The sequence below is a fragment of the Monodelphis domestica genome, chromosome 1, assembly GCF_027887165.1.
Source record: "Monodelphis domestica isolate mMonDom1 chromosome 1, mMonDom1.pri, whole genome shotgun sequence".
NCBI lineage: Eukaryota > Metazoa > Chordata > Mammalia > Didelphimorphia > Didelphidae > Monodelphis > Monodelphis domestica.
Genome location: NC_077227.1, coordinates 361,263,296 through 361,407,474, shown reverse-complemented (window position 1 = coordinate 361,407,474; position 144,179 = coordinate 361,263,296). Strand labels below are relative to the sequence as shown.

Here is a 144,179-nt window from a genome sequence, read left to right as displayed (position 1 = left end):
GGAATCTTTCTTGATGCAAATCTTCTACCTAAAACCATCAGCAAGTATTATTTGTAAGGAGAAAAAATTAGAAGTCTTCCAAGTAAGATCAGGAGTGAAACAAGGATGCCCATCATCATTTAGTATTAATTAAAATAGTACTAGAGATGCTGGCAATAGCAATAAAAGAAGAAAATTAAAGGAATCAGAATTGGCACAGAGGTAACAAAACTATACCTTTTTACAGATAATATGATGGTATATGTGGAAAATCCTAGAGATTCAACTAAAAAGTTAGTTGAAACTATTAATAACTTTCATAAAGTAGCAAGATATAAAATAAACTCATATAAATCATTAGTATTTATATATTACTAACAAAGTCCTGTAAGAAAGAGATATTCCATTTAAAATAACCATAGATACAATAAAATACTTGGTGGGGGCAGCTAGGTGGCTCAGTGGATTGAGAGCCAGGCCCAGAAACAGGAGGTCCTGGGTTCAAATACGGCCTCAGATACTTCCTACTTGAGTGACCCTGGGCAAGTCACTTAACCCCCATTGCCTAGCCCTTACCACAGAGTATTGGTTCTAAGGCAGAAGGTAAGGGTTAAAAAAAATAAAACACTTGGGAGTATGCCTGCCAAAACACACCCAGGAACTATATAAACAAAATTATAAAATATTTTTATGCAAATAAATTCAGCTTAAAAAATCTGTGCTACCATTTTAAAAATTATGTTTCTATGAAAGTCTAAAACAGAGGTTCATTTAGCACTTCCAGGAGCCACTGTTGTAGGAACTCCTCAGGTTTCTGTTTGAATTTCTCCTGCATCCACCTCAGCTAAGAAGTGGTGAGGTTTGTCCACTCTCTGCTCCCTTAGGGCAGAAAGTTAGGAAAACTTCTCTGGTAAGCAAGGATCTGATAAGCCTAGGGCTTATCAATGTCAAGTCTTGTCCCAATCTGCTGTCCTCAAGTCAGGCTTGTATCTGAACAAATCAGAACATTTAGATCAGAGATCATACTGAATGGATTCCTGGCTGGAACTATTTAGGCTTCACCCACATCAAAAGAAATCTCTTCATTTATTAGTCACCAGCTCCATTAGCCTTCCCTCCACTTTCCTTGCATGTTCTCTGAAAACCAAGAGCTCTGCTATTAACTGTGGAATTCCTTGTCCTAGTTTACTTTCAGACTGACTACACTGGCAATTCAACTTCTGAAGCAGTAAATAACATCCAGAGAAATGCTGGTCCTGGTGCTTTCTTTACTCTCCCAGGCAACCTAAGTCTGAGCTAGTTTGATTGCCTGAGTAGGAACCTGCTGCTGGTCCTGAGGAAAACTTGCTAAACACAAAATAATATAAAATAATTTCAAGAGAGAAAAAAGCATTAATTGAGGAATTTACTATATGCCTCATGTGGGAGGTAATACCTAAGTTGTGTGTTGAAAGAAGAGACTTCCTGGGGTGGAGCCAAGATGGCAGAGTACAGAAAGCTGAGCTCTCTCAACATTCCCCTCCAAAAAAACTTTAAAATAATTCCTCAAATTAAATTCTGGAAGGACAGAGACAACAAAAAGTCAGAGGGAGGTATTCTTCCAACCCCAAATCACAGAGAAGGTTAGAAAGAGAAATCTGTGAGGAGAGGGAAGAGGATGTCCTGGGAGAATGGGAGAAAAGGAAGAACGGGGAAAATTATCTCACATAAAAGAGATGTGCAAGGAAGAGCTTTTATAGCGGAGGGGGAAATGGGCAGGGGCCAGGGAGGTGAGCAACATAAGACCCTCAATCACATCTAAATTGGCTGAAAAAGGGAAATACACACACACACACACACACACACACACACACACACAATTGATAATAGAAAACTATCTTACTCAAGTGGAAAGTAGGAGAGGAAGGTGATAAGAAAAATGGAGGGTGATAAAAGGAAGGGTAGATAAAAGAAGATTGTGTTCAGAAGCTAAATAGACTTTAGAAGAGAGACAGGAGGGAGGGGAAAGAAGGTTAAGGATAAAGAAAAATTAAGAGAAGAAAATAAAATAGAGATCATAACTTTGAATGTGTATAGGGTGAACTTGTGTATAAAATGGAAGCAGAAAGCAGAATGGATTCGAAATTAGACTCCAACAATATCTTGTTTATAAGAAATACACTTGAAACAGAGACATACAAAGTTGTTTTAGCTGAAGTGAAAAAGGCAGGAGTAGTGATCATGATCTAGACACAACAAAAACAAAAATGGACCTAATGAACAGGGATAAGCAAACTAGATAAATCAGAGCTAGATAAATCTAATGAATAAGAAAGAAATCAAGGAGATAAATAGAATCTTGGAAATTTTAAATATGATAGACATCCAGAGAAAACTGAATAGTAAGCAGTGTATCTTTTTCTCAGCTATACATTGTACTTTCACAAAATTTTCCTATATATTAGGGCATAAAAACTTTATAACGAAATGCAGAAAAGCAGAAATATTAAATTCACCCTTTTCAGACTGTAATGCAATAAAAATTACATTCAGTAAAGAGCAGTAGAAGTATACATTAAAAACTAATTGTAAACTAAAAATATCCAATCCTAAAGAATGAGTCAAGAACAAGTTAGAAAAAATCAATTTCATTAAATAGAATGACAACAATAAGAGAACATTTAAAAATTTGAGGGATATTGGGGAAAATTCATATCCCTAAATGTGTACTTCAATAAAAAGGAAAGGGCAGATCAATTATTTGGGCATGCAACTTTAAAAAGCTAGGAAAAGAACAAATTAAAAACCTCCAATTAATCAAAATATAAATCCTGAAAATCAGAGTGATTAATAAACTGAAAGTAAAAAATCAATATTGAACTAACAAATATTACTATGGGTTGGTTTTATGAAAAAATAAAATAGATAAACAACTGGTTAATTTGATTTAAAAAAAAAGAAAAAAGAAAGCCAAATTACCATCATCAAAAATGAAATGGTAAATCTACCTCCTGCAACGATGACACTAAAACTATTATTAAGAGTTATTTCACCTAATTAGCAACAACAAATGTGACAATCTAAGTAAAATGGGTGAATATATGCAAAAATATAAACTTCCTGAATTAACAGAGAGGAAATAGAATCCTTAAATAATCCAATCTTCAAAAAAGAAATTGAACACATTATCAATCGATTCTTCAAGAAAAAATCCTTAGAGCCAAATGAATTCACAAATGAATTCTACCAAACATTTGTAAAGGGTAAAATTATGGCTGAGACTGAATGTATAATTAATTTAGGTTACCAAGGATTTTATTTATAAAAATCCTAATGAAAAACACAAATAATAAAATACCCAAGTCAGCTGCCAAATTTTATGGTGATTTAATTCATATAGTAGAGAAAATTAAGATGAAGGGAGAAGGAAAGGGAGAAGGATTTCTCCCCCCTGTCTAGTTATTACCAGGTGGGAAGATTAGAAGATCTAGAAGCAAGGTTTTGGAGTGTGAAGGAGGAAGGAATCAACCTGAGATTCCTGAACCTGAATCAGATCGAGGATAAAACTTACCACCAAAACCCAGACAATAACTGCCACCACTCTCAAGATGTCTGAACACCTAGCACGCTGTCAGCCAAAGTCGCCTCTCCAGGGAAAGAGAAAGAGGCAGGAAGTGATGTGCCTTATATGCACATTTTTACATCACTTCTCTGTGTCTCATCTGTACCAATGAGGACTTAGCTTGACTTAGGACAGCCAAGAGGTCTGTCCTTTTTTTGCACATGTCTGTTGAAGGCCACCTGAGTTTGATGCAGACCTTCAAAATCTTTTTAAACTGAGCAGGTTCGGTTATTCCAAGTATCTCCATTGTTACTGATCAGGAAATAGCTAAATCACATCTTCTAAAGAATGGTCTGATTAGGGTGGAATAGTTTTAAAATTCACACATTTAAGGAATAATTAAGCCCAATATGATATAAACTTTTGAAAAAAGTAGGTAAAGACATCCTAACAATTTCTTTTATGGCAACAAAATGATTTTAATACCTAAACCCAAGAGAAAAAAAAAAGCAGAGAAAGAAAACTAAAGCCAATTTCTTTAATGAACATTGATGCCAAAATTTTAAATAAACTACTAGCAAAAAGATTATAACAATATTTCACAAAGATCATACTGACTAGGAATGTAGGTCTAATTCAATATTAGGAAAACTATCAAGCATAATTGACCATATGAATAATAATAAAAATCATATGATAATATCAATAGATACAGAAAAAGCCTTTGACAAAAATACAATTATTCCTTTTAAAACACTAGAAAGCATTGAAATTACTGTAGCATTTCCTAAAATAATAAGTATCTATCTAAAACCATCAGCAAGCATTATTTTGAATATAAATACATGATTCCTTCCCAAAAAAGATTGTGAGATTAAGCAAGAATTTCCATTAACATCACCATTATTCAACATTGCAATAGAAATGCTAGCAATAGCAATGAGAAAAAAATAGAAGGAATAGAAATAGGAAATGAGGAAATAAAATTATCACTCTTTGTAGATGATATGGTGGTATATTTAGAGAACCTTAGAGAATCAACTGAAAAACTAGTTAAAACATTTTTTTTTGCAGTCCCAGATCTCAAAGTATACTATAAAGCAATGCTCATCATCAAAACAATATGGTACTGGCTAAGAGACAGAAAGGAGGATCAGTGGAATAAGGGTAAATGACCTCAGCAAGACAGTCTATAATAAGCCCAAAGATCCCAGTTTTGGGGACCAAAACCCACTATTTGATAAAAACTTCTGGGAAATTTGGAAGACAGTATGGGAGAGATTAAGTTTGGATCAACATCCCACACCCTACACCAAGATGAACGCAGAATGGGTGAATGACTTGAATATAAAGAAGGAAACTATAAGCAAATTAGACAAACACAGAATAGTATTCTTGTCAGATCTTTGGGAAAGGAAAGACTTTAAAACCAAGCAAGAGCTAGAAAAAAATCACAAAATGTAAAATCAATAATTTTGATTACATCAAATTAAAAAGGTTTTGTACAAACAAAACAAATGCATCCAAAATTAGAAGGGAAGCAACAAATTGGGAAACAATCTTCATAACAAAAACCTCTGACAAAGGTCTAATTACTCAGATTTATAAAGACCAAAATCAATTGTACAAAAAATCAAGCCATTCTCCAATTGATAAATGGGCAAGGGACATAAATAGGAAGTTTTCACCTAAAGAAATCAAAACTATTAATAAGCACATGAAAAAGTGTTCTAAATCTCTTATAATCAGAGAAATGCAAATCAAAACAACTCTGAGGTATCACTTCAAACCTAGCAGATTGGCTAACATGACAGCAAAGGAAAGTAATGAATGCTGGAGGGGATATGGTCAAGTTGGGACATTAATTCATTGCTGGTGGAGTTGTGAATTGATCCAACCATTCTGGAGGGCAATTTGGAACTATGCCCAAAGGGCACTAAAAGACTGTCTGCCCTTTGATCCAGCCATAGTTCTGCTGGGTTTGTACCCCAAAGAGATAGTGAGGAAAAAGACATGTACAAGAATATTCATAGCGGCGCTCTTTGTGGTGGCAAAAAATTGGAAAATGAGAGGATGCCCTTCAATTGGGGAATGGCTGAACAAATTGTGGTATATGTTGGTGATGGAATACTATTGTGCTAAAAGGAATAATAAAGTGGAGGAATTCCATGGAGACTGGAACAACCTCCAGGAAGTGATACAGAGCGAAAGGAGCAGAACCAGGAAAACATTGTACACAGAGACTGATACACTGTGGTACAATCGAAGGTAATGGATTTCTCCACTAGTGTCAATGCAATGTCCCTGAACAATTTTCAGGGATCTATGAGAAAAAACACTATGCACAAGCAGAGGACAAACTGTGGGAGTAAAAACACCAAGGAAAGGCAACTGCTTGACTACAGGGATTGAGGGAATATGATTGAGGATAGATTCTAAATGAACACCTTAATGCAAATACCAACAACATGGAAATGGGTTCAGATCAAGGACACATGTGATACCCAGTGGAATTGCGCATCAGACATGGGAGGGGTGATGTGGGAGGGAGGAAAAGATAATGATCTTTGTTTCCAATGAATAATGTTTGAAAATGACCAAATAAAATAATGTTTAAATTTAAAAAAAGAATATTCATAGCTACTCTCTTTGTGGTGGCAAAAAATTGGAAAATGAGGGGATGTCCTTCAATTGGGGAATGGCTGAACAAATTGTGGTATAGGTTGGTGATGGAATACTATTGTGCTCAATGGAATAACAAACTGGAGGAATTCCTTGGGAACTGGAACGACCTCCAGGAATCGATGCAGAGTGAGAGGAGCAGAACCAGGAAAACATTGTACACAGAGACTGATACACTGTGGTACAATCGAATGTAATGGACTTCTCCATTAGTGGCAGTGCAGTGATCCTGAACAACTTGGAAGAATCTATGAGAAAAACCACTATCCATATTCAGAGGAAAGACTGTGGGAGTAAAAACACAGAAGAAAAACAACTGCTTGAATACATGGGTCGAAGGGATATGGTTGGGGATGTAGACTCTAAATGAACATCCTAGTGAAAACAACAACATGGAAATAGGTTCTGATCAAGGACGCAAGTAATACCCAATGAAATTGCAAGTCGGCTGCAGGAGGGTAGATGGAGGACAGAGGGAAATAAAGTAATTATTGTAACCAAAAAAAAAATTAAAAAAGCAAACAAACATTTTTTTGTTGTTGAAACATTTAGCAACTTCAACAAATTTTAAGATGTAAAATAAACTTATATAAATTATCAGCATTTCTATGTGCTACTATCAAAACACATAGAAAAGTAATAGAGAAATTCCATTAAAAATAACTATAGACAAAATAAAATACATGAGAGTTCACCTGCCAAGACAAGCCTAGGGACTATAGGAACTCAATCACAAATCACTTCTAACACAAATAAATTCATATCTAAATAAATAGAAAAAAATGTAAGTTGCTCAATGGTATATTAAGGGAATATAATAAAAATGACAATTTTACCTAAATTAATATATTTATTCAGTGTCATAGTGATCAGACTGCTCAATAATTATTTTATAGAGCTAAACAAATAGTAACAATATTCATCAGGAAGACCAAAAGGTCAAAATTATCAAGGGAATCTAAGAGGTACTGGTTTCAAATCAGACTTCAGATACTTCCTAGCTGTGTGGCCCTGGGAAAGCCATTTAACTACTATTGTCTAGCCCTTACTGCTCTTCTGCTTTGAGACTAATAAACAGTATTGATTCTAAAATAGAAAGTATGAGTTTTTTTTAATTTAAAAAAAATGTCAAGGGAATCAATGGAGAAAAATGTTAAGGAAGGTAGCTTAGCAGTTCCAGATTTCAAACTATTTTTCAAAATGGTAATCATCAAAACACTAGTATTGACTAAGAAATAGAGTAGTAAATCAGTGGAATAGATTAGATAAAAAATACAAAGTAGTAAATAGTAATCTAGTTTTTGACAAACCCAAGATTCAAGCTTTAGGGATAAGAATTCAATATTTAACCAAAAATCCTGTTAAAATTGAAAAACAATTTGGCAGAAATCAAGCATAGACCAACATCTCACACTATACACCAAGATAAGATCAAAATGGATAAATGATTTAGACATAAAGGGTAATATAATAAGTAAATTAGAGAAGCATGAAAAAATGTACCTATGTATAGATCTATGGATAAGGGAAACATAGGAGAGATTATGGGAAATAAAATCAGTACTTTTGATTACATGAAATTAAAAACATTTTGCAAAAATGAAATGAATGCAGCCAAAATAAGAAAGAAAACAGGAAACTAGGGGGGAAATTTTATAGTAAATTTCTCTGATAAAATTTATAGTAAATTTCTCTGATAAAAGTCTCATTTCCCAAATACACAGGAAACTGAGCCAATTTTATAAAAATCAGAGCCATTCTTTGGTTGATAAACAATCAAAGGAAACAGCAGTTTTCAGAAGAAATCAAAGCCATCAATGATTACATGAAAAAAATTCTCTAAATTGCTGCTAATTAGAGAAATTCAAATTAAAATGATTCTGAGATATTACCTCACACCTCTCAGATTGGCTAACATGACACAAAAGGAAAATGATAAATGCTGGAAGGGGTGTGAGAAATTGTGATACTAATGAACTAGTGGTGAAGTTGTGAACTAGTTCAACCTTTCTGCAGAACAATTTAGAACTATGTCCAAAGAAGTATGAAATTGTGCATACTCTGAATTGACAATAACATTACTAAGCTTTTATCCCAAAAAGATCAAAGATTTTTCTGATTTTTCTTTTGCAACATGGCTAATATGAAAATGTTGGGTTTTTAAAAATTGTATTTAATTAGTCAATTTAGAATATTGTTCCTTGGTTACAAGAATCATATTCTTTCCCTCCCCTCCCCCCAATCCTTCCTAAAGCTGATGCACAATTCCACTGGGTTTTACGATTTTACATCTGTCCTTGATCAAAACCCATTTCCATGTTGTTAATGTTTGAACTAGAGTGATCATTTAGAGTCTATATGCCCAATCATATCCCCATCAACCCATGTAATCTAGCAGTTGTTTTTCTTCTGTGTTTCTACTCCCACACTTTCTTCTGAATGTGGATAGTTTTCTTTTTCATAAATCCCTCCGAATTGTTCTGGATCACTGCACTGCCACTAATGGAGAAGTCTATTACATTTAGTTGTACCACAGTGTATCAGTCCCTGTGTATAATGTTTTCCTGGTTCTGCTCCTTTCATTCTGCATCAGATCCTGGAGGTCATTCCAGTTCACATGGAATTCTTCCAGTTTATTATTCCTTTGAGCACAATATTATTCCATCACTAACATATACCACAATTTGTTTAACCATTCCCCAATTGGAGGGCATACCCTCCATTTCCATTTTTTTGCCACCACAAAGAGTGCAGCTACGAATATTCTTGTACATATCTTTTTCCTTATTATCTCTTTGGCATATAAACTCAGAAGTGCTATGGTTGGATCAAAGGACAGACAGTCTTTTAGTGCCCTTTGAGCATAGTTCCAAATTACCCTCCAGAATGGGTGGATCAATTCACAACTCTACCAGCAAAGAATTAATGTCACAACTTTGCCACATCCCCTCCAATATTCATTACTTTCCTTTGCTGTCATGTTAGCCAATCTGCTAGGTGTGAGGTGATACCTCAGAGTTGTTTTGATTTGCATCTCTCTGATTATAAGAGATTTAGAACACTTTTTCATGTGATTATTAATAGTTTTGATTTCTTTAGGTGAAAACTTCCTATTTTTGTCCCTTGCCCATTTATCAATTGGAGAATGGCTTGATTTTTTGTACAATTGATTTAGCTTTTTATAAATTTGAGTAATTAGACCTTTGTCAGAAGGTTTTGTTATGAAGATTGTTTTCCAATTTGTTGCTTCCCTTCTAATTTTGGTTGAATTGGTTTTGTTTATAGAAAATCTTTTTAATTTAATGTAATCAAAATTATTTATTTTACATTTTCCAATTTTTTCTAACTCTTGCTTGGTCTTAATATCTTTCTTTTCCCAAAGATCTGGCATGTATATTATTCTGTGTTCACCTAATTTATTTATAGTTTCCTTCTTTATATTCAAGTCATTCACATATTATGAGGTTATCTTGGTGTAGGGTGTGAGATGTAGATCCAAACCCAAACTCTCTCATATTGCCTTCCAATTTTCCTAGCAATTTTTATCAAATAGTGGATTTTTATCCCCAAAGCTGGGATCTTTGGGTTTATCGTAGACTGTCTTGCTGAGGTCATTTACCCCAAGTCTATTATACTGATCCTCCTTTCTGTCTCTTAGCCAGTACCATATTGTTTTGATAATGAGCATTGCTTTATAGTATAGTTTGAGATCTGGGAATGCTAGGCACCTTCTTTCGCATTTTTTTTTCATGATTTCCCTGGATATCCTTGATCTTTTGTTCTTCCAAATGAACTTTGCTATAGCTTTTTCTAATTCAGTAAAAAAATTTTTTTTGATAGTTTGATGGGTATGTCACTAAATAAATAAATTAGTTTGGGTAGGATTGTCATTTTTATTATGTCATCTTGTCCTACCCATGAGCAATTAATGTTTTTCCAATTATTTAGATCTAGTTTTAGTTGTGTGGAGAGTATTTTATAGTTGTGTTCATATGCTTCCTGTGTTTGTCTTTTTTTTTTTAATTTTTATTTGGTCATTTCCAAATATTGTTCATTGGAAACAAAGATAATTTTCTTTTCTTCCCTCCCCACCCTCCCACCACCTCTCCCATAGCCCACGTGCGATTCCACTGGGTATCACATGTATTCTTGATTCAAACCCATTTCCATGTTGGTATTTGCTCTAGAGTGTTCATTCAGAGTCTCTCCTCAGTCATATCCCCTCCACCCCTGTAGTCAAGCAGTTGCTTTCCATCAGTGTTTTTACTCCCACAGTTTATCTTCTGCTTGTGGATAGTGTTTTTTAGATCCCTGCAGATTGTTCAGGGACATTGCATTGATACTAATGGAGAAGTCCATTACATTCGATTGTACCACAGCATATCAGTCTCTGTGCACAATGTTTTCCTGGTTCTGCTCCTTTCTCTCTGCCTCACTTCCTGGAGGTTGTTCCAGTCTCCATGGCATTTCTCCACTTTATTATTCCTTTGAGCACAATAGTATTCCATCACCAACATATACCACAATTTGTTCATCCATTCCCCAATTGAAGGGCATCCCCTCATTTTCCAATTTTTTGCCACCACAAAGAGCGCGGCTATGAATATTCTTGTACAAGTCTTTTTCCTTATTATCTCATTGGGGTACAAGCCCAGCAGTGCTATGGCTGGATCAAAGGGCAGACAGTCTTTTAGTGCCCTTTGGGCATACTTCCAAATTGCCCTCCAGAATGGTTGGATCAATTCACAACTCCACCAGCAATGAATTAGTGTCCCAACTTTGCCACATCCCCTCCAACATTCATTACTTTCCTTTGCTGTCATGTTAGCCAATCTGCTAGATGTGAGGTGATACCTCAGAGTTGTTTTGACTTGTGTCTCTCTTATTATAAGAGATGTAGAACACTTTTTCATGTGCTTATTAATAGTTTTGATTTCTTTGGCTGAGAACTACCTGTTCATGTCCCTTGCCCGTTTATCAATTGGAGAATGGCTTGATTTTTTGTATAATTGATTTAGCTCTTTGTAAATTTGAGTAATTAAACCTTTGTCAGAGGTTTTTTTGAAGATTGTTTCCCAATTTGTTGCTACCCTTCTGATTTTAGTTAAATTGGTTTTGTTTGTACAAAAACTTTTTAATTTGATGTAATCCCGATTTATTTATTTTACATTTTGTGACTCTTTCTAAGTCTTGCCCTCTGTTTGTCTTAGCAGATAGATTCCCAAGTATTTTATATTGTCCACGGTGATTTTAAATGGAATTTCTCTTTCTAATTTTTGCTGTTGAGGTGTGTTGGAAATATATACAAATGCTGATGACTTATGTGGGTTTATTTTGTATCCTGCAACTTTGCTAAAGTTGTTGATTATTTCTACTATGTTTTTAGTTGATTCTCTAGGATTCTTTAAGTAGACTATCATATCCTCTGAAAAGAGTGATACCTTGCTCTCTTTATTGCCTATTTTCATTCTTCAATTTCTTTTTCTTCTCTAATTGCTACTGCTAGTATTTCTAGTACAATGTTAAATAATAGAGGTGATAATGGGCATGCTTGTTTCACTACTGATCTTATTGGGAATGAATCTAGTTTATCCCCATTGCAGATGATGTTTACTCATGGTCTTAAATATATACTGTTTATTATTTTTAGGAAAGACCCTTCTATTCCTATACTTTCTAGTGTTTTCAGTAGGAATGAATGTTGTATTTTGTCAAAGGCTTTTTCTGCATCTATTGAGATAATCATTTGGTTCCATGGTATCTGAATGACTTCTTAGAAACTTATAATATTTTTTCCTTGGTCTTATAGTTCTTGAATTTGGCTATAACATTCCTGAGTGTTGTCAATTGACGATTAAGTACAGGATGTAATCTGTGGATTCTTTCAATCTCCACTTTTCCCTCTTGCTCTAGAATGTCAGGGCAGTTTTCTTGGATAATTTCCTGTTGAATGATGTCCAAGCTCTTTCTTTTGTCATGATCTTCCAGTAGATCGAGGATTCTTAAGTTGTCTCTCCTTGACCTGTTTTCTAGATCTTCTGTTTTGTGGATAAGGTGTTTTATACTTTCCTCAATTTTTTCATTCTCTTTGTTTTGTTTTTTAGTTTCCTGCTGCCTTATGAATCCATTTGCTTCTAGTTGTTGGATCCTAGTTTTTAAAGACTGAATTTCATCCCTGGCTGTTTGGTCATCCTTCTCCTTCTGGTCTGATTTTCTTTGGAAGTCATCTTTCATTTTATTTGCCTCATCTTTCATCTCCTTTGCCTTATTTTCAATCTGATTCATTTTGGCTTTAAAGACACTATTTTCTGTTTTCAGATGATTTATTTTGCTTTTTAAGTTCTTTTCCCAGTTGTCTTCATTGTCTCTTCATTGTTTTTTGAATTGTATTTTGAATTCTTCCAAAGTCTGTGTCTAATTTAATGGAGTTTCTGTGTTTTTGCCTGGTATTCCTTGATCCTCCTCTGTTCCATTTGCTCTTTGTTCATTGCCTGGATAGAAGCTGTTAATTGTAATTTCTTTTTCTTTTTCTATTGTTTATTCATATTTGACCCTTCTTTTTCCCCTGTAGTTTCCTGTAGTCTTGCTCCTCAAATTATGTGCTGGATCTGTGGATTTGGGCATTTCTGTCCTGAAGTGGCTTCTTCTTTGTTCTGCTGATTGATCAGGTTAGTCAGATCTTCCCTGACTGATAGCAGAAGCTGAAAAGGAACTGGTATTCCCACCCTGTTGTCAAGGTTGTTGCCTGTAGTTTGTTGTAGCTTTTGCCCTTGGAGCTTAGTCAGCAAGGCTTTCAGATCAGTCTGTGGGGGAAGGGTGTTGAAGCTTGGGCTGCCTTGCCCTCCGAAGGCTTCTTACCTACCCTTTTGATGAGCTTGAACCAGGGAAGAGGAGTTGATCTGCAAAGTTGGATGTGCCCTGAGGCCCAAATCACTAGGAGGTGTGGGGGAGGGGAGGGGAAAGATGGAGAATCGTGGCTGTTACTAGGCTGCCTGCTCTGTGCTTCCAAGTGCCTCTATACTGCCTGTGTTCTATGCCCTGAGTCTGCCACAGCTTTGCCAGCAAGGTACTCCCTCCAGACTAGCACCCTTGCCTGCCCAGAGATTTCAGCCACCACTGGAGACTCAGGACTGTAGGTGGGGGAAAGGTCCTGGAACCTTCCTTCTTCTTTCCCCTTAAACCCAAGTATTCTAGAATTCAGGCTGGGGGGGAGGGCATACCTTTTAAATTGGGTCCTGGAGGAGGGTTCCCTAGTTCTGTCTTCTTGTAGATTTGGTTTTCAGTCCCCTCAAAACATTGTTTTTGATCGGTGAGGAAGGGTTTACAGAGGTCTGAACTGTTGCTGTCTCTAAGCCACCATCTTGTCAAAAATATTTTGGGGCCATAGTGTGCTGGAAGAATTTCTGGGGGCAGCTGGGTAGCTCAGTGGATTGAGAACCAGGCCTAGAGACGGGAGGTCCTAGGTTCAAATCCAGCCTCAGCCACTTCCTAGCTGTGTGACCCTGGGCAAGTCACTTGACCCCCGTTGCCTAGCCCTTACCACTCTTCTGCCTTGGAGCCAATACACAGTATTGACTCCAAGACAGAAGGTAAGGGTTCTAAAAAAAAAAAAAGAATTTCTGGATCTGGATGGAATTAAAGGTCTTAAGTTCAGGTTATGGCTTTACTACTTATTTTGCTTCTGTGGCTTTGGGCAATTCTCCTGGCTCATTTTATTACATTCAGTCCAAAGGGAGTGTTTCAAGGACAGTCTCACCAGGAGCAGGGTCTCAGGTCCAGTCAGCAGATTCTTCACCAGCTTCCAACTTGAACTCAGAACTCCAGAAGAAGCCAAAGTCCAAATTGAACTCATGAAAATGTTTTGCATGACTGCACATATATAATTTGTAACAAATTACTTGACTTCTTAAGAAGGGGAAGAGGTAGAGAGTATATGGGACTAAAATAAAAAAAACAACAAATGTCAAAAATTTTTGTTTACATGTAATTGAGAAAAAATTATATTAAAAGTAGATGTAAAACAGTATATTATCTTAATGCAGATTAAAAGGTAGAACATTTCACACTTTTGTTTCCTTACCTATGTGTTTTAAGTGTGCCTGTTTTCATTGTCAAGCACTTCAAGAGTCTTTTAAAGTTCTACATTATTCAAGTTCAGAGTTCTGAATTTCATTATCATTTTTACCTCTCCATTTTAACTGAATTTCAAGCTCTCAATTAGAAAGAACTGCTTTAGGACAAAAGCTCTGTTGAGTTCTAAAGAATTGCTTACATGGGAGTATGTCATTAAAACTTTGAAAAGCATCATGGTTGTGGATTTTGCAGAATTAGAGCAGCACGGGTTGGAGAAGAGCCATTGCCTTCAATTAGATATGTGGAAAATCCATGCAAAGGGGTTTTGTTGTTATTGTTGTTTTTAAAGAGTCCCAGAAAAAGCAGTTTGATAGAAATTCTGAGAGTATGTTGCAACTGAAGAAAATTAATTTTCAAAAAAAAAATAACTGCACAAAGAATTTAACAGAGTACATGCTATATATGTATATGCCTTCTGATCTGATGCTTTCTTCATAGGACTTTACATTTTTCAGTAAGTAATCATCATCAATTTGCTAGTATTAAATGCCATTTTGAGAAGGAAAGGATTATTTTGTTGAACATATGCAAATTTACTGGAGTTTGTCAATTCAATTCAACGAACATTTATTAATTATTTATTATTAGATGTACTAGGCACTGAATATACAAAAAAGAAACAAATCACTCCCTGTTCCCCACACAAGGAGCTTATATTGTACTTGACACTTTATTAGGATTGACACAGAGCAGGGCCAAACAGTTGAAAAGAGAAAAAGAAACAATTTGATACTGGCTATATAGTCCGTGTTCACATTCTTTCCCTCCCCAACTCCTTTCAGGTAGGAAGAGTGGTTGCAAGTACAAGATTATCCTCTGCCCTTATGGCTTATAAACTATTGGATTTTCAACTTTTAAGTAATAGATTCCATGTTCAAGTCTGATACCCATTTTCACCTTTTTTTCTCTGTTTCAATCCTAGTCTTTTGGCAACTGGAAAGCTCTAGTTAAGACATCCTCTTTCTTTCTTTCTTTCTTTCTTTCTTTCTTCCTTTCTTTCTTTCTTTCTTTCTTTCTTTCTTCCTTCCTTCCTTTCTTTCTTTCTTCCTTCCTTCCTTCCTTCCTTCCTTCCTTCCTTCCTTCCTTCCTTCCTTTCTTTCTTTCTTTCTTTCTTTCTTTCTTTCTTTCTTTCTTTCTTTCTTTCTTTCTTTCTTTCTTTCTTTCTTTCTTTCTTTCTTTCTTTCTTTCTTTCTTTCTTTCTTTCTTTCTTTCTTTCTTTCTTTCTTTCTTTCTTTCTTTCTTCCTTCCTTCCTTCCTTCCTTCCTTCCTTCCTTCCTTCCTTCCTTCCTTCCTTCCTTTCTTTCTTTCTTTCTTTCTTTCTTTCTTTCTTTCTTTCTTTCTTTCTTTCTTTCTTTCTTTCTTTCTTTCTTTCTTTCTTTCTTTCTTTCTTTCTTTCTTTCTTTCTTTCTTTCTTTCCAGACTTCATTGTAGACAATTGACTTTTGTGCTACAGGACATTTCTTAGATCAATCTGTAAATATAGAGTTCTAGTTTCTCATATCTTTAGTATTGTTATTTACCACCATCCTCATATATTTATTAAACAAGCAGAGTGTGGTACACATTGTGAAGATCATAAAAATAGATGCAATCTGTGCCCTCAGAGGGAAGTAAAGAAAGGAAGGGAGGTTGCACACACAGAAGCAACCATATCTATACTTTAAATAATTAAAGTCTCTGTCACAATGCTCCTTTTCTTATGCCTTCTGCTATTATTCTTTCCATCATGAGCTCTGCACTTTGGTGTTTTTATAGGAGGTAGGATATCAGTGGAAAGAACAATTCACCCCTATGGTGTGTAAATATGGTTTGTTTCATCTCTTGCTCTTGCAAAATTTCTGGTGATTCAAAAGACCTATTTACTTCACCTATTTTCAGCTACTCTATTTGGAATATTATTATTATTTTTTTTTTTTATAAAAACCCTTACCTTGCTTCTTGGAGTCAATACTGTGTATTGGCTCCAAGGCAGAAGAGTGGTAAGGGCTAGGCAATGGGGGTCAAGTGACTTGCCCAGGGTCACACAGCTGGGAAGTGTCTGAGGCCAGATTTTAACCTAGGACCTCCCGTCTCTAGGGCTAGCTCTCAATCCACTGAGCTACCCAGCTGCCCCCTGGAATATTATTTTTAAGTGATTATCAGCAACAATATTTTTTGATGAGGCAGCATGACCAAACTGTCAAATTATATGCCAGGAAGTAAAAAGTTTGGAAGTTAATTGATTTTCTCCTGAGGCAGGTATTTTAGAGTACTTTTAAAGGAAAGGCTTCTTATTCTGTCTCTAAAACTTACCTGTTTTAATGGCTTTTGGTGGCAAGTGCTATTGGAAGAAAATAATTATTTCTTGAAAGGAAGGCCTATATTATTAAATACAGTGTTTTAAGAGGAGGACATCACTAACATTCTCCTTTTACTGATAGTATGAAGGTGATCTTGGTCCCTGGAATGCCACTATCCTTCCAGCCACTCAGACTGTATTAGGGGAATTAACTGAGGGCTATGTTAATGGAAAGATCAGATCAGCCAATCTCCTCTCACTCCTTCCACTCCTCCCTCTCTTTCCCCCTCTTTTCCCCCTCCCTCCCTCCTCCCTTCCCCCCTCCGGTTGGTTCTTCAGTTGGTATCACTGGAAATCGGCTTGAGTATCTTGATAAATCAGACAGATAACTCACTCTTTGATAAGTTTAACCATTCCATTTAGAATGCTTTACTTGATTAACAATTCTGCAGGGCTTGCTTCTCTAGCTCCGTGGCAGGCTTTTCCAATTCTCTCATCCACAAGACACAAGTTTGAGTCACACGTAAAAGATCCATCCATACATACATACATACACACATATACATCCATATACACACACGCACAAAATGTGCAGGTATATGCGAGATATATAATATGTAATGTGCATGTAGGTTATATGTATATATGGCTCATATGTACATAGTTAAATACACGTCTCCTCTATTAGCATGTAATTTCTTTGAGGCCAGGGACCATGCTTTGTATTTTTTTAAACCCTTACTTTCTCTCTTGGAATTGATTTTTTTAAACCCTTACCTTCCATCTTGGAATCAATATTGTGTATTGGTTTCAAGGCAGAAGAGTGGTAAGGGCTAGGCAATTGGGGGTTAAGTGACTTGCCCAGGGTCACACAGCTGGGTAGTGTCTGAGGCCTAATTTTAACTTAGGACCTCCCATCTTTAGGCCTAGCTCTCAAACCACTGAGCCACCCAGCTGCCCCCATATATGTTTTTAAGGAAATATTCTTTTAAAAAGAAATTTGTTTATTCTGGGGAGAAAGCAGGCGACAATTATGGTCAGCTTTGATTTTTCCTTTGTTCTCATATCCTGTCTGTCATTGTTTTCTCTATTGTCTCTCAGAGTCATCATTTTCAAACTCATTAATCGGGTTGAGAGCTGCATCAATTAATTTCCACCTGCATTACAGTAGTTTACTGCTAGTTATCCATTATACATACAGCTTCTAGAGTACTTTTCCTCAAATACCATTTTCATCATGCAGTTCTCAAGCTCAAGAAACTTCATTTGCCCTTTAATGCCTACCTACTTTAACAATCCTGAACAATTTAAGTTGGCATCTGAAATTCTTTTTTTAAAATAAATATTAAGTTTATAAATTTTTTATACTAAAATGTTACAAAATGATTAAATTAATATTGTTATACTCCCCCCACAAGTCATTCATTTTCAAAAGTTTTCATATTACTAAATGGGAAGTCATGTAGGAAGGACCACCTGCAGAGGGGCATTGAAAACTTAGGTAAACATTCAATTTCTTGTAATTCTCAGCCACTGCAGGGATTTGGGAGGTTTTGTATGATGAAGGGCTGAGCAGAGAATTAGGGGATCACATTTTCCAAGGGAGGCACACATCTTTAATTAGATACATAGTACAGAGTAAGACAAAATTGGGGGTCCTAAATTATGCAGAATGTCTTATGAGAAATTCTTTTTATACTGAAATCTACTTTCTTTCTTTCTTTTTTTTTTACAGTTTTTGAATTAATTTATTTAGTCAATTTAGAACATTATTCCTTGGTTACTAGAATTAAATTATTTCCCTCCCTCCCCTCACCCCACCTTTCCCGAAGCCGACTTGCAATTCCACTGGGTATTAAATGTGTCCTTGATCAGAACCTATTTCCATGTTGTTGGTGTTTGCATTAGGATGTTCATTTAGAGTCTACATCCCCAGCCATATCCCCTTGACCCATGTATTCAAGCATTTGTTTTTCTTCTGTGTTTCTACTCCCACAGTTTTCCCTCTGAATGTGGATAATGTTTTTTTTTTCCTCCTAGATTCCTCCAAGTTGTTCAGGATCACTGTATTGCCACTATTGGTGAAGTCCATTACATTCGATTGTACCACAGTGTATCAGTCTCTGTGTACAATGTTCTCCTGGTTCTCACTCTACATCAATTCCTGGAGGTCATTTCAGTTCCCATGGAATTCCTCCAGTTTATTATTACTTTGAGCACAATAGTATTCCATCACCAACAGATATCACAATTTGTTCAGCCATTCCCAAATTGAAGGGCATCCCCTCAATTTCCCAAAGAGTGCAGCTATGAATATTCTTGTACAAGTCTTTTTACTTTTTATCTCTTTAGGGTACAAACCCAGCAGTGCTATGGCTGGATCAAAGGACAGACAGTCTTTTAGTGTCCTTTGGGCATAGTTCCAAATTGCCTTCCAGAATGGTTGGATCAATTCAGAACTCTACCAGCAATGTATTAATGTCCCAACTTTGCCACATCCCCTCCAGCATTCATTACTTTCCTTTGCTGTCATGTTAGCAAATCTGCTAGGTGTGAGGTGATACATCAGAGTTGTTTTGATTTGCATTTCTCTGATTATAAGAGATTTAGAACTCTTATTCTATTATTATGATTATTAATAATTATTTAAATGAAAATTGCCTATTCATGTCCCTTGTCCATTTATCAATTGGAGAATGGCTTGATTTTTTGTACAATTGGTTTAGCTTTTTATAAATTTGAGTAATTAGACCTTTGTCTGAGGTTTTTGTTAGGAATATTGTTTCCCAATTTGTTGCTTCCCTTCTAATTTTGGTTGCATTGGTTTTGTTTGTACAAAAACTTTTTAATTTGATGTAATCAAAATTATTGATTTTACATTTTGTGATTTTTTTTCTAGTTCTTGTTTGGTTTTAACATCTTTCCTTTTCCAAAGATCTGACATGTATACTATTCTGTGTTCACTTAATTTGCTTATAGTTTCCTTCTTTATATTCAAGTCATTCACTCATTCTGAGTTTATCTTGGTGTAGGGTGTGAGATGTTGATCCAAATTTAATCTCTCCCATACTGACTTCCAATTTTCGCAGCAGTTTTTATCAAATAGTGGGCTTTGGTCCCAAAAGCTGGGATCTTTGGGCTTGTCATAGACTGTTTTGCTGAGGTCACTTACCCCAAGTCTATTCCACTGATCCTCCTTTCTGTCTCTTAGCCAGTACCAAATTGTTTTGATGAGCACTGCTTTACAGTATAGTTTGAGATTTGGGACTGCAAGGCCTCCTTCCTTCGCATTTTTTTTTCATGATTTCCCTGGATATCCTTGGCATCTGAAATTTTTAAAAACAATTCAATAACAACAAGCATATATTTTTATTAAGTTCCTGTTATGTGCTGGGCTCTGTGCTAGGCCTAGAGACACAACCTCTTCCCTTAATGAGCTGGGAGGGAAGAAAAGGAAGGAAAGGGAATGAATACTTATATGATACCTACTACCTGCTAGGTAATGAGTGAAGCACTTTTTATAAATATTATCTCACTTGATCTTCACAACAACCAAGGAAATTAAATATAAATTATAGGTGGTTCAATGGATAGAGTGTTGGCCCTGGGGATAGAAGACTCATCTTCAGGAATTCAAATCTGGTTTTAGACACTTCATAGAAGTGTCATCTTGAACAAGTTATTTGACCCTGTTTGTCCTATTTTCTTTATCTATACAATGAGTTGGAAAAAGGAAATAGCAAATTACTCCAGTATCTTTGTTAAGAAAACCCCCAAAAGATTTATAAAGTGTTGAATCTGACTGAAATGACTGAACAAAAATAACAAAAATATGCAAATTGGTTCCTCAGGGCAAGGGCACATATTTAATATTAAGGGTAGTTTGTGAACAAGAGAATGGAGTTCCAAAGGGCACAAATGGAAAGACAGGATAAGTGTGGCATGTGATTGACGTGGGTGGGTATGAGTACACTGGGAGTGGTGACCAGGGAATGGAACCTCTGCAACTCACAGGAAGAGTCATAGGGCAGTAAATTGTTGTGTCTTTTATAGGAGCACTTGCAATACTGATTTGACTATCATTCCCAGAGCAAGATATAGAAAAATGGAGGTGAGAGTGGGAAATAGAAGGTAAGGGCATAGTAATATTGGTGTTCAAAGCATGGAGAGAGCTGGAATCCTGAAGCCTGTTTGGTTTTGGAAGGGTGAGGCAAGTTTTATATTCTCATCCTACAGTCACCAATTAGGTCAGTTTCACCTTAAGGATTATTCTAGGAACCAATCTAGGGAGCTATTCTTTGTATGGTCTCTATTCCTGGACTGGTGACTAAGGGTTAAGGGGAAGGATACCTTTCCATTGAGGAAATTCCCTCTACCAATGTGAATCCCTCATTGTTCTGTAATTTGTAGTTTTGAAGTATTCATACCCTTGGCACTTATGTAATAATTTTGTGCTATCATAAAGTATGATAGAAGAATCATAGTACTTTTAGAGTTAAAAAAAACTTAAGGAATTATTTAGTAAAATGGAGGCCCAGAGAGGTAAGAAAGATCATATAACTAAGAGGTCATATACTAGATCTAGAATATGATCTTCTGATTCCTAGCCTTTCTCTTCTCTGTATGATTCTATATTATTTTGAATTTGTTGATTTTTTCTTCAAAAAATGTGGTCTTCAGTTGCTTTATGTGTGTATTCTGACAAAAAGGCAGATTTTGTCTTTTGTTTCCTACAGGAAGACTTATAAAGAGTAGGTTGTTGTTCTTCAGCATTTTAGTCATGTCTGACCCCATTTGGGATTTTCTTGGCAAAGATACTAGAGGAATCTACCATTTCCTTCTCCAGCTCATTTTACAGATAATAAACTGAGGCAAACAGGGTTGAAGGACATGCTCAAGGTCACACAGCTAGTAAATGTCTGAGGCCAGTATTGAACCCAGGATGATAAGTCTTCCTAACTTCAGGCCTGGCCCTCTAAGGACTCTAAGGACCTAACAACCTGCATAGAGTACCCACTAAATATTCATGACTACCTGATTTAAGTTTGAGTTCTGTTAGAATAATTAATAATTAATTAAAGAATAGCTAAGTTACAAACTCAGTCAAAAAGAAGACTGCTTTTTTAAAAGTCTTCTGAAAACAGAGTCCCAAGTCTATTTTTCTTATTTTTATAGTACCATGTAGAGATTTCAAACAGATTGACTGAGAAACTCCTGAAATGTTACTCATCATTCTTTTGTTTTACAACCGAGCTTGGTAACAATAAAAACTGATACATTATTGAAGAGAGAAGCCCATGAAAACCTCAGGTCTGGACACATTGTCACATCTGTTTGAGCAACCTCTCCCCACTACTATAGCTACATTGAATTGCTGATTCATTAAATTTTAGAGAAGAAGAAAATGGAAAAGTTTTTCCAGTCCCCTTTTTTATAGATATGGAAACCTCTTAAATTCATTTTCTCTCTTCTGCTCCCTTTCTTCCTTACAAACTTTCCAAAGACTGGGGCGAGGGGCACACTTATTCCTAGGTTGCAATGTACAAAAACAGGCTACAATTTATACAATTTTAGATCTGAAAAGCATATTTTTGGCACATCTGATCATCTCTGTCATTTGTTGCTCTTGGAAAAAAGTATCATAGGAGTGTGTGATATAGTGCAGCATGAAGAACTGTATTGGGGATTGAAAGAGGGCTTGAAACTGAGCAACAGAGCCTGGTGCTGCTTGCTGCTGCTGCTTAAGAAACAAAGTTCTTCATTTTCAGACACAGCCAATGCAGAGATTTGTTTTGTTTCTCTCTCTCTCTGTCTCTCAGCTTGAATTAGGAAAGAAGGATAAGGATAGGAGTATAGCCAAGAAAAAAGTAAAAGAGAAGAAAAGAAAGTCATTAAAACATTTAAAAATCATCAAATGTATAGAAGAAAATGGAAATAAGAATAGAATCACAGATAAGCAGAATAGCTTTAAAAGTTGTATATTGAATTTATTATATTAAAAAAGTTAGTTGTACATAAATGACAGCTATAGTTCTACATATAAGATCTGCTATGGATATGGAAATGTCTATTTTCTCTACTGTGTGTACTCTGTGCCCACCTTCCCCCAAACACTTAGGGAAGTCTTAGGGAATGTATTTTCAAAACAAAACAGTTTCTTATGACATACCTCGCTTCTCCTACTATTAGTTCTTATATTTTTCAACCATGGTGCTAACAAATTTTAAAAAGAAAAAATGTATTTAAGTGAAAATACATACTGCTGGTTTCCAACTTGGGAGATAGCTTAATTGACCATTATTAAATGAGAACTTATTCTTTATAAGATGTTGTAGATAACAGAGTTGGATATAAATAATTTGGAATGTATCTGTATGAAAAACTTAAAGGACAGGATAGAGTATGAAAAAGGACTATTATTAGAGCAGGGGTATCAAACTCAAATAGAAATGAAGGCCACTAAACCACAAAGATTCCTATGGTTCACATGTTAACTTAGAAAACATGTTTTTATATACACATATTATTATTAACATTTTAACTACATCAAAATGAGATAGTACCTACATTTTAACTACATTCAGGAGTATTGTGGGCTGAATGATATGTCTGACACCTGTGTATTAGAGAATTTATAAACAAAAGGTTTTCTTTTCTGAAGATAAAAAGTAATGGAAATATGATTGGCATACATTTCCAAAGGGATGATATTTTTGAATATTACAAGGAAGCTGTTATGTAATCTCAGTCTTGATTAGTGTAGAGCTTGTCAGTGGCACATCACAGAAATAAAACTATAGTTTGAATTATATATAATTGTTCCTACCTATATAATGGGTCTTGTACACAGAAAAGGTTACAAAAATTGGGATTGAATTAGTAAGTTGCATTAATTTAATTTTGATCAGTTGATAAATCCCCATTGAACAAAATTAATAAATTCAATCATGTGTTAAAGTCATTAGGATTTGCAATAGAAATGGGACCACATGATATAATATGTAAAGTACTATATAAACGTTAATATTATTATTTGTTGTTATCCATACAAGTTTTTCTTCTCAAGAAAACCCAAAAATGACCTGAAGTATTTGGAAATAAAAACATACAGGCATATTGTCCAAAAATAATTGAAAGTACATTGGATAATGGAAACAATGTTGAATTTAGAATTAGAGGACCCCGTTAATGTTCTGCCTCTGTTACATAGTAGCTGTGGGACCCTGGACAAATCACTTAAACTCCTGAGAGCACCATTTCCTCCTAAGTAGAATGAAAAGTTGGATTTATTATCTCCCAGTTTTCTTCCAGTATAAAAATATATATGAAGATATATTAATTTGTTGTTGTTGTTGTTGTTCAGACCTGTGATCTCACTTCAAAAGGAAATTCCTCAGCAAAAAGAGGCAATTCAGTATAGTAGAAAGACTGTCAGATTTAGAATCAGAACTCAAGTTCAAATTTCAGTTCTGCTGCTGCCATGGTCTTGGTAACCCTGAGTAAACTTCTCTTACCTGTTTCCTCCTCTGACCTCCAGTGTTCCATTTCATTTTAAGTTTATGAGGGAAAATAGAAACACTCCCTATCAATATAGATGAGACCCTTCTCTGTAATTTCCAGTTTTAGAGAGTTACCTGGGGGGCAGAGGGGCTGAGATATTAAGTGACTTGTTCAGGGTCTGCTAATACTGCTAATACATGCATGTTATAAAACTTGAATCTAGGCCTTCTGGTCTGTCTATCTATTATGCCAGGCTGCTTCTAACAAGTCTCATTATTGTGTTAGAGTTAGAGAGATCAGCACAATGCTTTGCATATAGTAGGCACTCAGTAATGTTTGCTGAATGAAGAAAAATTGGTCTTTCCCCCAAATCCTCAAAGTCATATATGCAAGTTTGTTCAACAACCTGACTCCATTATGTGATATACCACCAGAAGTCTGTTATATGAAATACTAGCAGAGCCAGATGACAATGCATAATAGACTAAAGGTCAATTATCTCAGTCAGAATTTGCAACAAAGGACTATTTCTATGTGATCATGCCATTAGCGACAGTTAGTTTTGTATACATGGAAAGCAGTGACTGGCCTTTCTGAGTGGAGTTTGATTTGCTAAAACAAAAATATGTTCTCTAATTTGCTACAATTCCCAGCTTGATTTTACATCTACTAGTATACTGGGTAAAATTTAAAGCCTGAAAGGGTCTGCCCCCTTGTCTTTCTCTTGTCTTCACATAGTACCTTTGTGAATTTTATCTTAGAGAAATGTCTAAACTTTCTTTCCTTTCTCAGAGATTTATTGAGGAACCAAGACAATAGATGTTCTTCTTCATGCTTTCTTTGATAACATGTTGGTCAGTGGGTCTGGCAGTCATCAAAATACTTGAGAAATTGAGATTACTCCTTTTTATGCTGAGTTCTACACTTCTCTCTATTTAATTTTTGTTTTTCATCTTTATTATCCCTTCTATTTTCTTTTTAGTTTGAGTTGGTTATCTCCTCCTGGCAATAAGGAATCTCCAAATAACCAGACGGGCAGCAATGCAAGTAGTAACCCTTTCATTACATAATAAAGGGTAATTTTCTTTGCTTGCTGTTTTGAACTTAGGCTTTTCATATTTATGGGCAGCAGCTATAAAAATAAAAGGTGAAAAAACATGTGGCCTTTTCATGTTTCTCAGGTACGATTTTATGATGGTGGGAATTACAGGGTTCTGATGTATTTTTTCTTTTTAAAAAAGTTGCAGTTTATGAAGCACTTTCTATGACGTGGGAGTTAACCTTTTATTCATTTAGATAAATGTCTGACAATAGTATTTAATCAACATTTCATAATATTGTCTCTCCAATTTAGTAGGGAAAAGTAACTAAATTTGAAATACAGAGTTATATGGATTGTGTGTCTTTTATAGCTATCTTTTGTGTCATTTCATTTTCTAGGCAAAATGAGTGCTAAAGTTGTAATAAAAGAGAATAGTCAAAAAGATTAGACTTTTTATCTCTCTGTTCTTTCTGGTGGAATGTATTTGCAATAAGACTTTTCTACCTTATTCAACATATGATAAGACAGAATACCTACATCATTGGGTTATTTCAAGTGGTAAGATTTATATTTGGGAAGCAACTTAGAAGTCTTCATTTCACACATCCTACATTTTACAAATAAGAAAACTGAGACCTGGAAATAGAAATAATAACAATAGCTAACATTTATATGGTGTGTCAAGGATTTGGGATGTACAGGATATTTTGGGAAGACTAGTAGTACCTCTGGTATGATGGCTTGCTGAGCCCTCTTCAGAACTGCTTTTTTCCTTTGGTGTTTACTTGCTACCTAGCTTTCATCTGTGGTTCTAAGAATCTGTAACATGCACAGCAGCCACATACTGGTAAACTGTCTTGACAGGCAGGCTAAACCAGCCTTCAAACCCACGAGTGAATTAAGGGAACATCTACCTCAGTATCTCCAGGCTGAATGGGCAGATAAAAACATTTTGTTCCAATGACCTTTGGCCAAGAAAGTGAGGGAAATGGGGCTGTGCAGCACTTAAAGCTTGGTTTAAGTAGCCAAGGTCATCCACTGCATCCAGAAAATCACCAGTTGTCTTAACTTTTGTCTTGACATTAAACTTTTTTTTTTAAACCCTTACCTTCTGTCTTAGAATCAATACTGTGTATTGGCTCCAAGGCAGAAGAGTGGTAAGGGCTAGGCAATGGGGGTTAAGTGACTTACCCAGAGTCACACAGCTAAGAAGTATCTGAGGTCAGATTTGAACCTAGCACTTTCCATCTCTAGGCCTAGCTCTCAATCCACTGAGCCACTCAGCTACCCACTCACCATTGGACTTTGAGAAGTCTGGAAGAGAGTGTGAGCTTGATGACTTTGGGCAACTCTGCCTCAGGTAAATCAAATTTATGTAAGAGTCAAAAGACCTCACCAGGGATCTCATTTTGGTCCTTTTCTAGTACCAAGAATAACAACCAACTGAGGTTTGCAAAGTGCTTTACAAACAACACCTCACTGGATATTAACAACAACCCTTGGAAATAGGTGCTTTTGTTATTGCCATTTTAATTTAGTCAAAAAACATTTATTAAACATTTATGTGCCAGACACTGTATACTAGCCAAAGAAAGGCAAAAGACACTTTCTACTCCTCCTTTGTCTAATGTGGGAAGCAACAAGCAAACAACTAAGTTCAAACATGACACATGAAGGGTAAATTGGAGGTAATTGATTGAGGGGAGGTACTAGAATTAAGGGATTGGAGTATGAAAAGGCTTCCTCTTTAACTAAGACATGAAAGAAGTCAAGGAAGCCATGAGGTAGAGATGAGTGGGAGAGTATCCTAAGAATGGACAGCAATGGAAAATGCCAAGAGTTGGGAGATAGAATATCTTGTTCAAGGAAAAGTAAGGAGGCCATTGTCTCTGATTCACAGAGATACAAGTTGTAGAAGATTGTGTGTGTGTGTGTGTGTGTGTTATGAAAGGCTTTGAATGCCAAACAGAAGATTTTATATTTGATCCTGGAGGTGATAGAGAGTTACTGTAGTTAGTTGAGTGGCATGGCATGTCAGATCTGCCCTTTAGAAAGATCACTGTGAAAGCTGAATAGAGGATAGACTGGAGTGGGGATAGACTAGTGCAGTGACTAACTAACAGGTGATTGCAATAGTGATAAAGATCTGTAAAGGGAGGTGGCTTTGTCAGAGGTAAGAGTGATTGATATATATATATATATATATATATATATATATATATGAAAGATGTTAATAAAGTGTCAAGAGGACTTAATAACAGATTGGATATGAGAGATGAGGAAACTGAGGCAAAGAGAAGTGAAGTGGTTTATCCAAGGCCACACAACTAATAAGTGCCTGAGGCGTATTTTAATTCAGGTCTTTCTAACTTCAGGTACAACATTTTATCTACTGTGTCACCCAGCTATGTAAGTAAGAGAATTGTCAAAGCGAAAGGCCATACAACTGGTAAATAACAGAGACAGAAATTGAACTCAGCATCCTCTGATTTGTAGGTACTTATTTAAAACTTTCTTTCCACAGACCTTCTATCTATATTGGTAGAAGAAGAGAATTTATCCCATAAACAGAAGGCCATCATCGATCAAATTCAAACCTAGCTCTCAATCCACTGTCATCTATAAAAATAATTTTTAGTGGTAGTATGTAGTCTTCCTCAGTTAAGATGAATGAATCATTGGAGTAGGACTTTAGTGGAAAAATTTCAAATACACCTTTATACACCTATGGAATGGATGCCAAAGATGGCATGCAGAGCTCTCTGCCCCCTCCCCTCTCAGTTCATTACTAGAAAGGCTGAGGGACTCAGGGAGCTGCTCTACCCTGCTCTTCACCATGCCTGATGACATCTTTTCACATCCCCTGCCCCTGTGCCCAGCAGTCAATGGGAGCTCAAAGTGGTGAAGGTGGGTGGCTCATGGGAAACAGTGCTGGAGAGGAGCAGAGCCCTTAGGCCCCTCCCTTCCCAAACTCTATATTTGATGAGGACATTCCTCATTTCACCTTCTCCTTGACCCAGCAGTCTAATGGGAGAGTTTCCTCCCTCTCCTGTGTGGGGCAAGTGGTGGTGGTAGTGTGTGTGTGTGGGGTCAAGGTCCAGGACTCCATCCCTAAAAGGTTCTCCATCACTGGACTAGGTAAACAAAGTTCTTCTCCACACTGGAGTAATGGAGTATTGGAGTTTATGGGATAACCATTTTAAAATAGAGGTGAGGATTTACATTTTGACAGTAACTTCAAATTCCCCCAAGAAGTCAATCCAATGTACACTGTTTTCATAGATTTTCATAGACATGAACTTATAGTTATAAGTTGAGTTTGAATCTTGACTTTGCTTCTACCTCTGTTTCTATGAGAAACTTTTCTGATTCTGTTACTTTATATATAAAATGGGGGAAGGGGCAGATTAAATAATACCCTAAATCCCTATGATCAATGGACTAAGGCATATATTATAATGGAAAGAGGACTAACCTCCAAGTAAGGATGCCCTGGGTTTATAGCTTGTCTTTGACAAAAACTATTTATGTGACTTCAGGCAAGAACTTCTTAGCTTTCCAAGCAACTCCCTAAATTGTCCTTGCCAACTGAAGGAGTTTCAACACAAGTTGTTCTACATACACAATGATGAAATCAAAGTTATTGACCAACTTCCATGTATATCTTTATTAATTAAATCTGAATCTATACCATGCTACTTATTGTTTCTCAGTACCATGTTTGAGAAATAAAACTTTTCGAAAACATTCTTAAATTCACTTTAGTCACTTCCTCATATAATATTTGGGTTATCACATCCCTACTAGGTAAAAGTGGAAACCTTTGAAAAACCTACCTACTTCATGGTTAGAGAATTTTTTTAGGACTTGTTCTGCTTCCTAAGGGTTAACCAAAGATGAAAAACAATAAAAAAATAAATACAACTCTGAAGTTCTGTGAAAAATATTGAAACTTTTTCCCTTTGGTCGCAGAAAAATGGGCGTGGTGAAAACTTTTAGCTCTATCATCATCATCAATATCAATTAATAATGAATCCTCAGTTTCTTTCAGGCAAAACTGCATATAGAATAGGAAGACAACATCCAGAAGGTATTTCACTTGAACTAAAGCAGGATTCTGAGGAAAAAGTGATGAGTTCAGGGCAAGAATGAGTGATCGATCTAGGCATCCATATGTGCACTTTTGTGCCTGGCTTGCAACTACCGAACATCTCGAACTAAGAAAGAACATTATTCCTTTACAGCCTCTCAAACAGAGCTGCAACCATATCGGAGTTGTTGGGGGTTTTCCGTTTTGTCTGTTTCCTCAAAGAATCCTATGATCTTGTTTCCATCGGAAATTAATGAGCCACAACAAAGGCAGAAAATAAAAATATTCTAATAAAAATTTCAGGTAGTTCGAGTCGCCGCTTTTGTGTACGAGTGTGTACGCGTTATGTGTCAGGTCTAGGGACTTAGGCGAGCCCAAGTCAGTGTCCGCCAGTCCCAGCGACGAGGGTGCGGAGGAGGCGGCTGGGGAAAGGAATTGCGTCCACGTGTCATTGTTGTGTACTCCACAACTTCAGAAATGAGTTACGCATCCGGGCTTGTGTATCTGGGGTGGTTCGTGTACCTGTGGCAACGCCGTAGTTGGGAGCACATGAGCCTGCGGCGAACTGTGCGAGGAGGAGGGAGTAGAAAGGGACAGGGAAAGAGGGAGGGGGCGAGGACTCCCCGAAGAGAGGGGAATGGGGGAGGGGCTCGCCGGGGGATTGACTTGCCGGCGCGCAGGCGCAGTTGGAACCAGGGGGGGAGGGAGGGAGGCGGGAGCCGCCGCTGCCGCCGCCGCCGCCGCCGCAGAGCCTGGAGGGGGAGGGGGAGGGGGGAAAACGGGAGGGAGCCAGTGAGCGGAGCCGACGCGCCGGGAGGCACCGGCCATGGCCGCCGCCGCCGCCTGCTGATGGACCCGGCCTGGAAGTGCGGGGTCAGAGGCACCCGCGGCAGCGGAGGATGGTGACCACCGGACTCATGCCGCGGCCCAAGAGGGAACAGCCGAGGCCGGGCGAGGAACTGCCTCTGTAAACCGAGCCCGGACCCGTCGCCGCCGCCTCATCCTCAGACACTTGACTGACCGAGACCCGGGGAGGGAGCCCGAGAGCCCACCGGGCGGCGTACCCGCTGCCTCTCCCTCCTCCAGAGGCTGCGGCCCTGAGGTGACTGACGCCCCGCGGTCCCCCACCCCCATCCTCCTGCCCCTCCCCCTTCCTCGGAAATCCCCGCGGCCTCTCCTTCACCCCCTGACCAGGGCCCTCCTCTCTCAACCCATCACTCCCTTTAGCATCTTCTCCCCTCCCCCCACGTCCGCGAGCTGTCCCCCCCTTCTCCCTTCCCCCGCCTCTATCTCCTTCCTGGCCACAGGTCCCGGCCCATCCTCTGGGTCCAGCTCTCCATCCCGAGTCCTTTTCCGAACCGCCTCCAGTCTTGGACGGCTCTGCTCCTAGCCTCGGGCCTCCCTTAGCCATCCGCGAGTCCTGATCCCCGCGCTCCCTCCTCATCCCTCTCTTAGGGTTGGGGTTTGGGGAGGAGGTGGAGAGTAGGTTTGGGAAGGTGTGTTTGGGGGTGCTTTTTAATGGGAGTTGTCCTCCTTCGCAGTCCTTCTAGCCCTCTCCCTTCTTTCCCTTCCTGCGAGGTCTTTTAATTTGGCAGAGGGGTATCTTTTTTTTTTACTCTTAAAGCCACTCTTTCCACCCCCTCAATTTTTTTTAATCCACTCAAACTAATCTTTACTAGATCTCCCATCCAACTCCGTGCATTTCCCACCAAGGGCCTCTTGCCTTCTCATCAGTAAAGATTCCCATCTCCAGAGAGGGGAAGAGGATGATGGAGGTGGGGAGGAGAGAGTTGAGTTTTTTTAGTAGGAGCTTCCCACTAAAACGCTTTACTGCAGCTGGAGAAAAGAGAGTTTGGGGTGTGCGGTTGTGAAGGCACAGAGGTTGGGGATGGGAGGTGGAGTTCCCGGGCCTCCTCCACTGGCCCAGGTTTACCGTGCGTAATCCCCCAGCCCCGAGGCGGCTGCGCCGCCTCCTTTGCAGCTCCAGCTTTGCTAGGGGTTACTGGAGTTCAAACGCATCTGAGATCTGCGTGCTCTGAGGAGGGAGGTGTGGGAAGAGGATGGGGGCTTTGCAATGTTGTGGCATCAAAGATTAATGGTTGGTTTAGCTTTGCTACCCGATGTAAACAGGAAACTAGCTTGGTTTGAAAGGGAAGGAGGGGACTGTGTATCTCTTTCTCTTTAATACTGTAAAGAGTTTGATGCCAGAATCGAATCTTGACTCAAACCCAAAAGATGAGCTGTCTGTGCTGCAGTCGTGACCTGGGCTCATAGCTCTATGGCAGGGATAGCAGTATTTCTATTTCCTGTGTTTTCTTGAGTTAATTTAAAAAAAAATCCTGCATCTCAGAAAAGTAGAATTAAAAAAAAATTTTTAGAAGGAATTATGAAAAGCGATAGAATTGCTAGTTGTTGAGGTGTTCGGGTTCTTCCCAAGTTAGCAAGCTAGTAGGAGTAAGGCGGACTAGCTATATTTAAACCATGTGCAGAAAAGTATATACAAAGATGTGAGCCTGTTCTTTGGATTTGCCGCCTAGTTGACACAGCTTTTGCTAGAAAACAAAATAAAACAAAACATTTTCTGATTCGAATCCTTAGGATTTACAGTGTAAAACGTCTTGACAGATGAAGAGCTATAAAAACTGAGTCTTAAAGGATTTACTTTATGGGTAGGTGTACTTATAATTGGATGGGGAAAAGACATCAAGAGAAGATAATAGATGAAAATAATTGACTTTGTAACAACTGTTAAGTTACAGTTACTACAGAGATAGGTGGAGACTTTGAAGGACATAAAAGTTCTTTATAACTATAGTTTGCACTCATGTGTAGTCTCACTCTTGTTTTCTCTGCAAATTTTTTTCCAAACAAGGAAGATGAGTATTGAAATTATAAATTTTAATTAAACAGATAAATGGTTTAATAAGAACCTGAATTTTCATAGAACAAAGTACATATATGTTTTAAATTTAAAAATATTTAGTCAGGAAAAAATAGCCTGATCCCAGGTCTCTCATCCTCAGTTTTCAAATCAAATGAGATAATATTGTAAAGTACTTAGCACAGGGTTTGGCACATAATAGCTGCTATATAAATGCTTATTTCCCCTTTCCTCTCCCTCCTTTAGAACTAGATGGCATCATGATTTATACCTGAGAAATATTGCATTAAGGTTGTGCTAAATTATTTGTATTTTTACAGAAACAATCTGTAACATAGTATTTGTCAGCATTAATGACTACCTCATTTTCTAAAAGTATTTAAATGCATTTAATATAGTTTAGGAACCCTATTCTTAGTTACTGTTTGTATATTTTTAGATTTAAAAAATCTTGATTTTTTTGGGGGGGTGCAGCATTATAAGTTTCATGGGTCAGAAAACTGTGTAATTGGCTTTTGTTTTACTGGCCCCTGGTTTCTTTTTAGGTTTGTTTTAGTTATAGCCCTCTTGCTCGTTTCTGAGATATTTTAGTGTTTTTAGAATGTTATAAGATACCTCTCAATGTGTTAAATTGTACTCATTAGCTCCATCCTACAGTAGTTGTAGATGAAAGATTATTTAGATTTAAGACTTCTGGGAGGGTGGGGGATGGAGCGGCAAGCTACATGACTCAGTGGATTGAGAGCCAGGCCCAGAAACAGGAGGTCCTAGGTTCAGATTTGGCCTCAGACACTTCTTAGCTATGTGACCCTAGTCAAGTCACAAACCTCATTGCCTAGCTCTTACCACTCTTCTTCATTGGAACTGATACACAGTATTGATTCTAAGGTGGAGGGTAAGGGTTTGGGAAAAAAAAACCCAAAAACTTCTTTCAGAAAAAAAAAGATACTGATAACATTTTGCTTAGGAGGAAGTAGGGAAAATTATCTAGGTGATTTTGACTGGAGGTCTTAGTTTCTTCAACCTTAATGATGACTTAAATATAAAGCTGGTTCTATTTTGAAAACCTGGAGTCCTTTAAAACATATGTTTTGGCTGTCAGCTTAGACTATGACTTGGTGCTATGAATATACTGAACAATTTCTGATTAGGATAGTTTGTCATCAGTAGACATATCTAGACATAGTTTAGTTCAGCAATTCATTTATTTAATGCCTACTGTGCCCACTTTTTGTGCTGTCATGGGGATACAAAAACAAAAGTAAAAGAAAAGACTCTGCCCTCACTCTATTGAAGATAGCAACACACAAATTGATAAGTAAAGACAGATGATTTTAGAAGAAAGCATAAATCATCAGTCAAGGAGATCTAGAAGAGATATGTTTCTGAGGTAGCACCTAAGCTGAGCCCTGAAGAAAGCTAAAGGTTCTGAGGCCAAAAGGAAGAAGGTGTGGAGAGCCTTGGTAAAGTCAGGGAAGCTGAAGATGGAATGTTGAATTCAGAGAACAGTAAATAGGCTAGTTTGGTTGGAACTCTGAGTGCATGGAGGAGAATAAAATGGAATAAGTCTACATAGCAGCCTGGTTTTAGAGGGCTTTAAGGGCAAAAGTAAACTTATATTAAGTAGTTATAAGAATTTGTTGGTAAAGTACCCTAGATTTAAAATTTTAATAATGTTCTTTAGGATTGCTTCTTTAGTGTTTGTGCTTAGCTGTTTGAATGAAGAATATTCACTAAAAAACAAACACAGTTTAAAAAGCATGCTAGGTAGGCAGACAACTGGCACCTAACATTTCTTTCTTTTTTAAAAACCTGTGCCTTTTGTCTTAGAATCAATACTATGTTTGGTTCTAAGGCAGAAGAGTGGTAAGGATTAGGCAATGGGGGTTGTTGACTTGCTCAGGATCACATAGTTAGGCAGTGTCTGAGATCAGATTTGAACTCCAGGCCTGGTCTCTATCTACTGAGCCACTTAGCTGTCTCCACACCCAGCATTTCTCAAGCATTCATGTGCCAGGCACTGCTAAGGGATAGGGATTGAAGAACAACCCAAAAAGAAAGATAGTACTTACTTTCAAGGAGCTTAAATTTAAACAAAAAAAACCCTTATGTCCTGGTAACAACTCTAAGAGAGAAGGTCACGGGCCAGGTAAATAGGGTTAAGTGACTTGCCCAGAGTCATAAAGCTAGGAAGGATCTGAGGCCATATTTGAACACAGGACCTCCCATTGCTAGGCCTGACACTATCCATTTTGCCAACAAGCTGCTCCAGGAGCCTACATTTAAATGGGGGATGACAACACACCAAAGGGGAAGAATGTGAAGGTGCAGGATGTAGAGAAGAGAAAATCAAAAGCACATTTGTGCTTTCCAAAAGGAAAAGGGGACTAGTATGACAAAACAATGTTCTGGTGAGAAGGTCAGAGTTTGAGGGAAGGTAAGAGTTAAAAAAAAAAGACTTTAAATTTGTCTTCCTATGATTCTTTGACATGTGGAAAATAAGAATTTTTAGACAATTAGGTACAATGCTAGCATTTTTGGTAGCATATTCTAATTTCAGGTGAAGCATTTTTAAAAAAACCAACTTGCCATTTGAAAGCTGAGCTTACACTGCCCCCCCCCCCCAGTAAATGATGTATTTTATAATTGTATGTACCTCAAAGAGTAAATTAAGTTGAACAGAATTGGGAGTCGGCATAGTTGGGACCATGATAGAATCAGCAAGCATTTATAACTTATGGGTAGGAAGAGAAATTGGAGATTCAAATTTGGTAGAGTTTTAAATAAATTATTTCTTCTTTCTCTGGTTGGATAATTTTAAAATTTACTTATTATTATAAAATGGGTATCCTGTGTTCTCTCCAAGATCATTCTTTATGTATTTATGACATTTGCATCCTAAATGTACAATATTAGTTTTATTTTCTCTTATGGACATTGCCTTTTTATTTTGTCAGTAATTTTGACAGATTCTGCATGTATTGATAACTATGAAGGAGGATAGTTTGCTTGTTCTATCTGCTATAAGTTGTGATGATGATGATGATGATAATAATAGTGAGAGTAATAAAAAGCTAACATCACCTTATAGAGGTGATCTAGAGGAAGACTTCATTATTTCCTGAACATTAAGTTCTTCATTTCTGATTTTTTCCTCAATAGATAATTACAATGAGACAAAAAAACTTTTTTTAATTGTGCTATGATGTTAACTAATAACAATACTTGACATAATTAAAACATTAACTACAAATGAGTAGGTGATATGGCAAAATGCTGAAAATAGGGGAAGACTATCCTGGCCCAGTGGTAAGAGTACTGGCTCTAAAGTCAGAGGAAACTGGGCTTAAATCCTTCTGATTTTTAACTATCTGAGTGATTTTGAGCAAGTCACTTCATTTCTTTAGGCTTCAGATTGCTCTATCAAGGGGTTGAACTAGATAGATTAAAGTTTCTTCCTCTAGATCTATGATCCTATGATTCCCTTAGTAAATTGGAGATGACACTAAAATAAACATAGGCAGCCATTGTTTCTTTCTTTTTTTTACCCTTATTTTCCCTCTTAGGCTAGGTAATTTGAGTTAAATAACTTGTCCAGAGTCACACACCTAGGAAGTATCTGAGACCAGATTGAACCCAGGACCTCCTGCCTCCAGGCCTAGCTGCCTCTTGTCATGTATTTCTAATACTCTTTTTAAAAAATCTTCAATTTTAATACAAAGAAAATATCTGGAAACAAATAGCATTATACTATTATTACTATTTTGGTTGGTAATGAGTAAGAATTTTCCCCCTTCATCCGTTTTTTTTTTAATTTCAAAATTTCATTTAATTAATTAAGAATATTTTTCCATGGTCACATGTTTCATGTTCTTTCCCTTCCCTCCTTTCCTTCCCCCCATAGCTGACATACAATTCTACTGGGTTTTACATGTATCATTGATCAAGACCTATTTCCCTATTATTGGTAATTGCACTAGGGTGATTGCTTAGAGTTTACATTCCCAATCATATATCCCCATCAACCCATGTGATAAAGCAGTTGTTTTTCTTCTGTGTTTCTATTCTCACAGTTCTTCCTTTGAAAGTAGATAATGTTCTTTCTCATACCCTTCATCTGTTTTTAACTACGTAGCTTTGACATTCACATTTATGTAGAAATATTGTATAGCAGATAACATATACTACTAACCAAGTGAGGTCCTCATATTTGTCAGAAAGCTGAATTAAGGAGCTGCCTTAGTTTTCATTTTCTTTCAGTTTTTGGTTTAGATCACAACTATTTGACTTTTGCTTCATTGCTAGTATTATTTTTACCTTATTGGGGAATGTGAAAAAACAGGTAATTCATTAAAGAATTTTCATATACATTTAAAGCAGTATTCAGCTTTGCATTATTGATAATGGGGATTTATAGTAATTTCTAATTTGATATCCTTGGGCATAATATAATATAACTACCAAAAAGTTTCAAATATACCACTGTTAGTTCTCTTTTAACTAAGTAAACTTTGAAAATTGGGGTATCTGATAGAACTACTGACAAATATGTACCATAGCATTGCCATCTTTTGCTCTATAATTATCCTCAGAAATGTTTCCATTTGCTCCAGTAAAATTAGGAGTTACAAATGTGTTCAACATTCTCTGAAAGAATATCAAAGGGATGCTACTAGATTTGACCAGTCCTAGTCATATCATTTTTTTAATTGCCTATTATTGTATTAGTTTTAGTGATTTCTTACGTTCTTCCCCCCTTTCTCTAATTCTTTCAATGAAGTGGCAGTAGATTGGACCTTTGAAATATTTTTGCCACTTAAAGCTATATTTCATTGAATAGCTTCTTTAAAAAAATAGGCAGTCTTGCATGTATTCAATTATTCTCATATATGTTTTCATTATTTCTTTCCTACAAGTATGCATTCATTTTTCTGTAGCTCTTCATACCTTTTTTTTTAAACCCATACCTTCCATCTTGGAGCAAAAGGAGTCAATACTGTGTATTGGCTCCAAGGCAGAAGAGTGGTAAGGTCTAGGCAATGGGGGTTAAGTGATTTGCCCAGGATCACACAGCTGGGAAGTGTCTGAGGCCAGATTTGAACCTAGGACCTCCGGTCTCTAGGCCTGACTCTCAATCCACTGAGCCACCCAGCTGCCCCCTCTTCATACCTTTTTAACTTTTTTCCTCCCTTCCTCCACCTACAGAAAGGAAGTAGTTAGAGGTACTCTGTATCATGAGATACAGATCTACATCTAACTTACTGTGTGTCACTAAAATGTCTGCATGGAAGAAAATTATTTGACAGGAATGTTATTTTTCTATCTGATTACAGATGTTTCAGAGATTTTAGTAAAAGAAAATGAAAAAAATTGTTAATCTTTCAAGGAAACAATATTTTAAAGAGCATTACTTTTTTATTTTATATTAATGAATTTTGTAGGTCAAAAAAAAGACCTTGAAAATTAACAAGTAAAAATTAACTTATGCCAGCTCTTTATTGAGCAGTTAATACTTTTGAATTAGTCACCTTTTTCGATATTCAAGTGAATCTGAAATGATTTTTTATTTATACTTAGAGTTAGAACTAGTGAAAACTTTTAAACATAATTTTGAAACACAAATTTAATCAGAATAGAAAATGCTTAAAGAAAGGAAAAATATTACAAGGGGAAATACCTAGCTTGCTAATACATCTCTAAAAAGTTATTTTTTTTTAACAAACACATAATAACCATTATGGGAATATGTATGCATATCCACATCTTAAAGTTCTATTGGCTGACTTATTTTTTATGTGTATCTTTTATGAATTTTAGGGTTGTCACAACTTTACTGAAAAGGAAAAATATGGCTGCAAGAGAGAAATTGGAGGCAGTGTTAAATGTGGCCCTGAGGGTCCCAAGCATCATGCTTTTGGATGTCTTGTACAGATGGGATGTCAGCTCTTTTTTCCAGCAGATCCAAAGAAGTAGTCTCAATAACAACCCTCTTTTCCAGTATAAGTATTTGGCTCTTAATATGCATTATGTGGGTAAGTCTTTGCTTCATTTATTTTTTTAGTCTTAAAATGAACTCGTTAGGGTACTAAATGTCTTTTTTAAATGTGGATGAATTGATGACATAATTTGGTCACATTGATGTGGCAAGTATAGTCATAGAATGCTTTTAATAATGTAGTCTTAGCAGTTTGCTTTGTTTTATTCAGATGAATTGTAGATTATTTTGATTTTGGGGTATAAAATTGGAAGTGGGAGAATAAATCATATATTTTAGCAAGATGTCAATTGAAGCCATTATTTTCCATTAACATACCTTATTTCCTCTTGGCAGTTGATCTGGTTATCACTAAAAATGAAGATGAATTTTTTTTTTGCCTAAAATATGTTTTTTCCCTTGTTTGTGTACTTCAGAGATCCCCAGAGATACAGAACAAAAACACCCACATCAACTCAAAAGAAAACATTCCGTTCAAATAAATGTGATAGTAGTATTATATGAAATAGTATCATAACAGACATCTCCTTTGAGGTGGGAAAAACTCCCAACTCGGTTCTGGAACTATGATTGTTATGTAGTAGTAGTAATGATAGTAAAAGTAACTAGAAGAACTTGAAGAAATCTAAGATAAGAAATATTGTATAATGTAGACTCAGAGAATTTTAGAATTGGGATGAAATGACAACTTGGAACAATGAATAGTCTTTAGTTCATACAGATCTCATAATGGTAATAAAATGTTTTATCCTTTGTATATAAAGATGATACTACATACCTTTAGTGGAACATGAATTTGAGTTACCTTTTTTCTAGCATTAATGATGAATTTCTATAGAGCAGTGGTATCAAATGCAAATGTTTTTCCAGGCAACATATTGACTTAGAATCACAAATTAACATTACCTATGTTGTGTTGTACTTAAATGAACTTTAAACTGGTCTATTTTTCTCTTACTCAGATGTTTTGAGGCTTTCCCAATTTGATACCTGCCATAGGGCATCTAATCTTATTAAAAAATGCCTTTTAAGGTAGTGATGTAGTCTATAGCTAGACTAATATAATCTGAAGTTCTATAGACTTGGGATGTATTAAATGTTAAGAACACACTTGTACAGGGCCTAGATGGAATTTTCTTTTTTTTCTTTTTTTGCCTTGGACAACTTGGTTTTCATTCCTAGCTCAGTCTTTTATATAATAATATGCTATTACGGCATTTATGGCAAAGGTTGTAATCATCTTTGAATTTGTAAGTAATTTATTAGGATACACTTTGGACCTTTTCCTTAGATTATAAGTTCCTTGAGAGTAGACATAAGCTAACACATCAAGAAAACACTGATATTAACAGAAATCTTTGGACAGCAAACAAAATAATTATAGGAATGCTAGCCCAAATTGTGTGTTAGGGACCTGTTAAGAGCACCTCATTTTTACTTTGTATCACTTATGCCATTTTCTTAGTGTTTCACTCTCATAATTAGCTTTCTTCATTGTGTACTATTTTAGAACTATAGAATGATATGACAGTTACAGTATATGAACCTATAAAATGGCTTGAATATTGAGTGAAGAGAGAGGATAGGATAGGATAGAATTCTTCCTTTAGAGTTTCATTTTCACCTAGAGATGGAGTTTCTATAGTTCTTGAACTTTGAGCTAAACATTCTGGTTAGTAGTAATTATTACTGCAAATCCCATGTTTCACTTAAGTCACTAATGACAGGTATTATGATATAGTAGAAAAGGTTGATTGGTTGATTGTTCTTCCTATTTGAAGAGGACCAAAATGACTTCATCATGTTGGGTCATTCTACAGTGTATCTGACTGTGGCTGATCAGACCAATACAAGTTTGGAAGGATCTATCACAGGTCAGTCAGAAATAACCCATATAAGTATTTAGGATGTAGATGTTTCTAAATTTGCACATCTTATGTTTCTTTTGAGTGATTGCAATTTTGCTTTGCTCATGGAGCCTAGTGGGCTGGGTAGTCCTGTGCCAGTCTCACAATTGATACCAAGGTTCTATAGAGAATCCCTGAGGGTGTCCTTTTTGCTTCTTCTTACTTCTGTGTGAGCCTTGTGTGAATTCTCCATAAAATAGTCTTTTAGGCAAATATGTATTTGGCATTGGAACAACATGGCCAGCTCGTCAGAGTTGTACTCTTTGCAGTAGATTTTGAATGCTTGGGAGTTTAGCTTGGTACTGGTAGACCATCCAGGTTTCATAGGCATACAACAATGAGGTCAGCACAGCGATTCTATAGCTCTTCAGTTCCATAGGCATCCTAATACTCCTACAGTGCCCTTTGAAACCTTCCCAAAACCAAGCTAGCTCTGGCAATACATGAGTCAACCTAATCATTTACATGAACATTCCCGAGAAGTATACTGCCAAATTAAGTGAACTTGTCCATAGTATGCAAAAAAATTTCTTCATTTGCTGTAACCAATGGTTCCACATATGGATGAAGTGGTACTGGCTTCTGGAGAACCTGTTAAATTGGTATTAAAGTATAAAAAGTATTAGAATGGCAATGGAAAGATGTTTTTATTCTAGTCCTACTATTAATTATCTGGGTGACTTCAGGCAAATCATTTTACTTAAATTCTTTCCTCATTCATAAAATTAGGGGATTGGGCTTGGTGATTTCTAATGTCCTTTACTTTGAACTGCTAATTCTAACCCATCTTATGGCAGGAAGGCTTTGTGTTAAAACAGAAAAAAGCAAAAAATAATAACCTAGCTCATTATGGATGAGCAGTTGTGTTGTATACTTCAGATTTAGGCATGATTAGTGTTCACTTTGCATTATGGTTTTTCAGTTGGATTTATCAGTTTTTAGTTCAGAATCAATTATTTTTGTCTGATGCTGTCTTTTCCTTTGCTTCCAGAACGGTTAATTAATTTTAGAAATTTATGGTTTGTAGTGCAGCTGAAATTCACACCCTGTTTTGTTAGTACTGGGAACTGAACCAAGCTTTCTTTAGTACAGTCAGTTCTATTGCTATGTACTCTTCTTTAGTGATTACACAAAATAGATACTTTTAGCTTGAACAGGTGTTTTTTTGTTTTTTTTTTAAGCATCCTATCTAAATACAATGCAGTTATTTTAATTTAATTTTTTTTTTTTTTAGTTATAGTGATCAAGTATGTGGAATTTTGGAGCTGCTAAGATAGCTCAGTAGATAGAACATTGATCCTAGTGTAAGCAAGACCTGAGTGCAAGTCTGGCCTCAGATACTCATTAGCTGTGTGATTTGGGTAAGCCACTTAACCTATTTGCCATAATCCTCTGGAGAAGTAAATGACAAAAGATAACAGTATGTTTGTCAAGAAAACCTCATGGACAGCTACTGGTCCATGGGGTCATGAGAAGTGGGACACGATTGAACAACTGCACAATAACATATGGAATTTAGCAGCTAGATAACTTTTATAGCAGAAATAAATGTGGCAATTTGTATTTGCCTTTGTGTTTTAGATGCCTCCCCCTATAGTTCTGTAATTATAAGTTTTATTTTTCATTTTTGTTTCTTCTGTTGTCCTTTGGGGCTTACTTCTAGCTTTTACTAAGGAGCAAATTGTAGATAAGGAAAGAGTTCTAGTTTCCAAGAGGGAAGTACACATGTAAGGTTATAAATAGAAAGGATGGGGTACTTTTTTTTTTAACCTCCTAAAGAGGTAGAAAGATGTTGGGATGAAGGGAGAAGAGAAACTGAGATAATAAAATTATATTTAATAGAGATGAATATCCAAGCCTGGACTTAAGTACTTGATAGTTTAGACAATAAATATCCTATAGCTGCTCAGTGTTTCCTTTTTATATTGATAGGTTTAATTCTTTTTGATGATTATGGATCTCATTTAGGAAAGATCTTTATACTTCTCAAACTTGATTCAGTCAGTGTAATGTTATCAGTAAATAAGAGCATCTGAAGGACCTTACCATTTATAGAGAATCCTTTCTTTGATTTAGACTCTGCTACAGTGGCATATAATTTTATTAATCTTGTCTCCTTTTTTTCTGCCTCTCTTGATATAAATAATTAGGGGATTATTGAAAAAAATTTCTGTTGCTATCTCCATCAAGGAGTCTTTTACAATTTTAATAAAATCATGACATACACCGGTTTGGGCAATAATTGCTAAGGTTGTATTTTGCTTTACTGAATCTTCTTTAAAAAGATCAATGAATAGCAAATTAACATGAATTGTAAATTATCAGTTTCAGGATAAGGAGATCTGGTTAAACATTTCATTTTATAAAGATCTAAGTATCTTCCTCCTTATATTTGGAACCAGTTCCACTAGGCTCCTTCAAACTAATATAGTCGACTTCCGGTTAAGATGGCGGCTTAGAGAAAGCTAAAGTTCAGATCTCCGGAAAACCCTTCCCGACCGATCTCAAACTATAAGCTCCTAAGGCGCCGAAATTCAAAACGATCAACAGCACAGACCCTGGGAACCCTCCTCCTGGACCTGGACCCGGTTCAAAAGGTACGGCCCCCCTCAAAAGCCAGAACCCGAGATCACTCAGACCTCAGGGGTAGGAGCGCAGAGTCCAAGGCTCCCGGAAGCCGCAGCCCGGCCGGGCTCAGAGAGCAGGGTCCTCGGAACAACAACCCTCAGGGCCTCTACCCAAGTCCCAGTGAAAGTCATTGCTCCCCCCAGCAGAGAGCAGGGTCCTCGGAACAACAACCCTCAGGGCCTTCCGTCCCAGTGAAAGTTACTGCCTGGGGCTTCCTCTGCAGAGAGCGGGTGGAAACAACAGCAACCCTCAGGGCGGGCAAGACAGCCTCACGGGCTGGATCCTGCTATCCAAGTCTCAGTGAAAGTCCTTGCCCTCGGAGCTTGGGGAAGCTGCAGCCCATCCCCCCGCAGGCCGACGAAACAGCCTCACGGCCAGCGATTCTGAAGGCAACTTCCGGAAAGCGAGCCGGGGGGAGAGTGTGGCCTCGTGGTCCGACCCTTCCATTCCAGTTCCAGTGAGGCATATTCAGTTTAACCCAGGGAAAGCTCATAGAAGGGACAATCTGCCCCGGACTAAAGCCTCTGATCACCAGACAGAGATAAGAAAAGCTAATCCTCCACATTCAGAAATGGCAAACTCCACAGAAGCACAGAAGCCCCAAAATACCAAGAAAAATAAGAAGAAAGGGGCGACTTTGGACACATTCTATGGAGCCAAAATACAAAATACAGAGCAGATAGAAGAAGATATACAAGAAAATTCTCCAAAATCTTCCAAAGGAAATAGAAACTCTCCACAAACCCATGAAGAATTTGAATCAGAAATGACCAAAAAGATGGAATCCCTCTGGGAGGAAAAGTGGGAAATAATGCAAAAGAAATTCACGCATCTACAAAACCAGTTTGACCAAACTGTAAAAGAAAACCAGGCTTTAAAGCAAGAACTAATAAAGCAAAGCCAAAACACCAAGAAATTAGAAGAGAACATAAAATATCTCACCGACAAGGTGATAGATCTGGAAAATAGAGGGAGAAGAGAAAATTTAAGAATAATTGGACTCCCAGAAAAGCCAGAAATAAACACCAAACTGGACATGGTGATACAAGATATAATCAAAGAAAATTGCCCAGAGATTCTAGAACAAGGGGGCAATACAGCCACTGACAGAGCTCACAGAACACCTTCTACACTAAACCCCCAAAAGACAACTCCCAGGAATGTAATTGCCAAATTCCAAAGCTATCAAACAAAAGAAAAAATCCTACAGGAAGCCAGAAAAAGACAAACTAATATAGTCTTAGGCTCAGTCATCATACTCATGATATCATACTTATGCTATTGATGGGCTTGTAAGACTTAGAGTCCAGGGAATAGCAACAATCTAGGATCAACCCTCTAACCTTGCCTCTGAAGCTATAGTCCTGGGAAGCAAACCTTGTGGAGACAATAGCCTGGTAACGTTTTCTGCCCGTGCTTACTCAGCAACTAAAGTATTTTCAAAAAGAAAGTACTTGCCCCCAAAGTCATTGGCATTATCAAATGGTTCAACATCAAAAAACAATGTGGGATTATTAATGGAAGTGGCTTTTAAAAGATGTATTACCATTGACTTTGCTGCTGTTCCTTAAGGACCATTGGGCTTTTTTATCTGACTTATAGCTGAAACTTTCCATATCTTTTAAGTCTACCTATTAGAGTGTGAATTCTTTGAGAGCAGAAACTGTCTTGCTTTTCTCTTTGCTAACACAGCATTTTGTATATAGTAATTGCTTAATGAATGCTTTTTATCATTCAGTTTTATGTTCAGTTCTGAGTGCTATGTTTTAAGGCAGATGTTTAGAAATTAGAATGTGGCCAAAAGACAGCAGACTGAATGAAAAATCTGATAACTGTATTCTTTTTTTAAAAATTTTTGTAAAAATTAATTTTAGTCAATTTAGAACACTATTCCTTGATTACAAGAATCACATTATTTCCCTCCCTCCCCTCCCCCACTGTAATAATTAAAATAGTGGAAGACATAAACTGTATGGCAGATACAAGAGTGGATGGTTTAAATTGTGACTGCAGAAAATATGGTTTCAAGACAGTGTCTTGTTTTAAAATCAAATATATAAGGTGGTCACCAGGGAAATATTCCCAATTATGAAATACCAAGTCAACTGGGTTTTATAGAGATTTTAATTCATACAATGAGGAATTAAAGAAAGTGAGAGAGAATAAGAGAGGAATAAGTATGAAGGGCCTTAGCCAACATGGCCTAGACATGAGTCTTAAGAGAGAGATCAGTCAGTCTTAAATCACTCACCACAAGTTCTGTCCAAGCAAGGATTCTAGTGTTCAGAGACACCAGTTCAGCCATCCATCCATCTCCAGAGAGAGATTCTTCTGATTGTGTCGGGACTCAGCTTTTCCTCTCCTTATAAAGGGAATTTTCTCCTATGTCACCTCCCCTAAGTTCTCCTATCTACCAATCACAGTAGATGTTTTTCAAAGGACAGACCATTCTTAGTTCACACCTAAGAAGGCTTTAAATTTTTGATGAAGTTCACACCAGAAAACTTCTGAGTAAGTTTCTCACCTCTTTGCTCCTTATAAATTCACAAGTTGCCTGACCTTTATAGGTACTTAGCACACTTTTGTATTAGATCTAAAATTAGGCACAGCTTAAGAACTTTTGTCTTACTATAAGTATGGGTTTAAGTATCTTTCATTGTTCAGCAAGGAGTTTCTTTCCCTAAAGCAGATTTAAGTAGGGGTGGAGTAGAGGTCTTCACATTCCTGATCTAAGTAGAGGTCTAACATTCCTGATTTAAGTTCCTTCATTGTTTAAAATGGGGAATGGTCTTAACCTAACCTTATGAAGTAGGGTCTGAGAATTTTTAAGGTTCACAATCCAACCTTATGAAGTAGGGTCTGAGAATTTTTAAGGTTCACAATCCCCCCTGATGATCATTGGGAGACTAGTCTCCCCATTGATCATTTAACGTAATCATCTTGTAGTCCTAAATGCACTTCTAACTACACATGCATACAATATTCAATTTTCTAAGAGGAAATTAGAGTAGTGAGGGAGGAATAGAAAGAAAGAAAGCAAAACCAATGTTTTGCTAGGCACGTTGACAGAAAGTCAAATTAGGGGCAGTCCCTTTTGGCATAAATGTATACATTACAATAAATGTTCAATCAAAGTTCAGTTCAATCAATCATATCCAAAGTTCATTCTTGATCTTCTTGATGCAGTCTGGGTTTTCTGGCATCTTTCTGCAACAATTCATTCTCTGGATTTAGGAGTTAACAAGCTTCTTCCTTGAAGATCTTTTCTCGAACAAAATCAAAAGTCTTGGATTTTTATAAAAATACAATCTCAAACAAAAAATCAAAAATTTTGGATTTGAAATTAAAATACAATCCCCCCTGAAGTAAGTGTTAAAAAACATCCAGTTCAGCTTAGGATGCAATGTTTAGTTATGGGGGTGTATGAGTCAATTATCAAAAGAAGAGAAAAATAATAAAAAATATAAGGAAAAAAATTCAAAATAGGCCCTTGTATAGGTCCAATTTAAAGTAATTTCCATCCCACAAGTCTGTAGGACAGAATGCAGTAATATTTCACTTAGCCATTTGTAGCCAAGACTAAAGGAAGTTGCCATAATATAAGAAGAAAAAAAAATTAGAATTCTATTTTGATAGGGAAGTGTCATTCCCTCCCCTCCCCCAATAGCCAACGTGCAATTTCACTGGGTTTTACATGTGTCCTTGATCAGAACCTATTTCCGTGTTGTTGTTTGCAATAGGATGATCATTTAGAGTCTACATCCCCAATCATGTCTCCCTCAACCCATGTAATCAATCATTTGTTTTTCTTCTGTGTTTCTATACCCACAGTTTTCCCTCTGAATGTGGATAGTATTCTTTCTCCTAAATCCCTCTTGAGTTGTTCAGGATCACTGCATTGCCATTAATAGAGAAGTCCATTACATTTGATTGTGCCAATGTTTTCCTGGTTCTGCTCCTTTCGCTCTGCATCACTTCCTGGAGGTTGTTCCAGTCTCCATGGAATTCCTCCACTTTATTATTCCTTTGAGCACAATAGTATACCATTACCAACATATACCACAATTTGTTCAACCATTCCCTAATTGGAGGGTATCCCCTCATTTTCCAGTTTTTTGCCACTACAAAGAGTGCAGCTATAAATACCAAATTCCTTATATAACAGATATAGTGCTAATAGCAGGAAGAGCAAAAATGGGGGAAAATACAGAGTAATTTTATTAATGAATATTTATGGAAAAATTCTAAATAAAATATATATCACAAAGATTATATATTGTGACCAAATGGGATTTATACCACAAATGGAGGGCTGGTTCAGTAGAAGAAAAATTACTAACATAATTGATGATATAAATAACAAATGTAATGAAAATAATATGTGACAAAATGTAGCATCATTCCTATTAAAATACATGAAAAGACTTACATAAATAGATTTTTCGTGAAAATGATAGGAAGAATCTACCCACGGTTATGAGCAAGCCTTATTTATAATAAGGATGTTAGAAACCCTCTCAGTACAATTAGGAATAAAACAAAGATGTCTATTATCATGACTATTATTTAGTATTGTACTAGAAGGACTAGCTGTATCTGCAAGATAAGAAAAAGTAATTGAAGCAATCAGAATGGGCAGTGAGATAAAACAATCTCCTTTTGCAGATGGTATAATGGTATACTTGGAAAATCTGAAGAGATTCAACTAAAAAATTAGTTGAACCAATTTTAGCAGAATAACAGGATAAAAAATCCATACAAGACATCAGAATTTCTATATATCACCAATAAAATAGAAGGTAGCAAGATATATTTGATTTAAAACAACCATAGACAATACAAAATATCTGGGAATGTGCCTATTAAGACAAATTCAGGAACTTTATAAACAAAATTATAAATATTTTTATACAAGTACAATCATGTAAATAATTGGAGAATTATTGCTTGTTCATAGGTGGGCTAAACCAAATAAAAAATGATAATTCTACCTAAACTACTTATTCAGTGCTATACCAAAAAAATTTAATTAAGTTAGAACGAATAATAAAATTCTTTTGGAAGAATACAAGTTTAGGAATATCAAAGAAATTCATTAAAAAATGTAAAAGAAGAATTTTAGCAGTATCCGAACTTAAACTGTATTATAGCACACTAATTATTAAAACTATTTGGCATTGGCTAAGAAATAGTGTGTTGGATCAATGAAATAGAGTAAGATATATAACATACAATAGTAAATATCATAGTAATCTTATATTTGATAAATGTAAAGATTTAAGATTTTGGGATAAGAATTTAGTATTTGGTAAAAATTGTTTGGAAATCTAGAAAACAGTCTGGAAGAAACTAGGTATATAGACTGATATCTTAAACCACTTACCAAGACATGGACAGAATGGACATAGGACCTAGATGTAATCAGATGTATGGATAAGAGAATGATTTATGAATAAACAAGAGCTAGAGAACATTTGAATTGTAAGAGGGATACTTTTGATTGCATTAAATTAAAATGATTTTGTATAAATAAAACCAATGTAACCAAGATTAGAAAGAAAGTAGAAAATTGGGGAAAATTTTTTATGGTTTCTCAAATAACAGAGAACTTTTTCTAATTTAGAAGAATATGAGTCATTCCTCTATTGATACATGGTCAAAGGATGTGAATAGGTAATTTTTGGAAGATGAAATAAAAACTATACAATCATTCAAAGAAATGCTCTAAATCATTGTTGATTAGAAAATGCAAATTAAGACAACTCTGAGATATAATCTTACCCCTCCCCCCCTTTAGACTGGCTAAAACAATAGATGGGGAAAATGACAAATGTTGGTCAGGATGTGGAAAATGGGGACACTAATACACTGTTGGCGGATCTGTGAACTGACCCAAAATTTTAGAGGAAAAAAAATGCAATTATGCCCCCAAAGAGTTGTAAAACTGCATGTACTTTATGACCCAATAATACCACTATTAGATCTGTTTCCTCATATGACTAGGAAAAAGGCAAAGAACTTGTATGTTTTAAAATATTTATAGCAGCTCTCTTTGTGGTGGCAAAGAACTGGAAATTGAGGGGATGGCCATCAGTTGGGGAATGGCTGAATAAGTTGTGATATATAATTGTGATGAAATAATACTGTTCTGTAAGAAATGATGAACAGATTAATTTTGGTAAAAATAAACTTCTATAAAATTTTCTCATGTTTGCAATTCTTGTTCATATCTTTCTGTATATTTTCCATGTATTATCTCTCCATTGTTTTGGAAGCCTTCCTCTGGGCCTTTTACTATTTCAGATACTCATATTATACTTGAGCTGTTTAGCTGTTATATTTCTCTTAGGCTGTGTGACTAGCTAGCCTATCTTCTTTTTTGACCATCCATTGTGTTAGGAGTACCACATCCTGATCTCTTCCCTCATATAAGTAAGGCTAATTTTCCTTAAAAGACGTTTAGATGGGCAACTAGTTGGATCATATGGACAGTGAGCCAGTCCTGGAGATGAGAGGAATTTTCTCTGTTCTTGTTGAATATACTTTTTCTGTTATGGCTAAGTAAATCATTTTTGGTTACTTATTGAATGACCTATAAGTGTCTTCATTTTGTTCCAGTATCAAACTGAAATTATCAAAGAATGAATCTGAATCTGGTTGAACCCAGATCACCCATACAGTTATGATGATGTCTTTTATGTCACTTCTCTAGTGTAAGATCTGATTAGTAGTATGCCTTCTTAAAACCATGTGTCTTTGCAATGCTCTTGAGGAAGCTGCAATTTTAATTTTTGATGATGTATATGTAAACATAATTCTCAGTCTTCAGGAGTAGTGTTGTAACTATCCCTTCACTACTGAATTATCCTTTTAGAAGGTCTTAATTTCAACATTACTTAATTTTTTTGATTTTATTTTTATTGTAATCATGAGAAGATTTCTATTCCTTTGTCCAAATCCTAATAAGAAGGTTATTTGTTTTGGAAGATTCATTTATCTCTGATTTTTGAACCACTATGCAGTCTTTTTCTGGAAATATTAATGCTGAATAACTAGTAGTTTATTCCCATGTAATTTTTGGGCAATAGATCAGTTGAATTATCATTTTGGAAGGTCAATATATAATCATTACATTTCTTAAAATTAGTTTACACCTTGTGGGATATTACCTACCATGTATTTAAATCAGTACATGTAAGCATACTTTCACTTATATTTTTCCAATCAATCTCTCAGTGTCTGACTTTGAATAATAAAGTCAGTGACTTTTTCAGATAGTGTAAATAGTGGCACAGTATTATCAGAAAGCTCTTTTATCAGTATTTTTTTTATTAAGAGATGCTGGTCTATAAAAATTATTATATAAAAGTCTACATACAATAAGAGTAATTTATATTTAACTAGGAGTTTTGCTATCAATTAAAGACTAGTACAATAAGAATAATTTACATGTAACTTTAAGTGGTTTTAAAATTCTTATTGGTAGCTTTAGTTTTTACATCACCTGTGTCAGTCATACTAAGGTGTATCCCATGCTAGTTTTATTTCAAATAAGTATTTAATATTTAAACCACATTTCTAAAAATAAGAACATTTTTATCATAAGACTTTATTAAATATGTAAGGTAAGTAATATACCTCAGTTCCAAATTATGGGCAGTTATGATAAAAGTAAATAAAGTGAGGTAGGGAAAAAGATGGCATCCAGAGAGAAAAGGCAGAGTGCAAAGGATTCCTATAAAAGGTAGGAGTGCAGGAGGGAGAGAGTTCCAGGCACGGGGGGACAAACAGAAAATACTGGGAGCAGAGAGATACAGTGTCAGGCTGATGCAGTAGTTCAGGTGAGGAGTAATGGCAGTGTCAGAGAAGAGAAGGGGATATATTTAATATGCGTTGCAGAGATGAAATTGATAAGTCTTGGGGGCTGGGTAGCTCAGTGGATTGAGAACCAGCCCTAGAGACGGGAGGTCCTGGGTTCAAATGTGGCCTCAGATACTTCCCAGCTGTGTGACCCTGGGCAAGTCACTTGACCCCCATTGCCTAGCCCTTACCACTCTTCTGCCTTGGAGCCAATACACAGTATTGACTCCAAGATGGAAGGTAAGGGTTTAAAAAAAAAAAAAGAAATTGATAAGTCTTGGCAGACAGATTTCATATATGGGAAGAGAGATAGTGAAGAGTCCAGGATGACTCCTAGGTTGTTAGTACAATATTAAAAGGTCCTTAAACCTCCTGGTTATCCTTCTCTTAATGTGCTTTAGTTTATCAAAAATTTTCCTGAATTATGTTGATCAGACTGAAGATAAATTTCCATATAGTTTCTGACCAAGGTAGAGTATAGAAAGTATATCGCCTCCTTATTCTTAGTAGCTATTCTTAATATAGTCCCAGATGACATTAGTGTTTTTGGGCTACTATATCACACTGTTCACTCTTGTCAAGCTTATATCTGTGTAACCTTTTCTGGCAAAATAGCTGTCCATCCTCTCCTCCCATATTCTATACTTCTGAACTTGATTTTTTGAACCCAAATGTAGATTTATTCTTGTTGGATTTGGCTCAGTTCTCTAGCCTATTAATATCATTTTGGATTCTGATCTTGTCATCCTGTGCTAATTATGCCTCCTAGCTTTATCATTTGCATAGTTAATGTGCATACCATAACCATAAAAATGTGAAGCAGCACGGAGTCAAGGACAGATCCATGGAGCACTTTACTGGAGACCAAATACCAAACTGACATTCAGTAATTAATGATTTTTCTTCCTGACAAGTAACAAATCAGTCTTATTCCATTATTGTCCATGCTTATTTCTCCACATTTTTTGTGTATTTTATCAAGTCCTTTGTTAAAATTATGTTAAAATCTACATAAATAATATAGTACTCTGTTGATTCTGTTAGTTTATAATCCTATCAAACAAGGAAGTAAAAGGTTTTCTGGCATGACCTGTTCTTAATAAAGCTATGTTGACTCTTCATAATTACTGTTTCATTTCTAGATACTCATTAAGTATTTCTTTGATGTTCCATTCTACAATTTTATGAGGAATCTTACATCCTATTAACTTCATTTGTTTATTGCTGCATTTCATTGGGGGGGGGGGGGGCTTGGGTCAATAGTTGGAAAGATTTTATCTTCTTCATTGTTTATGTGGATTGCCTTAACTTTTTTCATGTCTTATTGGTATGGCCAATATTTTTGAGACTGTGTGATAAAAGATTAGAGAAGTTTTTTTGTTTTTTGACCCTTCCATCTTAGTATTGATTCTAAGGCATAAGAGTGGTAAGGGCTAGGCAGTAGGGGTCAAGTGACTTGTTCAGAGTCACATAGCTAGGAAGTATCTGAGGTCATATTTGATCCCAGGGCCTCCCAGCTCTGAGCTATCCCCCAGGGAAGTTTTTTGTTTTGTTTTTTTTTTAAACAACTACTTTTTGTGGGAAGATTTCTACAGTTTTAAAAAATATAATGTGTTTTTGAATAGATATCATTATAGCAGTCTTTTATTCCTTGCTTTTTTCTTTAAAAATTTTTTTCAAAGCAATTTTTCTACATTTTTTAATTTTTGAGTTTATTTATTGTTTATGATATTGGTGTTCTTGTATTATGTTATAGATACTATTTGAAATATGATTATTCTATTTGCAAGTTTTTGCTGATATTCATGAATTCATTTGTGAGAAGCAGTTTGGTATAGTGATTACAGAGCTGATCTCAGTCTAGAAGACTCATAGGCTCTAAAAGTTGCAGGAAAAACTTAATCTCAGTTGGTAGAGTTTCCCTTCTTTGAAGTGCCCTGTAACAGTGAAATCAGAAATCCAATCCCTGTCACTATTCCAATTCATTAATTACATTGGTTTCTTGTTTTCTCTCTTAGCTTTGTCAAAACTTTTAATAGGAGGCCAAAATAGCTACATGATTTAAACATAAAGAGTGATATTATAAGTAAATTGGGGGAACATAAAATAACTTACCCGTTACATCTATGGAGAAGGGGAAGAATTTATAGCCAATTCAGAGATAGAGAGAACATTGCAAGATGTAAAGTGAATAATTTTGATTACAATAAATTAAAAAGGTTTTGTATAGACAAAACCAATGCAACCAAGATTAGAAGTGAAGTAACAAACTGGGAAGAATTTTTTTTTTAATTTGTAAAATTTTATTTAATTAAATTAACCACCAAATTTAATTAATTAATTTAGAATATTTCCCCATGGTTACAAGATTCATGTTCTTTCCCTCTCCTGTAAAGGGTGAATATTATGGTTGAGACTGAGAAAAATCTAAATTTAAATGGTCACCAAGGGAAATCCCAAATAATAAAATACCCAAGTCAGCTGCCAAATTTTTATGGTGTTTTAATTACAACAGGAGGAAGAAAGTATTGGGAGAGGGAGAGGGAGAGGGAAAGGGAGAAAGAAGTATAACTCAGAACCACTCTGGCTCAGGCTGAGCCAAAGTGGGTATTAAGGCCTTGGATAGCCAAGGCAGGGAAAGACACCCCTTATCACTCACATGACCAATCTGAAGGAAAGCAGTCTGAGGGGCTCCTCTAACCTCAAGCACCAGCCTCCCACTGAACTCTAGCCCTCCTCACAGGAAGTCCTGAGAACTCCAGAGGCTGTTCTCTACCTCACTTCCTGTGTCTCACATGTGCCAGTGGTGGCTCTAGCTTGACCTAGGACTGCCCAGAGGTCTGTCCTTTTTATGCACATGTCTGTTGAAGACCATATTCTCAAATAATTAAATCATGAGTTTGCTACAGCCCTTCCTAATCTTTTTACACTGAGTAGGGTGGAGAATGTAGTTTCCAAGACTTGATTCTGTTTTTCCAAGTATTTCTATTGTTATTGATCAGGAAATAGCTAAATACGAACTTCTAAAGAATGGTCTGAATAGGGTGGAGTAGTTTTGAAATTCACAATACCCCCCTGAGGCCCAAGGAAGACTAGTCTCTAGTTAGAAATAAGGGAAAAATAGGAGAGATAGAGAGAAAGAGACAACAAAACCAATGTTTTGCTGGGTGCATTGACAAAAGCCAATTAGGGGGCAGTCCCCTTTGGCAGAAGAGTGTACATTCAAAATAAATTCAATCAACCTTTAGTTCAATCAACCACACCCCAAGGTTCATTCTTGATCTTGATGTAATGTAGGTTTTCTGGCATCTTTCTGCAACAGTTCATTCTCTGGATTTAGGAGTTAGCAAGCTTCTTCCTTGAAGATCTTTCTCAAACAAAAAAATCTTTTCAAAATCTTGGATTTTTATTAAAATACACCCACCAACCCCATAGCCGATGTGCAATTCCACTGGGTTTTACATGTGTCATTGATCAAGACCTATTTCCATATTATTGATATTTGCACTAGGGTGATTGTTTAGTCTACATCCCCAATCATATCCCCATCGACCCAGGTGATCAAGCAGTTGTTTGGGGGAAGAAATTTTATTTTATTTTTTTGGAAATTTTTATTTAATTAGTCAGTTTAGAACATTATTCCTTGGTTACAAGAATCATATTCTTTCCCTTCCCTCCCCCCACCCCTTCCTGAAGCCAATTCTACTGGGTTTTACATTTGTCTTGATCAAATCCTCTTTTCATGTTGTTGATGTTTGTACTAGGATGCTTGTCTAGAGCAGGGGTCCCCAAACTTTTTACACAGGGGGCCAGTTCACTGTCCCTCAGGCTGTTGGAGGGCCGGACTATAAAACTAAGAACAAATCTCCGCTGTCTGGGATAGCGGAAGCTGCAGTGCTGGCTGTGATGGACTTGTCACACCTTGCACTCATCATGCTGACGTCTTCCATTGTGCAGCCATATAATCCTTTGTATGGTGCCTCGTTCTCATGAACAAGGTACCATGCAAAGGATTATGTCACTGGAAGTAGTACTGTATGTGAGCGATTCCACACTTTGTGGTGCCACCACATATAGTGCTCCTCTCACTGACCACCCATGAAAAAGGTGCCCCTTCCAGAAGTGTGGTGGGGGCTGGATAAATGGTTGTGGGGGCTGGATAAATGGTTTTGGGGGGCTGCATGTGGACTTCAGGCCATAGTTTGGGGACCCCTGATTTAGAGTCTATATCCCCAATCATATTCCCCTCAACCCATGTAATCAAGCAGTTGTTCTTCTTCTGTGTTTCTGCTTAGTGAAGAAATTTTATAACAAATTTCTCTGATAAAAGTCTCATTTCTCAATTATATAAAGAACTGAGTCAAGTTTATAAGAATCCAAGTCATTCCCCAATTGATAAATGGTCAAAGGATATGAATAGGCAGTTTCCAAATGAAGAAATAGCTATCAATAACCCTATGAAAAAAATGTTCTAAATCCCTCCTGATTAGAGAAATGCAAATTAAAACATCTCTGAGATATACCACCTTACCTAGCAGATTGGCCAATATGACAGTAAAGGAAAATAATAAATGTTGGAGAGAATGTGGCAAAATTGGGACACTAATAATGCATTGCTGGTTGAGTTGTGAATTGTTTTGATTATTTTGGAGGGCAATTTGGAATTATACCCAAAGTGCTATAAAAGAATGCATACCTTTTGATCTAGCAATACCACTATTAGATCTGTATCCCAAAGAGATAAAAAAAATGGGAAAGGACCTGTTTGTACAAAAAATATTTGTAGCTGTACTTTTTGTGGTGGCAAAAAGTTGGAATCTAAACGGATGTCCCTCAATTGGGGAATGATGGAACAAATTATGGTATATGATGGTGATGGAATACTATATTGTGCTCTAAGGAATGAGGAACAGAATGATTTCAGAAAGACCTGGAAAGACTTACATGAACTGAAGCAGAGTGAACAAAGCAGAACCAGGAAAACATTATACCCAATAACTGAAATATTGTGGGACAGTCAAATGTGATAGACTGCTACTAACAGCAGTACAATGATCCAAGACAATTATAAGGGACTTAGGAAAAGGAATGCTAACCACCTTCAGAAAAAGGACTGTTGGAGTAGAAATGCATTTGAAAACATATGATTAGCATTTGTTTATTTAGGTATATGATTTGGGGTTTTGGTTTTATAAGATTATTCAGTACAAAAATTAATAATATGGAAATATGTTTTGAGTCATAATACATGTACAACACAGTGGAATTGCTTGTCAACTCTGAGAAAGGGAGGAGGAAGAGAGGAAGGAAATAACATGAATCATATAACTCTGGAAAACTCATGTGTAAATTTGTTTTAAAAAATCAAGATAAAACTAAAAGAAAAAAATAATAGATTAGGGTTCAATATTTGTTTTTTGTGAGGAATTGGATAGATTACCACTTTTCTCTGTGTTTTGAAACAGTATGTCTCTGGAGAGAGAAAAGGAGAGGTAGGGGAAGAGACTGGCCAGCATGAGTGCTTGCATCAGAGAACGTGATGTGGAGCAAAGCAAAATTGTAGTTGCTTAAAAAAAATATGAGATAAGCAAATTTAGAGACATCTCCATCTTAATTCTTCATATGAATTATTTATGTTTGACTTTTGATAGAGCCTTCAGAGCTCATACCAGTCTGATCAGCTGTACATATACCCTCTTCAAGTATGAAAGACCTCTTCATTTTGGTCCTCTTCAAGTATGAAGGACAACCACCACCCTTCCCATTTTAGGAGAATCACATGCTTTATTTATTTTGTTGAGGATTCAGCTCCTCATTCATCTCCTCCTTGCATTATATTTGCCCCTATCCTCACTTTCTAGGTTCCCCTTATGTGTGGCCTTCCCCTTTGAGGGTAGAGACTTTCAATTACTTTTATTAGTAGTCTTAGCACTTAGCACAGTGCCTGGCACATTTGTAAGTGTTTAATAAGTGCTCTGTTTACTTTTTTTTTCCTTTTAGACATTATTTTATTTGGTCATTTTCAAACATTATTTATTAGAAACAAAGATCATTTTCTTTTCCTCCCCCCCTCCCATTGGCGATGTGTGATTCCTCTGGGTATCACATGTGTCCTCGATCCGAACTCATTTCCATAGTTTTGGTTTTTGCATTAGGTTGTTCATTTAGAGTCTTTCCTCAATCATATCCCCTCCACCCCTGTAGTTAAGCTGTTGCCCTTCCTCAGTGTTTTTACTCCCACCATTTGTCCTCTGCTTGAGGGTAGTGTTTTTTTCTCCTTGATCCCTGCAGATTGTTCAGGGACATTGCATTGACACTAATGGAAAAGTCCATTACATTTGATTGTACCACAGCATATCAGTCTCTGTGTACAATGTTCTCCTGGCTTTGCTCTTTTTGCTCTGCATCACTTCCTGGAGATTGTTCCAGTCTCCATGGAATTCCTCTACTTTATTATTCCTTTGAGCACAATAGTATTCCATCACCAACATATACCACAATTTGTTCAGCCATTCCCCAATTGAAGGGCATCCCCTCATTTTCCAGTTTTTTGCCACCACAAAGAGCGCAGCCATGAATATTCTTGTACAAGTCTTTTTACTTTTTATCTCTTTAGGGTACAAACCCAGCAGTGTTATGGCTGGATCAAAGGGCAGACAGTCTTTTATCGTCCTTTGGGCATAGTTCCAAATTGCCCTCCAGAATGATTGGATCAATTCACAACTCCACCAGCAATGCATTAATGTCCCAACTTTGCCACATCCCCTCCAGCATTCATTACTTTCCTTTGCTGTCATGTTAGCCAATCTGCTAGGTGTGAGGTGATACCTCAGAGTTGTTTGGATTTGCATCTCTCTGATTATAAGAGATTTAAAACACTTTTTCATGTGCTTATTAATGGTTTTGATTTCTTTGACTGAGAACTGCCTGTTCATGTCCCTTGCTCATGTATCAATTGGAGAATGGCTTGATTTTTTGTACAATTGATTTAGCTCTTTATAAATTTGAGTAATTAGACCTTTGTCAGAGGTTTTCTGTTTACTTTTATTATAGTAACACAACTAAAGCATAATCATGGAATGTCTCTCCAATTACTTGATCTTTTATTTCTGCAATGATTATTTTTAGTTGTATTTATGTGAATTTTGAGTGTGTCTAAGATACTTTCATCATTATAGCAAATGGTATTTATTTTGTATCCTTTTGGTTTATCCCCATTAATGAGATTGTAAAGACTGATGTGAGATTTGTTTTATATTGTACTATTTTACTGATTATTTGCTTTTCTCAAATTCTTTGTTATTTCAGTTTTTTGGGGGGTGATGGTTTTTAGTCATCTATTATATTCTTCACAGATATTATAGCTTTTTAACTGATAGACATTGTACTCGCCCCCAAATTTTCTGTCACTTCAGCGACAAATTTCTCCTTTTTGGACAGAATCCTGTCTAAATTCCTAGTTTATATTATGATTTCTAATACTTTTTGATTTCCCAAATCTTCCTTTTTCTTCTGATGCCCCACTTTCATTTAGTAGTAGTGATGAAAAGGTCCCTTATGTTCTTTATATTCTTTTGTGCACAGGACATCATAATCCTTAGAACAATGCTTTCTAAAGGCCTTTGGTAATGTAATGTAGCCCCTATGTGAATCACCAAATCTTAGATATCACTATCATGTGAAACTGTTCTACATATTCTTCACCCCTTGTATCTTATTGGTTGCCAAATCTTACAGTATCTATTCTCTTAATGTTTCTTCTAGCTTTCGTCTGTCTGTTCAGTTGTCAATCTTGTTTGTATTTCCACATCTCTGTAATATCTGTATATATCCCTTCTCATCACTCACTCTGCCACCATCCTGGGGTATACCCTTATTACCTCAAAAATGAACTATTGTAATAGACTTTAGGTTAGTTTCCCTGCCTCAAGTCTCTCCCCTGCCTCAAGTCTCTCCACTCCTGTCTCTTCCATTCCACTGCCAAAGTATTCATCGAACTATGTCATCCTTTATTTAGCAAACTGGTGATTCCAGGATCAACTGTAAAATTCTTCTGTTTGGAATTTAAAGTCCTTCACTGTCTACATACACAGCTTTATCCCTTATATCTTGTTGGTTGCCAAATCCTACAATATCTGCCTCTCCATTCTAATGCTAGCTGTTAAATAATATGCTTAAATTATGAGTCTGATCATGTTATCCTTCTCTCATAGTTTTGGGAGACTTTCAGAAAGGTCATAAGTTATAAAAGTCCTTTATTAATTCACATAAGAAAAATTTTAGACTTTACTTGAGTGTTGGATTGTGCATTAGGGGAAGGTAGGATTCTAGGTAAAGTATGTCACTGGATTTTTATTGCTTGAGGGAGAAGTTTATAATCAGGCCTCAGTTGCCAGAGATATGTAATTATTTGCAGGAGGAAGAAGAGATTGTAGAGATGGTCCCATGAGAATGAATGGAAAAGCATTTATTAGGGGTTTACAGTATGCCAAGGAATTGAGGCTGCCCTTTGGCATACCCAGTTTATGCTAGAATTTCTTTATCATGTCTTCAAGGTGATTGGTGGAATGTCTCAGTCCTTTGTTATCTCCATATTAGAGCAGCTTGTTGACTAAGGGAAAGAACTGTTTTTTTTTTAAAGGATGCTAAATTCTTGATCAGATGTATCTGATTGTTTTCCTGTATTTCAAGTTGCCAGTGTCATCCCAAGTAATAAAGCTATGATTGTTTTCCTGTATTTCAAGTTGCCAGTGTCATCCCAAATAATGAAGCTAGATATCAGTGCACTTTAGGAATAAACATAGTTTGGCTTATTTAAATGTATCAAGTTTGTTAGCCCACTTGACTAGGAGAATCATGGTGTTACTCTTGATAGTAAAATTAGATGGGAGAGTGTAAGGGTTAAGATTATGGCTGAGACTGAATGTAATAATATTTTTTTGGTCGCCAAGGATTTTATAAAATCCTAATGAACACCCAAGTCAGCTGGAAATTTTATGTTGAATTAATTGATGGTGGAGGAGATTAAGGAGAAGGAAGAAGGAAAGGAGTAGGTCCCCCCCCGTAAGGAGTGGGGAGATTAGGAGATAAGGTTTTGGAGTATGAAGGAGGAAGGAATCAGGCTTGAACTCCAAAAGGGAAAGGGCTAAGCCAAGGTGCTCGAACCTCAAATCAGCTCCAGGGCAAAACTCACCACCAAACCCAGACAATAGCTGCCACCACACCAAGATGTCAGAATGCTTAGCACGCTTCCAACCAGAGTCGTCTCTCCGGGAAAAGAGGAGGAGAGGGGAAGTGATGTGCCTTATATAGACAATTTTACATCACTTTCCTGTGTCTCATCTGTACTAATGATGGCTTAGCTTGACTTAGGACAGCCCAGGGGTCTGTCCTTTTTTCTATACATGTCTGTTGAAGGCCATTTCCTCAGATAATTAAATCTTGAGTTTGATGCAGACCTTCCAAATCTTGTTAAACTAAGAAGGGAGGAGAAATATAGAGTTTCCAAGACCTGATTCTGTTATTCCAAGTATCTCCATTGTTACTGATCAGGAAATAGTTAAATCAAATCTTCTAAAGAATGGTCTGATTAGGGTGGAATAGTTTTAAAATTCACAAGAGATAGTTGGAAGGAGATGAGTTCTATTTTGACATACTAAATATGATATCTGAGTAGAAATATCCAGCAAGCAGATGGGGATATGGACCTAGATTGTAGGTGAAGTTGGGGTTGGAGATACATGTATGCAACTTGAACATAGTAAACACTTAATAAATGTTTTTGATTAATTAATCACAGACTCTGTCTATTATGTACTTACACAAGTACATGGAGTAAAAGTACTTAAAAGCAGCTCACATTCTAATGGGGAGAAAACAAGTACATATAAAATATACATACAGCATAAATATAAAGTGAATAAAACCAAATGTATACAAAATGTCAGGAAGGCTTGAGTTCAAATATAACCTCAGACACTTAATGACTATCAATTCGAATGTTAAATGGGATATCCCAAAGGCATCTCAAACACAACATAGCTAAAACAAAACTCCTTTAAATCTTTCTCTTAAAATGCTCCTTCAAACTTCTCCATTTCTGTGAAGGCCAAATTATCCTTTTAGCCACCCAGGTTGTTTGTTACCTCAATGTTATTCTTGATGATTCTTTACTCCCAGTCACCCCACATAGCCACTCAGTTGCCAAATCTCATCATTTTCATAGGTTAGCTACAAAGGGCAGAGATGAAATATGATATGTGAATCTTAAAACTGTTCAGACTCTACTTGAGAAGATTTGATTAAGCTATTCCCCACTTTTCTACAATGGAGGTACTTGGTCAGGAATGTATTGAGAACTTTAAAATTACTCCACCCTGCTCAGACAGAGCCTTAGGGGAAGATAAAGTTGTAAACTCCTTACTGAACAATGAAAAGTCCCCAACTCATACTTATAGTGAAGCAAAAACCCTAAGCTAGGTGGTCTATTTTTAGATCTAATACAAAAGGGTGCTAAGTACCTATAAAGGTTAAATTAATCACTAAAAGGTCAAGCAACTTACCAAAGGCAAGCTTAACAAAAGAGGTGTGAAGTTTTAGTCTACCCAGAGAAGGTGAGAACTAAAGAGTGGTGAGAACTGATAATGGGCAGTCCTGGGAAAAAGCATCTATCTGATTGTTAGATGTGAAAATTTAGGGGAGGTGTGACACAAGAGAAAATTTCTTTAAAAGGAGAATTCAGTTCAATTAGTTTTTTAGTTCATTTTGGAAGCTGAATTGGAGGAGCTCAGGAGTTCAGAGGAGGGTCTCTGAACTCAGTTCAGGAGTTGAGGATTTCTGCTTGTTTGGGATGATCTTGTGGTGAGTGATAAAGACTGACTCCCTTAAGGCTCCTTTCTACTATTTTCTCTTTCTCTCTCTCACTCTCTTCCCTTAATTCCTTCATTTGTATTAATTAAAAATCTCCATAAAGCCCAGCTGACTTGGGTATTTTCATATTTGGGAATTTTCCCATGGCGACTACTTGTTAATATAAATCAAGACACTAAAGATTATCTTTACAGTTTGGCCAAAACCTTTACAGTTTTGGCAATTCACAGTCTTGGGAAAACCACATTTTCGCGGTTACGGATAACAGGGATTGAAAGTTCTAGTGATAATTTTTTTCAAGTTTAAAATATAAGGTGTTTAACATTTTGTGTTTATGGACCCTTTTTTCTCTTTCTTTGATACTAGGATATTGCTGGATCAAATGGTTTGTATAGTTTAGTAGTTTTTGGAGCATAATTCTAAATGATTTTCCAAAATGACTAGATCAATTGACAGCTCTGCTAGTAGCATTAATTTGCCTGGTTTCCTTCAGTTCCTTTAAATTTATTGTTTTCTGTTGTTGGCCACCTTTGCCAACCTAATGGATGTGAGAAGCACTAATAAAGTTGCTTTGTTTTACATTTTTCTAATTTTTAGAGATTTAGAACTTTTTTTTTCAAATGGTTGCTAGTGTATATTTCTTCCTTTGAAAATGGCTATTTCTGTTATTTGATCATTAATCAAATGGGGAATGATATATGGTTATGATAGAATGACCACATAATTTTTTCCTCCTGAGAGAAACAGCAATGATTTAAGAAAATTCAATTTTGGTTTTAAAACTTTAAGATGACTTAGTTACTCTAAAATAATGCTAAATTAAACTTAGAGAATTAATATTGTATTTTGTTTGAGCTTTTATTTTTATTTCTCCTACAGGTTATATCTTAAGTGTTGTGCTTCTTACCTTACCTAGACAGCATCTGGTTCAGCTTTACCTATACTTTCTTACTGCACTGTTGCTTTATGCTGGCCATCAGATCTCCAGGTAAGAATGCATTACCATTTTTGATATATAGCTTGAATTTTTGAAGTTTATTCTTACAAATAAAATACTTTGTGGGCTTTCAGACCTGTGATTTCATTTGTGTTGGAATTCAACATTTTGTTTGTTGGAAAAAATAAATACTTGTGGAGGAATATATAAAAAAAGTGTGGGTGAAAGGAAAGAGGGGAGAAAGAAAGAGAGGAGAATTTTATAGTAAAACATTACTTACCACCTTGATAAGGAGGCAGTGATGAGTAGAAAGCACTAACAGAGGAGTCAGGGTTCCAGTATTCAAATATCACCTCAGATACTTGCAACCTTTATGGCCTCCTGTGGATCATTTAACCTTTCTAGGTGTCAATTTCCGCATTTGTAAAATGAGTGGAATGGACTAAATCCATCTGCTCTAGCTTTAGATTTATGACCCTATAAACCATCTTAATAAAATAAGGTAGAATAATTTTATCTGTATAAAACAGGTCCCCTGCTAGTGCTTCTAGAAATGTTAGGGGAACTTTTTGCCTCTTTCGATAAAGGACATTACCTAGGCAAATTACTTATAAAGACTAGAGAACTGTTATTTTCCCATTTTTCCATATCAATCAGGATAGAGTGATAGGAACATAATTAGTATTGATGGTCCTACAGATAGTATTGTTGGAAATCACTTTGAAAGCTGTAGCAGTCTTTGTCCAAATTGACCATTTGGAATGACTGCTTAATGAGTTCCACTTGATAATGATACTATTGTTTTATGTTTAATTTAATTTAATTTAATTCCTAAGTATTTTATTTTGTCTTGGGTAATTTTGAATGGGATTTCTCTTTCTAGTTCTTGCTGCTGAGCTGTGTTGGAATTATATAGAAATGCTGATGACTTATGTGGGTTTATTTTGTATCCTGCAACTTTGCTAAAGTTGTTGATTATTTCAATTAACTTTTTGGTTGAATCTCTAGGATTCTTTAAGTAGACCATCATGTCATCTGCAAAGAGTGATAATTTGGTCTCCTCCTTGCCTATTTTGATGCCTTCAATTTCTTTTTCTTCTCTAATTGCTACTGCTAGTGTTTCTAATACAATGTCAAATAATAGAGGTGATAATGGGCATCCTTGTTTCACTCCTGATCTTAATGGGAATGGATTTAGTTTATCCCCATTGCAGATGATATTAGCTGATGGTTTTAGATATATACTGTTTATTATTTTTAGGAATGATCCTTCTATTCCTATGCTTTCTAGTGTTTTTAGTAGGAATGGGTGTTGTATTTTATCAAAGGCTTTTTCTGCATCTATTGAGATAATCATGTGATTCTTGTTGGTTTGCTTGTTGATGTGGTCAATTATGTGGATAGTTTTCCTAATGTTGAACCAGCCCTGCATCCCTGGTATGAATCCTACTTGATCATGGTGGATGACCCTTCTAATCACTTGCTGGAGTCTTTTTGCTAGTATCCTATTTAAGATTTTTGCATCTATATTCATTAGGGAGATTGGCCTATAGTTTTCTTTCTCTGTTTTTGGCCTGCCTGGCTTTGGAATTAGTACCATGCTTGTGTCATAAAAGGAGTTTGGTAGGACTCCCTCTTTGCTTATTATGTCGAATAGTTTGTGTAATATTGGGGTTAACTGTTCTCTGAATGTTTGATAGAATTCACTGGTGAATCAATTTAATTTAATTTAATGGAATTTGTTTATAATATCATACTTTAAAATACTGACAAATAAAGGAGGAAGAATATCTATTACTTTTAACCAGTAGATAGAGCATTGGTAGTCAAGGAAGACTGAAGTTCAAATGTGGACTAAGGCACTTACTAGCTATGTGACCTTGGGAAATCCCTTAATATTTTCTTTAATTTAAATTAATTTATTTAGTCAATTTAGAACATTATTCTTTGGTTACAAGAATTATATTATTTCCCTCCCTCCCCTCACCCCATCCTTCCCACAGACGACTTGCAATTTCATTGGGTATTACATGTGTCCTTGATCAGAACCTATTTCCATGCTGTTGGTGTTTGCATTAGGATGTTCATTTAGAGTCTCCATCCCCAACCATATCCCCCTCAACCCATGTATTCAAGCAGTTGTTTTTCTTCTGGGTTTCTATTCCCACAGTTTTTCCTCTGAATGTGGATAGTGTTCTTTCTCGTAAATCCCTCCATGGATAGTGTTCGTTCTCATAGATCCCTCTGAGTTGTTCAGGATCATTGCATTGCCACTAATGGAGAAGTCTATTACATTCGATTGTACCACAGTGAATCAATCTCTGTGTACATTGTTCTCCTCTCACTCTGCATCAATTCCTGGAGGTTGTTCCAGTTCCCATGGAATTCCTCCAGTTTATTATTTCTTTGAGCACAATAGTATTCCATCACCAACATATACCACAATTTGTTCAGCCATTTCCCAATTGAAGGGCATCCTCTCATTTTCCAATTTTTTGCCACCACAAAGAGTGCAGCTATGAATATCCTTCTACAAGTCTTTTTCCTTATTATCTCTTTGGGGTACAGACCCAGCAGTGTTATGGCTGGATCAAAGGGCAGACAGTCTTTTATCGTCCTTTGGACATAGTTCCAAATTGCCCTCCAGAATGGTTGGATCAATTCACAACTCCACCAGCAATGCATTAATGTCCCAACTTTGCCACATCCCCTCCAGCATTCATTACTTTCCTTTGCTATCATGTTAGCCAATCTGCTAGGTGTGAGGTGATAACTCAGAGAAATCCCTTAATCTTGTATGCCATAGTTTCCTAATCGGTAAAATGAGTTGGAGAAAGAAATGGCAAACTACTATAGTATTTTTGCCCTGAAAAACCCATTTGGGATCATGAAGAATCAAACATGATTAAAAATTACTAACTGGAATATGGAATAATTGCCTATCAATAAAGATAAATGTTCTGTTTTACAAGTTGAGGATTATTTTTATACTAAATTGTTTCATGGGTTTTAGTGGCTAGAGAATTCATCACTTAGTAGCCAGCTTATTGGTCAAGAACTTCTTCATACTTAGAACTAGATTAGTCCTCTGAAAAGTCTTTGGAAATGCACTTGAAAACTATTATAGAACCTTTTAGAATTTGTGCTCTGTTTAAAGAATCAACCCTTTAAGATCCTGGGTTCATTGAATTAGTGAAATGTCTTAAATTCACATTAGGAATAAAAATGCTACTTTTCCTTCAGACATTTAGCCTTCAAGTAAAGATAGAATTTTAGTGTTGAGTGAAATTATGACAGCCACAACAATTTATTCCGTGTAGGAATGTATTATTCATATTTTTCTAGAGAGGGCAGAACTTGAGCTTTGGAGGGATGAGGAACCAAAAGCCAAAGTAATGCCAGAGGAAAATAAATATTTTCTGGCTATCATTTTTTATTTGAAGTTTGTTACAAGGGAATCACTTTAAAAGACTGATATATATTAATTTAAGGTCGCCAAGGAATCAGCTATGTAATTCCTAAATGAAAAACTCAAGTCAGCCGTCAGCCTTTTTTGGAGTTTAATTACAATAGGAGCAAGAAAGGAATTAGAGATATATATAGAGAGAGAAAGGGGAGAGAAGGGAATAGGGCTTAAATACCCCTTCTGTTTAGGCTGGGCCAAAAGGCCCAAGCCCTTAGATAGCTGGGGCAAAGAAAAGAGATCAGTCCCTTTCACTCACGTGTCCAAAATGGAGAAACAGTCTCAGAGGCCCCCACCTTCAGCTTCCTTCAGAGCAAGCTTCCTCAGAGCCCAGGAACCACACCGACCAAAAAACTCAATCCTCTCTCCTTCGTCTCCAGACCCTCCTCTCTCTAAGGACACCATCCAAGTTGCCTCCCCTCAGTCCTCACATCTACCAATCACTCTTCATCAATTTCCCTGTCAATCGAGGCTCTCGCTTAACCCAGGACCGCCCAGAGGTTTCTGGCTTTTGCACATGTCTGTTGAAGGTCATATTTTCAAATGATTAAATCTTTACTCCTTTGTTCCAGCCCTTTCTAAATCCTGTTAACTTGAGTATGGTAGAGATTGGAATAATTAAATTTTGATCTAGGCTGCAGCCCTTACTCAATCTTATTAGGACTGAATAGGGTGGAGTATCTCCATTGTATCAATTCTAAAATCAATCAAGACTCAAAGAAATTCCTGTTCTATGCTCAAGCATAGGTCAAAGTCCTTTCCATTGTTCAGCAAAGGGTTTCTGTCCTAAAGTAATCTTAAGAAGGGAAGAGAAGGAACCTCCCATGCCAATGGAGTTCCCATTCCAATAGACTATCAGTAAGAAATTTTCCAAGTATGAAATATCCCAATGGTGAAATTTCCAACATTTATAAGTCTAAGGAATTTTGAGGTTTACAAGTTTCAGTGCTTTACTTCGTAATTTACTATTCTAATTAAAAAAAAATTCCTTTTCTTTTTGGAAAGTGGCAAAGGATTATTTTTATTTTAAGGGAAAATACACTTCAAATAAGATGCAATATTTATTATTAATATTGCAATGTATCTATAAAAGTATTAAAGATAGAACACTTGGTCCCTGAAAAATACAATATTTTATACTTTGAATTCAGCATCATATAATATTTTTGTTTCTGTATACAGTGTTCTTCTCATTCTGCTCACTTCTCTCCAGGTTTTTCTAAACATATCGGTTAATCATTTCTTATGGTGCAATAGTTTTCCATTCCAATCATATACCACAACTTGTTCAGCCATTCCCCAGTGTGATAGACATTCTCTCAGTTTCCAATTCTTTGCCACTACAAAAAAATCTGCTAAAATATTTTTGTATAGGCGGGTCCTTTCCCTTTATATTTGATGTGTATGGGATTCAGATCTAGTAGTGGTATTGCTGGGTCCAAGGGTATGAATAGTTTTATGGCCCTTTGGGCACGATTCCATTTTGCTCTTCAAAATGCTTGTATCAATTCATATCCCTTCCAGCAGTATATTACTGTCCCAGTTTTCCCATATCCCCATCAACTTTTATTGTTTTCCTTTTTGGTCCTATTAGCCAATCTGATAAGTATGAGGTCATATCATAAAGTTGTTTTAATTTGCATTTCTCTAACCACATATTTCCTTTTCTAATGTATTGTGGATTATGGTATAATTTGTTGGTCTAAACCTAAAACTTCCTTTCTTTTTTCTCCAGAAGATTTTATCAAATAGTTTCAAGTTTATTGAACACCCAGGTTATTAAGTTCCATTGTTTCTGATTGCCTCTTGTCTACTCTGTTTTGCATTGGCCTATCTCGCTCTCTGTCTCTCTTTATCTCTGTCTCTGCCTGCCTGTCTGTCTGCCTGTCTTTCTCTTTAAACCTTTGCTGTCCATCTTAGAATCTATACTGTGTATTGGTTCCAAGGAAGAAGAGTGGGAAGGGCTAGGCATCAGAGGTTAAGTGACTTGCCCAGGGTCACACAGTTCGGAAGTGTCTGAGGCCAAATTTGAACCCAGGACCTCCTCTCTTTAGGCCTGGGTCAATTCACTGAGCTACCCAGCCGCCCCCATCTCTATTTTTTAACTAATGTTGACGATTTTGTTGATTGATCTTTTAGAATAGTTTGAGATCTGTAAGTACTGTTTTACCTTTGTGCCTATGTCTTTTCCTTATTTCCTTTGATAGTCTATATTTTTTATTTTTCCAAATGAATTTTTAAAAAAATCAAGTTTTATCAATTATTCTTTTGGCAATTTGGTAAGTATAGCATTAAAAGTATAAATGAACTTCTGTGGTGGTGTCATTTTTATTATATTGGTATGACCCAGGCATAATCACTGTTTCTCTAGGTATTTATTTCTTTAAGGAGCACTTTGTAATTGAATCTATGCATGAGATTTCTCTTTGTATCATTGCCTCTTTGATTTGATTATTATTATATAGAAATGCAGTTGATTCTTGTGGGTTTATTTTGTACCCCATAACTTTGAAGCTTCTGATTATCCTGATTAATATCATTGCTGCTTCCTTAGATTTTTTCCAAGTAAGTCACTCTATTAGCAAATATTTCTCATGCCTTTAATTTCTTTCTTTTGTCTTCTGGTTATTGCTGGCACTTCCAGAACTATATAAAATAATAGTAGTGAAAGTGGCTAGCTTTACTGCTGTATTTTCTGGAAAAAGTTTAGTTTCTCCCCATTTCATATGATACTTGCTTTGTAAGGGTTAAGATTAAATGGTTGAACTAAATATATAAAAATGTAATTGCTGAAAATATACTACTCAAGTCAGAATGACTTTTTAAGGTAGTTTATTTATAAAATAGAAAGAGTAAAAGTAGGGGAAATGAAAGAGAGAGTAGAGAGTAGATAATTACTCCAACCAGGTCCGAACAAGGCAGGGCTTCAGAGGCCCCAGCAAATGGGGGCCCAGAGGTAAATTAAACAAGGCCTCCTCCAACATGAGGGGCCTCTCTGGAGGCTAGTACCTAAAGAAAGCCAGGAAAGGGAGTCAACCTTTTTCACTCACCCAGGTGGCAGTCCTAAGAGAAGATCCAAGAGTAGTAAGGGGTCCCAAGCCGGAGGCCATTCAAAGCCAAATTCAATGGAGAAAAACTGGCCACAGGAAGTTACCACCATCAAAATATTTATTTATTTATTTTTATTAAAAAAACCCCTTACCTTCTGTCTTAGAATCAATACTGGGTATTGGTTTGAAGGTAGAAGAGTGGTAAGGGCTAGTAATGGGGGTTAAGTGACTTGCTCAGGGTCACATAGCTAGGAAGTGTCTGAGGCCAGATTTGAACCCAGGATCTCCTGTCTTTAGGCCTGACTCTCAATCCACAGAGCCACCCAGATGACCCCTACCATTTTTAAAGACAGTTCACTTCCTGTGCCTTACTTCCACTTTTACATGGACCAATTGCAGCTTTAACTTTGCTTCGGACTGCCCAGTGGGCAGCTGGTCGTTTTTGATTTGCCACTCACTAGCACATAGACTGTGAATCAGACTGTCACCCCAGCCCCATACATTCCTGGTGGCTAAAATCTAAAAACAGCTACGGGAGAGTTAATCCTGTCTTCACAGCTTTTAGTTTTAGATACTTTAAAAATGTTTTTGAGAAGTTCCTCTGAAAATTTTTATTTTTTTCTTTAAGCATAAATGAGTGTCATACTTTCCCAAAGTCTTTCCCTGCTTTTATAGAGAGAATTATTTGGATTTGAGTATTTATTTTTATTTTGATTAATTGGATTTATTAATTATATAATGTTGAACTATCCTTGCATCCCTGATATAAATCCATCTTGATTAAAATGAATGATTTCTTGGATAAATACCTGTAGTCTCTCTCTCTTTTTTTTAAACCTTACCTTCTGTCTTGGAGTCAATACTGGGTATTGGCTCCAAGGCAGAAGAGTGGTAAGGGCTAGGCAATGGGGGTCAAGTGACTTGTCCAGGGTCACATAGCTGGGAAGTGTCTGAGACCAGATTTGAACCTAGGACCTCCCATCTCTAGGCCTAGCTCTCAATCCACTGAGCTGCCTAGCTGTCCCCTCTGTAGTCTCTTTTATAAGATTTTGTTTTAACATTTTTGAATCACTTGACTCATAGATTTTGTTTCCTATTTTATTCTTCCCTTGCTTAGATATTAGAATTATATTCATAAAAACAATTCTAGTGGAATGGTTTCTTTTTTAGTTTCTGAGAATAATTAATATAGCATGTTTACAGATTGTTCTTTGAAAATATGATAGAATTCTGTGAATCCATTAGGATCAGGGTTCTCCTTGCCATCCACCTCTGCCTTTCTCACCTACACTCTATATTGCCTTTTTTAGAATATATAGTAAGTATTAATAAGGCAGAAGCAAAGGCAATAAGGGCTAGGCAGTTTAGGTTAAATGACTTGCCAGATCAAACAAAAAAGGAAGTGGATGAGGCTAGATTTGAACCTAGGACCTCTTATCTCTAGGCCTCACTCTATCTACTGAGCCACCTATACACCCCGATATTTTATGTTCTTAAAGGTACTTTATTATTTTGTTTTGTTAGTTTTGTTAGCATATAGGTATCTAATTGGTCTGATTATTATTTTTATTTCTTATTTTGTTATGATTCCACTTTGTCAGAACTTGCTATTTTGTCGATTTTACTTTCTGCCCCTTTCTTTTTAATCAGCTTCACTAAAGGTTTATCAATTTTATTAGTTTTGTCAAAGAACTAGCTTTTTTGTTTTATTTATCAATTCTTTTTTTTTCCAGTTTATTGTCTAATCATTAATGTTTCATACTCATTTTAGGATGATTTGTTTATTGGTATTTTAATTTTTAAAAGAATATAGTTAGTTCATCAAACCTCCCTTTTTTCTATTTCATTAATGTTTATTTGTAAAGACATGATTTTTCCCTTTAACTGTATGTTGATTTTGATATGTTTCATCATTATAAATTTCTTTCACATAATTATTAGTTCTATAATTTTTCCTTCGACCCACTCATTACTTAGAATTTTATTATTAAGTTTCCATTTGTGTCTTTGTCTCATGTTCATTACACCTATACTGATTACTGTTTTTATTATGTCATGGTTTTTAAAGGAACATATTTGCTATTTCTGCTTTTTATATTTGTTTACAGTATTTTTGTGCCACAATATGTGTTTTTTTTTGTGAAAGTTCTATATGGTACTTATAAATATGTGTATTCTTATTATAGTTCCTTTTAGAAGGTACCATATAAAACATAATGCTAGCTTTTCCAACAATTTGTTCATTTTTATGTTTTCTTTCTTGTCTATCTTTTTGTTAGAAGACATATCCAAAACTGAGAGAGGGATGTTGAAATCTCCTGTTGCTTTTCTATTATCTATATCTTCTTGTAGTCTAGTTAACATTCACTTTATGAATTTAGATGCTAGGGCATTGTAGCATAGAAGCCTAATATTGCTATTGGTTTGTTGTCTATGGTTTCTTTTAGGATAATGCAGTTTTCTTGTTTATCTTTTTATGTTTTGAATGTTTTTGCTTTTTCTAATGGCATGATTACAATTTCTCTAATTTTTTGATTCATTTGATACATAAGGAATTTTTTTCCATTACCACATTTTGCACAAGCACATGTTCACATGTGTGTGCGTGTTTAGTTTATTATAAGCAAAAGATATGTGGGTTTTTGTTTTGTTTTTATGTTCTTATTCTGAAATTTTTTTACTCTTTTCATTTTATTGCATCATTCAATCCATTCACATTTAAAATTAGGAAAGTTAAGTTTCTGTTTTCTAATATTTGTCTCTAATACTGTGTTTTCTCCCCCAAGTTAGGATTTTTCCCTTCTTCATCTATAAACACAGCACTACCAATTCAATTACCTTAGCTTAACCTTTTTTAAAGCAACTCTGTTTCCGTCTCCTTTTCTCCTCTCCCCTTCAAACACTCTGCCACTTCAATTTATAACCCATTTCCCAAGTTTTAGAGTTTGTTTATTAGCTCCTTATCTTTCTTGCTTTTAGTTAATTCTTCACCTTTCCCCCCCTTCTCTTAGTTAAGTAGTCAGAATCCTTCATCTTCATCTTATTTTGTTAGTTTATAAAATGAAATTTAATCTTTTTCTGAAATGGATTTTCTACCTTATTCTTTTCAATATTTTTTTTTCTTTTTGTTGACTTTTGTTTATTTATTAAAACTGCATATTAGTTCCAAGGCAGAAGAGTAATAAGGGCTAGGCAATAGGGGTTAAGTGATTTGCCCAGGATCACACAGCTAGGAATTGTCTGAAGTTAGATTTGAACCCAGGCCCTCCCTTCTCTAGGCCTAGCTCTCAATTCATTGAGTCACCTAGCAATCCTTTTTTTGCTGATGTTTATTCTTGGCCCTTATATTTCTTCCCTGCCTGCTCCCCCCTCCCCCCTTCATGCTTAGAAAACTTTTGAAGTACCTGCTTTAGGTTCCCTCTCATAAATAATTCTGTTGTTACCTTGTAGATCTTGTTTCCTGCCTTCCTTTTGTCTGTTGTACCTCATTTAGAAATAGCAGTTTCTGAAGGTGATAGAGAGGATATTGTTCCTTGGTATGTTTCTATGTAATTCATTTTTAACCTTACCTTTCCTTTGGTCATTCCTCCCTCAGTCCCATCTTAGTTTCTTAAAACCTCCTTCCTAGATCCATGTCCTCCTCTTCTGAGTATTAGTTACTTTCAGGAACTTGATTTAGCTCTTCTTCTGAAGCACAATAAGAGATCTGTAAGCATCAAATCCTTCAAATAATAACCACCCACTGTAAGGTCACTCCTTCACAGAATACAGTTATACCTTGTTTTACATGACCAATACATTCCAAAACCCTTTTGTGCCTTCATATAAGTTGAAAATGATGCATAATCAAGAACCTCGTTATTTGATATGAACATTTTATATGAACTTGTTATGCAAACATATGTAGGTACTTAACTACTTTTTTTAGGTTTATCAGTACCAGCATCACTACTATTGTAGTTTGGGGCTATTGATAATAAATAAATAGTATTAATGAAACAAAGAGAAGCACTGTTTGGATAGGGACACAACTTATTAAAGCATGAACTTTGTAACAAAGATTGATGCAGAAGCTAATGTTTGCTGCAAAACAACATAATGATTCTTCTCAGAGTGAGAAAGCATGGTTGAGTGAATTGCAGTGAGACTATGTTACTTGGGAAAATGGTGTGGATTTAGCATGTAATTATTTTACATATTTTTCTGCCCTTTTTTTGATTGTCAGTCATGTATATCTGAATTTGCATATATTGAGTTTGTATAAAACAAGGTTGTACTGTACCTTTCTTCTTATATAAGGTGAAGATAATTTTAGGATTTTTACTTAAATCCAAATTAATTGGTCGCCAGGGGGAAAATCCCAAATAAAATACCCAACTCAGTCTGGAAATTTATGGTAATTTTAATTAATATAATGGGAAGGAATTTAAGGAGAAGGAAGGAAGAGGGGGAGTTTAAAATCTCCATCTCTAGGTCTCTGAAGAAGATGAGAGGCTTCTAAGAGGATAAAGTTGGAAAGTAAAGGAGGGAAACTTCAGCCAGAAACTCACCACTGAACGGAAATAGCTGTAGCCACATCAAGATGCTGAAAGGCCCAGTATGCTGCTGTCAGCCACCTCTCCTCTGCAAAAGGCATCTGAGAGAGGAAGTGAGCCAAATATATATACCTTTCACCCATGTGTCCCCTCCTCTAAATGCCCATTCTTTAGTTCTCATCTTCTTTGATTAGATTAGATCTTTAGAGTTACTTAACACTTCTTTGTTAAGTTCACCTTTTGTTAGTTACTTGACCTTTTTGTGATTGATTTAACCTTTATAGTTAATTAACACCTTTTTGTATTAAGATACTTGACCTTTTTGTGATTAATTTAACCTTTATATTTACTTAACATCTTTTTGTATTAAGATCTAAAAATAGGCTTAGCTTAAAGTTCTAGCTTCACTATAAGGTAAGAGCTAAGTACCTTCATTGTTCAATCAGGAGATTACAACTTTATCTTCCCATAAAGTAAGGTCTAAGTAGGGTGGAATAATTTAAAGTTCACAATAGGTGCATTTGTCTTTAGTATTTCTCATCATTGAAACAAAGTTTCCTTCTTCTTTTCCCTCTTTTCATTCTCTCTCTGCTTCATAAAGCATTCTCCTGTAGACTTTTTCCTTATTGAGAGACTGCATGAGTTTTCTTCCCCTTTGTTGTTAGCTTTTAGCTATATATTTCCCACTATCTTCTTACTCCCCTCTTTTCAGCTCCTTTCCATTTTGTTATTTAATACCACAAAAATACCAATTTACCTGTAAGTGGTATGTCATGAGATTTAGTCCATGTTTCAGACCTGTTTCTCTACCATCACTTCTATTTGACTTCTTCTCCTCTGTAGCCATTTTGTAGTTGACCTTGATAGCTGAATTCCCCTTTTTGTATTTCTTTTGTATAGATTGCTTGAGAGGCAAGTAACTTTTTCAGGTCCGGGTTTTCTTTTTAGGAATGTTTCAAGCACCTCTTTTAAAATTTCACATCCAGTTCAGATTTGCAGAGTAGATCCACCTTGAGCTTCATCTTGAGCTCCTTTGCTTTTCTGGAACATATTATTCTCTTTATTGACATTATTTCCTCCTGTGGTTTCTAGTGGGTATAGAATAGTATTGTGTTATTTGAATTTCTTTGCCTTTATATTTGAAGGTCTTTTTCCTGGTCGCTTGTAGAATTTTTTATTTGTCATTGGAATTATTAAGTTTAACTACTATGTTTTGGAGTTTGTGGCATAATATATTTTCTAACATGTGGATTATTTTGATTGGCACTTTGCCTTTTGTGATCTGAAGTCTGAATAATTTTATTGTATTATTTCTTGTTCTACTTCTAGGAGTGTGGTGGATGAGGGGGTTGGGATGTCAAATAAGCCCTTTAGGGATTAGGAATTAACCTTCCTTGCTATTATTAGTTCATCTTGTTTTTAACTTTGTTTGGGTTCTTGGTGTTCCAGATCATGAAGAGAGCTTAAATAGCTTTAACTCTGGCACATTTTGTAGAGGTTTGATGCGTCATGAGGTTTGGGCAAAGTATCTAGTTCTTTATCTTGTTGGTGAAATGACTTTAAACTCCTAATAATTCTTTTTTTAAACCATTTCTTCTGTTTTAGAATCAACATTGAGTATGTTTTTGATTTTATTTTTTTACAATGGATAATCTTGTCATCTTCAATATTTGACCAAGATCTAAGTGCTCTACTGCTCCAGTTTCCTTTCCTTTCCTTTCCTTTCCTTTCCTTTCCTTTCCTTTCCTTTCCTTTCCTTTCCTTCCCTTCCCTTCCCTTCCCTTCCCTTCCCTTCCCTTCCCTTCCCTTCCCTTCCCTTCCCTTCCCTTCCCTTCCCTTCCCTTCCCTTCCCTTCCCTTCCCTTCCCTTCCCTTCCCTTCCCTTCCCTTCCCTTCCCTTCCCTTCCCTTCCCTCCCCTTTCCCCTTTCCCCTTTCCCCTTTCCCCTTTCCCCTTTCCCCTTTCCCCTTTCCCCTTTCCCCTATCCCCTTTCCCCTTTCCTCTTTTCCCCCTTTTCCCCCTTTCCCCCCTTTTCCCCCTTTTCCCCTTTCCCCCTTCCCCCTTTTTCCCCTTTCCCCTTTCCCCTTCCCCCTTCCCATTCCCCTTCCCTTCCTCCCAACCCCCACTGCCTCTCCCCTAGCCAATGCACTATTCCACTGGGTATCACATGTGTCCTTGCTTCAAACCCATTTCCATGTTGTTGGTATTTGTATTTTGGGTGTTCATTTAGAGTCTCTCCTCATTCCTGTCCCTTCCACCCCTGTAGTCAAGCAGTTGCTTATCTTCGGTGTTTTTACTCCCACCTTTTGTCCTTTGCTTGTGGATAGTATTTTTTTCTCCTGGATCCCTGCAGAATGTTTAGGGACGTTGTATTGACACTAATGGAGAAGTCCATTACGTTGTCTTGTACCACAGTGTATCAGTCTCTCTGTACAATGTTCTCCTGGTTCTGCTCCTCTCGGTCTGCATCACTTCCTGGAGGTTGTTCCAGTTCCCATGGAATTCCTCCAGTTTATTATTCCTTTTAGCATAATAGTATTCCATCACCAACATATACCACAATTTGTTCAGCCATTCCCCAATTGAAGGGCATCCCCTCATTTTCCAATTTTTGGCCACTACAAAGAGCGCAGGTATGAATATTCTTGTACAAGTCTTTTTCCTTATTATCTCTTTGGGGTACAAGCCCAGCAGTGCTATGGCTGGATCATAGGGCAGACATTCTTTTATCGCCCTTTGGCCATAGTTCCAAATTGCCCTCCAGAATGGTTGGATCAATTCACAACTCCACCAGCAATGAATTAATGTCCCGACTTTGCCACATCCCCTCCAGCATTCATTACTTTCCTTTGCTGTCATGTTAGCCAATCTGCTAGGTGTGAGGTGATACCTCAGAGTTGTTTTTATTTGCCTCTTTCTGATTATCAGAGATTTAGAGCACTTTTTCTTATAAATAGTATTGACTTCTTTGGCTGAAAACTGCCTGTTCATGTCCCTTGCCCATTTATCAATTGGAGAATGGCTTGTTCTTTTGTATAATTGATTTAGCTCTTTATAAATTTGAGTAATTAGACCTTTGTCAGAGGATTTTATTATGAAAATTGCTTCCCTTATCAATTTGGTTTCTTTGGTTTTGTTTGTACAACAACTTTTTAATTTGATGTAATCAAAATTGTTTATTTTACATTTTGTGACTCTTTTAATGTCTTGCTTGGTTTTAAAGTCTTTCCCTCCCACAGGACTGACGTGTAAATTATTCTGTGATCACTAAATTTACTTATAGTTTCCTTATTTATGTTCAGGTCATTCACCCATTCTGAGTTTATCTTGGTGTAGGGTGTGAGGTGTTGATCCATACCTAATCTCTCCCACACTGTTTTACAGTTTTCCCAGCAGTTTTTGTCAAATAGTGGGTTTTTGTCCCAGAAGCTGGACTCTTTGGGTTTGTCATATACTGTATTTCTGAGGTCACTTACCCCGAGTCTATTCCACTGATCCTCCTTTCTGTCTCTTAGCCAGTACCAAATTGTTTTGATGACCACTGCTTTATAATAGAGTTTGAGATCTGGGACTGCAAGGCCACCTTCCTTTGTATTTTTTTTTCATTGTTTCCCTGGATATCCTTGACCCTTTCTTCTTCCAAATGAACTTTGTTATGATTTTTTCTGAGTCAGTAAAAAGTTTTTTGGAAGTTAAATGGGTATAGCACTAAATAGATAAATAAGCTTGGGTAGGATGGTCATTTTTATTATATTGGCTCGTCCTACCCATGTGCAGTTAATATTTTTTCCAATTGCTCAAGTCTAGTTTTATTTGCGTGGAGAGTGTTTTGTAGTTGTGTTCATATAATTCCTGTGTTTGTCTCAGGAGATAGATTCCTAGCTATTTTATTTTGTCTAAGGTGATTTTGAATGGGATTTCTCTTTCTAATTCTTGCCGCTGAGCTGTGTTGGAAATAATTGAAATACTGATGTATATGTGGGTTTTTTTTGTAACCTACAACTTTGCTAAAGTTGTTGATTATTTCGACTAGCTTTTTGGTTGATTCTCTAGGATTCCTTAAGTAGACCATCATATCATCTGTAAAGAGCAATAGCTTGGTCTCCTCCTTGTCTATTTTGATGCCTTCAATTTCTTTTTCTTCTCTAATTACTACTGCTAGTGTTTCTAGTACAATGTTACATAATAGAGGTGATAATGGGCATCCTTGTTTCACTCCTGATTTTATTGGGAATGCATCTAGTTCATCTCCATTGCAGATGATGTTAGTTGATGGTTTTAGATATATACTGTTTATTATTTTTAGGAATGACCTTCTCTTCCTACGCTTTCTAGTGTTTTTAATAGGAATGGGTGTTGTATTTTATCAAAGGCTTTTTCTGCGTCTATTGAGATAATCATGTGATTTTTGACTGTTTGTTGATATGGTCAATTATGTGGATAGTTTTCCTAATATTGACCAGCCCTGCATTCCTGGTATAAATCCTACTTGATCATAGTGAATGATCCTCCTGATCACTTGCTGGAGTCTTTTTGCTAGTATCCTATTTAAGATTTTTGCATCTATATTCATTAGGAAGATTGGTCTATTGTTTTCTTTCTCTGTTTTTGACCTGCCTGGCTTTGGAATCAGTACCATGTTTGTGTCATAAAAAGAATTTGATAGAACTCCCTCTTTGCTTATTGTGTGAAATAGTTTGTATAGTATTGGGATTAGCTGTTCTGTGAAAGTTTGATAGAACTCACTTGTGAATCCATCAGGCCCTGGGGATTTTTTCTTAGGGAGTTCTTTGATGGCCTCTTGGATTTCTTTTTCTGATATGGGATTATTTAAGAAATCTATTTCTTCTTCTGTTATTCTAGGCAATTTCTATTTTTGTAAATATTCATCCATATCACCTAGGTTGGTATATTTATTGCCATATAGTTGGGCAAAGTAGTTTTTAATGATTGCCTTAATTTCCTCTTCATTGGAGACGAGGTCCCCCTTTTCATCTTTGATGCTGTTAATTTGCCTTTCTTCTTTCCTTTTTTAATTAAATTGACCAGTACTTTGTCTATTTTGTCTGTTTTTTCAAAGTACCAGCTTCTAGTGTTGTTTATTAGTTCAATAGTTTTGTCACTTCCGATTTTATTAATTTCTCCCTTTATTTTTAGGATCTCTAGTTTGGTTTTCTTCTGGGGGGTTTTAATTTGTTCGTTCTCAAGTTTTTTGATTTGCATTTCCAATTCCTTGATCTCTGCCCTCCCTAATTTGTTAATATATGCACTCATGGATATGAATTTTCCTCTAAGTACTGTTTTGGCTGCATCCCATAAGGTTTGAAAGGATGTCTCACCGTTGTCATTTTCCTCAATGAAATTATTAATTGTTTCTTTGATTTCTTCTCTAACTAACTGATTTTGGACTATCATATTATTTAATTTCCAATTAATTTTTGATTTGGCTCTCCATGTACCCTTACTGATCATTATTTTTATTGCCTTATGATCTGAAAAGGTTTCATATATTATTTCTGCTTTTCTGCATTTGTATGTCATGTTTCTGTGACCTAGTGTATGGTCAATCTTTGTGAATGTGCCATGTGGTGCTGAGAAGAAGGTGTATTCCTTTTTGTCCCTCTTTATTTTTCTCCATATGTCTATTAACTCTAATTTTTCTAAGATTTCATTCACATCTTTTAACTCTTTCTTATTTATTTTTTGGTTTGATTTATCTAAATTTGGTAGTGGTTGGTTCAAGTCTCCCACTAATGTGGTTTTACTGTCTATTTCCTCCTTCAATTCTTCTAGTTTTTCCATTAGAAATTTGGGTGCTATTCCATTTGGTGCATACATGTTGATTAGTGAATGATTCCTCATTGTCTATACTCCCTTTTAACAGAATATATTTACCTTCCGTATCCCTTTTGATCTGGTCTAATTTTGCTTTGGCTTTGTCAGATACCATGATTGCGACTCCTGCCTTCTTTCTATCAGTTGAGGCCCAGAAGGTCTTACTCCATCCTTTAATTCTAATCTTGTGAGTATCAACCTGCCCTCATATGTGTTTCTTGAAGACAAGATATAGTAGGGTTTGGGATTCTAATCCATTCTGCTATTCGTCTACATTTTATGGGTGAGTTCATCCCATTCACGTTCAAAGTTAAGATTATCACTTGTGGATTCCCTGGCATTTTGATATCCTCCCCTAATTCTGACCTTTCTTCTTTAGCTGTAACCTTTTAAACCAGTGATTTAGATTAGTCCCCCTAGTCCTTACCCTTGATATGCTTCCCTTTCTAGCCCCTCCCTTTTTGTTCCCTTCCCTTCCCCCCTCTTCTTCCCTCCCTTTTTATACTCCTTCCCCCAACCCCTCCTTAATTTCCCCTTCTCTCTTACGCTGTTGGATAAGATAAAGTTCAAGATCCCAATGGATCTAGATGTTCTAAGCTCTCAGAGTTGATTTCACTGAGAGTAATGTTTAAGTAATACCAGTTAGCACTTTCTTCCTCTCCTTCCTATAGGAAATTCCTTCCCCCTCCCCTTCCCATGTGTATCTTTGTGTGAGAAAGATTATTCTATTTAGTTTTTTTCTATTTCTTGAAGTATATCTTAGTACCATCAATGATTCACCCCCTCCCTTTTTCTTTCTTTCACCCCCCTCTTCTCCATATTGTCTTAATGCCCCAGTCATTCCCTATGCGTGATTCTTCTAACTACTCTAATGATGCATACAATTTTTGAGAGTTACACATTACATAATCCCTACATATTAATATATATAATTTGATATAAATGTAGTCCTTATAGAAGAGAGTTTGAATAAATGCAGAAGATAACATTTTTCTCCTTTTCCCTTTCCTTCATATTTACCTTTTCAAGTTTTCCTTGCTCTTTGTGTTTGGATGTCGAATTTTCCACAGAGCTCTGGTCTTTTCTTTACAAAAACTTGGAAATCTTCTATTTTGGTTAATGCCCCTACTTTCCCCTGGAAATATATAGTCAGTTTTGATAGATAGCTGATTTTTGGTTGAAGACCCAGCTCTCTTGCCTTTCTGAAAATCATGTTCCATGCCTTACCGTCGTTCAGAGTGGAAATTGCAAGGTCTTGTGTGATCCTGATTGGCATTCCTTTATATCTAAATTGTCTTTTTCTGGTTTCTTGTACAATTTTTTTCTTTTGCTTGAAAGCTTTGGAATTTGGCAATTGCATTCCTGGGAGTTGTCTTTTGGGGATTTAGTGTAGTGGGTGTTCTGTGAACTCTTTCAATGCCGTATTGCCCCCTTGTTCTAGAATCTCTGGGCAATTTTCTTTGATGATATCTTGAATTATGATGTCGAGATTACTATTTTTGGTAGGCCAATTATTCTCAGATTGTCTCTCCTTCCTTTATTTTCCAGGTCTGTCACCTTGTCAGTGAGATATTTTATGTTCTCTTCTAATTTCTTAGTATTTTGGCTTTGCTTTATTAATTCTTGCTCTTTTGCAAGATCATTGTCTTCCAGTTGCCTGATTCTGACCTTTAAAACCTGGTTTTCCTTTTCAGTTTGTTCTATCCTGCTATTTGAGGCTTCAAGCTGTTTCTGTAGTTGTGTTTTTTCGTGCTTCTGATTGCCGAGTTCCTTTTTCATTATTTCCCATTTTTCCTGTCAGAAGGCTTCCATCTTTTTGATAACTGCCAATTTAAATTCTTCAAGAGCTTATGGACAATTTCCATTTGTTTTGGAAGGTTTTGGAGCATTTGTTTGCGCTTCCTCTTTTGCTATTTCCTCTTGTTTTTTGTTTTTTTCCCTCCATAAAATGTATCCAATGTCACCCCCTTCTTCTTGCTTTTCTTGGTTTTGGGGTGTTGGGGTTCTTGGGTACAGTTTGCCATCTCTGTGTTTTGTTTGTTTTTTTCCTCTTTCCTCCCCTTTCCAGTCAGAAATCTGAATGAGTAGTACTTGCCCTCAGTATAAGGGTCTAATGGTCAAGGCTTTAGTCTCAGGCAAATTCTAGGTTCTCTGCAGCTGAGCTGTCTTCCTGGGGAGGCCGAAGGACTGCCCTCCCCTGCCTGCCGGCGTTTTGGGAGTTAGTGCTCTCAGGTGAAAGTCTTTGGTGGTCTTAGCTAACTCCCAAGACCTATAGGTGCCCCTTGCTCACTTCAGGGGATCCCTTTGAGCACTCGGTGATTACAGCGTGGTAGTTCTGGGAGCCTGAGATCTGTGCTCCCCTAGCCTGCTTGCCGGGGTTTCAGGTGTTAGTACTCTCAGGAGAAGGACTGTATCTTATTCAGGTCCCCAGACCTGGGTCTGCCCATTGTTCAGTCCTGGGATGCCCCTCCCTCACTTGTTGATTCTGGCCAGTGCTGACTTTAACTTTGGCTCCTGCTGTTTGGTGGGGGTAGGGGGTGGGTCAGCTTTTCGTTCCCTTATATTGTGGAGGTGCTGGAATCCCACCCACCTTCAGAGCTTCACCTTGTTGTGGGGTCTTTCCATTCTTATGAGGATGGTTGTTTTTTATTTTGGGAGGGTCTTTTGTGGTCGTCTGTGTCCTTGGGTTTGAGGAGAGGAAGCAAGTCGCGTCTACTCTGCAGCCATGCTTACCCGGAAGTCCCTGAGTATATTTTTTAAAGCAGAAGATTGGTGAAGGCTAGGCAATTGGTATTAAGTGACTTGCCCAGGGTCATGCAGCTAGGAATTATCTGTCTGAGATTAGATTTGGATACACGTCCTTCAGACTGTAGAACTGGTGCTCCATTGACTGTGCTACCTAGTTCATCCAACTTCCCAATAATTCTTAAAACCATTTCTCTAAGATCTGCTTTCCTGGTCATTTGTCCTTTATTTTAGACTTCACATTTTATCCTATTTTTCAGTCTTTTGATATTTTTGTAATTCTTGTTCTGATGGAGTCATTGTTGGATTTTTTTTAAGTCCTACTTTTCAGGCTGTCCATTATTTTATAACTGACAAATGTAAATCAAAGAAGTCGTTTAGATTTCTCAAGAAAAAGGAAAAGTTCGAATACTGAAGCATTTATATCAGACTAGGGAAAGAGCTGTTGAGTTTCATTGTGAATACTCATGTTCAACATGGCTGCCTAAACAGAAACTAACTCCCTAATTTCCCCATACTCATAGTAGTTAGAAATCTCAGATTTGTGCTAGAGTAAATAATAATCAAGAAATTAAGTAAGAACCTTCAATATATTGCTTCTTCTAGCTCAGTACTATGTGAATGTGTGTACATACATGCATTATGTGTGTTCATGCACACACATTCATCCACACTAAGCCAGAATCATATGGGCAATTGAATAAGACCATCATCAAAGCTGCTACCAGCACAGGCAAACTTTATAGACTTCTTTACAACCAGAGAAAGAATAGATACACTTTTAACAGGTAGTGCTTTCTGTTCATTGGCAGCAAGAATAAAATTGTCAGCCCTAAATGGGTTATATACCCATACTAGACTCTTGGAAGACCTGGGGAATCTGGGAATGCATGACTTTTACTGGTACACTTATAGAATCCAAGATCTTTAATACCTTGTCCTGGGATGCCAAATAGGGCCCTAAAGATCTCTGCTCTGAACCTCAAAATTCCAGGGGATTTAAACCTAGGTATCGGGTGTCTGAGTAAAAGTCTAGGAGAAATAGGGAAGGACTAAGTAGGGCTGACTGTCTCACCTAAAAGTGTTCTTGGCCATGACATAAGCTTCAATTCAGGAATCAAAACTAAAACAAAACAAAACAAACAAAAACTCCCCCAAAACAAAAATGGCACTTATGAAAAACTATAATTTAGAGATCTACCTGAAAGGAGATAGCTTTGTAACCATCACAAGCAAAGATTTTCAAAATGGATTTTCAACAGGGATTACATGAATCACGAGAAGAACTGAAGGGAAACATTTTAAAAAAATGAAATAGAGATTCTGGAGGAAAGATTAGAGGGTAGAAAAAATGTTTAGAACATACAGTGGTAAACTTTTCCCAAGTAATAGACTCCCTGAAAACTAAACTAAATCAAATCAGTGACTGAAACCCCAAGAAATATTAAGATAGAAAAAAATAAAAGAAAATGTAAGCTGTCCAACTAAAAATGGCTGACCTGGAAAACACATGTAGGAGATATAGTTTATGAATCATTGTTCTCTCTGAAGTCTGTGGGATAGAAAAAGTCTAGACCTGATATTTAAAGGAATCATATGTGAAAACTGCCCAGATTATTAGAAGTAGAGGGCAAAATATAGATTCATGAATCAGGAAACTTAAGAAAGATAATTTGAAGTAATACCAGTGATTCCTTAATTCCCAGATCTTAGATCTTAACCTTATTGAAATCTCTATTGCAATAGCCTTTAGGATATCATCTCTTCTTTTTAGGTTTTCATGACATTGCCCTCCCATAGTTTCTTATCAATCACTCTTTCTTATTTTTTTGCTAATTCTTCAGCCAGGTCAGTCCAGGAACTGTGGGTTTTCCTCAAGGCTTTGTCTTGGACCCTTTCCTCTTTTACCTCTGTTCTACCTCTATACTATCTTACTTGGAGATGTCAACAGCTCCCTTGAATTCACTTATATATGCTGAGGATTCCTAGTTCTAAATATCTAGCCCTCTCTTCTCAGCTTTAGTTTACCAACTACTCCTTATAGGTCTCAAGCCAGATATCCTGCAGGCATCTCAAACTAAACAAATATAACTCATCATTCTCTCCAGAGCTTCCTTTTATGTCTTACTTTATTGGTTAGTTGTCACAGAATAGGTGGCCTTGTGTTTGTTGTAAGACCTCTTTCATCCTTATTAAGGAAATTGCTAGCCTCTCTTTTCTGTTTAGCAAGGACTAAAACCTCTGGTGTGAGGGATTGCTGAACCTTTTTGTGGCTGCTCATCTACCTTTGGTGTCCATCTTTCACCAATTCTCACCTGTGGATTCAAGAAGCATCTCAACGGACAGGATAAACCAGGTTGAGATTAATTGATATCCATCAAACCCATAGTGAGTTAGGGAGATGTCTACTTCTGGCATGTGAAGATTTCCCTCTGCAGAATGGGAGGAGGAGAACAATTTGTTCCTATGGCCATGATGGTGGCTGAAGAAGTTTGGTCAGACATCAGATATGCCAAGGTAATCCACGGAATCACAGGGTATATTGCCAGTCATCTTGATTTTTGTCTTGCCATTGAATTTTGATGACTGGAAGACAGAATGAGCCTGACAACTCTGTGCAATTCAGCCTCACTTAAATTCAGTTCATACACAATTCATCAACCCTTGATGTCATTGGTCCTCTGAAAGGAAAGATGAATGAAAACTTCCTTATTATTATCAAGGTCATGACCATCACCCTCCCATTCACTCAGGCTTTCATACAACCTTGATTCCATTCTCAGCTTTTAATTTTTACTTCCATCTAACTAAATTATTGCCAAATCTTGTCATTCTCCTTCCTCCCTCCCAGTAATGTTTTCTTTTTTTCCCATTTACATGAAAGAGCAATTTTTGGTATTCATTTTCTATCATTTTGAGTTCTTAAATTCTATTCCTTCCTTTCTCCTTCCCTTCCTCCCTCCCTCCCTCCCTCCCTCCCTCCCTCCCTCCTTATACCCCCACCCAGAGAAGTAGAAGATTTGGTATTGATTATACATGTGCTATCATTTCATGTTAGTCTTTTCAGATTTTTCTGAAATCCTACTGGGCATCATTTCTCATAGTGCAATAGTTTTCCATTATAATTACATGCTTATTTATTCAATGCAACACTAATCACACTACCAAAAAATTATTTCATAGCTAATTAAAATAATTTAAAATTTTACCTGGAAGAAGAAACAGTTAAGATATCAAAGCAATTAATGGAGGTGAGGAGGAAGTGAAGGAAGGTAGCCTAGTCATACCAGATCTTAAACTGTACTAGAAAGGATTAAACGTCAAAATAATCTGGTACTGTCTAAGAAATAGTAGCAGATTGCAAAACCAATACACAGTAGAAAATGAACAAAGTAAACTAGTATTTGATAAACTCAAAGATTCAAGCTTTGGGGGAAAGAATCACTACTTGACAAAAACTTCTGGGAAAACTATAAAACAAAATGGCAGAAATAAAGGTATAGCCCAATCTCATTTCATATACCATGTAAAGCAGGGATCCCCAAAATATGGCCCATGGGCCACATGCAGCCCCCTGAGGCCATTTATCCAGCCCCCACCATACTTCCAGAAAGGGCACCTCTTTCATTGTGGTCAGTGAGAGGAGCACTGTATGTGGCGGTGCCACAAAGTGTGGTGTCACTCACGTACAGTACTAGTTATAATTACATGTCATCTCCCCTAATCCAATGTACAAGTCTTCAGGATAGGGATCATTTTTACCTTTCTTTAGTCTCTAGGGCTTATCTATCAACTCCATTCTCTACTCAGCCAGTCATCCCTTGTGAAAAAAGTAGAAGAAATAAAGAGGAAAAAGAACCCACAGTTTAGTAAAATTAGCTAATAGATTGACTGTTATTCGCCCACTGGTAGAATATGTACTATTTCATGCTATAGAACTCTCTTCTTCCTCCCTCCCCCCCATTCCACTCCCACCCCCCAGGTCTACAACAAATAGATTGAGGTGCATTTTTCCAAATCTTCCATAATCAAGGTTAAGCTTGATTTTTATTAGAAGATTATATTCAGATATTATTATTATTATAAATCCTTACCTTCCATCATAGAATCAATACTATATATTGGTTCTAAGGCAGAAGAGCAATAAGGGTTAGGCAGTGGGGGGTTGAGTGACTTGCCCAGGGTCACAGAGCTAGGAAGTGTCTGAGACCAGATTTGAACCTAGGACCTTCTGTCTCTAGTCCTGGCTCTCAATTCACTGAAGCACCCAGCTGCCCCCTATGTTCAGTATTATATCCATTATGTTCACATTGTTTTTCTGATTCTACTTATTCTGCATCAATTTATGTATTTTGCCATCACATTTGAATTCCTTTTTTTTTTTTTGATATAGTGATATTTTCTTGTTTCTGTACCAAAATTTGTTTACCCATCTAATCAATGGGTAAGTACTTAGTTCCTGTTCTATGTTCCTACAAAAAAAGTACTAGTATGGATAGCTCTTTCAGGCCTTTCTGTGGTACTGAGATCTCTCTGTTAAAGATTGTGGACATATTCTTCAATTTTTTAAAATATATAATTCCCAATTACTTTCTAGAATGGTTAATTTCACTAACAATATCTTATTTAATGTGCCTGTGTTACAGCCCTTCCAACATTACCAGTTTTCACCTTTCTATCATCTTCACTAATTTTCAGTGTGTATGGTAAAACCTCATAGTTTTGTTTGCATTTCTTATTCATGATTTAATTTCTTTCATATTATTGTTGATAGTTTGCAGTTCTTTTGAGAAAGGTTGGATTACATCCTTTGTTGAGATGGCTCTTAGTCTTAATGTGAGAATTTTATCAGAAACATTTGATGCAAGTCCCTAACTTTTCTTCTTTTCTGAGCTGTTTTTTTTTCTTTTTTCTTTAGCAAAGTCCTTTTAATTTCATGAAATAGATATTTTCTATTTTTATCTTTTCTGCTCTCCCTTGTTAGTATAAAATTTTCATTTTCTATTAAAACCTCTGATCTTGTTCTCTTCTAATACTTTTGTGATATAAGCTTTTAAATTCAGATTGCATAAGCATTTTGAGCATTTGATGGAAGATCATTGGTCTACACCCATTTTGTGCCAAATATATAAGAAAGTCCTTGCCCTGTGATAGGTGCTAGGGATAAGAAGAAAAATAGTTGTACCCTCAAGAGTTTGAGGGGAAACTATATTCAAACATTCTGTTGGTGAAGGAAAATTTGTGTAAACAGATATACAAAATATGTGCAAAGCAAATATAAAGTAAATTTTCAATATATATCTATTGTGTGCTAAAACTAAGGAGCTAAAACAGCTAAAACTAAGCCAAAGACAAAAAAAAATCCCAGAACTGAAGAACTTTACATTCTGATAAATATTCATGTGTGTAAATAAATATAGAATATATATCAAGAATATACAAAGCAATTTTAGGGTCACTGGTAACTTGGAAGAATAAAGCAAGGTCTTATGTAGGAGATGGTAATTGATATGAACTTTGAAAGAAAGGAAGTTTATTATAAAATAATAATATTTTATAGGACATTTAGAATTAGAAGAAAATTTAGGTGTCATCTATTCTAATCCCCTCATTTTGTAAATGAGGAAATTAAGGACCAGAAAGGTTCATTTGCTTGTCCTCTATCATAAGGGTGGTACCTCCCAGAGGTGGAATTTAAATTTGGATCATCTGACTCCAAATCCAACATTCTTTTCTTTCTTTAGTAGATTTCTTTTTGTTGCAGATTATTTTGAAGAGAATAACTTTAATATGCCTTACACATTCAATAATATAAAATCAGAAGAGAGAACAAGCTGTCATGGATATTGTGACTAGGTGTAAAAGGGTTTTTTAAGAAAATACATGCTCAGTATTGCTTACATTTTACAAACTGCCCAAATGAGGAGATTTGAGAAGAAAAAGCTATTATTCATGGTTGCGTAGAGTTAATTTCCTCTGATAAACCTAATAATAAATATCATCATGCAAGACTTCTTAGTTAAAAGATTGTAATGTACTCTTGGTACATTTCATCTCTTCTTTGCATCTTAAAAGATTGAATTTTATGAAAAATAGAATTGAAGAATTATAGTCCCAGACTCTCTTATCCATAGCTTAAATTATTTCAAACAATCCATTAAGTTATGCTCTAAAACATAGTTTCAGTATATTTGTGCAACAATTATCCATGTCCAAAAATTTATGTCTTATTCTGCATCTTGAGTCAGTGGCCTTGCTGTCAGGATAGCATCCTAAATGGTGAACATTTAGTACTATGGAATTTTAGTCCTTTCATTGATCAAACCAATTTTTGGTAGAATGAATGATTTCCTATTATAGGCAAACTTGATATGTATGACTACTTTGATAAGTAAATGGGAGAGAGGCACAAAGGAGGATTACCTTTTGAGAAGGAGAACATTTGTTTGTGGAGAGGGAAGTAGGGAAGTAAGAAGAGTGTAGAAAGGGAGGATACAATTATCAGGAAGACAAGTTGCCTTAGTAACATTTTACTCTGCAAGAAGGAAATAAAATAACTACTGAAACATCATGAAACTACCTCCTCTTCTTGCTTCTACTTTATTAAGTTCTAATATATTATGTTGTAGTTAGGGGGGGAAGGCAAGAAGAAAAAGTCATTTCCAAAAATGTGCCATTTTATAATCTAATTAACAGGCTATGAATAATAATTTTACTAGTATGATATAATTTTGTAGGAAATCTGTCTATCTTAGCTGTGAGGTAGAGTTCTATTTCTACCAATTTGCCTTCCCTTCTTCACCACAATTGTGTTTTTGGAGTATACATAAAAATATAATTTCATTATTTGGAATTTTTAGGGATTATGTTCGAAGTGAACTGGAGTCAGCCTATGAAGGACCAATGTACTTAGAGCCTTTGTCTATGAATCGCTTCACTACAGCTCTAATAGGTAAGTTTAATTAGCAAAAATAGCTAAGAGGATGAGATGAACTTAGGTAGTTCACCTAATTTACTTAGAGAGGGGTGAACATTTAGGAGCCTTTTCTCTTTTGAGATGATGGGCTCTAGATTTCTTTTTTTTTTTAAACCCTTACCATCTGTCTTGGAGTCAATACTGGGTATTGGTTCCAAGGCAGAAGAGTGGTAAGGGCTAGGCAATGGGGGTCAAGTGACTTGCCCAGGGCCACACAGCTGGGAAGTGTCTGAGGCCAGATTTGAACCTAGGACCTCCCATCTCTAGGCCTGACTCTCAATCCACTGAGCTACCCAGCTGCCCCCTCTCGATTTTAATAAGATAATTTAGCTTTTGTATTTTTGAGCTTTCTTCATAATCATAAGTGAAACATGCTAGATTACAGGAGATTAGGAGAGAGAGACAGCATGCTGGACCTACAGTCAGAAAGACCTGAATTCAAAGTTGTTGGTCTGGAGATCTTGGCATGATACAATAAAAAATGTTAGAGTAGAATTCAAGACATGTGGATTGTAATTCTGGCTTAACTAGCTCTTCCTGTGACTGAAGAGAAGTTAATTTTTGAGAACTTTAGATTCCTCATTTATAAAATTAGCAATTATAAGACCTTTCCTTTGTACTTAATATAGTTGTTATGGAGATCAAATAAAATAGTATATAAGAAAACCCTTTGTAATGAGTGCTATACAAATACGATATCACCATTATTGTCTGTCATCACTATGAAAAGCCTTTATTTTGTTTATATATCTGAAAATTACAAGCTAAAACAATATAGTTTTACATATAAAATATTTTTACATATAAAAATGTCATTTATTTTTATAAAATATATCAAAGCTTTTTTCTTCATATCCTCTCATTGTTGGGAATAGAGGGAAGATTTATTTTTAGGTAAAGGAATTTGCCTTAATGGACTGAATTGTAACTCCAGTTTTAAATCTGTATGTATTTGCAGTCAGTTTGCTTCAGACTGATATAGGTAATTATGAAGTTTTAGGACATGTAATTGATTTCTTGTAAACTGTTCAAACCCATGGAAATGTTTTACAAGAAAAGATCCTGGTAGGAGTATGAAAGAAGTTAATAACATTACTCTTAAGTTTTCTGCATTGATTACTATGGTGGTCTGCACAAAGATTTGTTGAGTAAATGCTTATTAACAAAGTTGATCAATATGGCAGGGAAAGCCCAAGCCTTTTAAAATAACTACAAAAGGGGCAGCTAGATAGCTCAATGTAGAGAGTTCCAATCCTTAAGTTGGTAGGACATGGTTCAAATTTGACCTCAAATACTTCCTAGCTATATGACCTTGGGCAAGTAACTTAACCCCAATTGCCTAATCCTTAACAGCCTTGGAACCAATTCTGGTATCAGTTCTAAGACAGAACAAAAATCATGTTTCTAAATAAAAGAACTACAAAGGTTTATTACTATGTTTTAAAAAAAAGTGACTGTCAGGGGCAGCTGGGTAGCTCAGTGGATTGAGAATCAGGCCTAGAGATGGGAGGTCCTAGGTTCAACTCTGGCCTCAGACACTTCCCAGCTGTGTGACCCTGGGCAAGTCACTTGACCCCCATTGCCTAGCCCTTACCACTCTTCTGCCTTGGAGCCAATACATAGTATTGACTCCAAGATGGACAGTAAGGGTTTATTTTTTTAAAAAAGTGACTGTCTTCCCATGTCACTTATGTAAGCTTTAAAGGAAAATTAATTGGAAAACATCAGGTATTGTTATAGGATACAGGGTTCTTGGAGATATGGGTTTTTTTGTTGTTGTTTCTTAAACCCTTACCTTCCATCTTGGAATCAATACTGTGTATTGGTTCCAAGACAGAAGAGTGGTAAGGGCTAGGCAATGGGGGTCAAGTGACTTGCTTAGGGTCATACAGCTGGGAAGTGTCTGAAGACAGATTTGAACCTAGGATCTCCCATCTCTAGGCCTGACTCTTAGTCCACTGAGCTACCCAGCTGCCACCCTTGGATAGGTTTTTAATTGGTGATATTCTAAAATAAAATGCTAACAGTATTGCCTATAGATCAGAAGATAAATAAGCTATTTTTTTTAGATCTGGGCCAGGGGATTCCATTACCATTGTGGCTCTTTCCTTCTCCTACAGATTTTTTTTATTTTTTTTAATTTTTTTTTTTAAACCCTTACCTTCCGTCTTGGAGTCAATACTGTGTATTGGCTCCAAGGCAGAAGAGTGGTAAGGGCTAGGCAATGGGGGTCAAGTGACTTGCCCAGGGTCACACAGCTAGGAAGTGGCTAAGGTCAGATTTGAACCTAGGACCTCTCGTCTCTAGGCCTGGTTCTCAATCCACTGAGCTACCCAGCTGCCCCTTCTCCTACAGATTTTAAACCTACAGATAAAAAAAACAAAACAAAACCAGATTTTACTTCTCTCAAAGAGTATATCTTATGTGAGTTATGCTCACCAATGAAAGAAGCTAAAACCAGTAATTTTAAGTCTCATCACCACATGATGTTGGCATAGACTTAGGGGAATAAATTGAGTATCTCTGAAATTTTTTCTAAAAACAAAGTAACAGTGAAATTATAATTTGAATTAAATACTGCCAGAATTTTTTTCTACTACTATCCTTGCCTTCAGCTTGGAATGATCTTATAAAAGTCAGTGGAAATTAGTAGTGCTTAAAAAAAATCATATGGATGTATGGATACAAAATTTATAGATAATATGAATATGGAATTAATGTTAGAAAAGTTGATATTTGGTATACATGAACATTATCCTCTAGATTGACTACAAAAACCATTAATTACATTAATTACTCTTAATTTTATTAAGACATTGTCTTGATAGCATATTAGGTTGAATGTTTTGATTTTGCATTTATTAAATGATAATAATTTTAGTGTTCTTTTTCCCCTTTAGGTCAATTGGTGGTGTGTACGTTGTGCTCATGTGTGATGAAAACTAAACAGATCTGGCTCTTTTCTGCTCACATGCTTCCTCTTCTGGCACGACTGTGCCTTGTTCCACTAGAGACTATTGTTGTCATTAACAAATTTGCAATGATTTTTACTGGATTAGAAGTTCTCTATTTTCTTGCATCTAATCTTTTGGTCCCATATAATCTTGCTAAATCTGCATATAGGGAATTGGTCCAGGTAAGACACATATTTAGGAATATTTAGTTGAAATACTACCTAAGCACAAAATTTACTTAGCTTTTAATTTATCATCATTTCACATATGTCAGTGATGACATTACTAAAGCATAATTAGAATTTTGGTTAGGATTTGCATAAAATTTTGGTTACTTGATGGCCCAAGTCTGATTGTTTTGCTGAACTGAGGTTATTCTTAAAGAAGTAAAATAAACATATATAAATTTCACTCCTGAGGTAATTTATTTTAATTGATAACATATATGAAAACCAGAGCTACATTTTAATTGTTTTATTTAGTCTCTTAATTTGAGTTGAACCTTTGCAGTTATGTGTCCGAATGCTCCCTTTAATGTTTTGATCCCAAACAGATGAATTCAGACAATAAATAACAGAAATTAGAAAGGTTGAACATCTATCTGATACTAAAAGAAGTCTTTGAAAATGCTAATGATGTATTGGCATCTCAAAAATACAGTAGATTAAATATTTAAGAGAATAACCTAGCCAACAACATCAGTTATATCTTAATTTTATCATTTCAGATCTATCATGAATAAAAAGTAAAGTGCTAAAAAGTGATCTATGTGGTTAATTTGTACTATTTATGGATTTTGTATATTTGTATATATGTGTCTATCCACTATATAAAGATACAGGAAACCCTCTTGATTTTCAGTGTCCGGAATTATGATATGCAAATCCTTCTCCAGCAATCATAGAAGCATGGCACTTATGTCCTATTCTACTCTCTGCCTGGATCCAGAGCCCCTTGTGTCCATTGGTTGACATCATGTCTTTAAGGCTTCCTTTAAAGCACTTACTTGGGAGAAGGAGAAATACTCCTCCCTATGTCCATTAGGTAGGGCCACTTTTGGGGAAGACATTATGTAGTACATGACTTGCCAGGATGGAAGCAGAGAGGTGTGCTGGAGAGCAGGGTGATGTGGAGGAATTAGAATTGCTGAGCAACTGGGAAGTAGAGAATCTTTTATTAGTTGGTCAGAAACATTTGTTAACTCGTATTGCCAAGTATTGTGCTAAGTACTGAAGATACAAAGAAAGGCAAGAAACAGACCCTTCTCTCAAAGAGCTCACAGTCTAATGGGAGAAGACAGCATATAAAAAGATACTTAAAAGCTGGAGGAAGAAGGGCAGACCCAGGTTGGGGGCACGATGAAGTACTGAAGCCAAATGAGAAATGATAAAATATTTGCTGTGAGCCTCCACTCCTTAAACAGATAATTGTAGGAGCTCCCCAGTCTCTACCCTGAATCCTCTTCAGGCAGAATGTAGGAGAGGTCTAAAAGGTTAGGGTAGTAAGGAGATGAGAGTTTAGAGTTGATGTGATCTTAAAGAAAGGTGAGTGTCTGGAGATAATGAAGAAATGCAGGTGAGCAGCCAGGTAGGAGGTGGAGAAGTATCTGCTCTGGGCCTCCTTCTTAAATAGTCTGCTAGGAATTGAGGCCTATTTGTTCTGTTAATTTCTACATAGGGGTCATAGTAGTCATGATTCCCAGTTGGATTATATCCACCCTATATATGAAAAGGAAAGATATCCTATATATTCATAAAAGTAGTTAATTTGTAGGTTAGGAGTAACACTGGCTTGTTGGAAACTTCATTTTAGCAAGAGTAATTACCATAAGCTTTGTAAGATCTTCAAACCAGTTCATCTGATCCATATCTCTGAACAAATTTCATTAATTACATGCATACCCTTGTGAAACTCAGTTCCCTGTCATCATAATTATCAGCAAATATACTAGAAATCAAGAAGATTCATGATTATGAATATTTTAATAAGGAAACTGAATTTGTAACTTTGCTTATTCACAAAAATTGATTCAATGTAACATTTCTTAATGAACAAGTACTCCATTTTAATGTCTTCATAATCATGGATATAATTTATATCACCAGAAAGATTACATTATTATGTTTTGCTTCATAATTTATTGTAGTCATAGACAATACAACTGAATTAGTTCTAGACAATACATTTTCCTTAGGATTTACTTTGGTAAAATTATTTTACTTCACTGCATACTTAAAAACATAAAGGCTAAATCTCCATTTTCCAGTATTGTATTAGCTTTCTTTTTGGTTACTGTTGGATACATTGCACCACAGTAATGGGGTGATACTAAAGAAATGACTAAAAATATTTTAATTATGAGATTATTATATTTATGACCTAGAAAAAAGTTAGAAGAAAAATAGAAACCATGTAGTTTTTGTGTGATCTTATTTTGATAATAGGGTAGGGGAGAAAGATATTGTTAGGAATAGAATCATAGGTCTTTTAGAGGCTGAAAAACTCTTAGAAATCAAGTAGTATAACATTTTTATTGTGCAGAGGAGGAAACAAACTCAGAGGTTAAATGGAAATTCTTATGAAAATACTTGGTTTGAATATAGCATAATAAAAGATATAGGTTTTTTCTGTGAACTTTTGTGAATTGAATAACATATTTTACATTTTTTATCCCACATTCAACTTTTAAAATAGGAATTGAATATTTAGGTTCTATAATATAATTATAAGTTAATAATGTCTAAAAATTGTTCATAGATCAGTGGCAGTTTTTATAAAATTAATAAAATTCTTTTTTTAAAGCCACATTATTTGTATAATTATCTACAATCCAATTAAAAAAATTTTTTTTAAACCCTACATACAATCTATTGTGAGACAGAACACAAATTTATGAAGTATTATGCTAGGTGATAGAGATCAAAGACAAGTTTAAAGCATTATTATAGTATTTTTATAACTGATTAGAAAGGTCAATTTTTAGTTTATTGAAATATCATTTTCAATTATGAGTTAGGTTATGCCAGTTGTAAAGCTAAGAAATCCAAGATTTTATAATTATTGAATTCCTTTAATTTTTATTAAAAAAATAAATGTTAATCAAAGAAGTCTTGCTAGAAAAGAAAAACTGTTCTCATTTTCCTCTGAATCAAAGTAAGTTTCTTTAGAATCTTCTCTCTTGGAATATGATTATGTAATCACTTAATTATTAATTTCATTATTAAATGGTCTCACATATTAATTGGATTTGTATTGTTTCCATATTCAGGTAGTGGAAGTATATGGCCTTTTGGCTTTGGGAATGTCCTTATGGAATCAGCTGGTTGTCCCAGTTCTTTTCATGGTCTTCTGGCTTGTCTTATTTGCTCTTCAGATTTACTCATATTTTAGTACACGAGATCAGCCTGCATCACGGGAGAGGCTTCTTTTCCTTTTTCTGACAAGGTAATTAGCAAAAACATGATACCATTTCCCATAGGAACATAAAACCTAATAGAAGAATGATGAACTTTGTTGTTATTCATTATTCTAGCAAATATTTCATGTTATATAATTGGCTAAGTATTTTGGCATTTGCTTTTTATGGCTAGTCCTGGTATAACAGATGAGTTATTGACTTTATTTCAATATGTATTTCATTGAATACATTATAGAAATAAGTTTAATAAGATTTTCATACTGGGTAAAGAGTGCTAGATATAGCAAATTTTAAAATATTTTTATTATTCAGATTGAACTAATTTGAAAAAAACAAATACCTCTTTTCTTTATTGGGAAAACCATATTGGAATATCTCATGGTTAGGGAAATAATGCAAATATCAGATTCATTAAATAGTAAATATTCTTCAAGAGAAATGTTAAACATTATTATGTAAGTATTTGATTTAGAAAAAAAAATTTTTTGCCCTTAATGTCACCTGTTTTCTTTTCTCCAAACAGTCACTTCTTCCTTGGTCTTACTCATCCTGCCCTTATATCTTGTAATGATAGGCTTTCATTTCCCAATTTAAAGATATCCAGAATCTAACAGATATTTATTTGTTTTTTTCTTTGGCCCATAATTAGTTTAAAAAAAGACAGGTCAAGCCTGACACTCTGCTACCTACCTGCCTATTTGAATTTTAGCTCCTTGAAATTGGGATTATTTCATTCCTTATTTTTGTACTGTTAGGACCTGGCATTTAATAATTATTTCCTGAATATTTGTTGATTGGATGTCATATATTATCAAAGCTATTTTCATCCATATGAAATAACAAAAAGTAAGATATGCCAAAGAATATTCATATTTAAATCAATCGAAATTAACTTAATTTCTACTTAAAAGTAAATTTCCATTTTTTAAACAAAATTTTAAAATGGTATTAGAAGACTACATATATAAGAAGACACCCCCTCCCTCTGCGTTTTTTTGCAGAAAGTGGAGACAATTTGTGTGAAATCGCATATAATGTTGCATTTTTTTTTTCCAATATGACTCCCCCTTTATTTTAAGTGATGGCACTTTGGGGAAGGGCAGGAGAATAATGCAGTGGGATATGTAGGTGATATAAATACACACTAAATAATATTTTTTAAGGCTGTAGAATAGTTAAAGAAGTCTATCAGTGCCAGAATTATGGGAAAAGTTGAAATGCTTATACTTGATATAACAAAGTAAATTTCACTGAATAACATCTCCATGATCCTGTAGTTTTTGTCTTTTGAAAAGGAACAATAGTTTTGACTTTTTGGTAACTATTTCATATACATTCAGTGAATAGAATATCAAGATAAAACAAATTTTAATAGGTAATTTAACTTCCCTCCTCTTAAAAATTATATTCTGATGCCTCATCTTTGAATCGAGGTTACCTTAGGATTGTTTCAAGTGATATAAGAAGACTACAAATTCTGGGAAGTTTTTTTTCTAAAAAGACTTTGTGTAAAAATAGTGATGTAGTATTTGCCTGATATCCAAAGACCAGTCTAATTATGTAAACCTTTTTTAGAAGGTTTGCCGTCAGATGGTAAAAATTTTTAGCCATAGCATCTCAAAGTAATAGAGCAGTATTGCAGTTTGCAGCAGTGAGTAAAATCACAAATCTTTTGAATTATTATTACTTTTTAAAAATCTTACCTTCTGTCTTGGAATCAATACTGTTTATTGGTTCCAAGGTAAGAAGAGTGGTAAGGGCTAGGCAATGAGGGTTAAGTGACTTGCCCAGGGTCACATAGCTAGGAAGTGTCTGAGGCCAGTTTTGAATCTAGGACCTCCCATCTTTAGGCCTGACTCTCAATCCACTGAGCCACCCAGCTGCCCCCAAATCTTTTGAATTATTGAAAAAATAATGTCCCTTTTACTATAATAATAACACCATGATGCTTTTAAAAATGTTATCTTTGGCAACTTCTGTTTCACCAATCAAACTTTAATGTTTAGTCTGATTGTCAGAGTAATGATTCAAGTAGAGAATGAGAATCTTTAGTGACTTTAATCACAGAATGTCCAAGTTGAGCAGAACCATAGAACCATTTATTCTAATCTATACCTGAGAAAGAATTCCCTCTATATCAGTCTTAGGAGTAGTCATTTGATCTTTGTATGAGGATGTTTCTGTCACTCACTAGAAACTAATAAGGAACTCCCTATGTCTGAAGATAGTTCTACTTTTGGATTGTTCCAATTAGTAGGAAATTTCCTCTTGCATTAAGTAAAAAATCTGTCAGTTTTGCCTATTGCTCCACATTCTGTCTGCTTAGAATCAAGAACAAATTTCATGTCTCTTCTACATGATAATGATAAAAACTGAACCTATAATTTTATTGGCATAGAGTACTCCCAAGCAAGGAAATTCCCTCTACTAGCACTAGCCAGTATCTTCTCTACAGCTTTTATAAAGCTAGAAAATTATTTCTTGAACCCCGAGAACTCAAGTCTTGCTTAGGGTCCCAGAGCCAGGATGTGTCAGAGCTAGAACTTTGGCCTACAACTGCTTTGAGGCTAGCTTTCTTTTGGCTCTGCCATGCTGCCTCTGTGATTTGCACCCATAGTTCCAAGTTTTGTGGCCATGATTGGCCACATGATGGCCATATCACATGATGGCCATGTGATAAATGATTGAAAACAGATGTCATACTTTTTCCCTTTTTAATTTTCTCTTTTCCAGACTTAACATCGTTTCTTTAGCTTATTGTATATAGTGTGATCATTGGTCCTCTTGTTACTTGATTGTTCTTGCCACAAAAAATTCTAGTTGGTCAATGTTCATTTTAAGATGTATTGCTCAGATTGATGACAGTATTTCAGATATGATCTGGCCAGGGCAGAGAAAACTTCCTCATTCTAAACACTTTCTGACTGCTTCTATAGTGCAACCTAAGACCACAGTAGCTACTTTGATCCCATGTTACACTTGAATTACTGACTGAATTTGAGAATTCTGACCACATAAACCTACTGACCTTTTTGCTTTCCCTTTTTCCTTTTTAAAAACAACTTGTGGGGGTAGCTGGGTAGCTCAGTGGATTGAGAGCCAGTCCTTGAGATGGGAGGTCCTAGGTTAAAATCTGACTTCAGACATTTCCCAGCTGTGTGACCCTGGGCAAGTCACTTAAACTCCATTGCCTAACCCTTATCACTCTTCTGCCTTGGAACCAATACACAGTGCTGATTCTAAGATTGAAGGTAAGGGTTTTAAAAAATAAAAATAAAAACAACTTGTTTTAGCTACTATTCCTTATTATATACTTAAGTAGTCATAGTTTTTATCATGTGAAAGACTTTGTATTTACTTTAGTGGATTTTAATGATGCAGATTGTAACTCATTCATATCTTCTCATCCCGTATGACTCTTGTTGATGTACTTCTGTCAATCTTCTACAGAGGATCTACCTAATGAGTCTATGGATCATCCAGCAAATCTCTGAAAGTTACCAAATGCCTCAGTTTCACTCCATGATTGACCCACTGGTTTTTCTAGTTAGATATATATTTAGTTATATTTTTTACATGAATTTTGTGTGGGTCTTTGGTTATGTGTTGCAGCTTTTTTATACATACCATACATCACCTGCAATTCTGATTATTTGGAAGTTGTATTATTCATGACTCACAATCATATAGATTTACTGGAAGAATTATTAGATTTTGGGCTCATTGGTATAGACAACTCCTGATGTGAAAATTTATTCTACCAATGAAAATCTGCACCTTCTTTGCAGGCTTAGAGAATTGTTTAGAGACACTGAATGTTTCAAAGTTGTTTTTCTCTATAATGTTATTGTTACTGTACAAATTACTTTTCCCATTGAACCCACACCTTCCTGACTCAAAGCCTAGCACTGTCTACTATTCTACTTTGCTGTTTGGAGAATATTACATTTTAAAAAAATATAATTTTATTATTTAAGGTTGTTGAAAATATGGCACAATTTCTTAAGATTTCATTCCAGACCACTTCTCTCATTATTCATTTTGGAGCTATGCTTATTTACCATCTGCACTGTCTTTACTATGGATATATGTTCTGATGGATTAATTCAGTCATTATTGTCTGAGTGATAGGCATACCTGACTTAATGTTATAGTGGAAAGAATCTTGAATTCAGAGTCAAAGAACTGGATTTGAACACTAGCTTTCCTGCTTGTTATGTGTGGCCTTCAGTAGTGAGCTTATTTAACCTCCTTGGGGCCTAAGGTTCTTTATTTGTAAAGTGAAAGGATTGGACTAGTTGATGTCTAAGATTTCTTCAAGCTATCAGTCTATGATCTACTTGTTTTCCATGTTAACTGTAAATTTTTGAGGAGTTGTGGTTTAGCAAACTGTTTTCTCAGCACTTCAAGAAATTGTAGTGTTATATATAAACAGGACTGTAAAATTACTGTTTATAGAAAAATCCTCTGCAATTTGGACTCTGTGCTTGATATTTTTCCTTTTAATTGCATTCATTTTGGCAAGCATAAAACTCCCTTTTTTATGCTTTACTTGAGATATTAATACTCAAAGCATACTGACCAAAGTTCAAGCAGTCTTACATGTTAATATATGAATAAAAGACATTCTATTGGGTATTTGCATTTTATTCTTTATCAAATTGTAAAATAAACAAAATATTTTTCTTTTCACCTTTTATTGTTTGGGTCGCTCTAAGTTGTGGTTTGTAATAGATATTATTTGTGGGGACTTTCCAGTTTTCTTATATTTTTGTCAAGAATGCTCCCAAAATGTATGTAAATAGCTCTCATAAAGATTTTTTTAGAGGTGAAAAGGTCTCAGTAGTGTTGGGCCTGGAGTCAGGAAGAAATGATTTCAAATTTTATTTGTAGAATTTTTAGGCCAGTTTCATTTTACAGTGAACCCCTAGCCTTAGGGTTGTTAGGATTAAATTAATATTAATATTTCTACCTAGATATATATTTTATAAAATTTATTAATAGAATGGGTAGATAAGACTAAAATTAAATCTAGCTGCCTTCTAAGATCTCAAACCACGTGTGCCTAGTTTCCATTTATCTTTCTCTCCCCTCACTTGTCTCTCCAGCTCTGTGTCACTCCAAGAAGGCAAAATTCTTGAAAAGACCTGCCCCCTCCATTTTATTGATGTATAGCCATAATGGACACAAACCTGGTGTAACTGTGTTATGTGAGGAATGTTGATGGTCAGGTCAGGCTACTGGGGAGGGTAAGGGAGGGGATAAGATCCCCTCAGCACAGGGTCATCCACATAGAAGTGGAGTAGTAGAACTGATCCATCTGAAGCTCTAGCTTCCCTCACCCTTAAAAGGAGGGAATGGTTGCCTGGGAGAGTTGGCTTCCTTAGTTGAGGGAATTTGGTAGATGATCTCAGAAGACCTAACATATACCTCAGGGCAGCCTGGACTATGATAAGAGTCTGCATTCAGACTCCATTAGTTCCTTCTGTGACAGTAAATAGTATTTTTCATCATGAGTCCCTTGGAGTTATCTTAGATCCTTGGATTACTGAAAATAATTTAGTCATCCACAGTTAATCATTTATGCAATATTTTGGTTACTGTGTACAGTGTTCTTCTGATTCAGCTTGCTGTCAGTTCAGCTCTGTCAGTTCATACAAGTCTTTCCAGGTTTTTCTAAAATTGTCCTGTTTGTGTCATTTCTTATGGCAAAATAATATTCTCTTGCAATGATATAGTATAACTTGTTCAGCCATTCCCTTATTGATGGACATTCCCTTAGTTTCTAATTCCTTGCCACCACAAAAAGAACTGCTACAAATAAATTGATCTTTTTCCCTTTCCTTTGATCTCATTGGGATACAGATCTAGTAGTGGTTTTGTCAGGTTGAAGGTTATGCACAATTTTATGGCTTGTTAGACATGGTTCTGGATTGCTCTCCAGAATGGTTGTATCAGTTCACAGTTCTCCCAACAGTGCATTAATGTCCCCATTTCCCCATGTCTCCTTTAACATATGGCATTTTTCTTTTTTGTTATATTTGCCAGTCTAATAGTGGTGGTATCTCAGAGTTGTTTTAATTTGCATTTGAAAAATCACTTTTGTGACTAAATGGAGGACAAATGGAGTGGAGAGAGAAGAGACAAGTAGATTCATTGTTGTATTAATCAAGGCATGAGGTGTGGTAATGGCCTATACCAAAGGTGGTGAGAATGTCAGAGGAGAAAAGGGAGTGTATCCCAGAGATGTTGAAAATGTTACATTGAAAGGCCTTGGCAAGGGCCTATGGGGAAAAAGAATATGTGGGAAGGAGAAATAGTGAAGAATTGGGGATGATTCCTGAAATCCTGGGAGGATGATTTTGACCTCTATAGGATTAAGGAAGGTAGGGTTAAAGAGAAAGATAATGACTTGTTTCATACATATCAAGTTTAAGATGGTTTACTGGACATCCAGTCAAAAATTTCTGAAAGGCAGTTGGAAACACAAGATTGGAGGCCAGTAGAGATATTGGGCAGGATAGGTAGATCTCTGAATTATCATCATAGAAATTGGAATTAAATCTGTGGGAGCTGATGAGATCACCAAGTAAAATAGTATAAAATGAGAAGAAAAGAGGACTGGAATTCCTATAGAGGACAAGGGACTCCTATAGTTAAAGGGTATTATCTGGATGAGTAGAACGAGGAGGGGCCAGATAGGAAGGAAGGAAATGAGGAGAGAGCAATGTCCTGAGAACCCAGCAAAAAGAAAGTATTAAAGAGGAGAGTAGGAACACTGCCAAAAGCTGTATAGAGGTCAAGGAGAGTGAGGATTCAGAAAAAGCCATTGTATTTGGCACTTCGGAAATCATTAGTAACTTTAGAGAGAACTGTTTTGGTGGAATGATAAGTTTGGAAGTCAAATTGTAAGGCATTAAGAAGTGAGTGAGAGGTGATAAAGTGGAGGTACTGATTACAAGTGGCCATTTTGAGAAATTTTTGTTACCAGGGCAGAAGAGACATAGAACAATAGTTAGCTGAGATGTAACGAGCTAATGGGGGCTTTTTCAAGATAGGGGAGGCATAGGCATGCTTATAGGTAGTATGGGATGAACCAGTAGAGAAGGAAAGATTGAAAATAAGTGAAAGAGTAGGAATGATAGAAAGGATAGTCTGTTAAAAGGAGATGGGATGGAATGAGATCATTTGAATGAACAGGTAAAGGAGTTAACATTTTAGTAAGCAGTCAGCCCATTTCATCATGTGAAACAGATGGAGGAGAAAGGGGGAAGAAAGCATCTGAGTGATTAGGGTGATGAGGAAGTTCATGACAGCCTCATTTTTTTTTCTGTAAAATTTGAGGCAAGGTTCTTAGCTAAGTGAGCAGTGGGAGAGAAAGAGAGCCCTGGTAGGTTTCAGGAGTGATGAAAAGGTTTGGAAGAGCCACTCTTACCCTGGAGAGTAGAATAGTGAGTTGATTAGGAAGGTATAGACAGGACTGCCATAGGGCAATGAGGGCTAGTTGGTTTTTTGTAACATAAATTTGTAGTGGTTCCAGCCAGAACATTTGTATGATTTTCTCTACTTTGTTCAGTAGCATGAAGGTGACAAATGGAGGGAGTGATCCAGAGCTAGACTTGGTTGTTCATGATTGACAATATGATAATGGGGATAGGGATTCAAGGGAGGAAGACAAGTGTAGAGTGAATTTATTCACCAAAGAGTTGAGAAGTGGCGGGGGGGGGGGGGGTGCAGAGTGAGTGCTTAGTTCTGGGGAGATACCTTGAGAGATAACTGAGGGTCAGGAGTCTGGAAGTCACAGTGAGGATAATGTAAGTGAGTCATATGAAGAAGGCAGAGGGAAATGTGAAAGGCCAATAGATTATGGTCAGAAAAGGAATTTCAGAATTCTCTTAACATGGAGGTGGTACATTTGTGGATGATAACAAGGTTGAACAAGAATAACCAGCTTTGTGTCTGGCTGAGGTACAGGAAGAAGACTAGATCATGGGAGGAGAGTACATTGAGGAACTGATTATTTAGGGTAATTTGAAAAAGAATTTACATATTCATTAAAAAACAACCATTCAGAAAAGTTGGTATTTCAATTAAACAAACTATGACAATATCTAACACTTATAGAGCACTTAAGGTTTACACAGCACCATATTATGTTCATTTCATCCTGAGAAGATGGTAGATACTGTTATCTCAATTTTTAAAATGAGGAATCTAAAGCATAGAAATGTTAATTGACTAGCTCAGGGTCACACAGCCAAAAAGTAGCTGGAGACAGGATTCAAACTTGGGCTTTCTTTATGCCAAGGACCGTGCTCTCTTCATTAAGAGTGTAATCCTTATTTATTAAGTGCCACTAGATGCTGAGTACTGTGCTAGGTATGAGGGATATGAAGCTATGCAATACCTCTCCTAACCTCAAAAAGCTTACATCTAGTAGGAGGTTTTTAAAGAAAATTTAGTAAATTAAGGGAACAGCTAGATGACTCATTGGATTGAGAGTGAGACCCAGAGATGGGAGGTCCTGGGTTTAAATGTGGCCTCACACACTAACTAGCTGTGTGACCCTGTGCAAGTCATTTAACTGCCATTGCCTAGCCTATATCTCTCTACTGCTCTGAAATCAATATGTAATATTGATGCTGAGATGGAAGGTCAGGGTTTAAAAAATTATAATTAGTATAGCTCACTTTTATAAAGTGCTTTTCTTTTAGCCATATGAATTAGGTAGGAATATTAGTGCCATTTCACAGTGAGAAAATGGAGGCCTAAAGGGTAGAAGTAATCTATTCCAGACTTATAAGCCTCAAGAGTTGGTGTTCAAAATTAGGTTTCTTCCCTTCTAGAGAATGCTTATCCCTTCCAGAGAGATATGCCTTCCATATTCATTGTCACTATTTTATATCTCAGACCAAAAAAAAGGCATCATGTTTTCTGTTTATGCTACAGTTCTTTGTTTCTTATGTTCTATATGCCAAAACATAAAGTTAAAACTCTGAGTTTTACAATGGTCTATGACTGTAATTGGAAAGAAGTGACTGCAGAGGAAGAAAGAAACTTCATCAATTTTCCCAGTTTCTTTTTTGCTTCCTTAAAACCTACAATGAACATTTTTTACTAACATCACAATTCTTTTCTCCTAAGAGAAATTCAATAGACTGGTTTTTACTCAAACTGTTCTAATCATTAATTCATCCAGAAATAATTGGATCATACTTAGCAACATACAACATTTATAAACACAAAAGCATGTGGTATTTATTCATCTTCTGGAAGTTAAAAAAATTTTTATTCCAAATTTTACAAAACCATATAAAAAAGCATTTCTGTATTAAAAGAAAAAGATTGTATATAAATAAAATAATAAATCTTTTAAATAGTTAGCTTTTGAAAGTTTTAATAGGCTTTTCTCATAGAAACCAGAAGTGTTTATATTTGCATCACGACATTTGAGCTCACTTTAAAAAGTTTTATCTTGGTAGACAATATTTATCCTTTTAATATTTTGATCAAAATTTTGGTGAAACTCTATAAGATGGATTCATACCTAAAGTAATAAATGATCCCCTCTTCCCCCCAAGTAGTGTTTCTTATCAAGGAACAGAGTAAGATAATAGTATAAGTTATAATCTAATATAATATGAGCATATTTTAAGTCTCAACAGGAAACTAAATATTTTCTATTCTAATACATACTAATCCATGTAAATATATTTTCAATCAATGGAGATTTCTATGTACAAATATGTCATTTATGCACAATTACCTTAGAGCATACTTTATGTCATTGAAGTTTATCCCTTTTACACAGATTTATACTAGGCAAATGACAACATCTTGGATAGATAAAAATTTAAATAATTGGAGGGGATGTTAAATAGAAAAGTGATGATTTCACCTTATATAAAGTTTTGGTTTGGAAAGTTTTAACACAAAGGAAATTGAGGAGCTTGTTTTAGGAGGAGGTCATTTTAGATCCAGCGCTTCCATTATGACTTAAATAATTATATTAAATTTTTTATTTTCTTCTTTCTTTCAGTATTGCTGAATGCTGTAGCACTCCATACTCACTTTTGGGTTTGGTATTCACAGTCTCTTTTGTTGCCTTGGGTGTTTTGACACTCTGCAAGTTTTACTTGCAGGGCTATCGGGCCTTCATGAATGATCCTGCCATGAATCGGTGAGTTTAGTATTCTGAGAAAATCAAAGCATATATTTAGAAATAGATATCTTATAGCTTAGACATTTAAACTTCCTAGAGTTGATTTTAAATTTCAGAATTATATTTTTATTTAATCCTTTAGAAATTTTAAAAGGAAATTTATAAGGGAAAAAGATTTAGTTTTTAAAATATATTTAAATTTAGCAAAAAGTACTAAGAAATCACAAAAATTTCCAAAAATATGTATTACCATTGGATCATAAGAGTGTAAATGCCTTAAAATTTAACAAATTGCTTTAATGTCAGTGGATGCCACTTAAGTGGAACTTTTACATTGATGGTGCTACATGAGAAAGGTTGCTCTTTTGTTTGTGAGGATGGATATAGCTCTATTTACATATATGCATATCTTTATCAATTTCTATTCTCACAAGTGATAGAGCAGGTTTTCCTAGCTTTGTCAATGTCTGTGCGTGTATTTTATATTCAGATAATTGTCTTTCATGTGCAAAATAAAGGCAAATGTAAAAATGTAACACAAAGCAGACTCTGCAAAGACAGTATGCTGAAATGATTTTTAAATTAATAAATTTTAGTCATGAATTGAAACTGGAAAATTAACCAATGTAGTGTTTCTGTCCTTTGTGAAAAAAAGTTGCAAACTTTTAAATCTATTATTTTTGGTTTAAATATGGTCACCTGGAATTTATTGACGTCTGTATTCACTAGCATTTGTTATTTAAACATCTGTTTAGTATTTCTTCACTTAATGGAAATAAACTAAAATTTGATTTATTTTTATTTTTTTCTCTCCCAAATGAACTGTAGGGGGATGACAGAAGGAGTTACACTCTTAATTCTGGCAGTGCAAACTGGTCTTATAGAACTACAAGTTGTTCATCGGGCATTCCTGCTCAGTATTATACTTTTTATTGTGGTGGCTTCTATCCTTCAGTCAATGTTAGAAATTGCAGATCCCATTGTTTTGGCGCTGGGAGCATCAAGAGACAAGTAAGAAATTACCTTGAAATTGTTAAAACTTTTTTTAAAATATAAGTTTAGTTTCATGATTTAGGAGATATAGGTAAAAGTTGATGGTCTTTAAAAAGTTGAAAAATAAAAGGCAGAAGATCATATTTTGTATTTCTCTATTTCTCTTCATATTTATTATGGCTTTCTTATATTGCTCATTCTTCCCACCCCCTTTTTTAGCCCTATTAAAGGTAGCTTAGGATCATGACCTAATCAGAAGAAAGCAGTAGTAATAATTACCAAAGGTCATATAGTAAAAAGCAATTTAAAGATGTAGAAAACATTCTACATATGCATTAAAATAAATCACAGGAAATAAAGCAATTCAGTAAATAAAATAACAAAAAGTATAGTTCGCTTTTCACCAATTAAGAAACAATAATAGGGGTGGGGATAAGAAAGGGAAATAAGGAGAAAGATCATCAGAAAGAGATAAATACTAGGAGAAATTGATTAGGGGTAACAGTATTTTTTTTCCAGTGAGGTAGTTATGGGATGATTCAAACTATGTTTTGCTTTGTAACCTTAGATACTCACTGCAGTCCAGTTGGAGTTAAATGAAGGCATAGGCTCCTTCCCTGCCTACATTTGTCATAGAGATTTTATGGTGCAAAAATATTTTTATAAAAATTTTACTAAATTATTATTTAGTTCAGCAAGAAGATAATTGGTTATGTAGTTAATGTAAGATCACTACAAAGCAATTTAGAGAAGGATAGCTTAAAATGCAACCTTCATATACCTTTTATTTGTATTTTTTGAGAGGGTCATATGGTCATTGGTTATAGAATTATAGGAAGCTATTGTATTATAAAGGGAAAAAAACTATGGAAGGCATTATTTGGAAGGAAAAGTATTGTTTTTTTTCCCCTAATTCTCAAATAATTATTTAGTAATAAGTTCCCAGTCCTCAAGTCAATTTCAGATATTTAGATTATCACAAACATAGCTTTTTGAGTTTTGATTTTGAGAGCTGATGATTAGGCGGAAAGATGTGAAAGGAAATAGCCAGTTGGTAGCTCTAAGAGTTCTTGAAAGATGTCACTGTTTTGTATAATTAGACCCCAAAACAGAAAAGTTTCTTCTCTTTCCTTTATCCATAATATTACAAAGAAATATTTAAAATATACATTTTCCCTTAAAGTATAACTTACTTTAAAAGCTATTTACCTTAAAGAGAGTCTTGAGCCTGGTTTATTGTCAATATAATGCTGGAGAAATTTTTCACTAGCATATAGATTCTCTTACAGTTGGCCAAAACTTTTAAAATTCTTGGTTCATTTCTGTAATTTGTTACAAGTTGGAATAACAGACATATAGATTTAGAATGAGGAGAAAAAAGTTGGAACATTTTCCATTTTTTAGTTTTAACTTTTAAGATAAGGTCAAAATAAATGAATAGTGATATGGAGTTGATATTTTTTAAAAACTGTTGGAATATGTTTAAATTGTATAACAGATATTTAATCTTAATCATTGTTTTGTTGTACTCATTGAGATTAGAAGAAAGTACTTGTCCAGAGCAGTAAACAATTAACAAAATACTCAGCTCTAATCTTTGTTAATTGTAGTTATTAAAACCTCCAATTTCCTTATCTTTGTCTTCCCAACCAGATACGGTTGGAGTTGTTTTTTTGTTTGTTTGTCTGTTAGTTCAGTAGTATTTCCTCTGGCATCTAGCAGGGTAATATGTGCTTTCAATATCTGTTATTTGGTAAGTGATCTGAGATTAATTTAGATTCTTATTAAAGCAATGACTTTTAAACACAACTTTGGTCACCATTTATATTTTTTCAAATCATTGCAAGTACTTTATAAGTATTAATTTTTTGTTTTTGTTTTGATCTAAATCTATAATTTCATTCTTCCTAGGGAAGAAACTCTTTTTACAGTTGTAGGTCAACAATCGCTTTGTAATTTATATTCTAAGAGAGTTGCCTGGGACATTGAGATTTTATGTGACTAATCTCAAATCAGGTAGCCTATACATGTCCCAGCGGTACTTGAACCCAAGTCTTCCTCTCTCTGAGACCAACTAAGAGTTGTACAATGTTCTACAATTTTATATTTCTTTCTATAATTTTGATATTATATAATTGAAATTAAATTTAAAGTTAATTAGCAATTTATTGTTGAATGGTTAGATACCTTAAGTTGCTAAAAAATTTTTTGTTTTTTAAAAAGAATTAAACTTTTTTGGATGGCAAGGCTCCACATATAAATTTATGGAATGATTAACTTTTTGAGAATCTGAAAAATTATACTCACACTTTTCTAGTACATATTAAAAGGGTTTTTTTAAATAGTCTGCTCTTAGATATGGGGAATTTTATGTATTTATCCACAAAATTATTAAGACCCAGACAAATTTGAAATATAAGAAAGTCTTATTTTGTGTTTGTGTCTATTTTGAAGATTCATCTGTTAGAATGTTGCAACACTGGGGACAGCTGGGTGGCTCAGTGGATAAAGAGCCAGGAGATGGGAGGTCCTGGGTTCAAATATGGCCTCAGACACTTCTTAGCTGTGTGACCCTGAGCACTAATCTTATGCCTTGAAACCAATACACAGTATTTATTCTAAGATGGAAGATAAGGATTTTAAACAAAAAAAAAAAAAGAAGAATGTTGCAACATACCAGCTTTACGGAAAAGAATAACTTACCCCTTAACTCCAATTTTTTTTTACCTATAATGTCAACACTATTGAAATCTTCATCTTTTTCTAATAGTTTTAATCAGGAGACCTTTTTTGACTCTAATGAGAAAAAACTAATGATCTTAATTTGGAGACCTGGATTTTCTGTTCTCGGCTTCATCACTAACTTCTTTAGATCCCTATTCTCATTATTGCCTTCGTTTTTACATCTAAATGAGAATGATATTATGAAAACAACCTAATTAAATAAATGAAAACTGCTTTCAAAAATATCACTAGTGAAATCATGATAATTGTTCTACAAATGAACAAATAACTAAGTTCAGTAGTTCAATATACTTTTCTTTTCTTGGCAGATGATGAGAGCAGAATGTTGCTTGTGTTGTCAGATGTGATAACTGTATCTATTGCTTCTTGGGGTGGGGAGAGGGGAAGGAACATGACATTATAGATAAGAAATTTATTTATGAAGAAGGGTGATTTATTATTTATGTAATACCCTAATCTTAGGTTCCTTAGTTCCTTAAGTTTCTTAGTCAACTCAGCCTCACAAGCTATTCTTCCATTTTATCTCAGCCACATATAGGGATGGTCATATACTTAATCTTGTCATCACCACTAGTGTGATTATATTTAATATTCTACTTTCTCAAACTTTAAATTTCTTTCATCTGATAATAATCTTTTCTCTTTCCATCTCTCCTGTCTCCTAAGCCTATTCTTTATCTTTATTGTGATATGTAATCCCTCCATCCCTCATTACTTTTCCTTGCTCACCTTGCTCAGATTATATACTCTTCTCCCCATTAAGGAACCCTTGGTGAACAAATTCAATTCTACTCTTTCCTTTCCTTTTCTTTTTTTTCCCTTTTTTTCTCTAAAATCCCTTGTTCCCTTTCTCTGCTACCAATTATACTTTGCCAGGCTCTAAACCTAGGTTGTTTCCACTACCCCACTACTTTGTTCTTATTTACAACCGAACAAAACTAGAGGAAATCACAAAGTTCTGCTAATTGGTCCACTACAGATTATACTAGCTAATGTCAACTGGTCCCTCAGTAGTCTAGTCAAATCAACAAGCATTTCTTATGTGCCAGGCACTGTACTAAGCTGTGGGCATACAAAGAAAGACCACAACAGAATCCTCTCCTATCAAGGAATTCACAGTCTAAACAAGGAAACAACATGCCAATAACTACGTAAACAAATAGGATAAACTGGTGATAATCTTAAAAGGAACACATTAGCATTAAGAGGGATTGGGAAATGCTTCTTGAGTGAGGGCTGATTTTAGCTGGAACTTGAAAGAAGGAAATTCATAAAATGAAGATGAGAGAGAATTCCAGTTATAGAGGTATAGCTTGTGAATATGAATAGAATTAAGACATGGTGTATTTTCAAAAGCCAGCCAGCAGTCTTTCAAAGCCGAGGGTTACTTCTGGGTACATGGGGCCATTCAGGCGAATAATGAGGAGTGGGAGACAGCTGAGTGCTCAGAACCTGATACTCAGGCATCACAAAGCTGTTCAGCCAGGCACAGGTTCCTGTTTATTATATAGCTCAGTGGTTACATGCTTTTCTGGCACATAGTCATTTTTCAACATGCTTGATTTCTTCCAGGTATTTGGATGTGTCACACATTAATTTCTAACTGATTGTTTAATTAACATTCTTTGATCATCTTGCATATCATGTTGCTACAACAGAGAAATATGTGATAGAGGTAAATGACATAGGCAGGGTAACCAGGGGATCAGTTCCCTCTTACCTGTGGGATGACCAGCTAAGAGAATCATTGTTGCTTTTAATCAGCTTTCATAATCAATCATAATTACTTAGGAGATAGGTAACAAAACATTTCACAGCTAGGTACAGGGTTAAAGGGTAACTTAAGACAGACCAGAATCAGAAATATCATCATTTTTCTTGTGTTTCATTAAAGCATCTTAACAATGTTGTCTGGTTATTGTACACAAACAGATACAGTGAAGTGTGTCACAGCAGCTTCTGCTTAGAGAGTGATTGATGTGCCTGTGTGCTTGGCTTGCTATGGATGTAGAGAATCTGAATGTGATTCTGCTAAAAGAGAGAAAGGAGGGGGGTAGTGGGTGCATGGAATTCTTTAGATTTTGATTCTATGGATATAATCTTTAGGGTTTTATTTTAGGGGGATTCTAGGGGGACATATCCTGTGAGTATTTGCTCTCATCTTACTTCTTCTGTAACTGAGGAGAGAATAAGAGTCCTAGCCAGAAGTAAGGGAAGTTAGTAGGAGAAGTCACATAGAGGGGGTTGAGTGGGTGCTTCATCTTTTCTGAAGGCTGCTTTGCAGCTTTAATTTTCCAGCTGCGACTGTGTCAGACATTGTGGTTTTGATTTGATGACTTCCTGCAGAGTATCATGTATGAGAGACACCAAAGGAGGCCAGTGTCACTGGATTGTAGAGTACTTAAGGGGAGCATGGTATATGAAACCTGGAAAGGTGTGAAGGGACCAGGTTATAATCTTTTTAAAAGTCAAGGAAACAATTTTATATTTGATACTGGAGGTGATGGGGGAACCAGAATAATTATTTGAGTATAAGGCTACATGATCAGATCTCTGCTTAGGGAAATTACTTTGACAGCTGAGTAGAGGTTGGACAAGAATGAGGGAAGACTTAAGACAGAGAAGCCAACCAATAAACTTTTGTAGTAGCTCAAGAGAAAAATAATAGGGCTGCACTAGAGTGGTTTCAGTGTTAGAGAAGAAAGGGGTTTGTATATCTCTTAATAATAGAAATGACAGGAGGGGCCACTGATTGGCTATATAAGGAGTGAAGGAGAATAAGTTGAGGATGACACCTAAATTGTGAGTGAAAATGACTGGGAGGGTGGTGGAACTGACCATAATAAATGAGAAGCTTAGAGGGGGTCAGCAATTTTTATGGAAAAGATAACAAATTCAGTTTTGGACCTGTTGGGTTTTAAATGCCTATGAAGCATACAGTTCAGGATGTCCAATAAGCAATTGGAGGTAAGAGATTTAAAGTCAGTAAAGAATGTGGGTGAATAAGTAGATCTGAGAATCATTAATATATAAATAATTGAATCCTTGGGAGCAAATGAAGTTATGAGAGAAGAGGACCAAGATCAGAGCCTTGAGTGGGGAAGGCCATTTCGTGATTGTTGGACATGACCTGGATTAAGATCTAGTTAAGGAAATTGAAAAGGAGCAGTCATACAGGTAGGAGAGCCAGGAGAGAGCAATGTTTGAAAAACTTAAACGGGAGTAAAGTATCAAGAAGAGAGGGATCAATAGTGTCAAAGGCTGCAAAAACATTGAGAATCATGTGAATTGAGAAAAAGCTATTTGGCAATTAACGTCGGTAAGATTGGTAACTTTGGAGAGAGCAGGAAAAAATCAGTAGAGAGTTAAGAAGAACCAGAGTCGGAAGTAAAATGCTAAGTGCTAATTGTAGATAGCATTTTCATGGAGTTTTTCATGAAACAGGAGAAATGTGGAATGATAGCAGGAATTGATCAAGTAAAGCTTTTTGAAGATTGGGGAGATAAGGGCATGTTTGTAGGCAGAAGGGAAGCAATTTATTTATTTATTCATTCATTTATTTATTTATTTATTTATTTATTTGTTTTCATTTTATTTGGTCAATTTAGAACATTATTCCTTGGTTACAAGAATCATATTCTATCCCTCCCTCCCCTACCCCTACCCTTCCTGTAGCCCATGCACAATTCCACTGGGTATTACATGTGTCCTTGATCAGAACCTATTTCCATGTTGTTGATGTTTGCACTGGGATGATCATTTAGAGTCTACATCTCCAGTCATATCCCTCTCAACCAATGTAGTCAAGCAGTTGTTTTTCTTCTGTGTTTCTACTCCCACAGTTTTTCTTCTGAATGTGGACAGTGTTCTTTCTCATAGATCCCTCTGAGTTGTTCAGGGTCACTGCATTGCCACTAATGGAGAAGTCCATTACATTCGATTGTACCACAGTGTATCAGTCTCTGTGTACAATGTTCTCCTGATTCTGCTCAGAAGGAAAGCAATTTAAAGGGAAATATTGAAGATTAGTGAGAGAATAGGATGATCGAGGAGGCAATCTTCTGGAGAAGATGAGATGGAATAAGATCACTTGTGTATGTAGAAGGGTTTGCTGTGGCAAGGAGAAGATCAACTTCTTCATATGAGGTAGGCATTAAGAGAAGGCATGTTTGTGATTTGAGATGAAGAAAAGGAATTCTTGGAAAATGGCCTCAATTTTATATTTGTATGCAGCAGGGAAATAGGGAGAGAAGAGTAAGAAACAGAGGAGAGTAGGTGGGTGGTGGGGTGAGAAGAGGAAAACAATGGATGGAGAAAAGGGAAAAATAGTGGCATGGGCAATTTGTTGGAGAATATAGGATAAGATCAAGGGTACATGTAGAGAGGGGTTGGCCTTGGTAAGCAGAAGGAATACCTTGTTATTATGATTATGATCACAAGAACATTTACTTCCTAATTCCTTATCCCATTCAACCAGTTGAGTTCTCTTCTCAAACTTACTATGACACTCCCTTCCCTCATTCTCTCTGTTAAGTAATTCACTCCATATTTCAAGGAGAAAATTATATACATTCTTTGAGAGTTCCATCTTGGTGACATGCAGATTGCCCTCCTTTCTTTATGTGGTGCAATAAGTATCATACTATCCAAAATGGCATATAAAACAATGCTGCTTTTTTGGACCCTGTATGGGGTGCTCAGGGAGGAGTAGTATCTCTGGTATGGAGGGCTTGTCGTGCCCTCCTAGGGCAGCTCTCCAGCCTCTGACCCTCACCTGACACCCAGCTCTCACTTGTGGCTCCTAGTAGCTGCTAGCATGCGGCAGTGGCCACACCCCAGGCAACACCAGGCAGGCTAAACCTTGTGAGGGTAGCCATCGGGTCGTCGACCCCTGGTGAACTAAGGCTTTGCTCACCCAGCATGTGAAGACTGCTTCGGTTGAACAGACGGAAGAAATCAATAAGAAGGTTCAACGGCTGAGATGGCGACGCAGCAAAGCACTGTGGAGTGCTTAGGGCGTGTTGGAGCACAAAAGACAACACGGCCATCCAATGCAGCTGAGGAAATAAATCTCCAGGTGTAACGACTTTTCGTGCCACTGGACCTGGGCTTCCAACGCCGAGAGAGTTGGGACTGTCTCTGTGCATCGACTTTTCCACTTAAATCTTCACACACAAGTGTTTTTGTGCACATTCATCTACATCACAGATGAAAGCACACAAAGACAATCTTCATCCTCGGTTTCCAAGAGACTACTACTAGACAAGCCTATTTATTTCTTTTGTATAACTGTAATGTTTTAGAATTATTATTAAACACTAGTCTCACTCTGGTCTTTGTCTGAACTGTAATGTAATTGGAATTAAAATTAAATCCTTAATTAAAAAAAATTCTTTGAGAGATCCAACTTCTTTCCTCCTCACCTCATTTCATATGTATCTGGCATCATCTGTCCTGTGCCATCTCCTTTATTCCACTCTCTGACAAAGTATTCCTTCTGAGATGTAAATCTCTGGCTGTAGGAAACCAGATTAAAATATAATTGGGGGGAGGGAGCAACTAGATGACTCAGTGGATTGAGAACTAGACCCAAAAATGGGTGGTCCTGGGTTGAAATTTGGCTTCAGACTCTTCCTGTGTGACCTTGGCAAGTAATTTAACCTCAGTAACCTAACCCTTACTGCTTGTCTGCCTTGGAACAGACTTGGTATAAAGTAAAGGCTTTTTTTTTTTAAATGTAATTGGGAAAAGCTTAACAAAGTAAATGAAAATACACAAATAAAAAAAACCATAATTTGTGGTTTCTAAATCATTATGTATAACCAGCAGGGATCTATTTCTATTTGAGTTGAACATAACTGCTCTACATATACTTTTGATCCCATCCACTCCTTTATTCTGCAAATTGCCCCCACTATCATTCTCTTCTTCTCCCTCTCCCCCAACTATCTTTTTCTCTCCTCTCCTTACCCTCCTTTCTTGCTACAAATGCACATTAATCTCTTCCATCTTAAAATTCTACATTAGATCCTATTATTCTTAGCTATATTACATTTCATTTTCTTTTTAACTAAATTCTTTGAAAAAGCCATCTACAATCAGTACCTCTACTTAGTTTCCTTACTTTTTTAAACCTTGTACAATCTAGCTTCTCATTTCATCATTCAACTCAGGATGTTCTTCATTTGCCAGTTTTCTTCAAATTGCTAAATCTAATGACCTCTTCTGAATCCTCAGCCTTCTTGACTTCTTTGTGGCATTTGTCATTGATGACTATCTTCTTCTGGATACTCTTCTCTTGGTTTTGCTTACTCTGCTGTCTCCTAATTTTCCTCCAATACACGTGTCTGACTGCTCCTTGGTCTGTAGCTAAATCTTTATGTCATGTCCACAAACTGTTAACATCTTCTGATGCTCTGTTCTAGGTGTATATAAGTTCTACTTATCTTTTCTGACTATACTCTCTCACTTGGTGATCTCATTGACTCTTTTTGGTGCAATTATCTGTCTAATGATTCCCATATCTACTTATCCAGTCTTAATCTGTCTTCTGAGTTCTGGTCTTATATCATCAGTTGCCTGTTGGATATTTCAAATTATCCTGTAGGCATCTTAAGCATTTTGAAAATGTCCAAAACTAACTATTTTCCCCTCAAACACTTTCTTCCAAACTTCTCTATTATTGTTGAGGTCACTATCATTCTTCTAGATATCCACATTCACAACCTCTCTCATTCACCACATATATCCAGACAGTTGCCCAACCTTGTAATTTCTTTTTCTGTAAAATCGCTTACATAACATAACCAGTATCCTCCTTTAGACCCTCACCTGGACTAATAAAATAATCCTCTAATTGATCTCCCTGGCTTAAATCTCTCCCCACTCCATGTCATTCTCAATACAGCTGCCAAAGAATTTCCTAAAGCATGAGTCTGACCCATAACTTAACTTAGTAAGCACCTGTGGTTCTCTTTCTCTCCAGGGTCAGATATAAAATTTTTTGTTGAGTACTTAAAGTTGTCTAAGATTTGGTCTTTAATGTCTTTCCCATCTTTTTATATTCTACTCCCTCCATAGACTCTACAATATAGCCTACTTGCTTTTTCTCAAATACAACATTGATCTTTAGCCTGGGACCAAGTTGAATGAAATTTATCCCTCTTTTATGTGAAAGCATTCAAGATTCTTGAAGAGAGTAATAATATATCTGTAAATTTTCCCTTTTCCACAGTAAACATCACCATTTCCTTCCACTGATGCTCATATGATTTGATCTGAGACTGAGGTGTTCTTCACCATTTCAGTTGTCTTTGTCTGGACACTCTCATGCTTGTCAGTATCCATCTCACAATGTGGCCAGAGCTAAAAACAGTATTCCACATATGATCTGAGAAGGGCATAGTGTATATGCTATCATGTTCCCAGACATCTGTAACTATTAAAAATACTGACTTTGGTGACTTTTCTTTTATACTGCTGAACCATTTTTAGTTTGTAGTCCACCAAAAACCCCAATATTTTTCAAATGAATTACTTTATCTAGTCAAGATTCTCTCTTGGCACCTTTATATTATAGTATACCTTTAAGGTTGATATTTTTAAAAATATATATCAATCTATACATTTTCCCTAATCATTTAAATGCCTTTCCTTTAAATCCAGCCCAATGTTCTAATCTTTTGATATTTTTCTGCAGTTACTATGTCATCCAGTCATTTCCTACTCTTTTGTGTTGTCATTGAGCAAAATGTCGAATAATGCAGGGTCATACACATCCTTGTGCCATTCTACTGTCTAAATTGACATGAAATCATTCATAGCTACTCTTTCATTCTGGCCATGTAGTCAGTTTCAAGTTCACCTAGTTGTATTAATGTTTATATTGCATGACTCCATCTTTTTCTCCACAAGGATAGTATAAGTCACTTTGATGTTTTACTAACCTTTCAGTAAACAGTTATCTATTATATACCTCAATATTCTAGTCTAGTAACCTTAAAAAAAGGTAAGAGGTTTAGCTGAGAATTTCTAATTCTTGATGAAATCTTGCCATCTTTTTTGTGATCACTATTTCCTTTTCTAGATGTTTACTCACTTTTGTACTGTGTTCTAGAATTTTGCCAAGTACGGAAGTCAAAATCATTTGTGTATAATTTTTGTAGATTCTACTTTCTTCCCTATTTTCTCCTTAAATTGCAATAGTTATTCCTTTAGGGCTTTGGCACCTTTCCCATTTGCTAAGGCTTTTCAAAGTTCTTTGGAAATAGCTTAGTGGTAATAATTCTTCTGGAACTATGGAGAGTAATTTACCTGGGCCTTTTCTATTCTCATTTAATTTTCATTGAAGGTCTAATATTTAACGTTTCTAAAATTCTATTGAACTCGACTTCTTTCTTATTTGTTTTATGGTTAGATTTATGTAGTTCTAAACGGGATGAATTGAGACCCCTCCTCCCCCACTAGTGTTGTTTTACTGCTCATTTCCTCCTATATTAATTTAAATTTTTATGAATTTGGATGCTATGTCATTTGGTGCAGTTATGTTTAACATTGATATTACTGCATTGTCTATAATATCTTTTAGCAAAAAGTAGTTTCCCTGCTGGTCTTTTTCCCTGAACTTTTTGCCTCTACTGAAGTGTAATAAATTCTGCTCCAATTCCTTATTTTAATTCTGTGTGTGGCTTTCTGTTTCAGGTATGTTTATTATAAGTAACATATTTTTTATTTTATTTTATTTTATTTTTTAACAATATTTTATTTGGTCATTTCAAAACATTATTCATTGGAGACAAAGATAATTTTCTTTTTCTTCCCCCCTCCCCCGTCCCCATAGCCAACACACAATTCCACTGGGTTTCACATGTGTTCTTGATTCGAACCCATTTCCATGTTGTTGGTATTTGCATTAGAGTGTTCATTTAGAGTCTCTCCTCAGACATGTCCCCTTAACCCCTGTAGTCAAGCAGTTGCTTTTCCTCGGTGTTTTTACTCGCACAGTTTGTCCTCTGCTTGTGGATAGTGTTTTTTCTCCTAGATCCCTGCAGATTGTTCAGGGACATTGCATTGACACTAATGGAGAAGTCCATTACGTTTGATTGTACCACAGTGTATCAGTCTCTGTGTACAATGTTCTCCTGGTTCTGCTCCTCTCACTCTGCATCAATTCCTGGAGGTTGTTCCAGTCTCCATGGAACTTCTCCACTTTATTATTCCTTTGAGCACAATAGTATTCCATCACCAACATATATCACAATTTGTTCAGCCATTCCCCAATTGAAGGGCATCCCCTCATTTTCCAATTTTTGGCCACCACAAAGAGTGCAGCTATGAATATTCTTGTACAAATTTTTTTCCTTATTGTCTCTTTGGGGTACAAACCCAGCAGTGCTATGGCTGAGTCAAAGGGCAGATAGTCTTTTATCGCCCTTTGGGCATAGTTCCAAATTGCCCTCCAGAATGGTTGGATCAATTCACAACTCCACCAGAAATGCATTAATGTCCCGACTTTGCCACATCCCCTCCAGCATTCATTACTTCCCTTTGCTGTCATGTTAGCCAGTCTGCTAGGTGTGAGGTGATATCTCAGAGTTGTTTTGATTTGCATCTCTCTGATTATCAGAGATTTAGAGCACTTTTTCTTATAATGTATTGACTTCTTTGGCTGAAAACTGCCTGTTCATGTCCCTTGCCCATTTATCAATTGGAGAATGGCTTGGTTTTTTGTACAATTGATTTAGCTCTTTGTAAATTTGAGTAATTAAACCTTTGTCAGAGGTTTTTATGAAAATTGTTTCCCAATTTGTTGCTTCCCTTCTGATTTTTAGTTACATTGGTTTTGTTTGTACAAAAGCTTTTTAATTTGATGTAGTCAAAATTATTTATTTTACATTTTGTGACTCTTTCTATGTCTTGCTTGGTTTTAAAGTGTTTCCCTTCCCAAACGTCTGACATGTATACTATTCTGTGTTTGCCTAATTTACTTATAGTTTCCTTCTTTATTTTTAAGTCATTCACCCATTTTGAATTTATCTTGGTGTAGGGTGTGAGGTGTTGATCCAAACCTAATCTCTTCCACACTGCCTTCCAATTTTCCCAGCAGTTTTTGTCGAATAGTGGATTTTTGTCCCCAAAGCTGGGATCTTTGGGTTTATCATATACTATCTTGCTGAGGTTACTTGCCCCAAGTCTGTTCCACTGATCCTCCTTTCTGTCTCTTAGCCAGTACCAAATTGTTTTGATGACTGCTGCTTTGTAATATAGTTTGAGGTCTGGGACTGTAAGGCCCCTCTCCTTTGTATTTTTTTTTTCATGATTTCCCTGGATATCCTTGATCCTTTGTTCTTCCAAATGAACTTTGTTATGTTTTTTTCTAAATCAGTAAAGAAATTTTTTTGGAAGTTAAATGGGTATAGTACTAAATAGATAAATAAGTTTGGGTAGAATGGTCATTTTTATTATATTGGCTCGTCCTACCCATGAGGAGTTAATGTTTTTCCAATTGCTCAAGTCTAGTTTTAGTTGTGTGGAGAGTGTTTTGTAGTTGTGTTCATATAGTTCCTGTGTTTGTCTTGGGAGATAGATTCCTAGCTATTTTATTTTGTCTAAGGTGATTTTGAATGGGATTTCTCTTTCTAGTTTTTGCTGCTGAGCTGTGTTGGAAATATATAGAAATGCTAATGACTTACTCGGGTTTATTTTGTATCTTGCTACTATCCTAAAGTTGTTGATTATTTCGATTAGCTTTTTGGTTGAATCTCTAGGATTCTTTAAGTAGACCATCATGTCATCTGCAAAGAATGATAACTTGGTCTCCTCCTTGCCTATTTTAATGCCTTCAATTTCTTTTTCTTCTCTAATTGCTACTGCTAGTGTTTCTAGTAAAATGTCTAAGTAAATGCCTTCTAACTGTCTTAATGATTATAAAGTTTTAGTGGTTAAATAACCTGAGTTGGGTGGGTAGGGTCCCTATCCCAAGCTTCAAGGTTTTTTTTTTTTTTCCTGCTGTTTTCACAGCTAGTTCTGATGATAAGTAAGTTTAAAGTGCTTCTAAGGTGACAGTAATCCGGTCACTGTTTTTCTGGTCTGTGATCTGTTCCTTATCCAATTATTGCCTCTGCTCTCTGGTAATCACAACTCTTCTTCCTTAAACTTTGACCTATACCCATGTAGGGCCTCTTCTCCATGTTATAAAGTTTTCACTCTGTCACGTTAAGAGCAGAGTTTCTATATAAGAGCATAAGTGTACTTAATCTCACTCTGTCTCTTTAAGAGGCTTTTCCTTCTGACCTTTTAAGTTGTTCTGGGTTTGAAAATTTCTCCCTTACTGATTGTTGATTATATTGCTTTGGGATTCTATTCAATGCATTTTTAAAAAGTTGTTTAGAGATGAATGTTGAGAGGACTCACCTAGACTCCCTTTACTTCTTCATCTTGGTGTCCTCTATTTGTTATATTCTTAAAGGATCATGCTGTATTTTTGCATTAATTTCTCATTATCTTCTCCTATACTCATTTTCTATGCTTATCCTTCTGTAACACACACACACACACACACACACACACACACACTTTTGACAACTTTGTGCATCCTTATTTGTATATTTAGACAATTTCGCCTTTTCCTCCTTACTAAAATTTTTCCTTTTTGTATTTTTATAAGTTTATTTGTAAGAGCTGAACAGACTTCCTCTGTGGCATGGTATCTCACCTGTTCTTTCTTGCCTTATTACTCCAAGGGATCCTACCTTCTTTCAAAAATCTGTTCTCCTAAAGTCTAGAGCCTGTATCATGCAAAGCATGTTTCCTTTCCTTTTATTCTCTTTTACAAATTTTAAGATGACATGGTCACTTTCCCAAAAGGTTCCTATCATTTCTATCATCATAACTAATTTTTACTTGCTGTTGAGAAGGAAATCCAAAATAGAAGTTTCTTTTGTTGGCTGCACCTCTTTAAAATATGAAATGATCATTAGGATAGGTCTAGCTGTTTTGCTTTGAGCAAGGAGAATTCCAGCGTGTGTATAGATAATCAAAGTTTTTTCCTCATTACCATATCTTTTCATGAGAGGCTTGTGATTTTTTTCCCTTTAAATTTCTTGTCTCTGCTTTTTAAAAGTCTTGAATGGTCCCTTAGTATACTTTGATGATAATAGATCAGTTTTATTTCTGCCTTTGTTGTTTTTATTCAGATGTTCTCTGCCATGTTTTTTCTTTCATATTCTTGGATTTCCTCACATGAGTATATCTTCTTAAAATATACGCTTTACCTTTCTTCTTATTACTTACTAGTCCTTCATTCCTTTTGAGGTGCAGCCTTTGATTCTCTAGACTTGCTCTCCGCCATGACTCATCAGTCTTCTCACTCTAGATCACTCTTCCCCAGCAACCTTCTAAATCTGGAAAATCTCTCTGTCTCTTCCTCTGATGATCATTTACCTCCTGAACCTCCATTTTTAAGGAAAATGCCCAAGACAGGTATGTTCCTGCCTTAATTTCTCTTCACTCAGCTTCTGACTGTCCAGAATTCTTTCCCCTCCTTGCTTCTAGTACTTTATCCCATCCCCCACTTTAAGCTTCCTTTTCTCTTCCTGTCTTCCCCCTTTAGAATGTAAAATCCTTTGAGGGCACAAACTGTCTCTCCCCCCTTCCCCTCTTATCTTAGTATTCCAGCACTTACCTGGGAGTGGGTCATCTTTCTTTTTCCCTTACAAATAGATATTCCCAACACTTACTATGTGCTTGGCGGCATGCATTAGCAACAAGTATTTATTAAGGAGGTTTCCAGAAGTCCTGGGATTACTATGCTGTGCACCTCCTGATACCTTCCATCTACTGCCAACTCTCTGAATTCAGGACCAGCCACACTGCAGTTTCCTGTCTCCCCCAAAACTGCTGCAGTGGTTTTAGTCATGAGACTTTTCACATCATTTCAAGGCAAGACTATTCATCTAAGACACTCAAGTAGGCCGTTATTGGCAATGACTTGGGTACAACTAATTTTTGTGTGGCAGGAACGGAAAGGAAATAAGCAAGGATGTTGGAGAATACCAAAGGTATCAGAACTACTCCCTCTGTTGTAGCCTTCATAGCAGATAGCAAGCAGTTTGTTGGTGTGTCAGCCAAACAGCAGGTGGCCATCAACTCCAAGCAACACATTCCACCAGTTGCCTCATTGGCCATTGATTTGATGATCTTTAAAAGATATTAAAAATATTCCTTTCAAAACTGTTTCTCCAACAGTGATATCTATGTAGAAGTCCATGGGAAGCTATATTCCCAAAGGTAGATCATTGTATTTGTGTTGATGAAGATGAAGGAGATTGCAGAAATCTAACTAGAACTTTTAGTAAAAAATGCTGTTATCAGTGTGCTTGATTATTTCAAATGATTCTCAGTGACAAACTGCCAAAGATATTGGGCAAATATTTGGGCTAAATATACTTCAAGTGATTCCTATAAGTTCCTGCCTTGGCTTAGACAAATCTGAAAACAAAAATCGTTGCTGTGTATGACTTAAGTGGGGGAACTTTTGATATTTCTAAAAATTTCAGAAAGGTGTATTTGAGATGAAATCTATCAGTGGGTATACTTAAGACCCTTGCTCCACGACATTGTATAGGAGCTTGAGAGAAGCATGACTTGGTCTGACCAAAGACAATATGACTCTTTAGCAAGTATGGAAGGTGTCCAAGAAAACTAAGTGTGAGCTTTACTTCTGTGCAGACTGCTACCAACTTGCCATATTTGGCTATGGATGCATCTGGGCCCAAGCACTTGAACATAAAGGACTATTGCCCCATGCCAGAATGCCATGCAAAATGCTAAAATCAACAAGAGTGACAATGGAGGCTGTAAATCCTAATGAAGCTATAGCTATTGGAGCTGCCATTTAGAGAGGCTTATTATCTGGGTTGTCACAGATATGCTCCTTCTGGATATCACTCCCCTTTCTCAGGGCATTGAGAAATTAGGAGACATCTTCCCCAAACTAAGCAGTAGGAACACAACTGTTCTAAGAAGAGTTCTAATGAGAACTGTTTTCTTATAGTTCCTTATAGTCAGACAGAAATGGAAATAGGAGGAGGAGGAGGAGGAGGAGGAGGAGGAGGAGGAGGAGGAGGAGGAGGAGGAGGAGGGGGAGGGGGAGGAGGAGGAGAAGGGGGAGGGGGAGGAGGAGGAGGAGGAGGAGGAGGAGGAGGAGGAGGAGGAGGAGGAGGAGGAGGAGGGAGTCAGAGACAGAAAGGGAGAGAAGGAGGGGGAGAGAGAGAGACAGAGAGAGAGAAAGAGAGAGAGAGATTACTTTAATTGGAATTACATTGACCCCACTTAGAATTGCATAGGTTGAAATCACATTTTACATCAATGCCAGTGATATTGTACATGTTTCTCCAAATGATAAAAGCATAGGACATGTGATTTGTCTTTTTGGTGGGTTAAGTAAAGATGACATTGAGAAAATGATTAAGAATGCAGAGAAGTATACAAAGGAAGATTGGAGAAAGAACATGTAGAAGCTGCCAGTATGGCAGAAGGGATTATTCATGATACTGAAACAAAGATGAAAGAATTCAAAGACTATCTTCCAGTGTGTGATTGTAACAAACTAAAATAAGAAATCTCTAAAATGAGAGAATTCTTGACTCACAAAAATAGTGAAACAGAGGAAAACATCAGCCATGTAGCATCTATTCTTCAACAAGCATCATTAAAGATATTTGAAATGATATATAAAAAGATGGCATATGAGTGAAACGGCTCTGGAAATTCTGCTTATAAGGGAAGAGAAGGAAGATTAGAAGGAAGAGAAGCAATTATGTCATCAATTGACTATGACTGGAGCAGAAATTGAGAGAACATTTGTGAAGCTTGGGAATGAAGAGACACAAAGACTTTCCTGAGCAGAAATGGACAAACTGCATTTTGGCAGTATTCTATATATCATTTCCTTAATATATAGTTAGTGAGAATAGTAGCCAATTTTCATTTGACCAGTAATTCAGATAATATGAAGTTCTAAATGTTCATCCCTAGTTTATCTTTATTTTCCAACTCCATATAAAAGTGGGTTGGGGAGGGGAGAATCATTGATCCTTATAAAGATTTGACAAAGCTATCTTTGGCAGTGACTGAAATTCCAAGATATAAAAACCAAGTCACAAAATTGAGGGTAGAAGGCCATGATCATGACCTTCCCCTTCCCCTTCCCCCCTTCTCTTTCCTCTTCCACTTCCCCTCCCCCTCCCCTCCGAGAAAATAAATTGAAAGAGATGGGTCTACTTTGAGAGCTAGTCCTTTTCAAATGAGGTGATTAATGAAACTCTTCAACTTATCAAAGCATCCTGTTTTCTCCACCTTCTAGCCTTTGCTTTTGCTTTGGTATGTACTTCCTTAGTGATTGTTACTTGCAGTTTTAGGACTCAATGTTTGTTTGTTTTTGCTGTTGTTTTTTTAAAATAATCTAGATTGGAGCAGCTAGGTAGGTAAGTGGATACAGTGCCAAACCTGTTCTTTTGATCCTATCTTGATTTTTTAAGACAAATATGAAAGTAAAAACAACAACTAGCACTAAAAAGGTATTTTTTGGCACATGGTAAGTGCTTAATAAATGCTTGACTCGTGCCCCTCCCCTGCTTCTTTTTAAACCCTTACTTTCTTAGTACCAATTCTAATACAGAAGGATAAGGGCTTAGGTAAGCTGGTTAAATGGCTTGCCCGAGGTCATTTAGTGAGGAATTGTGTGAAGCCAAATTTGAACCCAGGTCTTCCAGACTCCAGGCCTGGCACTCTGCTGGCCCTGTGGACTTGACTTTTAAATAAGGAATACTCTCCCAGAGCCTTGTTCTAGTCTTATATCCTATTATATATCCATTCTCAGTTCTATCTGGTCTGACAAATTTGCTTTATTGTTTGCATGGTAATCTTTAGGCTTGCTTATTACTAATTCTCACTCTAGGTAGCTAGAGCTATCTGATGCCATGGATTTTATTAATGCTTTCTTTTCTTCTTCTTATTTACCTTTGTGGATATAGGTAGATTGGAGGGAGGGGGTTCTCACTACCCTCTCTACTTCCTTTTCAGAATAAAGAGCAATAAATTCTAGATAGATTCTTATCAGGTATTGTTATACTTCATCCCGACTATGACCCTATCATTCTTACAGTTTTAGCTGAAGTCTAGAAATCCAAATCCCAACCTCAATACTATTCTTTTAACAGCTAAAACACTTACAAAAATTGCTTTTTAATTCTGAAGCCCTTCCAATGATGAAAAATGGCACATATCCCTAATGTTTTCAGTGTTTATTTATATTTTCTGAAAATCACTAAACAATTCTTCCCCTCCCCCCCACTTGTTAGAAGAAAGAACCTGTGGCTTCTGTTAGTAGTTCTTATACTTAATTGCTATTTATGCCATAACTTTTAATTATGCTGGTAGTTCCTAAACAAAGGTCACTTTCATATTTACTCCTCCCTTCCTCCTTTTTTCTTTATGATTTGAATCTGACTTGTCTTTATTAGTGATTAGCACTTACAACTAAATCCTAATGGCAACAGAAACTTGGCATGGGATCATCAAACAGAAATAAACAGGTCCCTATCTAATTGCCTAATTATATACCTCCTTTCTATCCTTCATGATGGAGGACAGAATCTTCTCATCTTTCTCAGGAAATTTCTGTAAGATGTGACTTATTATATTATTACTATATTATAGGTTATAGGTTATTATATTATAGGTTACTATATTATAGGTAATACAAACACCAGTAGTACAGTGGAGAGAATGTTAGGTTTAGACTTAGGAAGATCTGAGTTCACATCATGCCTCAAATTTACCAATGTTGGGACCATGGACATGTTATTTAATCTCAGTCTTTCTTAATTCACATTTAAAGTATGAAGAATGGATTCAATGACCTCTTAGTTCCCTTCTAACTTGAAATTTTGATTGTATGATTCAGAACTAGTAGTGGTATTGCTGAATCAAAGGGTATGCATAGTTCCAAATCAGTCTCCAGAATGGTTGGATCAGTTACAACTACACTGACAATGCATTAGTGTCCCAATTTTTCCACACTCCCTCCAACATTTATTATTTTCCTATCCTGTCATATTAGCCAAACTGATGGGTATGAAGTGGAACCTCAGGGTTGTTTTAATTTACATTTCTAGATTTAGAACATTTTTTCATGTGACTATAGTTAGTCTTGATTCCTTCACCTGCAAACTGGACTAGATTCTAAAACATTTTGATGGGTTAGCAAAGAGCATATTTTAGTAAGGAGGAACATGTGTATCACAATTGGAAAATAGACTACACTGACCAAAAGAGAGATTTCATATTGAAGAGGACAGGAAATTTGCAAATATAGCTTGAGGCTATATGATAGATGAGCTTTTAAGGGTTTCAAATTTGTCCTGAAAGCAGTGGAGAGCCACCAAATGATTTAGGAGGAGGGAAGATGATGAAAAAAAATTTGTATTTATAAAATTTATCTGGTAGCAATGTGCTGATAGGACTGGGGGTAGGGGTCCCTAGAAAATAAAGTTAAAGCTACAAATTAGAAAAGCATTAGAATAATCTGAGTTTAAAGAGACAAAGGCACATTCTCAGTAATGACAGTGGGAAAGGAAAAAAAATATAAATGGAGATAGTACAAACAGAAAATGTATAGAATCCAATGATTTCTTAGATGTGGGAGAAAGAGGAATAAAAAATGACTGAAATATTAATCATTACTTTGATAGAAACAGGGAAGTCAGAAGAAAGACAAGTATTATGCAAATGTTACATTACAAAATAGCTACTTTTGATAAATTGTGAAAATACTAGATAGCAGGTATCTTACAAATATATATATATTTTTTCATTCTGTAGGAGCTTATGGAAACACTTCCGTGCTGTCAGCCTTTGTTTATTTTTACTAGTGTTCCCTGCTTACATGGCTTACATGATATGCCAATTTTTCCACATGGACTTTTGGCTTCTTATCATTATCTCCAGTAGCATCCTCACTTCTCTTCAGGTAAGCCCAAGAATAGATTTATCTTACATTTTACCTGTTGTTTTTTTTTTCTTCTTTGAGATGAAGAAATGAATTTCCTTTAGGTTAATTATTGTCGATAGTATAGTTATACTATCCTTTTGCATTTTGGTCATTTGGTCACAATAATTGGGAATATATGATGTTAGTGTTCTGTTTCTCATCCAGTTTACTTTCTCAAGTAGTTCTTCTCTCCACTTTCTCCCCAGTTGTTTTTTTTTTTTGAAATGGCATGAAACAGAACTATCATTTAAAATGACTTTATAAATAGATAAACTTTGAAAAAAAATCAGTGTTTTCCAGCGTGTTTTATTTGTTTCTTCATGTTATCAACAACAAATATAACATTCCAAAAGACAACATAATTAGAAACATTGTGAATTTTAAACATTCTGAACTTCTAGGTTATTAATACTTTGATATATTTTGTTAAACACAACTTTTAAAGATATCTTTCAAGGTCAGTTTCAATACTAACATGCCAGATACTTCCCTAGGCACCGCTGGGATCTTCCATTCTTCTACTAGCATGATGGCATCTACTAGTAGTTTTGACTGCCATTTATTGACCTCCCTTTCTCAATGACACTCAGGATACAGGTAGCAATAGCCGGGCACCCATAGCAAATATGCAGAATTTCTAGATATTATTGAAAAAGCCAAGGAAAGAGATCAGACTCATACATGTGGGAATCTGAAGTGTCATGGTATGGAAAGGAAACTAGACTAATAGTTGGTGGGGGAATGAGCAACTGGGAGTGGCAGTTGGGTCTTGTGACTAGCACTTCCTTCCTGCCGGGTGGGACTTGCTTCTGGGGTGTTAGAAGGAGAGAGGAGCTTATTCAGCCCAGTCTGGAGTGGCATGCTCTTCTTGGTTCAGCCCGAAGACACAGGCTTCTGAAGGTTAGAACTGTTCTTGTTTGCTTTCTGTCTACTGCTAAGATTCTGAATTAGACAAAGCAGGACTGATATAGAGTAGACGGGAGTGGGAGAAACCCTCTGCCAGCCTCTGGGGCCTGGCCAAAACTAAAGCTGAGGAAAGAACTCCAGTCCCAACTGGTTATTAAACTTTATATTATTTGAATTCGCAGTCAGATAAGTGGACTATCTTTTCTGGTCATAGAGGGAGCTGAACTTCAGTTCAGTCATTCCAGGACAAACAGTCCTTATCAAACCCCTGCTGCTTCCTCTCAGGGATCATCTCCCTCCTTTGCTTCACCGAGCAATATTCCCTCTCTCCTCTCAACTCCTCCATACCCCATACAAACCTCCCATTATCCCCCATTATCCTTCCCATTTCCTTTCCCAATAAATATTACAATGGAGAGGTTAAAATGAGATAACATTCATGCTTGAAGATGAGTTTGGGAATGCTTGGTAGAGATGAAGTGGAATGCAAGATCTTCATCTCACATTTCACTTCTAAAATTTCCCATTTCTTCGTTAAGAAAATAGTGTATTGCTTTGGTGACTTTCAGAAAATTCTTATGAACCCTTTTGTTTTGAATATTCTAACAGTTTTGTTTTCTTCTCCTTTTCTGTCTTCCTCTCTCAACACAAAATCTATAAGAAGGAAAGGTGATTAGAATTTTCATTTTAAGTCATAAGGAATGATAGGTTACTTTTTTTAAAAATCTAGCTCTCTGTCTTAGTACTAATTCTAAGACAGAATAGTGGCAAGGGCTAGGCAATTGAGGTTAAATAACTTGTGGAAGGTCCCACAGCTAGGAAGTGCCCAAGGCCAAAGTTAAATCCAGATCCTCACAACTCCAGGTTTGGCACTGTATCCACTTACCTATCTAGCTGCTCCAATCTAGATTATTTAAAAACAACAACAACAAAAACAAACAAACATTGAGTCCTAAACCTGCCTGTTAAAAGAGTTCTGTTTACATTGCTGAAAGCTTATGATTAAGGTTAGCCCTGCTAACCTTCTCTACCTTTGATTTTCTTTCTTTGTCTACACTTTACATCAGCCAAATTGTTCTTTGAACCTTTTCAGAAACTCCAGCAGCTCTGTGGATTTTATTTTTCATGAGTAATACTGTGTATATATTTTTTTCTGGTAGTTTGCTATATTCTAAATGACTAAATAATTTAGATCTTACATTGATAAATGTTTTCTTGTGTATAAGAATTTTCATGATTATTCATGCTTTGAAATCACTCTAAAATAAAATACATGAATTTTAAATACAGAACATCAAATCAATGTACCAAAAACTTAAGAAGGCCATATTATTTCTCTTATAAGATGCTAGCTCTTGAATTTGCCATAGATTTTTTTAAAAATATAAAGACTAAAATTGTTATTTGCATTTATCTATTACTTATTTTTGTTAACAATTTTTATTTTTAAAAAAACCCACTGCCTTTTAAACTTCCTAGGATATAGTTTAGTAGTTGTTTTATTCGACTTGTTTAGTCATCTTATTGTGGCACAGAGATCCATATTTACTTGAAAGATAGTTTTTAGTACAGTGTAATGTTTACATTCATTCATTCTTAAATTCATTTATTCATCTGTTTATTTATTTATTCATTCATTTATTTATTTTTAACCAATACCTTCCATCTTGGAATCAATACTATGTATTGGTTCTAAGGCAGAAGAGTAGTAAGAGCTACTCAATGGGGGTCAAGTGACTTGCCCAGGGTCACACAGCTGAAAAGTCTGAGATCAGATTTGAACCTAGCAGGTGAACTGAAACAAACATACAAGCTACTAATAGAATATATTTCCTGAAAATAGTTAAGAAAAGAGGCATAAGACAGTGGTAATGGATCTAATAGTATTCTTTTATAACTTTCTTTTATAAGGAATTTATCCTTTAACTTTAAGTTAGTACCAACCTTATATACATTATATTTGACCAAAGCATTATTGCTGTTTAATGTCTTCATCATTTATGTGACTGGTCATTATATTGTATTCTTTTGCATCTGCTTTCTTAACCCCATCATTTTATACCAGTCTTTCCTTATTTCTTTAACTTTTTTACATGTTTTGTATGGCACAAAAATATTCCAGAATGTTAAAATTTCATAATTTGTTTAACCATTTTTCATATATAGGACAAGTAGGCTCGCTCTAACTTTTATTGTAGATGTTTTTTTAAAAGAAAGGCCTTTACTTTTAAAATTGATCTTATTAGCTTAGAAGGCATGAGTAATTTTGTAACTTTTCCTGTAGAAATACTTTCTAAAAGGTCTATATTCATCATTCTAAGACAGCAAATTATTGAGAAATTATATGCTCTGATATTATATCCCACAGTCTACTTGAAACACATCTCTCAAAGGTTACTGTTAGTGACCACTTTCTTATCGAATCATCTTCTCTTTTATTTTATCTCATTCTCTTTTATCTTTGTGATATTTTAATTCTTTTGACTATTCTTTTCTTCTTGGGCTTCTGTGAATACCACATTTATCTGGTTCTTTTCCCAACCATTTAAACATTATCTGTTGATCTTCTTCACTGTATTCTTGTTATTTCAATCCTACCTGTGTGTTTTCCTTGAGGTTCAGTCCTTGGTAGCAATATCTCTACATTTTCTTTTAGAAAACTCTCGTACTCGAGGCTTTAGTTATTACCACAAGTTCATGATTCAACCTTTATTGATCTTCATTTTAGAATACTGTACTTGAAGTATTTCTGCCTAAATGTTGTGATTGAATGATTTATTATGTTGTCTAATAATGTTACTGTTTTTCTTTTGTGGATTAATTCTGGATTGGTAAGCTTTTTTTGGTGGCAGGTCCTTCAGAGATTTTTTTCTGAACTTGTGTTCCTTACTTTACTAAGCACATATTAGACTAACCCAATAAATAGTAGTTGGGTGATTGATACCACCTCCATATCACTTTAACTAGAATTAGTTTGGCATCCTTTAGAGATTTTGGAATTATTTTTCTTATTTTCAAGTTCTGTAGAAATCTGAACTTTTGTTTAAAATTTTTGCCTGCCAGTTTTTCCTGTTATTATATACTATTTTTCTAATAATCAGAAAGTTTTAGGAAAATGAAGCAGTATTAATTTTTAGATATTTGCAAGCTATACCTTTTCCCATATATAATTTAGCACTTTGACCATCAATAGCAACATTCATTTTAACTAATCTAGTTTTTCTTGTCAAATATGTCACTGTATGAAACATGGCAAATACTATTATTGTTGCTGCTTCTTTTTTTACAGTCATTGAACAAAATTTTTCAACATTTATACTTTATGCTTTCAGGTCCTGGGCACACTTTTTATTTATGTCTTATTTATGGTTGAAGAATTCAGAAAAGAACCAGTGGATAACATGGATGATGTCATCTATTATGTGAACGGCACTTACCGTCTTTTGGAATTTCTTGTGGCACTCTGTGTTGTAGCATATGGTGTTTCAGAGACCATCTTTGGAGAATGGACTGTGATGGGCTCCATGATCATCTTTATTCATTCCTACTACAATGTGTGGCTTCGGGCCCAACTGGGGTGGAAGAGCTTTCTTCTCCGCAGGGATGCTGTGAATAAGATAAAATCATTGCCCATTGCTACAAAAGAGCAGCTAGAAAAACACAATGATATTTGTGCCATCTGTTATCAGGTACCCAGAACAACATAAAAATCTAAGTGGTTGGGGACATGTGGTGTATTGCTCTTGGGGTTTTTATTAAAATCTATTTAATTTAAATTCCCAAGAAGAAATGAATTATCTCCTAAGCAACTAACTGACTTTAAGCACCTTGAGTTACTTTTAAGAAATAACTTTGTCTTTTTAAAAATATTTAAAAGTTTAACATTTGGCCACCGTGATACTAATACATTGTTATTGTTTTCAATACTTGTTGTGCACCCACAAATGAAGGAAAAACAGGTCAGATGTATATTATATTCACTCATGAGTGCATATACTATAGATCAGGGATTGGGAACTTTGGAAAAATGATGTGTGCCAAGGTTCTGACCCCCTTTCCTTCTGGCGTGCTGGGGGGATGAGGAGATAAATATTAATTTTACAGAGAGAGGTTGGTGAGGGCATACCAACTTCTGATCCTACCAATGGGTAGTTGGTTGGTGGTTCTCACAAATCTTTTTCCTCCTAACTTTTCTCCCTTCAGAGAAGCGCATGATGGTAGCAGTCAGCTTGCATGCCAGTGGAAATTGGCTTGTCTGCCATTTTTGGCATATGTGCTGTAAGTTGCTGACTCCTGCTGTAGATAAGTTAATACTGAAATCTGTTTTGGAGTGGAAAATGGACTCACAATTTAGCCACACATACAAAGGAGTACCTTCTACACATTTCATCAGGGATAATGGTAGAGGTCACTAATTGAGAACAGCTTATATACTAAATTATTTTGATATTCCTAGTCTGCTAATAGCATAAAAGCATGCATGGCATATGCTTTTTTCTCCAAGGCTGCTTTTAAATATAAGTAAGGTGTGTTAATCATTCAAACTTTTTTTTATAATAGAAACAACATATGAACTTGAATTTGTTTCTGAAATTGTATTTTTCAAAATGTTCTGTGTTACTAGCCATAGTTGGGGTAGAGGTGGTAAAGAGCATACAAAAAGTTCTATATCAGAGATTTCCATTTATGTTCTGCTTTTATCTTTCTTAGTTACTGATATAAGCTACAATATCATATTTATATTCTTCTCTTCTGCACATGGTTAGGAACATGCACTTCAAACAGATTTGATACTTAGCTTCAGAAGGTCAAAGCAAAAATTCTCAACATTTCATTAATATTATTCGTTTCCCTTTGCTTGTCATTTCATTATTTTTTGTTGAGAGACTCAGATCAACTGCTGATAACACAAAAAGAGATTAAGCTACTGCTTAAGCTTCCTATTTGCTGCTTTCATTGTATGACTTTCTGCTTGCAAGTAACTCTCAAGTGTTACCAGCTTTTGGTATGGAAGGTTGCTGGGACTAGTTCTAGAACTTTTAATATTTGAAAAAAAATTATTATATTACTCTTACATTTAGAAAAAAGGAAACAATTTACATAGCATTAATAGCATAGATTGCTACAGGTTTTTATTTCATACCTTCACCACCTCCAAAAAAATTAATAACCAGACTACATGGCTTTGTGTGTAGATAGAAACTTAAAAATGATTCCTGTGGCCCTCATGAAGTCCCACAAATCTACTTTCTCCCCACAATATTCTGTTGTTATGGTTGTAGTTTATAAGCATATTCCTTAAATATATATATATATATATATATATGATTTTATCTCCATGGAAAAAACCCATCATTGTCTTCTTGATATTATAATAGAGCAGTAGAAATGTTTTTCTGATTTTTAAAAATATCATTATATTGATGCTGAAATTATTTAGCTGTTCAGCTGTAAGCTGGGACAATTCATTTTAGAAAGCTTTTAAAAACATTTGAGTTCCTTTAATTTTTGTATCTGCTCATATTTAAAATTACTTAATCCATCTAACTTTTTTTTATTGGTATGTGGGGCCCTCTGGTGGTGAGAAGATTGCTTACATAAGAAGCATTCTATCCCTAGCCCTGGTACTCCATAATTCATTTGTATGATGTGAGAAGGGAAACATTGGGATCAAAGAAATGTTGAAGTATCACCAAAGATTTTTAAATATGGGAAATTATCTAACTTCTTCTCTTCTTCTCATTTAGGATATGAAATCTGCTGTGATAACACCATGCAGCCATTTCTTCCATGCAGGTTGCCTTAAGAAATGGTTATATGTACAAGAGACTTGCCCTCTGTGTCACTGCCACCTTAAAAATTCCTCTCAGCCTCCAGGATTAGGACCAGAACCAGCTCCACAGCCAAACCCTGGAACAGAGCAAAATATTGTGGTTCCAGAAGGAACTGACCCTTCAGGTCAAGAGCACCCTCCAGGGGCTGGTTTGAAAGAAGATCCTAGAGACAGTAATGAACAGGTGACCAGACTGGTAGGTCACCAGGAAGCGACTCTTGAAACACAGGCACATCTTCCAAGTCCCCATGTTGAGATGTGCTCTATTATGGTCAGTGAAGAGGTGAAGACGGAAGAACAACCTGAAGTTTTAGAGGAAGATTTAATTCAAAACAGAAGTTGTGTCTAGATTTTAAGAACATGTGATGGTTATACAGCAAACAGACATTCCAGGAATCCAAGATAATCCTTTCTCAGTAGAGACCGCCTGCTTTTACAAATCCTAGGCACTGAGAGAGAGTTTTGGCAATCTATAATAATCAAAAAGTTTCTTTATGTCCCATGCTGGATATTTTGTAGAAGTTTGCCAAGGAAAATCAATGCCAACTATTTGAGAAACTGCCCCTGAATTGAGGGGATAAATCAGCTAGAAATTTGGAGTGTTGTCAGAGGTCTAACGAAAGAAAAATAAAATCATAAAGTCAGCATGGGAAGAAGCAAACAAAAGCAGAACAGACATTTTACTTTACATGGGAAAGATTAGTCTTGTCCCAGAGTATCAGAGATTTATTGGCCCTTCTTCCTTGTCCCCTTTTTTCCTCAGTTAAATGGAACTCAGTCAGGTGATTATTGAATTTTGTATAGCACTGAAGCAAATCAAAGATGTAAAAAGCGTTGATTGTTTTGAAAGATTGAAGCACGCTAATACATCATATGTGCTTTAGGAGTTTATGGGGGCGGGGTGGGCACGTGGGCATTGCAATTTGCATTCATGTAATCTATGACTCTTGAACTTTATGATGGAGTCATTAATATTTTGATGTATATGAAACTTTTGTTAATATACTGTATACTGTGTTGCCTGTGTGAAGTAAACTAAAGCATTAATGAGCACTTTGGAGTCCTCCGTAGTTTAGGAGCTCAAAGTGGGATGAGCTTTAGGGAACAGATAAAGGCCCCAGGTGTACTTTTCAATCCTGTGTAATGTTTAATTCTTGCAACTAAAATCAAAACAGTGTTAAATTCTGGCAATATTTGCACTTTGGGAATGAGTACATAATTAATTGTATGATCAAATGCCGCAAATGCCACTTTTAAAGCTGTTGATAGATAGACTTTGCACCTTTTCTTTGACAAGGTTGTGTCATATTTAAATTTTTACATTCATCATGGCTTCTGGTAGAACTGGGGGGAGGGGACTGGCAATTTTTTATGTGAATTTTGATATGAAAAGAAACTAGTCATTTATTTATACTATAGGCTTGGCTCAAAAAAAGTGTTTTTCAGAGTTGGTATTCCTAATGTGAGATGTGACATTATTTTATTTTTAGTAGCAAATTTGGATGTAGACTGACAGACATAGCTGAATGTCTTAATAAATTTAAATTTGAAGATTTTATGTTTTGCTCATGTGGTTATTTCTGCAAAGCATTTTATTGATTTAGGTTTTTCAAAACACTTCTGGTTCTCAGAAATAAAATTATTAGGATATTATTTCTTTCATTTTCTTCTAAACATTTATATGCTGGTTCCTTGTAATGATCATCTTCAAAATTCACCTAGCACTGATTTCTTCCCTGATGTATATCTCAGCCCAAGTTTTATGCGTTTGAGAGTAGCCAGAAAGAAGAAGCATTCCAGTGCGATAATTCGAATCTTTCAAATTCTAGTGCTCCTTCTTATATATAGAGGCACTGACTAAAACAATCTCTTTAATCTTAGGAAATTAGGCAAACGATGTCCACTGGTTAATAATATTTGCTCTTAACAAACTGAGTTCTTTCATCTGTACAATGGTTTTCTTTTAGAGACTATTCATCTCGTCTTAAGTAACGTGAGACTAGATCATCCTAGATGTCTTTGTCTTTTAAACCATGTTGCCTTTTTATACCTTGCTAACTGCTTTGTGATGAGCCATAGGATTCCCCTAAGGTTTCCCTTTGTCTCATGGCAAGGTAATGACTTTGATTCTTCAAGTTTATGACAGAAGAGTGTAAACTTTGTCAAGTCTTACTGAGCTGTGTGAATTTTAAAACTACTCCACCCTACTCAGACTGTACTTTAGAAGATCTGATTTAGCTATCTCCTGATTAGTAACAATGGAGATACTTGGTTTAACAGAATCAAGTCTTGGGAACTCTACATTTCTCCACCCTACTTAGTTTAAAAAGGGCAGGAATGTCTGCATCAAACTCAAGGATTAAGTATTTGAGAAAATGGCCTTCAATAGACATGTGCAGAAACAGTGGACAGACCCCTGGGCTGTCCTAAGTCAAGCTAAGCTAACATTGGTACAAATGAGAGACGCAGGAAAGTGATGTAAAACTGTCTATGTAGATGACAAGTCACTTGCTCTCTTTGGGCTCTTTCCCCGGAAAGGCGTCTCTGGCTGGCAGCATGCTAAGCGTTCCGACATCTTGGCGTGGTGGCAGCTATTTGTCTGGGTTTTGGCGGTGAGTTTGCCCTTGAGCTAATTCAGGTTCAGGCATCTTGGCTGAGTCCTCTTGGAGTTCAAGCTGATTCCTTCCTCTTTTTCTCTCCAAAACCTTACCTTCTAGAGCCTCTAATCTTCCTGCCCGGCACAAGCCAGGTGGGGAGAAATCCTACACCTTTTTCCTTCTCCCTTCTTAAATTTCTTTCCACTATATTAATTAAATCACCATAAATTTCCAGACTGACTTGGGTACATTTTTTTGTTGTTATTTGGGATATCCATAGTGGCCAATAATTAATATAGTTTAGGTCACAATGCTAAAATTATCCTTTACAGTTGTCAAGAAATAGTTGGAATTTTTGTGAGTCAGTCAATTACAATCTTAACAAAATGCTTGAATTTGACATTATGAGAAGGGAATATGTTCCAAAGATATAATTTTATGTTGGGTTGTTCTTTTTAATGAAATTTTTTTCCTACTTATTAACTTTAGTGACCCATGTAGAATAGTTATTTTCACTTCTCCTTTTAGAATTTGCTGACCGTTATCCCTGAATTTCAAATATGTTGTATCAATAATTTAGTAATTTAGCAATTTTCAAGTAAGTTTCTCTCACCTTGAACATAGAGTAACATTTCATATCTAATAAAGACATAGACGCTAAATAGCCAGTTAGAATAGTCAGAAGCAGTTCATTATAATCTGAATTTACATAATATTTTAAGGCTTACAAGACATTATCTTTACAACAACCCTATTTTATAGATCAAGAAACAGATTCACAGAACTTAAATAATTTATCATAGATTATACCATCATCATAAGATCATGAAGATATAGTCAGATAGTATAGTAGATGAGTCCTGGACCTGAAGTCAAGGAGACGCGAGTTCAAATTCGTCTTCACATACTTCGTAGCTGTGTGACCCTGGGTAAGTCACTTCAGCTGTTTGCCTTAGTTTCCTTACCTGTAAAATGGGGATAATAATAGCTCCTACCTCCCAGAGTTGTTTTGAGGCTCAAATGAGAGAATAATTGTGGTGTTTGGCAAAGTGCCTAACAGAAAGTTGGTTGGTTGATTGGTTCCTCATACTTGAAGAGGACCAAAATGCTATCCCTATGTATATTATGTCCAATTGACTGATTAGACTAATATGAGCTTGGAAGGTTCTACCACAGCCTGGACACAAATAGCCCACATGAACATTTGGAATGGAGATGTCTTCTAAATATATTCGTGTCACCTTCTTTTGAGCTATTGCAATTCTCCTCTATAGAGCATAGTGCTGCCTTTGATGCAGGTATACCATGCTGGACAGTCCTGTGCCAGTGTCCCATGTCTCACAATTGAACCAAAGTTCTTCAGAGACCTTGAGAGTGTCCTGTCATTTTTCCTGACCTCTATGTGAGTGCTGGCTTTGTGTCAGTTCTCCGTAAAATAGCCTTTTAGGCAAATGTATGTTTGGCATTCAAATAGCATGGTTAGCGCATAGCCCACCATCCACTGTTCACAGGGATTCTTATGTATAGTTGAGTGGCCCCCATTTCTATTTGAGTTTGACATTATTGATCTGTTCCAACTGCTTTGTTTTACAGATGAGGAAATTCTGGACTATAGAGATGAAGTGATTTTCCCTGATTCAGATAGTAACTGACAGAGCCAGGGCTTAAAACCTGATATACTAACTCCATATCCAGAACTCTTCCCATCATACTATGCCTCTTCTTTTTTCTCCACATCTCTCACAATTCTCCCCTTTTTTCAACTGATACTATAGGTACCCCAGTTCAGGCCTTTATTACCTAGACTGTGGCAATAGCTTCCTAATTGGTATCCCTACATCATCTCTCTTCCCTTTCACACATCTTTCACACAACTTCTAGATCTCTACTCCTCAAACATAGGTCTAAACATTCTTTATCCTTGATGATGAAACTTTGGTGGCTCCACATAGTCCTTAAAATATGAGGTCCCCTTGTCATTTATAACCTGGCTGCTTATTTCTCCAGGCTGATTACTGTGCTTCAGGCAAACAAATCTATGTGTCTGCCATTTGTCATATATAACACCCATCTTTGACTTACATGTTTTTGCATAGGCTGACTTCCCCTCCCCCAAAAGGAAAAGCAAAATAAAACAAACTTGTGTAGATGAGACTGGAAGAGAAAAACAGCAACAGTTTCAATATAGGTTCCCAGGTAGATTTAGAGCTATTGGTCCATAGGCTCCCTTTTATCCTTCCCCATTGTGTGGTTCACTCCTTTACCACATTCAGTATACAATAAAAATCAGCTTATTTTTATCTGGAGAAAAACCCATTATGAAAGTACAGACAAAATAAACAAGATTTAAAGACAGCAGAAAACCTCACTGAATGAGAAATGCCAGTTTTTGAAACAAGGGGAAGGGAACTAGAGAAAGTACAAATTCACCAGGTTTCAGTACCAGAAAGTTGGGAAAACTGTAAAATTTTATCCAGGAAAAGTATTCCTTAAATGAATCATTGAAGTAGACAAGGATCTAAGGGCTCATGATAATTTCTCAGTTTTGTGTGCAAACAGTTGGCTACTGTAACTAGCACAAATCAGCATCATCATACCCTTCTCTTCATGGAACTACAAAATTCTTGGGCTTTCTCCCCAGATTCCTACCCCCCACCCCCAATGCTGACAATTCTGCCTCTTCTTATCTGTAGTGCTTTCTTTACAAATGGGAAGGACTACATACATTTCTACTCTTTGGGTAAAAAGGTCTGGACCTGCAACACTCTACATTTCAGAACTCCCTTGTTCCTTTAAAAGAAGCATCTTGTGTGCCATCTCCTTCAGGAGGCTTTTTCTAGTTCCCCTAGTTCCTAATAAGTCCTTCCAAATCACTGAATATTTATTTTGTATATTGCCCACATGTTAAAGTTATAATATATAGTATATATATATAGTATATATAGTATATGTTATAATATATAATATAATATATATAATGTATATATATATATATAAAGTTAGCTTTATATTCCATGTAGAATATAAGCTTCTTGATGGTAGGGCTCTCTTTTGGTCTTTGTATCCTCAATGCTTGTTAGCATAGTTGGTGCTTTAAAAATACTTGATGATTGATTATCTTGACCATTTACAATTCTGAAGTTTCACAGAGTGTTAAAAGACAAATATTCTAAAGCATGTTTAAGAAATTCCTAAATAATAAGTCTGAAAATAAAAGCAAATTTCCGTGTTCAATTAAAAAAAAAAAGGCATGATCACCTGTGAAAGTTGCACTGTCTACAGTAGTTTGAATGCGTGGTAGTTCAGTTCAAGAAAGGACCTCAGGATCTAGCATTAGATCTTGCCTAATGAACTTCAGAATCTCCCCAAGACAATTCAAATGGAAGTGATTCAGTTTTCTGACATGGTGTTGATAGACTGTCTAGGTTTCGGTCATACAACACTGAGGTCAGCACAATGGCTCTGTAGACCTTTAGTCTGGTAGGCAGCCCAATACCTCTTCTCTCCGAGCTTCCCAAACACTGAGCTAGCTCTGGCAATGCCTGCATCAACCTCATCATCTCTGCGCATATCCCTGGAAAGTATACTGCCAAGGTAAGTGAACTTGTCCACAGCCTGCAAAATTTTGCCATTTGCTGTAACTGACAGTTCCATGTATAGCTAGTGTGATGCTGGCTGGTGGAGAATCTCTGTTTTCTTGGTGTTGTCAGATAAAAATAAGCACAAGCAGCAGAGAATCAGTCCATTCTGCTGAATCTCCGTTTCATAGGCTCTGATACTAAAGATAAAAAATATCTAGAGACATGTTAATTTGCTTAATTTTTGTTTGTAATGAATTTTTTAAAATCCTGAACTCATTAAAAAATTTACCATGTTACAAAATACAATGAGGATTGCATATGGAAACTGCAAATAAATGGTATGTAATAAATCCCATGTGTTACTTCATAAAATTGACCTGCTTTGCAGTGCTTCCATTTGAACTTTCTTTTCTTTCTGTGCATTAAAAAAAGTTTCAATGGCCCTCTTTCCACTAATGCTACCTTACCCCACTCCCCCCTTGAAACTCAACAAAGAAAAGAAAGAGAAAAAAACTCAAAGCTATCACCAACCCCAGTCATGAATCCATATAGTGACCACATCCAAAAAGGAAAAAGGATAGATCTATCTCTGAACCATGAGTCTATTGTCTGTTTGGAAGTGGGTAACTATACCATGAATCTCTTCTCTGTTGGAAAGTGGGTAAGAATTCATCACAGGTCCTCAGGACACAATTGATTACTGTAGTAATTAAAGTTATCTTCCTCCTCCTTGTGGAATCATTCATTTCTGCTTGGTTTATTCTAGTTTTCAGAGAATCTGTTTGGTAAAGTTGACTACTTTCTTTTATAAGCTGTTTTAAAAAACAACCTTACCATTTCTGTCTTAGAATCAATACTGTGTATTGGTTCCAAGGCAGAAGAGTGGTAAGGGCTGGGCAATGGGGGTTAAGTGACTTGCCCAGGGTCACACAGCTAGGAAGTGTCTGAGGTCAAATTTGAATCCAGGACCTCCCATCTCTGGGTCTGCCTCTCAATCCACTGGGCCATCTTACTACCTCCTAGAAGTTATTAATATAATTTTTACCTCCAGATTTGAAAATTCATTTTTATTTCTATTTCTTTAAGGTATTTGTGTGGTCCTTGCAGGAAGTTTCTTTTTTTTTTCCTTTTTGAGGTTTTCAGGGAATTGTCTTTGGTTTTCGCAGATCTTTCCAGCTTTAGTTCCTGATTTGGGGCTTTGTTCCAGGCCAGATTTTACCTTCTGTGGTTATAGGGTAGGGTGATCAGCACTTGGGTCACTTGGGTTTCTGCACTGACCTCCACCTCTTTTGTATTGTCTTCCTGAATCTTTGAGGTTCAGAGCTCTGAATCTTCAGGGTATTCTCTGGCATCATAGAAGAGATTTCTAGCAATCTTAGAGTATCTGGGCTGTCTATGTCTGAGTCCTACCATTGATAGTGTTTTCTCACCAAGGCTTCAAAGGAGACTTTTCCTAGAACTCAGGATTTCTGCCCATTCTGGGGCTTCTAGGGGGAACTCTCAAAGACTATAGCTGCTTTCATATATAGAACTTTGCAGAATATATATGTCTGGCCCATGTCTGGAATATAATGGGAGTCTATTGACTTTTTCCTTATGCTGGCATTAGCTTTTTTGGTGACAGGTGCCCTTTTCTGTTATCCCTAGACTTCTGACCAACTTTTTTGCATAGTTTTGTAGTGAAAAGGTCACTTATTGTAGGTTCTCATTGGATTTTGTGACCTTTATTTGGTCTAGTGCAAAATTTGAATTTCTGCTTGAGTTTTAGGCATTTGGAAGTTAAGCAATCTGCTTCCATTCAGACAGCCATATTGGCTATAAGTGCTTTTTTTTTTTTTAATAGTGAATCTTGGTGTCTTTTCATAGATTTATTGGGATGCTTGAGTATTTGACCTTTTCTTTTCCTTATAATAGGTCTAAACCAACTCCTTTGATTTATAATTTTTTCTCTTTAAAAAACTCTTACCTTTTGTCTTAGAATTGATACTAACTATTGATTCTAAGACAGAAGAGCAGTAAAGGCCAGGCAATTGGAGTTAAATGACTTTCCCAGGATCACCCAGCTAGGAATATAATTTAATATTTTCAAATGACCTCCAAACAGCTAAGAGGAATAGTTTCAATTGATAGAAAAGTAATGTAATACCGAAATTCTGAGCTGACTAATCTCATCATGCCAGCATGGCACAATGTGTTTATTGAAGGAGACAATCTGTAACATGTCAGTATATACAGAATAAATGCAAAATAAACAGAGTATTTTAAGAAATTTAGTGTAAAGAGGTTGTGGCTGAGCTGAACCTTGAAACAAGTAAGGGATTCTCAGAAACAGGTAAGGAAAGAGTATTCTGCTAGTCATATAGAAAGTAGAACTTGGGTAGCTAGGTGGTACAGTAGATAGAGTGATGGGCCTCGAGTCAAGAAGAACATCTTCCTGAGGTCAAATATGGCCTCCAAATACTTAATAGCAGTGTGACCCTGGGCAAGTTACTTAACCTTGCTTGCCTTGGTTTCCTCCAGGTAAAATAAGCCAGAGTAGAAAATGCCAAAGAACAGAATGATCACTTGGGCTTGGGTGGGACGTGGGGATTCCATACGAGGTGAAGAGGGACAGCCAGTGCCAAGGGATAGATACTTGTGTTTTAGGATTACAAAATTACAAAAAAAAACTTTAGCTGGACTCTATTCCTAGCATGTATAAAGAAGAGTCATGAGAGAAGCAGCAAGGAGGAGAGTGTAGAACTCAGATGCAGTAGGTCCTACTTGAAGTCTCAGTAGTAGAGTTTTTACTGAGACAGAAAGTAAGAGCTTAAAAAACCCAAAACCTATTGCAGTAGTCAAGGCAAGAAGTAATAAAGCCTGCACTAGCGATGGAAACGTATGAGTATAGGGAAAGGGGATGGAGTGGGAAAATCAACAAGAGTTGGCAGCTATGAGGAGAGAGATAAGAACTAAAGATGACTTCAGGGAGAGCTTGAAAAATGATGGTGAGAAAACAAGGTTTGGAAGAAATAGTTCTGACTGCAATGGATTTGCCACGTGACGTTGAGCTAGTTACCGAATCTTTCTGGGTTTCAGGCTCTTCATCTGGAAAGTGAGGTGACTATGTAAGCTCTAAAGTCCCATCCAGTTTATAATTCTATAACTGTGACTGTGTTTTTAGACTTTATCATGCCCAGGCTAATGACTTACATGTTTTTCATCTGTTGTGTGGAGCAAGTATTTCCTTTGTTGTAAACTCTCAAATTGCAAGTTTCCCTCCCCCCACCTCATTATAGTTCTGGGATTTGGTTAACAAGTCAATGTTGACCCAATTTACATAATTCAACATATTTTAAAATTTATAAAATTTAATATTTCACCTTCACCATCATCTTTCCAGAAAAAAGTTTTTGCCCCCGATTTACTTTAAAAATTCCATTCATGGAATGTGTTGCTATTATAGTAATCTTTTATGTTCATTTTTTGAAATGTGGTTGCTAATTGTGCTGTACATAAAACATAATAGTAGGATCTTCAAAGTCCCTTCTAGTTTTCAAACTGATTGTGTGTGTGTGTTTGATTTGTGTGGATACTATCTTCAGCCACAGTTTTACAAATGGTACTATCCAATCAGATATTGACTTTCTATAAAAACAGAAAACATAGCATAACATTGTGACTGTATTAATAGTGACATTTCTGCTTTGTTGGAAGGATCATTAAAATACACTTTAATTTATCAAGTGTCAGATTCTTAAGTGAGCTTTGAACAGATGCTCATTTAGTTCACAAACATTCTAACTGTAAAATCCATCATAATAACAGGTATGTTGCTCAGTGGATAGAGGACTCGACTGGAGGCAGAAGTCCTAGTTTCAAATCTGGCCACAGACAATTCCTACCGGTGTGACCTTGGGCAAGTCACAACCCTAATTGCCTTGTTCTTACTGCTCTTCTGCCTTGGAACTGATACTTAGTATAGATTTTAAGACAGAAGGTAAGGATTTTTTTTTTAAACCCTTACCTTCCGTC

The 144,179-nt window shown here is 36.0% G+C and overlaps 1 protein-coding gene and 1 pseudogene across 1 annotated transcript; both read left to right on the top strand.

The window, feature by feature from the left end:
* Nucleotides 1-29,957: 29,957 nt before the first annotated feature.
* RNF145 (ring finger protein 145) lies at nucleotides 29,958-135,545 on the top strand. The gene is made up of 11 exons (XM_007473959.3): nucleotides 29,958-30,347; nucleotides 37,944-38,158; nucleotides 62,265-62,373; nucleotides 88,809-88,900; nucleotides 91,825-92,060; nucleotides 95,147-95,322; nucleotides 105,336-105,476; nucleotides 106,287-106,469; nucleotides 127,080-127,227; nucleotides 131,487-131,843; nucleotides 133,902-135,545. The coding sequence occupies exons 2-11, from the start codon at nucleotides 37,975-37,977 to the stop codon at nucleotides 134,334-134,336; spliced, it is 2,061 nt and encodes a 686-aa protein (XP_007474021.1). The 5' UTR covers nucleotides 29,958-30,347; nucleotides 37,944-37,974; the 3' UTR covers nucleotides 134,337-135,545.
* LOC130453774 (stress-70 protein, mitochondrial-like) lies at nucleotides 121,544-123,274 on the top strand (annotated as a pseudogene).
* Nucleotides 135,546-144,179: the final 8,634 nt, after the last annotated feature.

What these genes read in the sequence shown, in the direction of transcription:
- RNF145 (XM_007473959.3), top strand. Translation starts at nt 37,975, where the DNA reads ATGGCTGCAAGAGAGAAATTGGAGGCAGTGTTAAATGTGGCCCTGAGG. An exon ending in CTTTTCCTTTTTCTGACAAG is followed by an intron (nt 95,323 to 105,335) that starts GTAATTAGCAAA and finishes TCTTTCTTTCAG; the next exon opens with TATTGCTGAATGCTGTAGCA. An exon ending in GCATCCTCACTTCTCTTCAG is followed by an intron (nt 127,228 to 131,486) that starts GTAAGCCCAAGA and finishes TTATGCTTTCAG; the next exon opens with GTCCTGGGCACACTTTTTAT.